General features: G+C 32.0%; 2 protein-coding genes across 5 annotated transcripts; both read left to right on the forward strand.

Annotated features, from left to right (window-relative positions):
* Nucleotides 1–1,394: 1,394 nt before the first annotated feature.
* On the forward strand, nucleotides 1,395–43,859 carry kcng1 (potassium voltage-gated channel, subfamily G, member 1). Of its 2 annotated transcripts, none has more exons than XM_051095697.1 (3): nucleotides 1,395–1,597; nucleotides 31,414–32,282; nucleotides 38,404–43,859. In XM_051095697.1, exons 2-3 carry the CDS (start codon nucleotides 31,491–31,493, stop codon nucleotides 39,181–39,183), a joined length of 1,572 nt encoding a protein of 523 aa, XP_050951654.1. In that variant the 5' UTR covers nucleotides 1,395–1,597; nucleotides 31,414–31,490; the 3' UTR covers nucleotides 39,184–43,859. The 2 variants fall into 2 exon arrangements, with proteins under 2 accessions (XP_050951654.1, XP_050951655.1); XM_051095698.1 differs by having other exon boundaries at nucleotides 31,419–32,282.
* Nucleotides 43,860–47,637: 3,778 nt separating this feature from the next.
* On the forward strand, nucleotides 47,638–114,600 carry src (v-src avian sarcoma (Schmidt-Ruppin A-2) viral oncogene homolog). Of its 3 annotated transcripts, none has more exons than XM_051096596.1 (13): nucleotides 47,638–48,027; nucleotides 85,066–85,315; nucleotides 87,416–87,515; nucleotides 90,483–90,500; nucleotides 98,827–98,925; nucleotides 101,595–101,698; nucleotides 105,891–106,040; nucleotides 108,045–108,200; nucleotides 108,324–108,503; nucleotides 108,674–108,750; nucleotides 110,362–110,515; nucleotides 110,716–110,847; nucleotides 112,494–114,600. In XM_051096596.1, the coding sequence occupies exons 2-13, from the start codon at nucleotides 85,075–85,077 to the stop codon at nucleotides 112,700–112,702; spliced, it is 1,620 nt and encodes a 539-aa protein (XP_050952553.1). In that variant the 5' UTR covers nucleotides 47,638–48,027; nucleotides 85,066–85,074; the 3' UTR covers nucleotides 112,703–114,600. The 3 variants fall into 3 exon arrangements, with proteins under 3 accessions (XP_050952553.1, XP_050952555.1, XP_050952554.1); XM_051096597.1 differs by lacking the exon at nucleotides 47,638–48,027 and adding an exon at nucleotides 48,437–48,631; XM_051096598.1 differs by lacking the exon at nucleotides 90,483–90,500.
* The last annotated feature ends 6,011 nt before the right edge of the window (nucleotides 114,601–120,611 follow it).

Genomic DNA, 120,611 nt, shown 5'->3' on the forward strand with positions numbered 1-120,611 from the left:
ACTATTTATTTTGTATGAGCTTTTATTTTACTATTTGCAGTGTTATTAGTATTAATTCTATTCTATTATAGTATGTATTAGTATGTATTTTGTATGAGCTTTTATTTTTATATTTTCAGTGTTATTTTAATATTAATTATATACTACTATAGTATTTATTCATATTTTATGAGCTTTTATTTTTATATTTTCAGTGTTATTTTAGCATTAATTATATACTATTATAGTATTTATTCATGTTTTGCATATGCTTTTATTTTAATATTTGCAGTGTTATTAGTGTTAATTCTATACTATTATATTATGTATTCATATTTAGTATGAGCTTTTATTTTTATATTTTCAGTGTTATGTTAGTATTAATTTTATACTATTATAGTATGTATTCATATTTTGTATAAGCTTCTATTTTAATATTTTCAGTGTTATTTTAGTATTAATTACATACTATTATAGCATTTATTCATAATTTGTATGAGCTTTTATATTTACAATATATTATCAGTTGTCATTTTACTTTAATGTTTTTTTTATTTACATTTAAGTTTTAGTAATTTTTAATGTGCTTTTTACATTTTTATTAGTGTTTATTAATTTTATTTTTAACTTATTTATTTTTATTTTATTTTTAGCAACTTAAACTTACTGTATTTCATTTAGTTGGCAACATTTTAAATTCTAGATTTTAAGTTTAATTTTACAATCTAATATTTATTTATTTTTTCGGGGTTTTTTTTCAGTTTTTTTTTTTTTCAAATAACAAAAATGTTTTTTAATCATTTTGGTTAACAATTACAATACTGCCTGTGAGAACAGTGAATATTTTAACATTTACTTCCATTGTGACTTTAACTCACATTTACGTACATATGTATGTATTTTGTTTATTTATCAAATTTTAATTTATTTATTTAAAGAAAATTGTAACAAGTGGAGCTTAACTTGAGCTTAACTTGTACCAAACCTGGAATATTTCTTTAAGAAAGTAAATACGGCCAATTTTGATTCCAACTGTTTAAAAAAAAAAAAAGAAAAAAGAAAAAAAAGGGAAAATCTCCACAAAACTGTAATGTAATGGTTTAAGAAACTAACTTCCAGTTTCTCCTTTTTTCCCACTGTAGTATCATCCTAGACCACTAAATACTCATGCACATCTCCAGAAACGCACTCAGCTCTGCAGCAGATGTTGAGCAGATACCTAAATGCAAAAGACACAATGAAAGCCTCTGAAAATCACTCCGCGCTGAAGGGGATGCATGTGTGCCCGTCAGTTCAAAGACACTTGGCTATTCCTGCTCGACAAGAAGGAATCCTTCCTTCGCTGGTTGGTTGGTTGCTATGGATATCTCTCAAAAGCTCTTAGAATAATGGCACATCCCACCTCTGATGTCAGAGCTGTTGATGTGTGTGTAAAGAGGGAGGGAGCCGTAGCCTGTTGCTCATATCATCAAATGTGCCGCCAGCACTCCAGAAGCTCCACAGCCTGTTGAGGGATCAGATGGAGTTGGAGCGCTGAGCATGCACTGAATTGTTCCTTCTCCTTTTAGAATAAAAGCAAAAGAATCTTCGAAACGCCATGAACTGCAGATGAACTATGGTAAGTGTTTCCAACTAGTGCATGCTGTTTTCTTTTTGTGCTTTATGCAGTTTGGATTTGTTTTTGTGGTGGGAGTTTAAATGCAGAATGCAGATGAGAAGAATGGAGGTGTTTAAGCAAACCGAGGCTTGAAAGTGATGTTTTGTTTGTGCGAATATGCAGTGGACGTGTCCTGAAGTACTGCGCTATAGTACGGGCTGAACGTGAATGAGTTTGAGAGAAGATAAATTCACAACGGTTGGAATTTCGGTGCTTAAAATTCACCCACTTGGTGCATATTTCTTTTTTTCCTGCTGCATGTTTCTGTTCATAATCTGATATTATTAATCAGACTGTTAATTGCACATATCAATGTTTGCTCAGAAAAGCCCTGAAATGAAGATTTCAAGGGGAAAAAGGTCATTATTTATTTGTGTCACTCCAAAATTGTATGACTTTTTTCATTGTTCTGTGGAACAGAAAGAAGAGATTTTAACAATCTCAGTGTTTTTAGTTCAGTAAATTTCTTTAAAACATCTTCTGTTGTGATTTGCAGACAAAGAAAGTCATATAGGTTTGGAACAACATGTACTGTAAATGATGGCAGTGTTCATTTTTAATGTGGTGAGTGAGTATTGAATAGAGTAGACAAAAGTTGCTTTGGAAATGAGTATATTGTTTGTTTTATGTGATTTTTGTGGACTGGCTACAGAAATTCATTCAGTTGAGTTTGAGATGAATCCTGTGTGCTCTGATGTCTGCTTAAATATGAAAACTGTTGATTTTGGCTGTTGCATCACGTCTTGTTGTTTTTATGAAGCTGTGTGAAGATAAAAACAATTCAGCTTTTTAAAATGTGGCTTTAAGGGACAGTTCACCCAAAAATGAATATTAACATCTTTTACTCACTCTCATGTCCTTCCAAACCTGTTTGACTGACTTTTTCTTTTTTCTGAACACAAAAGAAGAAATTTTGAAAAAAAATGTTCAGGTGTTTTTTTTTTGTTTTGTTTTGTTTTGTTTTGTTTTGTTTTTGTCCATAAAGTGAAAGTCAATGGGTTTCAATGCCGTTCTTTAAAATATCTCCTTTTGTGTGGTTTGCAGCATGTTTTCTACAGTAACCTTGAAATTCACTACCTAGAGCACTAAATTGCCCAGAAACTGCCCTTTTGAGAAAATGAAGGTACTTGAAGGTAAAAATATGAAGGTACTTGTTTTGGATTGTTTTTTATATAATTATGTAATTAATTGTATTAAATTAATTTTATGTTAAATTGACACCCCTGAATATTCTGTATATTCAGCTTGGAAAATATATTCACCTTACTGCATATTTAATTTCATAATGCTTTAATATATTTTGAAGCTTTTAGATAAACAGTACCATTGTGCTTCTTTTTATATATAGGGCTGTCACGATTCCTCGATACAATTTGAGTACTCATCATTGCATTGCATGGCATTTTAACCCGTGTCGAGTAACCGGCAAAAACCGGCAGTGGCGCAGTACACGGACGAGAATCCTCAAAACATATTTTCCATGTTTTCCAAGGCTGCATGATAGGTGCCCCGGGGTAAAAGGCGTCTTTGATATTATTTTTCTCTAAACCACTAGATGGCACAAAAATGTGGTGTAGCACTTTCCAAAACATTCGCTTTTCAAGATGCACATGCAAGTTTGTCTAATCCTTAAAAAGACTGCAAGGCATCAGCGCATCAAGTTGATTCTGTGCTTACTTGATCTAATATCTGATGTTTTTTAAAATGTTATAGATTTAAGTAGCTAATGAAAATCGCTAAAATTAATGCATATATTTTGAGACAAATGTCTTTTCAGTTTTGTTTAAGATAAATAACCCTTAAATGCATACCTCCCGCAACCTGGGACGTCATTTACTACCCTCTCCCTCCTTCATTTTTTAAAGTTTGACATGGGGCTGGGCGATCATTTCATAACGATAATTATCGCAACATAATTTTCCTCAATAAAACCATATGAAGAGTTCGATAAATGTTCGATATAATTTTTATGCCAAAAGCGGAACGAAACAGCGCGACTCATTTGAATCGCACCACATGGACCGTTTATCCGCTCGCACCAAAGTTCAAACTGCTGCGCTGTGCGAGCTCACTGGACAAGATGCATTTATTATCTTGATGCAGCACCGGATGCGCCTGGAAAAATCGAGCGCGTCGCACCGCAACACAAATGACTCAAACTAGTCAAACAAGTTGTGTGCAACGAGACCATTTTAGGCACAGTGAACAGCACATTTTTTCTTAAGGTGTGCCTTTAGCCACGTTGTACCCTATATTAAACCCATATAAAATCCTAACAAAGCACAATGCTATTGTGAATTCACAGTTTTGCAACACAATATGAACACAATAAGTACATTGTACTTTTTTTATGTAAGTACAAGAAGTTAAAGGAGAAGTCCACTTCCAGAATAACAATTCACAAATAATTTACTCACCCCCTTGTCATCCAAGATGTTCATGTCTTTCTGTCTTCAGTCGTAAAGAAATTATGTTTTTTGAGGAAAACATTTCAGGATTTTTCTTCATATAATGGACTTGATTGGTGCCCTGATTTTGAACTTCCAACATGTAGTTTAAATGCAGCTTCAAAGGGCTCTACACGATCCCAGCTGAGGAAGAAGGGTCTTATCTAGCAAAACAATAGGTCATTTTTTTTTTTTTTTTTTTTTTTGGAAAATAAAGGGGTTTTTTATACTTTTTAAGCACAAAAGCTCGTGTAGCACAGGCTCTGGGATGAGCGTTCACGATGCTACGTACTATTGAATCACGTCGAAAGGTCGTTTGGAATTATAGACTCAGTGTTTACAAAGCGAACGTGCAAAGACTAAGGAAGTGCAAGTAAGTTTGTAAACGCTGTTTACACACAAAAAGGTACAACGATGTCTTCCTCAAGTTGTAGGACAAAATAAGATGGAGTTTTTCACCAACTTGCACGTGATTCGTAGTAGTGATGTGAAGTTCGGATCATTTTACCGACTCTGACCTTTGAGTCTCGTTCAGCAAAATGAACGAATCTATTTTCGAGTCATTTCGTTCATTTTAGCAAAATATAATTAAAATGTTACGTGTTTCTTCCCTAACACATCTACCGTTTACACAAACGTTGATCACACTACAAACAAGACAAAACTATAATGCTATAAGAACAGAAAAGATTCATTCATTGTTTACCTGGGTCTTTAGTCTATGATTAGCTCACCTCACCTCAGTTTTCAGGTTTGAGTCGTTCGTTCATCATGTGGCAGCCCCATAAGATGAACGAATGATTTAAAAAACCCGGAAGACTCCAAACAGGTGAACTAATTCCAGTACAGAACCTAATAGGATGTTGCGCATGCGCGACTGAACGAATCGCTCTCCAAGACGACTCGTTCTTCCCGAGTCACGTTAAAGATTCGTTCAAAATGAAAGAACAACCCATTACTAATTTGTAGCATCGTGGACGGGCATCCCAGAGCCTGTGATACACAAGCATTTGTGCTTAAAAAGTATACACATTTTTATTTATTGAAAAAAATGACCGATCGTTTCGCTAGATAAGACCCTTCTTCCTCCGCTGGGATCATTTAGAGTCTTTTGAATCAGCATTTAAACTGCATTTTGGAAGTTCAAATTCAGGTCCATTATATGGAGAAAAATCCTGAAATGTTTTCCTCAAAGACAATAATTCCTTTACGACTGAAGACAAAAAGACATGAACATCTTGGATGACAAGGGGGTGAGTAAATTATTTGTAAATTGTTATTTTGGAAGTGGACTTCTCCTTTAAGGCCAGCTAATGTGCTTAAGTGTGGGACCGGAACAATTTGTTCATTTCACATACATTTTACGCTTTTAAAGTGAAACATAACTAATGCTGCAGTATTGGCAACCGTTTGTATCTAATTACTGTGACTCATGTTGATTCTTAGACTCATTTTGTCCTGAAAGCTGACAAATCTTCATGAGCACTATTCAATTTTAATTTCAATGCCAACTGCCATTTTATTGTGGATTATAGATGCACGCTTGTCCAGTGTTTGATGAGCATACAGTGTGACAGTCAATTCCCCTGATGAAAGCCAAATAGGATGCCATTACCATGTGACAGCAGTCAGGATGAGTCAATTTGGTTTAATTTAACAGCACCGTTTATCCAGCGTTCACAAATGCATCACAGATGTTGCGTCCTTGCGTGTCTGAACAGCTGCAAATGCTAATATTTGAATTACACCACTTGATTAAAAACAAAATGATAAGTATTTTATTTTTGGCTAAATTTTTCTGTCACACATAAAAACCTGTTTTGATCCTACATTTCTTGTTTTTAACTGCAATTCAGTATATTCTCTTCTAGGATTTACAGTACATTCAGTTAACATCTGGATCAATTTGAGCTTTTATCGATTATTTAAATATTTCATATAAAATGGCATGTGGTAAAAACATGCATAAGGGGCCGCAAGTCTCTTATGCTCTCTAAGGCTGCATTTATTTGATTAAAATACAGTAAAAACAGTAATATTGTGAAATATTATTACAATTTAAAATAACTGTTTTCTATTTTAATATATTTTAAAATGTAATTTATTCCTGTGATGCAAAGCTGAATTTTCAGCATCATTACTCCAGTCTTCAGTGTCACATGATCCTTCAGAAATCATTCTAAAATTCTATTCTATTATTCTATTTGGGCTTGTAATAATTTTGATAATTTACTTTTTCATATGAAATGCCATTAAAACATGCACAAGAGGCCAGAGGTCTGAGATCACATCAGGGTTATTATAATTAACCTTAACTATAACCATAAAAAATGTTACTTGAAATAAAAAGTATTTAACTGAAGTAAAATAAAATGTATAAAAGAACTTAAACTTGTTTTATTTTAGCTAGTTTCCAAGACAGCATTTCTCATTTTCATTTTATGTACTACAGTAACTGAAAGTAAAACTGAAATAAAATGAATAAAAAACATGTATATTAAAATAACAAAAACATACAAGTTAATTACTAAAATATTTTTATATTATTTTATTTCAGCTAGTTACCAATACAACATTTCGCATTTTCATTGGATGTAATAAAATATATATTAAAAATAAAAATAATACAAATAACAAAAACGTGCAATTAAATTACTTGCTTATATGTATAAATTTATTTTATTTCAATGCATTGCTCATTTTCATTTGATGTACTAAAATATTTAAAACGTAAAACTGAAATAAGATTTATAAAAAAAAGCACATATATTAAAAATAATAATAACAAATAATTATGTCAGCTAGTTTCCAATACATTTCTCATTTTCATCTGATATACTAAAATAACTGAATGTAAAACTGAAATAAAATTCATAAAAAAACACATATATTAAAAATAACAAAAAAACATGCAACTAAATTACTGAAATCTTTACACAAAAAATAATAATAATTATTTCAGCTAGTTTCCAATCATTTCTCACTTTCATTTGATGTACTACAATAACTGAACGTAAAACTGAAATGAAATTAATAAAAACCATATATGTTAATAATAATACTAATAATACTAATAAAAAAATAAAAAAAAACCTGCAGCTAAATTACTAAAATATTTATTTTAAAATAAATATTTTATTTCAGCTGGTTTCCAATACAACATTTCTAATTTTTATTTGATGTACTAAAATAACTGAAATTAAAACTGAAATAAAATGAATAAAAACCATATATATTAATAATAATAATAAGAAGAAGAAAAGCATACAATTAAATTACTAAAATTTATTTTTAAAAATATATTTTATTTCAGCTAGTTTTCAGTGCAGTTTTCTCTTTTTGTTTGATGTACTAAAATAACTGACAGTAAAACTTAAATAAAATTAATAAAAAACATATATTACAAAGGGAACATTACAAATTGCATTTCCAAACATTTTATTTCTTGAAGTCCAATATAATGTTAGTCTAGGTTTGTTGCAGCAGAAACAACTTTTAATGTGGTTGGTTTATTAGTTTATTTTCATCTGAAAATTATAAAATTAACGACTCTTATTTGGCCAGAACTCAATAAATTGATCTAATAATTGAACAGTTAAACTGAACCCCAAATCAGCATATTAGAATGATTTCTGAATGATCATGTGACACTAAAGACTGGAGTATTGATGAAAATTCAGCTTTGCTTCACAATAATAAATCACATTTCAAAATATACTGAAATAGAAAATTGTTTTTTTAAATTGTAATACTATTTCACAATATTACAGTCTTTTTTCCTGAATTTCTGACCAAATGCACTGACCCCACAGAAGGAAAATATCATATTTTTGATCATTTTTATTAAAAATTAAATATCAAACTCCAAATATATTTATATGAACATTGCTTAAGCCTAAAACTCTAAACACTAAAATGAATGTCTTTCTACACTCTACAGAGTAGAAATATTATATGCCATTTGCAAAATAATTTTCCAGACAACACAGAAAGAAGATCAACAGTAGTTACTGCAGCATAAACAGCAAAACATGGTGCTATAGCAACACTAAGGTCATGGGTTTGATTCCCAGCAAATGCATGAATGCTAAAAAAAGCATCTGCTAAATGCATAAATGTAAATGTGGTTCCTTGGTCACGGGCAGGAAAAGCTGCTGTTCGTTGTAGTTGACAAACCTATAAATCAATGCGAACTCCTACAGGTTTATGCAAAACGTGTGTTCGTAGAGATCGAATCTCTTCTCAATAAGCTCACAGTCCATTTCTCAGCGCACGAATAACCGGATAGAGGAAGTTTCCACAGATGCGCCGTGAATCACTGTCTTGGTTAAATGGATAGACTCGTTTTTATTTCAGTCATTTTCTTATTTGAAATTCATAATATGCAAATGTGAGTCATTCCTAACCTCGAGCTACCCGTCCGATACCACTACGCCATGGTGGTGATGATTCACGGAGAGGACACGTTCCCACCTTGGGGAAATGATGACCGTTCATACCCACTCACGGCCGTAGATGCCACTCAACTAACTACCAAGAAACTCTTTCACATTCAGATAAGTGGACTTCATTATGACTAAGTGTCACCAACTCTTCCCAAAACCACCCACAGTCAGATTTCGAACCCTGAATGTGTTGAGACGTGCTAACGGAACTACAGTCCAGGCCAAAACTCTGAGACCGCCAGTGAAAATACTGCTATTTCACATTTTTACTGATTTCATATATCAGAAAACATCTCTAGCATGAACAAAAACTAAAGATCATGTTCTCCAGCATGTTTTGTGCTTCAGTGGAATCAAGAACGTCTGACCTTTTGCAAAAATTAATTTGACCTTTAACCTGGACTCTTTTTACATCATAACCTTTTCATGTTTTAAAAATAACCCACGTTTTCAGTTTGGTCCTGTGTTATTTTAGTATCATGGAGGTACTGTTATAGTTTTTATTAATTCATTTTCATTTTGTTTTTCATTTTTATTTTATTTTTAGTTTTACATTCTGTTATTTTAGTACATCGAATGAAAATGAGAAATACAGTCTTGGAAACTAGCTGAAGTAAAATAAGGTTTTTTTTATTTTTTAGTGATTTGGTTGTGTGTTTGTTATTGTTGTTATTTTTTTTTAAATATAATTGTTTTTTATTAATTAAATGATAAATTTTGTCTTGGAAACTAGTTTTTTAATATATTTATTATGTAAGTTATTTTGTAAGTTATTTTTTTTTTATTATTTTATTATTATTATTATTATTATTATTATTATTATTATTATTATTGTATTTATTAATGTTATTTCAGTTTTACTTTCAGTTATAGTAGTATATCAAATGAAAATGAAAAAGTCTTAGAAACTAGCTAAAATAAAAACATTTTTTTGTATATTTTGGTAATGTTGTTATACTCTTTTGTTATTATTATTATTATTATTATTATTATAAATGGTTTTATTAATTTATTTCATTTGCACTTTCAGTTATTTTAGTACATCAAATGAAAATACAAAATGCAGATATAAAATACATTTTTCTATATATATTTTTGTAATTTTGTTGTGCGTTTTATTATTATTACCTTTATTATTATATTTATGATTATTGTTTTTAGTGGTTTTTTAATATATATGGGTTTTATTAATATTGTTTTATTTTTACTTTCAGTTATTTTAGTACATTAAATGAAAATGATAAAGGTTGTCTTGGAAACTAGCTGAAATAAAATAAGTTTTGTGTGTATATATATATATATATATATATATATATATATAAGTAATTTTTTTGTATGTTTTTTATTATTTTATTTTATTTATTATTATTATTATTATTATTAATCATTTTAATATATGGGTTTTATTCATTTTATTTAATTATTTCAGTTATTTTAGAACATCAAATGACAATTAGAAGTGTTTTCTTGGAAACTAGATGAAATAAAATGTTTTTTTAATATATTTTTTTTGTAATTTTGTTGTATGTTTATTTTATTTATTATGATATTATTATTATTATTGTTGTATTTTATTGTTATTTTTAATATATGTTTTTTATTCATTTTATTTTAGGTTTACTTTAAATTAATGTAGTACATCAAATAAAAATGAAAAATGTTGTCTTGGAAATCAGCAGAAATTAAATGTAAAAGTTTTTATATTTTAGTAATTTAGTATGTGATTATTATTATTATTCTTAATAATAATATGTGGTTTTTATTAATTTAATTTCAGTTTTACTTTGTTATTGTTTCAGTAATGTTACATATTTTGAGTGAGAGCACATTAAAACCAGGGAAAATGCTGGATGTGACTTAATTTTATTCATTTTTTAAACTAATTGTTCGTTTAAAGTGGTCTGGGAAGGGTTACAAATATGAGATTGACGTCCACCCGACATTTGTTATGAATGATTGATTAAACGCTCACAATAAGGCCAGGAAAGTGTATTTAATAGAGAAAATAGGGTCAATTGTGACTTGAAAACCAGCTCAAGGGCCAGTTTTATTTCCTCACACTGCAATTTCAAGTTCAAAGGACACGTCCCTGAAAGCTCTAGTGATTTACAATGACAAAAGGCTTCATCAGCTACATGTGTATTGCAAAAGGGCTGCTTTTAATGAGCAGGGTTAATGTCTTTTCATACCTTTATGTGCAGTGTAATTGTGTGCTCCGGTCAGGATATAGCTATTATAAATGGTCATTTCCTGTTTGCCGAGCTTATGATTAGGGGTCTTCTCATATACCATTATATGCGCAGGTAGCGACCATGTTTAATTAAAGAATGATGTTGAGTCTGCAGATTTGCTAACTGCATTATTATTATTGAAATGAGAAGCGTTTATAAGCTCAAGCTTTAGCTGCCCTGCTTTTAGTGTCTTTAGTGCAGAGTGCTTTTGTTGATGAATGAATAGTTAATAGTCGGACAATCTGAGATGTGGATGAGTTTGTTTCCTCATCAGAACAGATTTGGAGAAATTTAGCATTAGCATAATTTGCTCACCAATGGATCCACTGCAGTGAATGGGTGCCGTCAGAATGCGAGTCCAAACAGTCACAATAATCCACAAGTAATGTGCACTCCAGTTCATCAGTTAAAGAGAAAAGCTGTGTTTGTAACAAACAAAGCCAACATTAAGGTGTTTTACCATTAAACCATCACTTTTGACTAATATGTGATTTTCAGGGGCGATGCTGATACCGATTATTACAGATCAAGTAGACCGATAACCGATATTTTGAACCAATATATATGTCTGGTGTAAAAATGAAAATTAATGTCAAAATTAAGGATAAAAAGGGCTTTAGCATAAACTTTCTTTAAATGCTTTTAAATTATTGTATCGGCAAATTGGTTTTGAAAATCATCGGTACCAATAACCATAAAAATATCGGCACCCGATAATATCAGCAATATCGGCAACTGATAATTGGTCGACCCCTACTTCTGGCCAAAAAAGTTTTTTTTTTTTTTTTTTTTTTTTTTTTATTTAAAAAAGGTCATAAACTAATAAATAAATAAATAAATAACCTTTGAACTATAACCACATTAAAATGTAAGAAACCTTGACTAACATTATAATAAAGATCTTAAAAATGTCTTTACTATCACTTTCTTATTAGATCAGTTTAATGTGTCCTTGCCAAATAAGAGTATTAATTTCTTAACAAAAAAGGAAAAAAAGATTTTTTTTTCTACTTTTCTCAAAAAAAGTCTAAATAAATAAATAACTTTTGAATCGTAACTGCAATAAAAGCCAGTTTTGTAGCAAGAAACGTTGACTAACATTATAATGGATTTCATTTATTTAAAATAGAAACATTTTGTAACATTAAAACTGTCTTTACTATCACTTTCTTATTAGATCAGTTTAATGTGTTTTTGCCAAAAAAAGAGTATTAATTTCTTAAGAAAAAAAGAAAAAAAAACTTTTCTCAAGAAAAGTCAAAATAAAATAAAATAAAATAATAAATAAATAAATAAAAACGTTTTGAGCCGTTTTTGCATCAAGAAACGTTGACTAACTTTAGGGGAATAAATAAAATGTTTTTAAAACCTCTTATAAAAGTCCTGAAATGGCATTCAGAGCTCATTTACTTTTATAATGTGACGTATTTTTGACTGAGAGCATATTCGATTAGAAAAAAATGTTGGATGTGCCTAAATTTGATTCATTTTATCCGTAATAACAGTGTAAAAAGTAAATTTCCTGTTGTCCTCTCACATCAAAATCCACCTACATATTTGCTTAGAGCTGTTTTGGCTTGTAAATGGTGCTTGATCTGTGCATATTTCTCTCCTGATTCAGATTTCACTGAAGAAATGGATTTGTTTCGTACAAACATGCATGTTTTCACTTTACAAGACGTCAACTGATGGACTGGAGTGGTGTTGATTACTTGTGGATTATTGTGATGTTTTTATCAACTGTTTGGACTCTCATTCCGACAACACCCATTCACTGCAAAGGATCTATTGGTAAGCAAGTGATGTAATGCTATATTTCTCCAAATCTGATGCACAAACAAACTCATCTACATCTTGGATGACCCTAGGGTGAGTACATTTTCAGCAAGTTATCATTTTCGGCTGAACTATTCATTTTCATCTATTCACTATTCAAATTCATCACCTTCAAACCTCTCGTTTGAAGTTTGATAAGAGCCCACGCACTTCAATCTATCTCATCAGATGAAGAGCTTTCTGCTACGCAGACACTATCCAATAACGCTGGATGTGTCTGTCCTTGTTTTCCGTCCTCCTTCAAACACATTTTCAGTTGTACAGCAGCTTCTTGTAGCTCTTGAATATATGTTCTCCAGCTGTGGTCCCCCTGCGGTCCGGCTAATGGAAGCGCTCGCTCTGCAGCAGTGACACTGTTCAAATTGACACCCGCGTTTCCGTTACGGGCCGCTGCGGTTTCCTTCCCTGGAAGTACTTGGGCATAATGGAGATTACTTACTGAGGTCGGCCTGGTGGTGTCACACACGGGAGATAGATGATACCTGCTTGAAAATGTGTGGTAATACACACAACTGCTGGACTAATCCTTATGTAATCGTTACGTAATTTATGTTGAAGTTACGCGTGGTCCTGTGATCCCGCTGAACATGAAACAGAATATTGAAGAAATGAGTAAAAGAAGCAGAAAAAGCTGTGTTCTTGCTCGTAAGGCCCCAAAACATTTAAATTTTGCCCCTTTTTTGGGAAATTAAAAATAGTAATTTGCTAGAGATGTAAGAATTTTAAGTACAGGTATATCATTTTGAATTAATTCTGATTAATGTCTTCAAATATGTGTGATTTTATTAAAAAAAAAAAAAAAAAATTAATGACCTGATAAAAATGGCCTGACATTTATACTTTCATTTATAATTTTTTATAGTATTTTTTAGAATTTTAATTTGTATAATTTTATAATAATATCATAAATACTGTTATAAAATGATGAAACTTATCATAATATGTAATAATATTTAAGAAATAATATATTTTATGAAAGAAAACATGAAATGTGTTTAATTGACCAATGTTTTTTTGCAGCATTTTCATATTATTGTCTTCATATATGTGCAGTACAAACTTTTATTACCTCATTAAAGTAGTTTTAACTAATCTAATCTAAACTAATATATATAATATACTAAAGTATAAAAAAGAAGTTTTTATAATCATATAATATTAAAATGCTACTATAAAATTACAAAAAGAATACTAATATTTAACAAATAGTTAAGAATATTTATTTGTATTTATTTTTTTTATTTTCATGGCATTTAATCCACATTTCCACACAAAGTATTCTCACCATATTACATCTGGAATTTTTTTTTGCCATTTTCCATTATTCTCTCTGTGAAGATTCATATTACATTTTTATTAATATTGTATAATGTGTATGAATATTTTAAAACATGCTATATTTTAAATGAGCATAAATTATAAGTACAACACATACTTCCACCATATCTGAATGCTTGACAAAAAGTAAAATATACTGTATACTTTAAAATACTTGATAAAACACTATTTTTTGCATTACAGTAATTTTATTTATTTATTTAGGATTACATTATTGAAACTTGGCATTGTGTGCTTTATTGTAATTTATTATTTTCAAAATAATAATAGTAATGATGATGATGATGATAATAATAATTTATTTAATTTTTATTTATTTTTGTTTATTTATTTAGGATTAAGATCAGATAAGATAAGATTAGGATCAAAATAATAATAGTAATAATGGTAATGATGAGATATATATATATATATATATATATATATATATATATATATATATATATGGCAGTATATAATAAATAAATAAATAATGTCACTTAAAAAAAATATATATATATTTATTATTATTATTATTATTATTAAAATATATATTATTATTATTATTATTATTATTATTTTATTTTTATTTTTTTTAAGTGACATTATTTATTTATTTAGCATTACATTATTGAAACTTGGCATTGTGTGCTTTATTGTCATCTATTGTCAAAATAAAATTAATAATAATAATATATTTATTTATTTAGGATTACATTATTGAAACATGGCATTGTGTGCTTTACTGCCATTTATTATTTTTTAAATAATAGTAATAATGATAATGATGAAAATGTATTTAATTTTTTATTTATTTATTTATTTTTATTTATTTACTTATTTATTTTTAAGTGACTTTCTTTATTTATAATTTATTTAGGATTACATTATTGAAACTTGGCATTGTGCCTTTTAGTATGGTCAAAATAATAATAATAATAATAATAATAAATTATAATGATAATTTATCTAATTTAAATGTATTTAGGACTACATTATTGAAATTTGACATTGTGTCATTTATTATTGTCAAAATAACAATAATAACAACAACAATAATAATAAATGATAATGATTATTTAATTTAAATGTAATTTATTTATTTAGGATTACATTATTAAAACTTGGCATTGTGTGCGTTATTGTCATTTGTTATAATAATGATAGTAATGATAGTAATAATGATAACGATAATAATGTATTTATTTTTTTATTTATTTTTTGAAGTGACATTATTTATTTATTTAGAATTACATTATTAAAACTTGGCATTGTGTGCTTTGTCATTTATTATTAATAATAATAATAATAATGATAATCATAATAATAATAATAATATATATATATTTTTTTAATTTATTATTATTATTTTTTTTTTTTTATTATTTTTTTTTTTAAGTGACATATGACCTAAACATGTTCCTGCTTGAGTCACCTAACAGTGTGATGGAAATCAGTCACGAGGAGGTTTGCATCGTGAGCATATTGTCAATGTATGCCTGCATCCATACATAAACAGATGCATTAGTGCAGAAATGGAGATCAGGATGACCCCACTGCTGGAGCATAAATGCGAACACAAATTCAGATATTTTGGCACGCCAGACTGCCGTGCATCAGCCTTTCTCTGCCGGTGGTGTGCTAAAAAACCTGCCAGGAATAGAAACAGTGCTGTGGCAAAGGTTAAGTACAGTGAGAAGATGGAGAGGTTTGCTGAACCACTGTGAAGCCCAGAGACTGTTTTATGTACGGTGGACACATGAGAGGAAGAGAAAGCAATTATAGCCCGAAGATGTTTCTTGTTTCAATATATTCAGCGATTTATTAAATCCACCCACTTACATCTAAAAAAAAAAAAAAAAAAAATCTCTCTCTTTCTCTCCGATTCGCGTTCGAGTTGATGTAAGCAGATGTCTTACGATACGAGCGTAGCTGCAGGCGCTGTTGGACCTGAACATCCCGATGTTGAACATGTGTTGTGTACATAGAGGCGGTGTAAGAGGTGTACTTACTGCGTCCCCGCCGATCTGTTGCGGGGAATATTCTCTGCCGCGAGCTACAAGTGTCAGAGATACAGATGAGGAGAGAGCAGCATTATTCAGTCATGTTCTGCTCGTGGAGATGTAGTGAATGTGGTTTTGTTCCTTCATACTGCGTGTTTTTGGTAAAGGAAGATCATTCATGCTGAGAGCTGTGGTTTTTCCAGATGGCCTACGTTTGAGAAACTCAATAATCTGTGGTGTGAGTCATTTTAACTATAATAATGAGCGATAATCTTTAAGTCTGGCACTTTGTGTTGTTTAAAGGTTGTGAAGGCAAAACTGACCCTGTTTACTTTGTCAACACACTTTTGGTCTTGTGCACAGTGCATATTATTTGAAAGAATAGTAAGCTTTTATCCAAACATTTGATCATTGATCATAACCAGTAGCTGAACTGCAAAAAAAGAGCAGCGTATGCCTGGCTTTCAAGTTGAAATATAAAAATCCTTCCAACAAAATAAGTTTACTTGAGATATTAAGGCTTGTTTTCTGTATGTATCTTTGCAAGTCTGTCAGATTTCTTTTAAGTGTAAACAAGTGCAAACATCTGCTAGTGCAGTAAGATAAAATTCAATACAGTTTATGAAAACAAGTCTTAATATCTAATGTGTTGCTTTTTTAATGGAACTTTAAGCATTTTTGATATTTTAACTAGTAAACAAGACAAAAATACTAATTAAAAGATGATTTTGGGAGTTAAAATAGCTATTTAGTATTGTAAACAAAGTTTTAAACAAAAATCTTGCATATAATTAAGAAAGTTAATGGTGGTAAATATGACTATAAAAATGTTTATGGAAATAAAAGGAAATAAGAATAGATTTGGGGGGAAATTGCATTTATGCATTTGGCAGACCCTTTTTTCATTCTAAGTAACTCTTTCATTAACGGTGACGTTTTAGATTTAGTATTTTTTAATATAAAAATATGTGTCATTATGGAAGTAAAAGTGGTTGCAAATCCTTCTTAAAAATTAATATTTTTGGTATTAAAAAATATTACTCTGAAAAATAAAGGAGTATATAAGTAATTTTCATTTATATATATATAAATATATATGTGTGTGTGTGTGTGTGCGTATATATGTATGTATGTACGTAAAATTGTAAAATTTCAAAATATTATCTTTTTATGTTTTTTCATGATATTGGAGCACATTTTCACAAATCCATTTCTCTTTTTACTATAATACATGTGGACATTTTTGTGTATGTATGTGTGTATGTGTGTATATATATATATATATATATATATATATATATATATATATATATATATATATATATACATACATACACACACACACACACACACACACATTAGAAATTGTTATAAAATTTAATGTTAAAATGTGTGTGTGTGTGTGTGTGTATATATATATATATATATATATTTTAATATACTTTATAATATAATTTATTTCTGTGCCACAATGCTGAATTTTGAGCATCATTACTCCAGTCTTCAGTGTCACATAATCCTTCAGAAATCATTCTAAAATGCGGATTTATTATCAATGTTGGAAACAGTTGTGCTGCTTACTATTTTTTTGGACCCTGTGATATTTTTGTCTTTGACGGTGTCATTAATAAAAAGTTACAAAAGAATAGCATTTATTTAAAATGGAAATCTTTTCTAACAATATAAGTCTTTACTATCACTTCAACACATAATTTAACACTGAATAAAAATATTGATTTCTTTAAAAAAAAAAAAAAAAGAAAGAGAAAATGTACTGACCCCAAACTTTTGAATAGTAGCGTATATTGTAACACTTTATTTTTATTTTGAATAAACACTGTTGTTTTTAACTTCTTGTTTATCGAAGAATCCTGAAAATAAGTATCACAAGTCCTAAAAATATTAACCAGCACAACTGTTTCCAAAAATGTTAATAAATCAGCATATTAGGATGATTTCTGAAGGATCATGTGACACTGAAGACTGGAGTAATGATGATGAAAATTCAGCTTTGATCACAGGAATAAATTATATTTTACAATACATTCAAATAGAAAACAGTTATTTTAAATTGTAATAATATTTCACAAAATTACTGTTTTTTTTTCTGCATTTTCAATCAAATAGATACAGCCTTGATGAGCATAGGAAACTTCTTTAAAAAACATCCCAGTATAAACTGATGACTGGAAGGTTGTAAATGTGAATCCCGCCGTACAGAAGTGTCTGTTACAGAAGTTCTTTTACACATTCATCTCAAACTCTGTAGTGCATCAGTGACGGGAAAAACAAACAGATCAATTTGATGGTGACAGACAAACTGCCGCTCGCATCTCTTTGACAAATCCACTCTTGGGCATGATGGGAAAGTCAGACGGCCACAGATGCATCAATCTGAGGGAGCAGAAGTCCTAGAGACGCAGATCTGCAGGATGCAGACCGGACCCCATAGACGATGGGTGGGCGGCACCAGAAGAGCATGAGATGCGTGGGACGGGGTGGGGCGCGTTTGCCAAGAGCTCTCACCAGGCAGCAGTGGAGGATGGTGTATCATCACCCAAAACATGAATCTCCCTGCTTAATCATAACAGGCGAGCATTTGGGGATTTAAAGTGCACAAAAATAGTTAACATAATGATGCTGAATATAATGGAAGTGATGCACAACACTGACATCAGAATACTTTACCAGCTGTTCAGCAGGATCTGGGTGATGTAGATAAAAATTCTATTTTTATCCAGCCAACTGATGAATTTAATACAAATCTCTTTATGAATTCATATTTAGTGCCTTACAAAGCAGATTACAAATCTGAAAATAAGGTTTTCTGGTGTTTTTAGCACAAGAAAGCATGATATATAATCATTTTTATTTAAAAACATAATATAAAAATAAATTTACCTACATAGATTAAATGTATGGGGTTGGTAGGTTTTTTAAATGTCTTTGAAAGAAGCCTCTTTTGCTCACCAAAGCTGCATTTATTTGATTAAAAATACAGTAAAAACAGCTAAATTATGAAATATTATTACAATTTCAAATAACATTTTTTTTTTTGCATTTCAGCATATTTTAAAATAAATTAAAATTAATGAATTAAATTAAAATGATTTTTGGCAGTTCAGTTAACTATTTAGTACTGTAAACAATATTTTGAGGAAAACTCTTGCCTATAATTACGAAAATGAATGGTGGTAAATATCACTATAAAAATGTTCATGGAAATAATGGAAAATAAGAATAAATTTGGGGGGGAAAATACATTTATGCATTTGGCAGACCCTTTTTATCCAAAATGACACTTTTTCATAAATGGTGACATTTTAGTTTCACCAAGGGTGAAATTATTTTATTAAAAATGCAGTAAAAACAGCTACATTATGAAATATTTAAATTTCAAATAACTGTTTTGCATTTCAGTATATTTTAAAATGAATTAAAATGAATGAATTAAATAAAAAATGATTTTTGGCAGTTCAGTTAGCTATTTAGTACTGTAAACTATATTTTGAGGAAAACTCTTGCATATAATTACGAAAATTAATGGTGGTAAATATTACTATAAAAATGTTTATGGAAATGATAGAAAATAAGAATAAATTTGGGGGAAAATTACATTTATGCATTTGCCAGACCCTTTTTTCACCCAAAGTGACACTTTTTTCATCAGTGGTGAAATTTTAGTTTCACCTGGGCTGCATTTATTTGATTAAAAATACAGTAAAAAACAACTAAATTATGAAATATTATTACAATTCCAAATAACTGTTTTTTGTTTGAATATGGTTTAAAATGTAATTTATTCCTGTGATTTCAAAGCTGAATTTTCAGCATCATTACTCTGGTCTTCAGCATCACATGATCATCAGAAATCATTCTAATATGCTGATTTAAATTAAGTCCGGTGCTCAATTTTGTATCACCGTCAAAATGATCAAGTATGTACAGTATCATCATGAATATTTAATATACTAGCCAGCCGTATTGTTTTAACTACAATGTGTTTTGATGTTTTATAGCACAGAGAGGATGTTTTTTATTGTGTGTGAGAAAAGCTTTGGCTTCTGTTATGTTTAACATGCAAATAGATAATTCAATAAGCCTCCTACAAATCAGCCAGGAGATATTCCCCTTATTATCCATCACTTTGACAAGATACAACACTGAGGTTGAAGTTATTGTTCTGCCATTAAGCTTTCGCACATATGCACACAAACTCAAATACTCAATGATAATGCATTCATTTGGAAAATAATGTACGTTTTGATAGCCTAAATGGTTCACAGCTCATGTAAGTAAGTCTTTCTGGCTGATATGAAACTTGTCAGATTTTGCCTTATGATATCAGATCCAGATGGGTTTTTTGTAATATCAGAAGCAGCACGGAGGCCGTTGCCATTAAATTTTGCACAACTGAGTGTATTAAACACACAAGCAATTTTCCCATTGAGTAATTTTCTCTGGCTGTCACAGTATGATTATTCGTGCCTTTCAACAGTTACCAAATCCAGCAATGTAAATAAGCGACTCCTGTAATCTTCCTGTGCTCCGCATACTAAACATCACATTACCACACCGCTCTCTTAGTCTGCTCGAGTAGCTCAGTCATCAAACAGAAAATTGAGGAACAACTAGTTTTGTTTAAATGCCACTTTTCCTTGTGATGACTTCATGAACTAGCCTTGAAAATCATGTTTGGAAAACAGCAGCTTGGACATTCTCTTATATGGGACATTCTGCAGAATTGGTGCAAACTGCTGTCCCACAGTGAAAAAGCATTTAAGTATTCAAATCTTAGATGTTTGATCCTTTTATTATCTGGGTCGTTCCGTGTCAAATCAACCAAATTTCAAAAAAGCTTACATTTTTGTTTTGCTAATATTTTTTTCTGAGTAAAGATAGACATGTATAGTGATGAAAGCCAAAATATTAAATGTCATGGATGAATATTTACTGAGTAATCCACCATTTTGTAGAGGCAATATTTACCTTAGATTCAGAGTCAAGTTACAGGGGGTTAAAAATGTCTTCAGAAAGATGACAGCATCATTATATTATTTATACACAGACATTTGTAGTTCTGGTAGTCAGAGATGGGAGGTAACTGAGTACAAATAGGGGTGAGCGCGGCACAACCTAACGCGGGGTTAGTTGTAACACGCATGGTATTAATATTTCCACACACGCTAGCGTAACCAAATTTACGGCGTTTACTAGTTGTCATAGCAACACTATACAGAGAAAAAAGTGCGCCAAAATTCAAAAGCCTTTTGAAGATGTCGCTGAATATTTATTTTACCATAGTAAAAGTACATTTCTGGCTGACGTTTTTCATCTCAGTTTTTAGTATTCATTTAAAATGAGACAAATCTACTATTATTTTAATCTCCAGTCTGTTATGTATCAGTTTAGATAGTTTATTAATGTTCGGCAAACCATCAGAAAACACTAACCACTGTTATATTCCAGTAGCGCTGATGGGGAACGTTGTAACGCTGCGTTACAATCTGCCCCGCTATTATTAAACTATGCTTTTCTATGACATTAGCAACTTAATTTACTTTTATGGATTTTAAAAAGAAACCACAAGAAACAGGTGAATAAAGATAAAGAAATTATTGATAAATTATTATTTCAAGAAATGTAAAGTGTTTTGGCTCGTTTATGTGTCTTGTGTTCTATGAGAGCTGTGTTTGGAGGAGGGGAGTGTTTTTCTGAATGTCTGAATGTGTTTCATCTATTTGCACACATTGTTTTCAACTATACTGTATAGCTGTGTTTTGCCGCCCCACGCATGGTTGCAATGTGTTCATTGTGAACCTCAAAGATTAGCCTTTTTTTAATTCTTAAAAAACACCATTATTTTATTTTTTTAAAAATGATCATTTTATGTTCTTGACAAAATATTTTAGTTTATCGTGTATATTTGTTTTATTCAATCAGATAACATTTTAAGCTGTCATATGGTCGTGTTACAACGTGCCCCTCACATGTTACAATATACCCCAGCTACAGGGCATGTTGTCACTTTTCACTTCCTTTGTTTTGAGGTAAATAACAAAAAAACGTACGCACTGTAATTATGAAACGAAGCGACATATTTGAACTAGACAAGTGTGAAAATAACGCGGATAAAAAAATTATACTCTGAACCCCACGTGGATTTACACAAACTGAGAGATTCAAAAAGTGTTAGGTTGTGCCCCACCATACTTCAAATACTTCACTATTTATTTTTCTGACTTAGTTTTTACTTTTACTCTTTACATTTTTACATAAATATCTGCTTTCTACTTCTTACATTTTCAAAACAGGCTCGTTACTTTAGTTTAATCTGCATTTGGTGCATCACCGTTCGATTACGAATCTCTAAATCATGAATGGGTTAGCGTGTACAAGCAACACGATTCGGCTCGCACACACGCTCCGCATCTCCGCCAAACAGTTTTTATCAGAGCAATCAATGCGAGCGACTCGAGAATGGAGTGGATCTGAGCGGCAAAACTATTGACCAGATTTTCAAGTGCAGGTCAGTTTAATCTGTAAATAGACTACTGTAGTTTTGTCTTTGTTTACTTAGTTAAGTGCTAGCAACTCTTAGCAGTAGCAGCCAGAGGATTAATAATACTGTAAACTAAATTACAATTACTCAAAATACTGTATGTAAAAGGGCATCATTTTTATCTACTGTAAAGTTACAGTAGTCATTTAGCAAAAAAATGTTATAAGAGATCATTTCATAATACGTTTAGAGGGAGCTAGAGCAGGTAATAACACAACCCTTATGAAAATTAAAACCAAAAATCATGGTTACTACAGTTAAACCATGGTAACCACAAATTAACCATGGTTTTGCTACACTAACCATAGTCTAACCAATTTATAGTAAATTATGGTTGTGAATTAAAACAGGTTGTAATCAAATAACATTGTTAATTTTAATAAGAGAAAAATATGACTCATGATAATGCAATAACATGTTCAGAATAAGAATTTTTATGTAAAGATATCGTCATAATGTAATTATTATTGTACTATTTTTGACATTTAGGCATAGAAAATATAGTTTTAATAATTTTACGATAAAAACACATGGTCATGTGATTACTTTAAATTGAAATAACAAAGTTATGTTATTGCAAACAGAATACAATGAGGTGGTTGTTTTGCAAGAAGGTGGAGACAGTTCTGTTCATAACAGTAGATGGCTGATGGGAAAAGGGACAGGTACAAGAAAATTAGTGGACAAAAAGTAAACACTTGAGACTGAAAAGGAAAATGAAGGTGCAGTTCAAGAGAGAACCTTTAATTATTTTGTTTAATTATTAGGTTTTAAACCTTTTTTTTTTAAATGTGATGGCCATACAAAAAATAGGTGGTTCAGAATTTGTTGTGGGTGTATGAGATGGCCTGGATGAATGTGAGATTTCACCGGCTTGAAATTTTGTCCCAGTCCTGCCCTGTTCTACATGGTGGTTGTTCAGCCTTGATACATTTATTAGCTAACAAAATTTTAAATGCAAATTATTTGTATTAATGTGTCAATATGACTTGAGGTCCAGATACCAGTGTGACACTAAAACAGGCAGTACTAATGAGTACTTTTTACTTAAGTACATGTCAGAGCTTATACTTCTTTACTTTAACTTGAGTAGTCAGTACTTCTACTTTTACCAGAGTATTTTTAAACATGAGTATCTGTACTTCTACTGATGTGAATGAAATGAAAAATTAAGTTTTGATATATTAACAGTAGAAAATTTACAAAATATCTTCATGGAACATGATTTTTACTTAATATCCTAATGATTTTCAGCGTAAAAGAAAAACCCATACAATTGTGTTTTTGGCTATTGATACAAATATGCCCGTGCTACTTAAGACTGGTTTTGTGGTCCAGGGTCACAAATAACGCCATGAGATGAATGGGTTTTAAATGCGTATTAAAGGGATAGTTCACCTAAAAATGAAATTCTGTCATTATTTACTCACCCTCGTGTTGATTTAAACAACTGAAGTCAGTGATAACCAAAATAGTTTGGTTTAATGAAACGATACTCCAAATAAGAAACTAAACCTGCTTTTCATTTAAACAGCTGATTCATTAAAAAAAACAATGTTAATGGCTCTTTTTATGAATGAATCATTGGTTCACCTGATTCGTTCAAAACAGATTCGTTCAAAACACAGATTCATTCAGAAACAACTCACTGCTTTGTGTTGCTCTGAGATGTTCTGATGTGGCTTTATAGATAATATTGTCACTGAAAATTGTGACCCTGGATCACAAAACCAGCCATAAGTGGCACAGATGCATTTGTAGCAATAGGCAACGATACATTGTATGGGTCAAAATTATTGATTTTTCTTTTATTCCAAAACTCATTAGGATATTAAGTAAAGATCATGTTTCATGAAGATATTTTGTAAATGTCCTACAGTAAATATATCAAAATTAATTTTTGATTAGTACATTTTAATTTTTTTGCACCCTCAGATTCTCAGATTTTCAAATAATTGTATCTCGGGCAAATATTGTTCAATCCTAACAAACCATACATCAATGGAAAGATTATTTATTCTCATCTCAATTTCAAAATTTACCCTTATGACTTGTTTTGTGGTCCAGGGTCACAGTTGAGCTAGACTACATCAAGCAGTTGTTGTCCCGCATCAAGTTTGTCACCAATCAACTGTATGAAATGTCAAATGACCTCCGTGATTTAAATGCGTTGTTTTTCTATAGCTAATTATTTAAATTAACATGTTAAAACGACAGACCTAGTATATATGTTTTACGTTTGAAAGAAAAATACAGGTTTGGAAAGATGTGAGGTTGAGTAAATGACAAAATGTTCATTTTTGGACGAGCTGTTCTTTGAAAGCAGAGGGTTCAGATCCCCAGCGCTCACTTTTCTATGTGATGGAGGTTAGCGCTGTTAGGTTGGGAAAGTGTGCTCAGCGTGTTACTGCCAGAATCACAGTCCTGTGACTCAGAGGCAATCTGGAGAAAAAGCCCTGGAGCAAAGCTGTGATCTCGCTGCGTCAGAGAGAAATATATACGCTTCAAACTCACTGTTACCAACGCTGCGGTTCAAAGGTTTGCTCTTCTCCTCCATTTTTCTTGCACGCTCCTTTCCATTCTGTCCATCTGTACTGTAGTTCCTTAAAAGGAATAGTTCACCACAAAGAAAACTGTGTCATTGTTTTCTCCTCCTCTTGTTCTTCCAAACCCACTGACTTTCTTTCTTCTTTGGATGAGAAATCCTGAAGAATGTATGGGACAAAAACAATGTGAACAATGAAATACTGCACTTAAGTGACAAAAGCACCACAAACACACAATACAACAAGTCCATCTAACAACTTGCTGTATTCCAAGTCTTTTAGATTTAAATGAGAAGACTAAAAATAAGAATTATGAACCAGAAATCACACATGCACATTTCCAAATGTAGCACATCAAGAAGAGATTTGATGTCAGTAACTGCAAATACGGTCTCATAACCAACAAAACTACTATATGTATGACTTATAAACATTTGCAATACAACACAAAAGTCATATGGAATATTGACTGGTCTTGCTTTTATGGAAATTTAATGGATTTAGCTGGCCATGGGTGTTGTGCATCATTTGGAAATGTTTTGAGAATGTTTGTGTTTTTATATATTTCTTAATTTTATTTTTAGTAATTATGTTATTAATTATATTAATGCTACTTTTTATTTATTTATTTTTTTTACATTTTTAAATCCCAATTCAGTTCCAGAAATGAATTTGAATCCAAAGAAGTCTAATTAAAATGAACTGAAATTCATAGAAATACACACAAAACAATTTTTGTTTACAAAATTATTTATGTAATAATTCATGTAATTTAAATATAAAATAAAACTTAAATTAAAATAAAAAAGTGTAATTAAAAAAATAGAAAAGTTTATAATTTAAAAAAATATATATATATATATATATTCTTAATTATTTTTAATTATAAACAATTCTTTTTAATGTACAATTTTTTAATTACACTTTTTTAAATTTATTTTTTATTTTTATATTTAAATTACATAAATTATTACAGAAATATTGTTTTAAACAAAAATTGTTTTATGTGGAAAAAACTAAAGTTTTCCATAAAATTGAATTAAATTATATTAGTTGCAATAAACTAAAACAAAATAAAATATAAAACAGGGTTGTGGAAAACAGTAGTCTGTCTGTAAGGTCTATAAAACATAATAAAATATATAAATTATATTTTTAATTATAAACAATTCTTTTCTATTTTCTATTTTTTTTAATTGCACTTTTTTATTTTAATTTTGTTTTAAATAACCCTATTTTATTTTATTTTATTTTATTTTATTATAACTAATATATTGCAGACAGTATGCTTTAATTTTAATTATATTTTATGGAAAATCCTTTTTATTTTTTTTAGAATTTCTTTTGTTTTATGCATGTTTAGAATGGTATCAGGGTGAGGAAATGATGGAAATTTTTAAATTCTGGTTCACTGTTCATGTATGCTTTTGTTGTCTTTGCTCAATCTTTGAAAACTGGCAGCTGGTGTTTGCCTGTCAACTTAAAAAGCCACCAGTTGCTATTTTCCAAAGACGTCCATTCCCGACCTCTTCTATGCGGAATTTCTTGACCCCTCCCTTTCACCTTCTTCTCATTCTCTTATTCTCATGTCACTCCTTTTTTGACACTCAACCCTTCTTAAAATAAAGGCCGGCATGTGCTAAAGATAAAGGCAGCGGACGTTCCTCGGCAGCCCATCGGTTGGCGCACGCTTAATTTGACAGGTCGGAAACAAAAGGCCAAGCGTAATGATTATCTGGTGGCGACTGACAGTGCAGGTGCTTAATAAGCATGCAGTGACGCACACGCTTCCTGATTTTAGCAACCCGAAGGCTCCCATCTTGGCCCCTGATTGGTGCCTGAACACACAGGGCTGCAGACACTAATTTGTGACTTGTGAACCCATTACAGCTTAATCATGGTAATTGATTTAATTAGTTTGGACACTGGCCATGGAGGGTTTAAAGCATCTGGGAGCAGCGTCGTGCGCCTTCCGAATTGATTTGAGAATGATTTAAATTCCAAATGAATTCCAGAATTTGAAATGAAGTAGCAGATGGGATATAAGACAGAAGCAGAATTCAAATGAATTCACATTCAACAAAAAGTATGTATCTGTATTTATTTATATATTAAGTTTAACTTTTTTGCTTTTATTAATTTTATTTTTAGTAATTCTGTTATTTATATATTTATATATTTTATATTTTTTTTATTTTGTTATTAATGCAATGATATTAATGTATTGTAATTTTTATATATATATATATATATATATATATATATATATATATATATATATAAACAATTAAATATGTATATTATATATGTAATAATAACAACAATTATATATATATATATATATAATTGTTTATCAATTAACTAAAATAACTAAAACAAACTGGAATAAAAATATAAAATATATATAGACATTTGAAAAGAATTAACTGTAATTTTTAATTATAAAAGCAAAGTTTGTAAACTATGAATGTTGTTTGGAACAAAGAAAAAATAAAGTTTTTAGAGAGTTTATATATACATTTTTTTATATTTTTATGATGTTATTAACAATATTTGTAATTTTATATATTATATATTTAATCAGCTTAAATTGTCATTTGTTCCTGACTAAAATGAAACCATAAAAAACAATAGCAAAAATCAATACTTGAAATAAAATGAGAAATAATTAAAAATAAAAACTGATATATATATATATATATATATATATATAATGTTTTAAAACATGATTAACTAAAATAACTAAAACAAACAAATAAAAACTACAAAAAAAAAACAAAATTTAAAATAAAAATTAAAAATAAGTTTTTAGAGAGTTTATATATATATATATATATATAAATAATGTTATGTTATGAATAATAATTGAAAATGTATATATTATTTATTAATATACTGTTGATTAAATATATAATCAACAATATATTATTAAATAATATTTAATATATATGTTATATTTCGCTTCTGTTTTTTGTTAGACTTAACAAACTGAAATGAAACCATAAAAAACAATAACAAAAAAGTGTATATATATATATATATATATATATATAAATTTAGGCTAGTTGCAAAAACAGCATTTCTCATTTTATAACTAAAATAACAAACTAAAACTGAAATAAAATGAATAAAAAAACAACATAGACAATAAAAATGACACTGTAATTTTTAATTAGAAAGCAAAATTTGTAAACTATGAATTATTTTTCATTTTCATTTTCAAAGGGTGGGACAATACTTTCTACAATGCATTACCTGTGTAGATTTTCTTTGAAATAAATTTAGTTCTTCTTATTCAAGTTCAGCTTACTGTGGGAAGTGGCCAATTCAATTCAATTTCCCAAAGTAACAAGGAGCTACTAAATTCTGCCTAACCTTGTCTGGGAGGTGAATGTCTTCACTGGTGAGATATTGAACCAGATCATTTCGTTTTATTACTTAGACTGTTGTTCGCATTGCGGCATTGCGAGACAGGTGTCTAAGGTTCAAAACACTACACTTGTTGTGTAGGTAAATGTTTGAGACGAGTTTGAAAAAGAGGTGTTGGAAGCACTTGAGTTATTCATCTTCACACTCTTACTTGGACGGGAAGGCTTCCTGTCGCGGGCTATCACAGGCTAGGGAGTTGCATGCCAAGATATTCTGTTCACTTGTTTCGCAAGGGTTCATTCATTGGCAGGTCCCACGCAAAAAGTCCCAACATAAAGCATCTTATCTAAAGCTCCCAGATGCTCCTAAAAACAGCAGATGAAAGTGAAAAACAAGAACTGCAAGTTTGAAGGTAGTGGATGAAATAGCACCAGGCCTAAATCGCAGAGTCTTGCCCAAAAAGTAGACGGCTTGATTATTGATCAGCTGAACCCGGGTGGTTTGTGTCCATTAGAAAGTACTTTATAGTGCATTACAGAGGAAGAGGGACATGAGTGATGTCATCGGTATTGTAATGGCATTCACTTTGTCTCGCTACCTCTTCCAGATGGGTTTTTCTTTTTAGTGCCTGTGTTCATTCATCTGTTTGATATGGGGCTTGTTTGTTCTAAAATGGATTTGCTTGGTATAATGCCACAAACATTTTAGTGCAGTCATTTTTTAAAGGAATATTCCGGGATCAGAGCAGGTTACTGTAAACTTAATCAGCAGAACTCGTGTTGACAATCAAAAAAGTTAATTGAAGCTTTTTTTTTCATTAAGAAAAGACTGAGGCACTTACAGTGGAAGTGAATAGAGCCAAGTACATTTCATTAGTACAGCCACAAAATATACATAATAAATATAATACTGTATTTCCAGTTTTAGGAATACATTGCCATAAACACTAAAATGGTTGTAAAAATGACAAATTTAAAGATGAAAGAATACTCCAACTGTAGCAGAAAAATGATTATAAGTGTTTTTATAAAATTATGATTTTTATCATATTTCTGCTTTTAAATCTCTTAAAATTATCTATACTTCCATTGTAAGTGCCTCACAGTAACCTCCATTTTTATAGATAGATGGATGATAGATAGATAGATACATGATACATGGATGGATGGATGGATAGATTAATAAATAGATAGATGGATAGATAGGTAGGTAGATGGATACATGGATGGATGGATGGATGGATACATGAAAAAATGATGGATGGATGGATATATAGTTAGATGGATGCATGGGTGGATGAATGAGTGGATGGATGGATGATAGATAGGTAGATGGATGGATGGATACATGGATGGATAGATAGATGGATGGATGGATGGATGGATAGATGAATAAACAGATGGATGGATAGACAGATAGGTAGGTAGATGGATACATGGAAGAATGGATGGATGGATGGATGGATGATATATAGTTAGATGGATGCATGGATGGATAGATAGGTAGATGGATGATGGATGGATGGGTGGGTGGGTGGATGGATGGATAGATGAATAAATAGATGGATGGATAGATAGATAGATGGATGGATAGATAGATAGATGATAGATGGATGCATGGATGGATGAATAGATAGGTGGATGGATGGATGAATGAATAGATGGATGGATGATAGATAGGTTGATGGATGCATGGATGGATGAATGGATGGATAGATAGATGGATGGATGGATGAATGAATAGATGGATGGATGATAGATAGGTTGATGGATGCATGGATGGATGAATGGATGGATAGATAGGTGGATGGATGGATGGATGGATGGATGGATGGATGGATGATAGATAGGTAGATAGATGGATGAATGGATAAACAGATAGATGGATACACGGATGGATGGATACATGGATGGATGGAGGAATGAATGGATGGATGGATGAACAGATAGATGGATACACGGATGGATGGATGATAGATAGGTAGATGGATGGATGAATGGAAGGATAGGTAGATGGATGGATGGATGGATGGATGGATGGATAGGCCAATGGATGGATGAATATATAAATGGAAGGATACATGGAAGATGGATGGATAGATAGATGGAATGATGGATGGATAGATGGTGGATGGATGGATAAATAGGTAGGTAGATGGATGAGTGGATGGATGGATGGATATGTCAATGGATGAATAGATGTATGGATAGATAAATTTGCATTTGATTGTATTTAATTTATATTTTAAATAGACTTTTTATATATACATTTATTAAATTCATATTTATTTTAAATTCAGATTTATTTATTTTTTGTAATAAGTAATTATATTCTTTCATAATTATTAATTATGTTAAATAATTATATTGTTAATTTATATATTATGTATTAGATTTTTTTTAGACCAGGATGAAAAAACACTTCCCATAACTCATTAACTGTTGAATTTCTTTGAATTAATAGGTTTTTTTTTTTGTTCATTTGTTTGTTTTTACAATGGATGATTCAAAGTTATTTTGTGGTAATCAGCATTATGCCAAAAAATGCCTCTGATTAACCTTAGTTTTTTTTATCCAACATGGCATATTCCTTTAAAAATTAATGACCAGGAATTTGAATCACTCAGTTGTTTGTCAGAGTTTATAAAATTGCCATAAAACTAACATTATTCATAAAGGCCCATTCACACCAAAAGCAATAACTAGAAGTAAAATTATAAAGTTATTCTAATTCTATGAGAATAGTGAAGTCCACTCTACAACTACTGCATATCAGTGACGACACAGAAAAACAATATTGTCTGAATCACTTTTAGAACAATGTTTTCCAGCTGATGAATTGACAACCAATCAGAATCCTTCCAGTTTTAATAAGCTTGACTATTTAAAGCAAACAACAGAACTATGCATGTGCTTCAATGAACAGATTCAGTGTGTATGCAAATACAGTTAGCATTTTCTGTTTTAGTGTAAACAGGCCTCAATACTTTGATCACTAAAGTGACGTCTCTCTCTCTCATAGAGCAGGTCACTCTTTGAGAGGAAGCGCTGGACTACAGGCATGTGACAGCCGCTGAGGTGGAGGTGGCCAGGTGAAAGATGACTTTACTGGCAGGTGATGGTTCGGATTATGACTACAGCGCTTTGAGTTGCACCTCGGACACCTCTCTAAACGCACCGCCCATCCATGAGCAAGAGGCCCTCAAGGGCGTTTACTACAAACGGGCACAACGACTGCCTCTGACTGACCCCAACCTCACCGATGCACTCCAACCGGACGACAACGGCAACCTGCCTTTCTGCGGCCAGCGGCTGCACGTCATCATCAATGTGGGCGGCCTGCGGTACCAGCTTCCGTGGACCACGCTGGAGGACTTCCCCCTCTCGCGTCTGGGCCAGCTGCGTCTGTGCAGCAGCTTTGACGAGATCATGCGGGTGTGCGACGACTACGACGTGGTCCACAACGAGTTCTTCTTCGACCGCAGTCCCTGCGCCTTCCGGACCATCCTCACCTTCCTGCGTGCCGGGAAGCTGCGCTCTCTGCGCGAGATGTGCGCCCTGTCCTTCCAAGAAGAGCTGCTGTACTGGGGCGTCCCGGAGGAAAGCTTGGAGTGGTGCTGCCGGCGACGCCTCATGCAGCGTGTGGAGGAGTGCGACGAGCTAGAGAGGGTAGCGGAGGAGGACGAGGATGACGAGGATGACAGCGAAAGCGGTTTGGCCAGGGAGTCTCGTCTCGGCCGCTGGATGGGAAAACTAAGAGACATGGTGGAGAAGCCTCACTCCGGCCTGCCGGGGAAGATCTTCGCCTGCCTGTCGGTGCTTTTCGTCACCATAACAGCCATCAACCTGTCCATAAGCACCATGCCTGCCATGAGAGAAGAGGAGGAAACTGTAAGTATCAGTTTGTCCTGCGATCTACTACTGTTCAAAAGTTTGGGGCTTAAAAAGAAAAAAAACTAAAGGATTTGTTCACTTCCAGAATAAACATTTCCTGATGATTTACTCACCCCCATGTCATCCAAGATGTTCATGTCTTCAGTTGAAAAGAAGGTTTTTGAGGAAAACATCCAGGATTTTTTCCATTTAGTGGACTTCAATGGTGCCCAACGGGTTGAAGGTCCGAACTGCAGTTTCAGTGCAGCTTCAAAGGGCTCTATACGATCCCAGCTGAGGAATAAGAGTCTAATCTAGCGAAACACTCAATCATTTTCAAAAACAAATTTTCATTTCTATACTTTTTAACCTCAAATGCTCATCTTGCACTAGCTCAACTTCATGCATTATATAATCATGCACGTTAATCATCCACGTTTGAAACTAAAAAACTATATAAATTTGTATTTTTCTTAGAAAATGACCGATCGTTTCGCTAGATACGATTCTTAATCCTCGGTTGGGATTGTGTAGAGCACTTTGAGGCTGCACTGAAACTGCAATTTGGACTTTCACTATATATTCCACTATGTAGAGAAAAATCCTGGAATGTTTTTTTTCAAAAAAGTTCAACTTTCTTCAACAAATCTTGGATGACATGGGGGTGAGTACATTATCATGATTTTTTTATTCTGGAAGTGAACTAATCCTTTAAACTTATTGTTTGGATACATTAAATTGATCAGAACTGACAGTAGAGACATTTATAATGTAGGAAAAGATTTCCGTTTCAATTAAATGGTGATTTCACGAACTTTCTATTCATCAAATCATCCTAAAATATGTATGTATGTATGATAGATGGATATATAGATAGATAGATATGTATGGCTAAAATATAAATGGCTTCTACAAAAATGTTTTTATTCAACATTTATAATCATGTTTCTTGAGCAGCAAATCAGCAAAAGACTGAAGACAGGAGTAATGATGCTGAAAATACAATTTTGCATTACAGGAATAACTTACATTTTAAAGTATATTCAAATAAAAATCAACTATCTTATATGTGACCCTGGACCACAAAACCAGTCTTAAAGGAGAAGTCTACTTCTGGAACGAAGATTTACAGATAATTTACTCACCCTCTTTGTTACCCAAGATGTTCATGTCTTTCTTTCTTCAGTTGTAAAGCATTTCAGCATTTTTCTTCATATAATGGACTGATATGGTGCCCCGATTATGAACTTCCAAAATGCAGTTTAAATGTGGCTTCAGATGATCCCAAATGCGATTGTAAATGATCCCAGCTGAGAAAGAAGGGTCTTATCTAGTGAAACGATCAGTTATTTTCATGAAAAAAATACAATTTAAATACTTTTTAATCTCAAACACTCGTCTTGCTCTTCCTGAACTCTGTGTGTTCTGGCTCAAGACAGTTAGGGTATGTTAAAAAACTCCAATCATATTTTCTCCCTCAACTTCAAAAAACATTTCAAAATCATCCTACATCACTGCAGAAGTACCGACACAGTCTCTGCAAAGTTACACGTGCAAAGAAGATCAAACACCCTTAACAAAAAAGGTAAAACAGTGATATAGGTTGAATAGGGAGAACATGAGATTGATGAGAGTTTTTCAACATACCCTAACTGTCATGAACCGGAAAGAAAGAGGTCGGGAAGAGCAAGACAAGACAAGCATTTGAGATTTTAAATTGTATTTTTTTAATGAAAATAACTGATCGTTTCGCTAGATGAGACCCTTCTTCCTCGGCTGGGATCATTTACAACCGTATTTTGGGATCAAAATCAGGGCACCATATCAGTCCATTATATGGAGAAAAATCCTGAAATGTTTTCCTCAAAAAACATAATTTCTTTACAACTGAAGAAAGAAAGACATGAACATCTTGACTGACAAGGGGGTGAGTACATTATCTGTAAATCTTTGTTCTGGAAGTGGACTTCTCCTTTAAGCAGCACAGATATATTTGTAGCAATAGCCAAAAATACATTGTATGGGTCAAAATGATTGATTTTTCTTTTATGCCAAAAATCATTAGGATATTAAGTAAAGATCATGTTCCATGAAGATATTTTGCAAATTTCCTACCGTAATTATATCTAAACTTATTTTTTGATTAGTAATATCCATTGCTAAGAACTTCATTTGGACAACTTTAATGGCTATTTTCTCAATATTTAGTTTTTTTTGCACCCTCAGATTCCAGATTTTTAAATAGTTGTATGTCCAAACATTGTCCTAACAAACCATACATCAATGGAAAGCTTATTTATTCAGCTTTCAGATGATGTATACATTTCAGTTTCAAAAAATGGCCCTTATAACTGGTTTTGTGGTCCAGGTTTACATATTGTAATAACTTTCACATTATTAGGGTTTTTACTGTAGTTTTAGTGAAATAAATGCAGCCTTGGTGAGCAAAATAAGACTTTCAATAATATTTAATATTTAATAATATATTTAATAATATTTTATCTAAATAAATAAAACACTAAACGTTAAACATTTTAACTGCTGCAAGTGAATTTTGGCATCACAACATTATTATGTATGGTATGAAAACAAAGGTTATTCATTTTAAAATTTGCTACAGATGCATCCCTAAATGTTTGTAGTTTATCACATAAAATAATATATATTATATAGCAAATCTCAACTGGCTAATTTATTTTGCTGCAGAATCCAACAATAATTTCACCCTGCTTTTTATATAAACTCAGATATATATAAGTGTGTCCAACTTTGTCCACATACATACCATACACTTGCATAACATATACTATATAGCAAATCCCAACTGCTTCTTTGCTTTAGTCATTGCAAAATGTAAACTATATTATCATCCAGCTCTAATCTGCTATTAAAGGACTAGTTCACTTCCAGAATAAAAAAAAAAATTCTGATAATCCTGATAATTTACTCATACTCAATTTACTGGACCTTCAACCCGTTGGCCACCATTGAAGTCCACTATGTGGAGAAAAATCCTGGGATGTTTTCCTCAAATCCTTAATTTCTTTTTCAGCTGAAAAAAGAAAGACATGAACATCTTGGATGACATGGGGGTGAGTAAATTATCAGGATTTTTTTCTTCTGGAAGTGAACTAATCCTTTAAGATATAAACATTAACATCTTGTATCTCTGTAAAGCTGAATATTACGAAAAGCGCTATACAAATAAAGATTACTTCAGGTTTGCTCCTGAAGATCTTGCTTCCTGCAGACCGTAGTTGAAACTCACACACATGTAAACCAGCTAATCAACGTTTTAAATTCACTAGAAAATTACAGGCAGGTGTCTCACAGCTCATCTCTGCAGGAAAAAAGATCTCAAGGAGCCAGATCAAGCACATTTGCTTCACTTCATCAAGCTCCAAGACCCCTGTTCTCAGTCGTTCTGCTCAACCAGAGCGAATCTGCTCCCGCAGACGGCTTTGCTACAGGAGAGGTCATCTTTTTCCGGAAATAATTTGTGGCAATTAGACTGACTCGCACGTTAAACCAGCTCCTTCACTAATTGAATTAAGACACCCATTGTCTGGGCTCACATCAGTCACTGGAATAATTAAAATGGCCGGCCCGCTACAGAAAAAAAACAGAGCATAGAAAATTCAATTAGGCGTTAAACCAACATAGCACCGGCCCGACAGAGGCTTTTTTCATTTTCATGAATTATGTCCTTTGTGTTTGCCACACAGGCTATTTATGGGAGTCTACTGTGTGAGGAAAAAAGACAGCGTAGGAATTTTTTCTCACATTTTATTGAAACTGTTTACTGAGAAATCTAATGTTGCTAAATCTATTAGTATTAGTTTTTATTTTTATCTTCAGAATAGTAATGATCTGAAGAGGGTTTATCAGTTCTGTTTGGCACAGTGAAAACAAAACACAAAATAAAAATGAAACCAAAACCCAAAAAATAAAAAAAACAAAAAAGGAAAAGAAACTAACAAAATGAAAAAAGAAACTAAACAGTAAAATAAAATAAAAGAGAACAAAATACAAGAGTCAAAATAGCAAAATAAATCCAAAAAATAAACTAAAAGAAAAAGAAAACAAAATAAAAATGATATATATATATATATATATATATATATATATGTATGTATGTATGTATGTATGTAGAAGAAACAGAAGAAACTAAAATAAAAATAGATGCAAAAATGTAGCACTGAAGCATTAAGTGTGCAAACAGTGTTTATACATTGGGGTTTCAGTAGAGTCAGTGGCACCATTTTCACAGTTGAGCTAAATTAATTTTCTGTATCACAATCAACACTTTTTTTCTTACTTTGCTGTTGTTATTCTTCAAGGTGCTATCCTAGGATTTAATGAGAATGAAAAAGACACAGGAAGAAGCGAGGTGAGATGAGGTGAAAGAATAATAAAATGCAGCAAAGCTCTGAAAACAAATCAGGGAAGGATGTGTTTTCATGAATCCCCGGCTTCCTCTAGTGGACCACTAGCAGTATTGCAACTGAGAACAGGACATTGGCTTCTGATCGTCATCGCCTAAAAAATGCATCATTTACTCATCCTTATGCCATTCTAATGCATTATTATTTTTTTCTACTAATTCAGAATACAAAATAAGATATTATAAGATATATATGTCTATACAGTGAATGTCATAGAGATATAACATTTTCGAGCTCCAAGAAAGAGAATGTTAAAAAGATAGGAACAGGATTATTCACTAAAACTTGCAAAAATACTTCACAGCATGAAACACTTTTTTCCATCAAGTTCCAAATAAATCAAATAAATATAATCAAGTGATGATCCAGCCATTTTTTTCCCCAAAAATAGGCATTTTATATCATATATGTATATAACATCACTATAACATAAATACGCTTTTTATTGTCACTGAATACAGTACAATAAAATGAAAAAAATGACAAGATTTTAATATTTTGTCTCTCATGCTCAACAAAGCTTTATTTGTTTGCTCAAAATACAGTATTTTGTGTCTTTTTTGTTCTCTTTTGTTTTGTAATTTTATTTTGTTTTAGTTTCTTTTGTTGTCCGAGTTCTTTTCCCTTTGCCATTTTATTTTATTTTTTTTTTCATTTTTAGTTTGTTTTCTTTTAGTTTATTTTGTTGTTTTTTTTTAATGTATTTTGTTATTTTGAGTCTTGTGTTTTGTTCTCTTTTATTTTAGTTTAGTTTCTTTTGTTATTTTGTTTTCTTCATTGTGTTAGTTTCTTTTTCATTTTATTTTTTTGTTTCCTTTTTTGTCTTTATTTTTTGTTTCATTTTTATTTTGTTTTGTTTTGTTTTTCTTTTAATTTATTTTGTTGTTTTATGCATTTATTTTGTTATTTTGTTTTACTTTCTTTTGTTGTTTTGTTTTCTTCATTTTGTTAGTTTCTTTTTCCATTTTTGTCTTTTTATATATCGTTGTTTTTTGGTTTCATTTTTGTGTTTTTCTTTTTCTTTTTCTTTTAGTTCATTTTGATGCTTTTTTATTTTGTTATGTCATGTCCTTTGTTTTGTTTTCTCTTATGTTGTTTCCTTTGTTTTATTTTCTTTTCTTTTGTTATTTTGGTATGTTTTCTTTTATGTTTTGTCATTTCAAATCTGTTTTTCTATTTGCTTTTTATGCTGAACAATTCAATTTGCATGAGAACTTGTTTGTATTTCACGTGTGTCACATGGAATTGATGTGGACAACCTTCACACCTTTATTTGCTTAAAAATACAGTAAAAACAGTAATATTCTGAAATATATTTACAATTAAAAATCACTGTGTTCTATTTGAATATATCGTAAAATGTAATTTATTCCTGCGATGCAAAGCTGAATTTTCAGCATCATTATTCCAGTCTTCATTGTCACATGATCCTTTAGAAATCATTCTAATAATGATTTACTGCTCAAGAAACATTTATTATTATTATCAATGTTAAGTTGTGTTGCTTAATATTTTTGTGGAAACCATGAAACGAGGACTTTTTTGATGAATAGAAACTTCAAAAAGAACAGCATTTATTGAAAGACAAAACTCTTAAAAACTGTCACTTTTGATCAGTTGAATGCATCCTTGCTGACTAGAATTAGGTAGTAGGTACTTTATGTATCATTTAACTTTCCATTTGTTTATTTCAGGGCAAATGCTCTCAGATGTGCTACAACATCTTCATAGTGGAGACAGTGTGTGTGGCCTGGTTCTCGCTGGAGTTCACGCTGCGCTTCATCCAAGATCGCAGCAAGCTGGCCTTCCTCCGGCGGCCGCTCAACCTGATCGACGTCATCGCTATTCTGCCCTACTACATCACGCTGGTGGTGGACAGCACCTCCACGGGCGAGAAGCGCTTGGGCTCGGGCAGCAGCTACCTGGACAAAGTGGGCCTGGTGCTGCGTGTGCTGCGGGCGTTACGCATCCTCTACGTGATGCGGCTGGCACGCCACTCTCTCGGACTCCAGACGCTCGGGCTGACTGCACGCAGGTGCACGCGGGAGTTCGGCCTGCTTCTCCTTTTCCTCTGCGTGGCCATAGCGCTCTTCTCCCCGCTCCTCTACCTGATCGAGAACGAGGCCGGGGTCACGCGAGAGTTCAGTAGCATTCCTGCAACGTACTGGTGGGCCGTGATCACCATGACCACGGTGGGTTACGGCGACATGGTGCCGCGCAGCATCCCCGGACAGGTGGTGGCGCTTAGCAGCATCCTCAGCGGGATCCTGCTCATGGCGTTCCCCGTCACCTCCATCTTCCACACGTTCTCGCGCTCCTACGTGGAGCTCAAGCAGGAGCAGCAGCGACTGCTGCAGCGCAGAACTCACTTTCTGCTGCGCAGCCGCATCGCGGATCTGGGCAGCAACTTGTCGCTGGAAAGCGACATGCTTTTTCCTAGCGTCTCGTCTGATCACAGAAACCGAGAGGAATAGGAAGACAAAAAAAAGTGGAGGACGCTAATGAACGCAGAATATGAAGCAGCTGTTTTGATATCTTGAATGTGGTTTTACATTGTCCATAATCAGTGCGTTTAAGGGTTACTCCACCCCAAAATTAAAATTTTGTCAATAATCACTTACCCCCATGTCATTCCAAACACGTAAAAGCTTTGTTCGTCTTTGGAACACAATTGAAGATATTTTGAAAGAAAACCGGGAGGTTTCAACAATTCGTCTTGTTTCCTCCGCGTCACCGTAGTGCCATTTTGGAGAGTATCCGTTGGGCGCAAACAGCGTAAGCTGTTCTGTGTCAGCTGCGTCACGCGGTTACACTGTTTTCGTTCGAATCAAGGCGTAAAAATAAACACAGAAAACGTGTTTGCGTGCAGCGGATACTCTCCAAAATGGTGCTACGGTGATGCGGTGGAGACGAATTGTCGTTGTTTTTGTTTTCTTTGCGTACAAGAAGTATTTTTGCAGCTTTGTAAAATTATGGTTGAACCACTGATGGCAGATTGACTATTTTGATGATGTCTTTCATATTTTTCTGGGCCTTGACAGTAGGGGTGTAACGATACATGTATTCGATACATGTACCGAACCATCACGGTACGGGCATCACGGTTCGGTGCATGAGGCCTTACATCGAATACAGGCAATACATCTTCAATCCAGAAGGGGGCGCCCGCAGTAATGAAATGGTGTTTGATAACTGCCGGTAGAAGAACAGCGAATGCCAGGAGTTGCAGACTTGAAAACAAAGCCCACTAGACACTAGACTCTCACTGACAAAGGAGTATAATGTTACTTTAAAGGCTTGCGCACTCAACTGTCTGCAGAATGGAGCTTTGTGCTTGTGTATCCTACCTCTCTCATTCAGCACAAATCTAAATATTCCATAATATTTCCATATTTACAATGTATCCAAATGCTAAACTATTATTTATTATGTAAATGATAGACTTTGTACTTCAGTCACGTTCTAATGGTGACACAGTGATAAAAGTAAGGTGACACATTTTGATAAAGTAAGTTACCACAAGCGCTGTCAAGTTAGCAATGCTAGAAGCCTGGAACTGATATGCTTTGTGTTTGTGTGCACCGGCTGATACCAGCAAAATCAACTTAAACAAACAACATATAGGCTGTCGTGTTCTGCCGTTTGAGTTTACTTTCTGTCACAAACCTGAACTGAAACTCAAAGCAAATATAGGCTACGTTACGTGTCGCACTGTTTTTTTTCCCTTTTTTTCCCTATCAGTTAACTAAACTAGATATATTTCAAGTATTTATTCCTTGTATGTATATATGTACTGCAGATTTTATAGCCTATATATGACATTAATTTGATATCATATTTAGTATGTTCACATGTAGGTGGAAAAAATAGTAATTTGTACTACTGTCTGTTTAAAATAAATGAAAAGAAATCTAGCATAGTAGATTTTTTTTCCTGTTGTACCGAAATCGTATCGAACCGTGACCCCTGATCTGAGGTACGTACCGAACCGTGACATCTGTGTACCGTTACACCCCTGCTTGATAGTGTTATTTACTTGGCAGTCAGTGGGACAGTCACAAACCTCCCGGGTTTTCATCCAAAATATCTTAAATTGTGTTCCGAAGACGAACGAAGCTTTTACAGGTTTGGAATAACATTGGGGTAAGTAATTAATGACAAAATGTTCATTTTGGTAACCCTTTAAAGGGATAGTTGAACATTTTAATTTTCAACAGTTAAAATTCTGTGATCATTTACTCACCCTCATGTCCTTCCAAGCCCCTAAGACTTTGGTTACAGAGATAATTTACCCAAAAATGACAATTCTGTCATTTATTCACCCTCATATTGTTCCAAACCTGTGTGAGTTTCTTTCTTCTGTTGAACAAATGTAGGTAGTAGTTGCTGGTCTCCATTGTCTTCCATAAAACGGAAAAAATAGTATGGAAGTCGATGACTACCGTCAACTGTTACCTACATTCTTCAAAATGTCTTCTTTTGTGTTCAGCAGAAGAAAGAAATTGGTTACAGGTTTACAGGTTTGGAACAACTTGAGAGTGTGCAAATAACAGAATTGTCATTTTTGGGTAAAATGACCTTCAAATTTGTAAAACAAATCCATACGATGACCGAATTTTCTACCCCTACTATCCCTTTAAAAGTCTTTTATGTTGTGAACCTTCAAGCAGAACTGACTTCCGAGTTTAAGTTGAACATAGTCTTTGGGTTTATTTGAAAAAGACTGGCTATGAAATCTTAATAAAATAAATAATGAAAATTCTGTCATCATTTAAGGCACGTTCACAGTAAGGACAGTAGCTATAATGCTAACTGTGAAATTTTAACAGACATTCTAATTCGATGAGAATACTGAAGTATACTTTTAAATACTTTCAGAACTTTCAGAACCTTCCTTGTCATTTCAAACCTTCTATGGAACACAAAGAGAGAATTTTGAATAATTAATTTTTTTTTCCCCCAAAAAAATTCTGATGAATGGGGGAATGGCACTATTCAAGCATCGGAAAGAACATAAGCTTCATAAAACTGTCATGTAAGTTTAATAAAAATGATTTATGCGCTATATAATGACTTTGAAATTGTAAAAAACATTATTCACTGAAATCTTTCCCTCTGGTGGACTGTAACCGCTGTGCTCCATCTGAACTTTAGAACCAATATGTGAAGAATCATTTAGATCTGTTTTATGAACTAAATTAATTGACTCATTTTAAAAGATTTGAAAGAATTAAGTCGTGAATTAGACTTCGCTACTTCTCATGAATGCATCAGTGTTATTTAACTAAACCTAAAACAGTTGTTTTCAGTGATTGAAATAAAATATTAGAAATGTTGCAATGGCAACCAACTAAATAATTAAAGCTATAATAATAATAATAATATATATATATATATATATATATATAACTAAAATATTTATAAATATAAATATATTAAGCTATGTAAGTATTTTTATTCAAAAACTAATAAAAAGTGACAAAAACAACACAATCACTAAAACTTAAACTAAAACTGAAAATATAAAATTAAAAACGAATTTAAAAAAGCATATATTTTTATACTATGCTAGTACTTATAATATAAATAATAATGTATAATAATACCAAAATAACACAGGAATGCATCAAGGACAATTAGGGTGTAATGCAAGATTTTTAATAAAAACTTAAAATAAGCACAAAGCACTACCAGTCAAAAGTTTTTGAACAGTAAGATTTTTAATGTTTTTTTTTTAAGTCTCTTCTGCTCACCAAGCCTGCACTTATTTGATCCAAAGTACAGCAAAAGCAGTAATATTGTAAAATATTTTTACTATTTAAAATAACTGCTTTCTATTTGAATATATTTTAAAATGTATTTTTTTTTATTTATTATGAATTTTCAGCATCATTACTCCAGTCTGCAGTGTCACGTGATCCTTCAGAAATCATCCTAATATGCTCATTTGCTGCTCATAAAACATTTATTATTAATTATTATTATTATTATTATTATTATTATTATTATTATTATCATCATCATCATCAGTATTTAAAACAGTAATACAAAGATCAGCATTTATCTGAAATGAAAAACTTTTGTAATATTATACACTATACCATTCAAATTATTCCAATTATAGAAATTCATACTTTTATTTAGCAAGGATGCTTTATATTAATCAGAAATGATGATAAAGACATTTATAATGTTACAAAAGATGTTCAGATAAGTGCTGTTCTTCTGAACGTTCTGTTCATCAAAGAAAAACCTTTTTAACATAATAATACATGTTTTTTGAGCAGCAAATTAGAATATTAAAATGATTTCTGAAGGATCAAGTGACTGAAGTAATGATGCTAAAAATTCTGCTTTGAAATCACAGGAATAAATTACATATATTCAAATAGAAAACTAATTAAACATTTTACTGCTTTTGCTGTACTTTGGATGAAATAAATGCAGGCTTGGTGAGCAAAAGAGACTTCTTTGAAAAACATTAAAAATCTTACTGTTTATAAACTTTTGACTGGTAGTGTATCATGTGAAGTCCTGGTATATACTTCTATGGTGCTTTGTTGTCATTTGCCAGCATAGGCCATGGAATGAAGCAAGTATGTTTTGGAGTGACATGAGAGTTAATAAATAAAGACAGAACCTTCATTTTTGGTGGACTATGCCTTTAAGAAGCAAAACTGAGCAATTCATTAGGCTCCAAGATTTTTTTTATTATTATTTTTTTTTTTTCCAGGCCCCTTTTCAAAACCTGTGGTCACACTACACTTTAAGTATGCAAAAAATATTTCCATATGACATTTACATCTTCTACTGGTCAAACATCTTTCACTGTAGCTCACCAAATTTTTATACACAGCAAAAGACGAAACTTCTACACATATGCTTGTGTTCTCGGTCTCTCATATTTGCATGCATATGAATAGAAGTGAACGGAAAACAAAGTGATGATAGTTGATGATATGTGCAGAAATGTATGATTCAAATCCATATAACCTGCAGATTGCATATACAATCTGTAATGTTTATTGCTAAGAAATCATCTGCAATCATCTCCCTGCGTAGTTTCTCACGACACATATTGTTTTTTTAAATAATTATATTATTAATAAATCACATGATATGAATAAACCTAATTTCATTTTTCTTCTGATCTAATTTTTTATTGTCTTATTTCTTACAAATGTTTGTGGTTTGTCCGAATGTCCAGTAAATAACATATTGACATCACAAAACAACAGCCTTTCTAAAAGCAAACCAGTCTTTACCAGTAGGGGGCGGCAGTGCCAAATCTTTGGCTTTAAACTTGGATTTACTGTAAAACAGACATATATTGTGCAAATGCAGAAAGACAGCATGAATTAGCCTCAAGCTTTCATCTCTGGTATGTGTGTGGCTGTCAAAACCTGATGAGACTTGTCGCAAGTTACAGAAATATAGCAAGCTGAAGGGAAGCACTCACAAATAAATATGAACCCATGAACCCAGTTAAACAATCACAAATCTAGTATCAAATATTCAGTGAGGAATGTGCCTATGTCTGCTTTCCCCTTCATTATGAAGGCACCTCTATAATCACTTTGACCTCTGAGTGTATGTACATTCAACAGATTTATATGTGTTAAGAAAATGTTATGAAACAAAATTTCAAAATATTTTTGTTCTGATTCGTCGCATTTGATTCAAATCTTCAGAATCTGTTCCAAAACGTTTCACTTTGATTCGTTCTTGTTGCACGTTACAATGTTACGTCAGTAGGTGGCGCTAATTTTGCATTTATTATGAGTTATTTATTCTTTGAAATATTCACTCAGCATATTTGTTTATATCACTGATGCTGTGTTCACACCAAACGTGAAGCGAATGTCGCTCTAGATTACTCACGGTTTTTATTTTTTAATAAAATTAGGACGCATTTCGCATCAATTACGTCGCCAGTAACAATTAATATATCCAAAGTCACGATCAAAAGCGATCAGGAATGATTTGATCTGGATATGCAGCAGTAGCTTATCGCGTCCCTGACACACCGCGCACGGGCGAATAAATATGGTGAATATTCACTCACCATATTTGTTTATAACACTGATGCTGTGTTCACACCAAACGTGAAGCGAATATCGCTCTAGATTACTCATGGTTTTTATTTTTTAATAAAATTAGGACGCATTTCGCATCAATTACGTCGCCTGACGCTAATTTGCCTCAATTCGCTTTGACTTTGTAATCTACTCGCACAAATAATTAAATTCGCATTTGGTGTGAACACACAAATGAGTCGTTCAAGATTTGCATTCAGTCGTTCACCAATGAGGTCACCGACTCGTTCAGTGAAGGGGGCGTGTTCGTCCATCAGTCTAACCAATGAAATGCTCCGTATTATCCCGCCTTCGAATACTTCTGTTTGTGCTACAGTAAGTGTTGCGAAGATCCGTGGTTTTCCCGCAGAAGTGGGCTACTTTAACGGTGTTGCCGAAAGTTGTTTTTCATGTCTGCAGGTTAAAGCGACCCCATGTGATATTTAGCCCCTGGAATCAGAATTTTACCAGGGGAACCCCACCAAAAACGTGTATTTTACCCCTCAAATGCGATTTTTCAGTGAACCAGAGCCGGGGACCCGTCACGTGTTGCCGAAAGTTGTTTTTCATGTCCGCAGGATTGGACCCCAATAATGTGATATTTAGGGCCATTTTTTGAGAAGCAAAAAATATTTGGGCGGGTTTTAGGGCCAGTTTTAAAAACCTGGCAACCCTGGCAGTTGTCATGCGCTTCAAAAGCGAGATTCATCAGTGAACCAGAGCGATTCGTTCATTTATACGATTCATTTTAACGACAAATGTGCGTCACGTGTTGCCGAAAGTTGTTTTTCATGTCCGCAGGTTAAAGCGACCCCAATAATGTGATATTTAGCCCATGTAATCTGAATTTTACCATGGGAACCCCACCAAAAACGTGTATTTTACCCCTCAACCCGGGGGACCCCGCTTGAAGTGCGATTGGGCTAGTTTAGGGCCAGTTTTGAGTAGCATAGGGGCGGGTTTTGTCGTAAAAACCTGGCAACCCTGGCAGTTGTCATGCGCTTCAAAAGCGAGATTCATCAGTGAACCAGAGCGATTCGTTCATTTAAAAGATTCGTTTGAAGGACAGATGTATTCAAAAACGAAACCCCACTTGCATTTCTGTTTGTCAGTTGTCGTTTTTTCGCGCCTTGGAATTATTTATGTTTGTCTGTGTATTTATTTATTTATTTACATTTATGACAGACTAGTCTATGTAAGCCGTTTATTTATTTATTTATTTATTCCCTGGTGAAAAAAACAGCATATGCTGGTTAGGTAGGTTTTGATGCTGGTTTTTGCTGGTCATGTTGCTGGTCAAGGACCAGCATGAACCAGCAAAGGACCAGCATAAACCAGCAAAGGACCAGCTTAAACCAGCATCAAAACATACCTACCAGCATATGCTGTTTTTTTCACCAGGGTTGCGAAGATCCGTGGTTTTCCTGCGGAAGTGGGCTACTTTAATGGTGTTGCCAAAAATTGTTTTTCATGTCCGCGGGTTAAAGCGACCCCAATAATGTGATATTTAGCCACTGGAATCTGAATTTTACCAGGGGAACCCCACCAAAAACGTGTATTTTACCCCTCAACCCGGGGGACCCCGCTTGAAGTGCGATTGGGCTAGTTTAGGGCCAGTTTTGAGTAGCATAGGGGCGGGTTTTGTTGTAAAAACCTGGCAACCCTGGCAGTTGTCATGCGCTTCAAAAGCGAGATTCATCAGTGAACCAGAGCGATTCGTTCATTTAAACGATTCGTTTGAAGGACAAATGTATTCAAAAACGAAACCCCACTTGCATTTCTGTTTGTCAGTTGTCGTTTTTTCGTGCCTTGGAATTATTTATGTTTGTCTGTGTATTTATTTATTTACATTTATGACAGACTAGTCTTTGTAAGCCGTTTATTTATTTATTTATTTATTTATTTATTCATTCCCTGGTGAAAAAAACAGCATATGCTGGTAGGTATGTTTTGATGCTGGGATGCTGGTTAGGTAGGTTTTGATGCTGGTTTTTGCTGGTCATGTTGCTGGTCAAGGACCAGCATGAACCAGCAAAGGACCAGCATGAACCAGCAAAGGACCAGCTTAAACCAGCATCAAAACCTACCTAACCAGCATTCCAGCATCAAAACATACCTACCAGCATATGCTGTTTTTTCACCAGGGTTGCGAAGATCCGTGGTTTTCCCGCGGAAGTGGGCTACTTTAATGGTGTTGCCGAAAATTGTTTTTCATGTCCGCGGGTTAAAGCGACCCCAATAATGTGATATTTAGCCACTGGAATCTGAATTTTACCAGGGGAACCCCACCAAAAACGTGTATTTTACCCCTCAACCCGGGGGACCCCGCTTGAAGTGCGATTGGGCTAGTTTAGGGCCAGTTTTGAGTAGCATAGGGGCGGGTTTTGTCGTAAAAACCTGGCAACCCTGGCAGTTGTCATGCGCTTCAAAAGCGAGATTCATCAGTGAACCAGAGCGATTCGTTCATTTAAACGATTCGTTTGAAGGAACGAAACCCCACTTGCATTTCTGTTTGTCAGTCGTCGTTTTTTCGCACCTTGGAATAATTTATGTTTGTCAGTGTATTTATTTATTTACATTTATGACAGACTAGTCTATGTAAGCCGTTTATTTATTTATTTATTATTGCACTGAGCAATCTCAAAATGACGTTTCGGGTGTCCCAGATCCAGCAATAGGTGGCCCAGTTACCTAAAATTCTCGACAGAGTCATCATGAACCCCATTCCAGGCCCTCCCTCTCTTTCTCTCCCGCTGTTGCAGACTTGTCTCTGCTAGTCAAGTGTAACGTAGTAAAACAGTGTCACGTCAAAGCGCCCTGCCCTCCCTGCTGCCTTTCCAGTTTTCCCATCATCTCATATGGGTGTCATGGGTTTGACTCCCCCTTCGCCCGTGCGCGGTGTCTCAGGGACGCGATAAACTATCGCTGCGTATCCAGATCAAATCATTCCTGATCGCTTTTGATCGTGACGTTGGATATATTAATTGTTACTGGCGTAACGTCGTTATTAGAACGATGACTCGTGCAGCTGCGCGCGTTCCCAGGCAACCCCCGTCATGAACGCGCACTGAACGCGCTCACTCGCTCCGTTTTCATTTCTTCTATTAGAGCCGGTCAACATTATTGACTATGGAAAGCTGAGCGTCGTTCATTCATACACCGAAAACAGCAACTCAAAGGTCATTCAGAGTAGCCGGAAAACGAAAGGATTTTATTGGCACCACATTCGTGGTTCTCGACAAGGTGAGTACGACCGGTTTCTTTTTTATATAACGTTACGTTAGTATATTTTTCCTGGGCGTTGAGATTAAAAATAGAGCTCAAGATGATTTCAGTCACATTTCCGGTTCACGAAATAAATAAAACATCAGGAATATTGGTTAAAACGAAGGTGCGTGTTCAATATTTGTTCACGGTGTTTATAAATCCGGGTATTTTGTTCTCCGATCCGCCGGTTTAAATGGACTGTGTAAGATTGTGTCTCAACAACAAATGTTTGTGATGTTTTCCGTTTAAATCAGATACGTATTATTATTGATTTATCTGTGTGAACACTGCAGACAAACAACCGCAATGTGGTGAGCTGTTTCAGATGACTAAAACTACCCGAAGTCCTGTCAAGGACTAGTCTGGATTTGTCTTTTTTGTACGTCACACCTGAACTAGCCTAGATCTCCTTGTAGGAAAGGAAAATTGCAAATCAGACGTCGTTTTCTCGCTCCGCTACGTCGTCTTCTAGACGGTGTTGAGAATAAATGAAGAGCTTCTCAGATGTTTCTCCTGAGGAAAAACACGACAGTGATTTCACGTGTCTCCTCAACAGTTGCAGATCTCAAATTGTGATCAGGTTTGCCAAGATAACATGACAGAGATTCCAGTATGAGCTCAAATATTTCCCACACCAAATCATCTGCTATCCATATTCATTGTAAATCTGTACCATTATTATCTCATTTGTATCTGCTTTTGGTAGATGAATCTGAGGAAAAGTTTGTTCTTGGGTAGCATTTACGTCTTTATTCATTACTTGCTTCTTTGTCTACATTTGGTCTGATTAGTCTATCTATCTATCTATCTATCTATCTATGTATGTAACGCCTCCCTCACAAGGCAGTCAGCCAGTGAACCTATTCAGTGAACTAAAGAGAAGTTCTCGCCTGCTTTGTTGGCGGTAGTTGGGATTATGGTTCACCCACTCAAGATGACTCAAATCTCTAAATATTGAGTTTGGCATAAGGCATGAGTGTTTAATTCCTATTTATGGACATCTTTAAATTTAAGAAAGCCGTATTGGCTTGAATCAGCTTGACACATTGTAATGGCAACTATTTTGTTTTGGGAATACGGTGGCAATTTGTATATTTTTGTTTTTGGTTCACGCCCCACTGGAGGTTAGGTTTAGGCGTGGATCTTTAAATGCCTATTTTTTTCCCAAAAAAAATGTATGTTTCCTTATGAATCACATTTATATAAAAATGTGTAAAATAGTTTGCTTGTGAGATTGGTTTGGTCATTTGTAGGCTTGGCGTGCATGCCGTAAATTGTGATGTTTATGAGAAACACCTTGCATCTCTTTACACTAGCAGATATTCCATGTGCAAAACTGTAAATCATAGGTTTAGAGCCTTAGAAATCATATCAGGGGAGTTCAAGCATAGAACTGAGCTATAATTTGTTAGTTTACCACTTTTCATCTTGGTAGAAAGACCTCGCCCACACTTGCTGTCCTCAGAGTGTTTCGTTTTCCCAGCCTCCTCATTCTTCATGGCAAAATGCACTTAGGTAAGTGAAAGTGAGAGTGAGGTTTGTACTAAACAAATCGAGCCTGGTTTGAATCTTTGGAAAGCTGCACTCTTAAAAATAAAGGTTTGTTCCATGCAGAACCTTTAACATCCATGGAAACTTCCATTCCACTAAAGGTCCTTTATAGTGGGAAAAATGGATTTTTAGAGTATTAAAATGTTCTTAAGACTAAGAAAAAATGATTCTTTTAAAAACTGGTCACTAAAAGGTTCTCCGGAGAACCCCAAATGTCTTTTCTATGGCATTGCTGTGAAAACCTTCTTTTGGAACCGTAAGTTTAAAAATTAGAATGTTTATTGGCATCAATTTAAATCTATGGAATCTTTTCATTCCATAAAAGGTTCTTTGAATTATTCAAATGTTCTTTACACCAAAAAATAAATAAACCTTTATTTTTTGAAGCACATCTTTAACTATCGATCTCATTTGAATGTTTAGAGCATCTTCTTTGGTTTGAGAAATAGACCGCAACAGTAGCTAAATAGTGAGCTGGTAAGGCATATTTTGTGTTTATCTTTGGGTTTCACCTTCTCTGTTGACTTATATTTAATTGTAATAAGTTCCAGTTCTGTCGTTGTACATCCTGGTTATCTTGGGCACTTTGCCAGTTGAGTCTTTGCCATAGAGTCTCAGTGTTAATCTTAAGGTTTAGTAGAGTGGATTTACGGTGCAATTGTGATTTTTCATTGAAATAGGTGTGTGTATGTTTTTCCCCACCCATTTTATCATCCACCAGGTAAAAATTGGAAAAAATATAGTCACTTTGAAAAATCATAAATCATAGCTCAACCCTAAGTATACTTGCCTTAGTATGCACAACCAATAACACAAAACTTCATAATTGAGTAATGAATGAGCATTGAATAAAGTCAATGTATTCTCTTAAATCTGTTGTTATTCCAATGAGCTGTTTATCCTATAGTGATTTGTAGCAATTAACTAATGCGTCTGTCATCAGTAGCCTTCATCTGTTGTTTCTCTGCATTGCCTGTGGCTGTTGATGGTCCTTATGGGTGCTTTCATGAGGAGGGACCGATGCTCTTAATTAGACGTGCTCGTAACACCATTGAGGACTCTTGAAGAAGGGGCCCGGAGCCCGTGAAGTGGCCTTAATGCCTTTCGGAATTCTGTGAATGCTTTCAGTGAAAGCCGTAGACATTTAAGTCGGCTTCAAGTGAGATCATTGGAAAAGCAGCCTTTTAAGGCAAAATTCCTGTTAATTGGTAACGTGCCGACGCAGTGGGGCCTTTGTCCTCCCTTCACTGGGACCCTCTGTCTGTGAAGAGTGATACACTGGGCTTTGGGCTCCGTTATGAATGACGCGCTTGTTTCCGTTGACTGGCTTTGAGAATTGGCATGCAATAAAAAAAAAAGTGGCTTCATCTTTTGAAATGCTATTATGTGAACGAGTGGCACGATTAGTAGAGGAGAAAGAAACCAGACGACAACAGAGCACTCCCTCACACTGAAATTTTTAAAGCAGTTTGACCAGATTTTGTATCCTACTCTAATCTTCCCCCCCAAAAAACACTCTCCAATAAAATAACACTTTTTTTTTAAACATTATTTTTGTGATACATTCAAGCCAGGGTGACAAAAAATGGCATATTTGTAAAAATGCGCTTTGCAATTTCAATGTGCTCTATTGTCATGGCAAATATTGCGTTGAAAAACAAGCTCACAATGCATAAATATAAAATTTATTACATGTATTAATAAATACACTACCAGTCTAAAGTTTTTGAACAGTAAGATTTTTAATGTTTTTTTTTTTTTTTTTTAAAGATTTCTTTATTTGATCCAAAGTACAGCAAAAACAGTAAAATTTTAAAATATTTTTACTATTTAAAATAACTGTTTTCTATTTGAATATATTTTTGTTATTAAAGCTAAAATTATATAAATTATATATTACTATATATATTATATTATATAATTAATATTAAATATTAAATTAATTTAAAAAAAATATATATAATTTTTTTTTTTTTTTTTTTTTGAGCAGCAAATCAGAATATTAGAATGATTTCTAAAGGATCAAGTGACTGGAGTAATGATACTAAAATTCAGCTTTGAAATCACAGAAATAAATTTCATTTTAAAAATATTGAAATAGAAAGCAGTTATTTTAAATAGTAAAAATATTTCAAATTTTTACTATTTTTGCTGTATTTTGGATCAAATAAATGCAGGCTTGGTGAGCAAAAGAGACTTTTTTTAAAAAACTAAAAATCTTACTGTTCAAAAACTTGACTGGCGGTGTTTAAAATATGAACACAATTTAAAATATATTTGTGTTTCATTATTTTATTTTATTTTCAGATGCATCTGTTGATTCATGGATATGGTGCCGAGATACCACTAAAACTGTTGATATTAGCGTAAAATCTATCTAAGCTCTTGATATTAGCGTAAAATAGACCCTGATGACATTCAGTACTTCCCACGTGATTTAACAAGCGCTGTGTTTTTTGTATGATTGGCAATGAAATTTGCATTTTTAATGGTCACGCTATCAGCTTCTCTGGGTTTGGACAATGCAGCCGAGATTTGCTGTGGACACCCACAGATCTTATTAAATTTTTAATGCAGCAGACGGCTAACTTCTGTTGTTGCGTGTAGCTGCCTCTCCATGTTCTGTTGCTCTGTCCCAGTTATGCATTTAATTAGTTCCTACCAGTGCTCAAGGACAGTTGCGCAAATCCATTTGTAAATGCACTTTTTTTTGGTTGCTTTTTGATTTTTCTCCTCTGAGATGCTTGCAAACTTCTTATTATAGTGCATATCATTCAGAATATGAAGTCACAGCGACCATGCAGATGCAGCTTCTTTTAGAGGAGTTTGCCTTTAACTGTTGGTATGCCATTGTACTTGTTGATTGTTGACCATATTTAAATGTGCAGATGTTTTGTTCACTGAATTATTTTTTGGAATGGCATATTTACAATGTTTTGTTGGCTAAACCATTAAACCCTATCCTTCACGTCGTCGCTTTGAAGGGTCAGTTTATATATCTTGATTAATAATCATCACTCAGTGTGTCCGAAACCCATTTTTGGTCACTGGTGAGAGTTTGAAGAGAATGACCCCTCCGAACTCTCACGGCAGTGGACCCATCTGTCCTCATCTGATGTCATTTGAATGGAGGACGTGGTGGTGGCGGTCCGTTCGGGGGAACACAGCGCTACTGTGTCCGCACAGAGTTCAGGGCCACTTCCTGTCAACCCGACGAGCGAGGCCACAGATGCTTCACGTCTCGTTTCAATCCTCCCTCTGTTCTCTCCTTCCGTTATGTGACAGGAGAACACGGATGGATGGGAATTTTATTATTAAGTAGGCCTGTATGATTATGAAGTGCCACTCAGACCGGCCATTGATGTGGGCCCTTGAACAGGCTTTGTGCGCACGTCCAAATAATATCTGAATGCTTTTTTTTCGGTTAGCAGATTCTATCTGTCCAAGTTTTGGACATTATATTTTTTATCTTAAAAATAGCTTGTCTGTTGAGTCATAGTCTTGATATTTAGCAGCCTGTTAAGTGAAACTGTTATTATGGACCTTTGTGAGGTTGGAAATATTTAAATACTTAACATATGAGTCAAATATTAAGAAACTATCCAATAGTTTGAAAGGTCAAAGGTCACTCTTAGACCCACATGCAATCTGTGCATCCTTAACTCTGCACAAAATTCTACACATTAACCATATTTAAGCATATAAACCCAATGGTTTACCATATTTAAATTTTGCATTTAACCACTGATTTCACATGAACTATTTTAACTTCCTTTCTGAATGTGGTAGTTGCTATCTACGCAGGGACAGAAAGTTCTTGGATTTAATCAAAAATATCTTAATTTGTGTTCCGAAGATGAACGAAGGTCTTATGGGTTTGGAACTATGTGAGGTTGAGTGATTAATGACAGAACTTTAATTTTTGGGTGAACTATGCCTTTAATTCTCTATTGAATGGACTGTATTTCTGTCTTTCGTGGCTTTGTTTTTATTCGCTGTAAATTAAACTTGGCATCCACGTTCTCTAAGGTCAATTGAGAAACAGTTTCAATCACTGCTTGTTTTATTAAAACTTCTCATTTATTTACACTACCAGTCAAAAGTTTTTGAACAGTAAGATTAAATGTTTTTTCTGTTCATCAAGCTTGCATTTAATTAATCCAAAGTACAGCAAAAACAGTAAAATTTTAAAATATTTTTATTATTTAAAATAGCTGTTTTCTATATTAATTAATTTGAAATTGTAATTTGTTCCTGTGTTTAAAACTAATTTTTCAGCATGATTACTCCACACTGTAAAAACATATTGTCGTGTCAACTTAAACTAATTTGTTACCCCGTTGCCCTAAAATTGTAAGTTTAATTGAAATGTTAAGTTGTACCAAGTGACAACTTAGATATTTGTGTTGACTAAATTTAAAATTTAAAGGCAGTGGGGTAACAAATTATTTTAAATTGAAACATTATTATTATTATTATTATTATTATTATTATTATTATTATTATTATTATATCAATATTTAAAAACAGTTGGGTACATTTTTTTTTTTATAGGATTCTTTGGTGGATAGAAAGATCCAAAGACCAGCATTTATCTGAATTAAAAAGCTTTTTTTAACATTATACACTTTACCATTCAAGAGCTTGGAGTCAGTATAATTTATTTTTTGGCAAGTAATTATAGAAATTATTACTTTTATTTACCAAGAATGCTTTAAATTGATCAAAAGTGATGATATAGACATTTATAATGTTACAAAAGATTTCTGTTTCAGATAAATGCTGTTCTTCTGAACTTTCTATTCATTAAAGAAACCTGAAAAATCTGAGCTGTTTTTAACATAATAAATGTTTTTTGAGCAACAAATCAGAATATCAGAATGATTTCTGAAAGATCATGTGACTGGAGTAAGATACTAAAAATTCAGCTTTGAAATCACAGAAATAAATTAGATTTTAAAATAAATTCAAATATAAAACAGTTATTTTAAGTAGTAAAAATGCTTCAAAATTTGTACAGTTTTTGCTGTACTTTGGATCAAATAAATGCAGGTTTGGTGAGCAAAAGAGGCGTCTTTTAAAAACATTAAAAATCTCACTGTTCAAAAACTTTTGACTGGTAGTGTATATTGTATTTGTAATCCATTGTAATCAGTAAATATGTATTTTGCACAATATTCACTCCAAGTTCACGAGAAAAGCAATTATTTGTCAAAATGTTCATTATTCATTGTCAAACCTTCCAAAATGTAATTTATTTGCTTTGTATTTAAAGTAAGTGTTCTGTAATATCTTCAGGCACACTAGCATATGTGATAATTGACTGTTTTTGACATCTTTGTGATATTTATCAAGCCAGGAAGACTTATATTCATCAATTCATCCTGTGGTGTAGCTAGCCAAGCTCTCAAGCTGTCACCTTACTGGGCGTCGTGGTTGTGGTTTTGCATACGTACATCCACATCTTTCTGCATGGAAAAACAGAGCATGAGAACAACTGAGAATGCGTGCGGGCTGTTTTATGTAGAGATGAAGTTGTTGTAGGTTTTCATTTCATCTGGGAGTTGAAAAGACGCTAGCACTAGGTTCACTCAGTTCACAGGCTGCTTAATATTAATTTGTGCATGAATATTAAAGAGGGCTTCTCATTATATCCCAATCCTGAAGGCTTAAAAGCTAGAAAAACCTAAAAATCCCAAACCTCTCAGAATCACATGCTCGTGCAGCAGACGATTGGAATTTCCCTTTAAATACGAAGAGCGTCTTTTTAAAGGAACAACTTCTGTCTGTGTGCCATTTGAATATTTAAACAGTAGTGTGAGCCGTAATGGAAATCACTTGACTGTTTGGTCGCTTTCCTCAACTCTGTTATGGAAATGCGGAGGGTCGGAGGCTGTTAGGTTTGATGGCTGCATGAATCACAGGTCATCCACGGGGCTTTCGGTTGCTGGCCTGATTTGTCCTTGGCTGTTGTTTTGATGTACATGAAAGAAGCATCACAGTGCTTGTGGCTTTTCCGTCTCCTTCGTTGAATGAGAAGATTTTTTAGTCATGTCTGTTTCCTTTTTTAATTTCGGGAGGAAGTTCAAAGGTGACTGAATGTGGAACCCAGCTTTTTTTTCCAAGTCATCAGTAATCAGCTGATTCTGAGTGTTTGCTGTGCGATGGGTTGTGCCCGGACTTGCTTGCAGAATGTGATTGTAGCTACAGCATATCTGAAAACATGAAGAGGCAGATATAGACCATAGCTGCATGGTACCGAAAATCAAGTCGCATTTATTTATATAGTGCAATACAGTTTGTTTTGAAACAGCTTTACTTAAATAAACAGGAATATAACAGCATTAATGCTATTAAATATATGAATAATATAAATAAAACAATTTCTACAGAAAATAACAGCGCCATTAATCAGTTCAGTGTTGATTCAGTTCAGTTCAGTATTCAATTTTTATTCAGATTTTGTTCTCACCCAAGAGTGTCGGTGCAGTTAAATCAATATAATCTAATTAATTGAAATCAAGAAAATTATGCAATTTAGCAGCATTTTAACGCTTAACAAAAATTAAATTTTTAAGGCCCTATGAAATACGTTTTATTTTTTCCCAAATTCCATTTTATTTTTTTCCAAATTCCATTTTTGGTCCATTTGGTCCAAATTTTTCTAGACTCTGTTTTAATAGTTAAATGAAACAATATGAATCAAAACCATATCTAATTAATTGAAATCATGAAATTTATGCAATTTTAGCTGCAATTTAACATTCAACAAAAATTACATTTTGTAAGGCCTTTTACATTTACATTACATTTTCAGTTTTATTTTTACCAAATTCTGTTTTCCATTAATTTTCTGGATTCCATTTTAATGGTTTCATTAAATTTAAATAATCAAAAGCATCTCTAATTAACAGATTTTATATTAAAAAATGTTATTGTTTATTTATTTATTTATTTATTTTCCAGAAATACTGTTGTGTATTTACATTTTCTGGTAAATAAATTTTGGTAAATAATTTTTCCTTCAATTTTTTTTTTTAATAGTAATTTTATTAGTAGTAGTAGTTCTATCATTACATTATTATTATTCATTCACACAGAGACGCAGAACATGCAGGATTCATATTTAAATAGCATTTTTGCGGCTTAACATTTACAGACACCAGTCCATATTGCATTTTCCTTAAAATGTACTGACCTACTTTTGATGTATTCATGCTTAATTTGGTCAATTCCGTGACATTCCACATTACACGGTAGCTAAATTCCATTTTTATAACTAAACATTCCATCCGTGTTTTACGCATCATGGAAAACATAGGGACCTATAAACACTTTAATCATAACCAGCTTTTCTGATTTTTAGTACAGTTGCATAAACCACTACTTGACCATTATCGATTTTCAGAATTTGATTATCATGCTGGCAAAATTGGTAAAATTGTATGAACATTTAGTTGACAGAATATTTATTTATTCACAAAAAACGTAAAAATCATCTGGTAGAAAAAATGCTAAATGTTCATAATCCATTGTCCAAGATGTTATGTTATCTTGGAATTGACACAAGAACTAACACCTCCATCAATGAGTCAAGTAAATATGGTTATCAGCCTAAAATAGCCAAATGTCATCCCATTTATTAAAGTTAAATGATGAGCTATGTCTTTAAAAGCCACTGTTTTCAGCTTCATTTATAAAGTTTGTGTTTAGTAGCAGAATTCCTGAGGTCTCATTTAGCATAACCACAGCTCAGACATTAGCACTTGCGACACCAAGGTCACGGGTTCAGTTCCCAGGGAATGCATGAAGTGATACAATGTGTACCATCATGCTTTTAATAAAAGAATTTGCCAAATGCCAAATTCTACAACATTTGTAGTATGAGTCGTGTGTTCACACTAAGACGTATTGCACTTCAAGCACCCGGATGATGTATTTAACTATAAAGTGTTTGAAACCTTATTTAGAGAAAAAAGCCAAACACACTAATGCGTTTGAAATGCCATTTCAACACCAGTTTTTTATTTGAGATGATACCACCCTTGAAAGTTCATGCAGTAGATGGTTGAGTGCATTGTACAATGTGGGTGCAGAGTGTTTAGTGCATTCGGTGTGCCAGACTACCCACAGTCCTGATGTGAGATCCAGCATTTAGAGAAGTTGTTGTGAGAAAATGGCAAGCATCACTGTGGTGAGTTTTGAGGGCTACAGCAGGTTCTGTTTTCAAATAGGTTTGCAAAGTCAAATATTGTCATGTTATAACTCATCTTGGTTTGATTCAAGTTTTAGAAGTTTTCAAATGGCAAGGTTGGACATTTACTGTCGTTGTTATTATATGCCGATATTGTATGAATGCATTCTTGGTAACTGATTGAGAAGACATTCCTGACTCCTGGGGAGGTGAAGAGTGATAACATGTATGGTAAAATAATGGAATGTGTGCCCTATGGGCTCATCTCTGTGACTTCAGCCTGCCCTGGTTGTGTGAGAGACGGAGAGATGTTAGGACTTGTCGCTTCATGCGGCCTGCATTCCAGAACTACTGCAGGGATGAGTGATCTGCCAGTATGGTGAACATTCTCTACCGTTTTTGAATTAACTCTCTCTTGATTTGATCAGAAATACAGTAAAACAGTGAAATATTTTTACAATTTAGTAAAACTGTGTCCTACTTCAGTATGTTTTAAAATGTTATTTATTTCTGTGATGCAAAGCTGAATTTTCAGCATCATTACTTCAGTCTTAGTGTCACGTGATCCTTCAGAAATCATTCTAATATGCTGGATTGCTGCTCAAGAAATTTCTAATCATTATCAGTGTTGATGAAAACAGTTGTGCTACTTAATATTTGTATACTCTTTGAACAATAAGTTCAAAAGAACAGCATTTATTTGAAATATATATTTTTAAAATATTCTAAATGTCTTTATTGTCACTTTCAATCAACTTAATTCATCCTTGCTGAATAAAAGTATTAATTTCTTTCAAAAAATCTTCTGACACACACTATATAAAAACAGTGCCATGTGTAATGGCTAGTAATAAGTAGGACAGTACAGTAAGCATTGCATGATTGTGCAGAATTTGAACATGTTTTTTTTTTTCCACAAAATTCCAAATATCCTTTTGTTCATTCAGTTATTTTTGTTTTGGATGACTCCAGTTAACAATACGAGTGTAGTACTTTCAACTCAATATATTAAACATTACTATATTTAAAGAAATAGGCTTTTTAAAGTTTCTTTACCTCTTTCCGGTCTGTTTCAGTCAGGTTCAGTTAGGGCTGTCAAATGGTTAATCATGATTAATCGCATTATGATGTATACAAATATGTGTGTGTGTGTGTGTGTGTGTGTGTGTGTGTATTTTATATATATACATAATGATTACACACAGTACATGCACATAATATGCAAACTCAAACTTTTATTTTGTTTGCGATTAATCGCGATTAATCTTTTGACAGCCTAGGTTCTATAGTGTTGCCCAAATTTGTCAATGACAGTCTGAATTTTTATTTATATATTTATTTATTTATTTATTTGATGCATGGACTGTAAAAAATGGTGTAGAAACTATTTTCACACAGAAATTGCTTGTAAAAGTCACCAGTAATTTCAAAGTAACACCAAGTAACGGTGAAGTAAACATGACATGTTTAAGTAAAACAACTAAAATAGTATTATCTTGTAAAAATGATTTGTTAATCATTTATTTATTGAAGTGCTGTGAATTGATTTAAACTGATTATTGATTAATCGCGATTATTTGATTAATCCCTTTAATTAATTAATTCGTTTTTTTAAAATATACTTTCATATTGCAATAATTTCACATTCAGTCTTCAATTAATGTAGAAACAACATAAATACAGTATATTTTTAATATTTGTTAATTTTTTTATATAACTGAAGGTGAGTATCACTGATACCAATATTACTTATGTCTCTAGGAAATTATTTTTTCCTAATATTTAATCATTGACTATAGCCATTCAACAATACAGTATAATTGAGAGCTATCAATTTGTACGTTTATTAGACTATTAAAAAAATAACGATTTTTAATTTAAGTGAACAAAACAATCTTTACATAAACCCATTATTTACCTGTGCACTTTAAAAAGTAGGAAATATGCAGAAATTAAATAAGGTTATCAAACGCTAAATACTAAATTACATATAGATGAATCCTTAAAACTACAAGTTATTGATTTCCATTTTTTTTTTTTTTTTGTTCTTTGATTAATAGACATTACAGCAGCTGGGTTATTCGCTTATTTGGCTGCTATTACTTTAAGAGCTGTCACTGTTGAACGTGACGCAGATCTGACGTATCACGTTTCATTCGCACTTTAATATGAAATAATACAGTTAATACAATATTTTTAACGCCATTAAACTTGAAAAATTAATTGCATACGTTAACGCTTTTTGACAGCACTAATTTATAGATATATTTATTGATAGACCTAATTCTTTGTTGGACAGAAAAAAATATTATGACAGCATTTTAATTTCGGTTGTTTTCCCTTTAAATCCATTCTGCAAATTCCACAAATTTCCCCCAACAATCTTTGCAGAAAACATTCAAATTTCTTATGCGCTTAGTAAGTAGCCGTATGCAAAATGACCCATTTTTTTCAACCCTTTTGCTCTAACAACATCTTGCACAGAAAAACAGCAGCTCTGAATCATGGGAATCCAAGCAAATCTCGAGCTATTGACCTGTGCCGGGCTTAAGCCAATGCTGACATTCATTGAAACGCTCCCTTCAATGACGAAATTGCCAGAACAGAAGGATGCAAAGAGGGTCATCTACGAGTTTCACATCAAAGACTCCCTCTTCCTTAGAAGGGCTTAGACTTGGAGGTAACGCTTATCTCTCGTAATGTGCCGGCGGATAAATGTGATGCTCCATTTTTAATCTGCGAGCCGATTATCTTTGGCTGTGTCTTCATTCCACGCCTTCATGGGAAGAGGCTTCACCACAAAAAAAAGAGAAAACGTGAGAAAGGGCGAGTGAGTTACAGAAATCTGTAATTTAGTTCTGTCCACATGCTACACGTCTGGCTGTGAAAGAAACGGATGCGCCTTTCTCGCTTCTTTCTTTTTTTTCATTAAGGAAATCATCAGGGAAAGATAAACCCCAAAGGATCGGTGTATCTCTTCCACTCTCTCACAGTATCGCTCGCACACACATCCCCCCAGCCGCCCTTGTTTCTCTCTAATACTCCTGACCGCAGATCTCTGCTCTTTGCACACACACCATGACCATATTTAGATGCGGGAAAGAAGCGTGCTCGTATGATTGTTTACAGATGACAGCAGGAGACCGTAGGAGCGTGACTCACTGGCAGTGCTGTAGGATCAAGAACACTGAATGCAAATGCAATAAACCAGCCTATTAATTACCAGCACTGGTATATATTTCCGCCATATGGCGCAACCGTTCATATTTGTTGGTTTTCAGGCTCGCGGGTAATTTTAATTCATCACGGCCTTATAAGGTGAATCGCACAGAAGAAACGTTCTGGTTTTACCCTGAAAATAAATTAATATTTTGCATAAAGAAATGAAAAAGGTACTTTTTTTTTTCATTAGTTCATTACGTTTAAGCACATTTTATAAATTTAAAGTACTGAAATGTGTGCTAAATTTTAATTCATTACAGCCTTATAAGATGAGTTTCACAGATAAAATGTTCAGGTTTTACCCTGAAAATAGGAAATATTTTGAACAACAAAAATAAGGCCTATTTTTAGAACCAGTAGCAATGTTTTGCACTATTTTCGTAACAATTAAGCATGTTTTCTCCATAAATTCTAAGTACTAAAATGCGATTGTGCTAAATATCAGAAAATCGTTATGATATTTAAAAAATGTTTTCTCAACTTCAGAAAATTCAAGTTAAGTCAAAAAAATTGAATGAACATAATTAAAAATAAATGTTAAAAAAAAAAAAAATGTGTGTGTGTGTGTGTGTGTATATATATATATATATATACACAAAAAATAACTATACTATATGGAAATATAAAAAGAAAATTAAAAATGACAAATACACAAAGTTACTAAACATTTTTATCTAACAAAAAAAAGAAAAAGCTATAATAATACATTATTGATATGTGTTTTTTCAGGGCCGATGCCGATTGTTACAGATCAAGTAGACAGATAACCGATATTTTGAACCGATATATATATGTCTAGTGTAACGGTAAAATGAAAATTAATGTCAAATTTAAGAAAACAAGGGCTATGACAAAAACTTTATTTAAATGTTTTTAAATTATTTTTATCGGCAAGTCGGTTTTGAAAATGACCAATACTGATTACAGATCAAGTAAAACAATAACCAATATTTTGGACCGATGTGTATGTCTGGTGTAAAAATGAAAACTAATGTCAAAATTAAGAATAACAAGGGCTCTGACAAAAACTTTTTTTAAATGCTGGAAAAAAAAATTTATTTAAAAGCAAGACGGTTTTGAAAATGACCAATACCGATTATTACAGATAGGCCGATAACCGATATTTTGAATCGATATATATGTCTGATGTAAAAATAAAAATTAATATCAAAATTAAGAATAACAAGGGCTCTAACAAAAGTTTTCTTTAAATGCTTTTAAATTATTTTTATCAGCAAGTCGGTTTTGAAAGTGACCAATATCGATTATTACAGATCAAGTAGACGATAACCGATATTTTGAACCGATATATGTGTCTGGTGTAAAAATGAAAATAAATGTCAAAGTTAAGAATAACAAGGGCTCTGACAAAAACTTTCTTTAAAGTCTTTTAAGTATTTTATCGACAAATCGGTTTTGAAATAACCGATACTGATTATTACACATCAAGTAGACTGACAACTTGAAATTTTGAACCGATCTATATAGTCTGGTGTAAAGAAAATTGATGTCAAAATTAAGAACAACAAGAGCCCTGACAAAACTTTCTTTAAATGCCTTTAATTAATTTTTTTTCCCAGTTCGGTTTTGAAAATGACCGATACCGATTATTACAGATCAAGTTAAAGCTACACAAATTTTGACTTCATGGACCAGGAAAAAAGCTTAATTTTCTTAATTTTCTGTGGATGAACTATAACCAAGACATTTGTTGCCCATTTTCTCGAGATTCTCCCAAGAAGAATCTATCACAAAGTTTACGATGCCCTGCAGTTCTCCTCGAGATATCTTGGCTCAGACTTTAGAGAATGTGATATGTTTACACTGTACACACATACTAACACCTCTTTGTGAGCTCTCCGTAGCCAAGAAAATGGTTTTGTTATGAAGCAGCTTTTATTTTTACACAGACTTCTTACTTTCAGCATGAATTCCACAGCGCTTTCGTGTCATCTAGTAACAAGACAGCTGGACGCTCAATGATAAGTTTGCTAGACATGAATCACAAGGGCCGTTTCCAAACTTGTTGGGTTTTACAGTTGTAGCTGTTGGCCTGCATGCTTGCCGCTTGTCTTAAACTCAGACTTTTAAGGTGCATGACCTGTTGTGGTGTAACAAACACGAACACAGAGGAATTCATGCTGGTAAAGCCATGTTTATTCATGCATGTGCCTTTGTGATGTGTAATCCTGCCACACCTTTCATGCAAAACAGCAATAATACTGCTCAGATTTGCTAGATATGCAGGATATGATTGATCAAAGGCAGGTACATGGTGTTCCAGAACACTGTCAACTCATATGGACACAGTGTAGCTTAGGTTGAATTTGGTGTGTTTAACTTAAAGGGATAGTTCACCTCAAAATTAAAAATCTGTCATTAATTACTCACCCTGATGTCGTTTCAAGCCCGTGAGACCTTCATTCATCTTCGGAACACAAATTAAGATATTTTTGATGAAATCCGAGAGCTTCTGCCCATTTATAGCCTCGCAAATATGTTTTTTTTTAATAGCATAAATGTAGCAGAATCTCATATCTTTTATACTGGCAAGTACGAAAAATGCTAGTAGGGCTGGTAATGCAGTGATTAGTATCTGGCGATCCTGTCACTGGTCATGGAGAGATTACAGCCCGTGGGCTTTCTGTGAATTAACATGAAAATGTTTCTCCTGGATTATTGGATTTACCTCCATGCAGTGTTTTCCTTTTTAGCCCTTAATTTGATTAGGGAAACCTGCTTTGTTTTGTAGCTTTTAGCATTGGAAATACATGCTTTTCAAGCAGATCAGTGAATAACATCACTTCAAATGAAAGGTTTGCGAAAGCAAGGGTTGCCAAGTTCAGCAGAGGAAAATAAGCGACACTCCCAGTTTCTTTATTCCACATATGCCATTTTGAGATTTAAATAAACTGGTGATGGCAGGTGACAAATGATCACAGTGTAAAGCAAAAACAAAATGTTACTGTTGCAGTTTTAGTGCATGTGCATAAGATATTCACTGCTTGATGGCATTAAGTAACTTCATTGCATTAAGACTGTCTGCATGTGAAACTAGATGGAATTAATACGTATCCCTTTGGGTGTAAGTAACTGCATCCCATATGGATTTAGTGCAGTTATTTCACGGCTTTAGGTTTAAGGAGGGACAGAACACGCGTGCATGTAACGTAGTAAGGAAATGAGCGACAGAAACTCAGATTCATTTACTTGCAAATATATTAATGCATGCTGTCGGTGCGGCGGGCCAGAGCGCGCTGGCTTTAGCATGTAAAATATAAGCCGCACACTTGATCTGACGCACGTGGCTGATTACAGACACGCTCAAGAGAGAAGCTTCCGCTCCGCACAGCGAGCGGTCCAGATATCTTCCGTTCAGCCTTAAATGATTTGATGTGTGTTGGCAGCCGATTAAGGGGTGAACAGGTTTTCAGAAATTTTATTTCGTCACTATTGCTTTTGAAGCATGTAGTTTTTTTGAATGTTTAAGTACTCTGGTGTCCCAGCTTAATGTGCACAATGTTAACTAAGATAAGTGTGCATAAAAAAATTATATTCTTTTTATGTGTTTACTTTTGCAATTTGGTTAAGTAGGCTTAGTTGGCTTGCATAGACAAACTCCGCTTGCATATTATTTGGAAAATTAATAAAACTAGTTATTTTTGACTTTTACTGCATTTTTTTTAGGGATGCACGATATAAAAATTAGAGCCCGACCGATAAAGGATTTTGAAGGCCGATACCGATACAAATATTTATTGGTTTTAAAATCCAATATTCCGATATATCGGCCGATATTTTTTTTTTTTTTTTTTTTTTTTAAATTTAGGAAACGCGCAACAAAACATTAACAGATTTCCCTAACATTAGTTATTTGTAGTTATTTATGAGTTTTAACTAACATAATATGATAATGCATTTTAAAAAGAAACTTGTTTCTTTTATTGTCACAATTACAATGTCAGCTTGCTTATCCCTTTACCTGCACTTTTTAAATTCTTTCCACCAAGCTACATCAAACCATTTTCAATCATCAGTTGCTGCCTGCCTTCTAAAACCTACTATTTAGCGATCTAAATCCATTATGTGACTCGTTAATGCTGCGGCTGAACGACAGTCTGCAACGCACACTTGGCGTCATTGGATTTCACACACATGTAAAAGAAAAGCTAACTTTTATGCACAAGCTACGTTTGATACTTTTTCTCTATGTCTAAATGTTCACTCCTCGCAAGTCTAACTTACATTTTACAATGCAGGGACTGTAACTGGAGATATGCTAGTTATAAATACAGTAATCATTACTTTATTTAGGCAGAATAAGTTTGTTGTGGTTTCCAAGCTCATTAATGTTAACGTTAGCGGTCTTCCACTGATAGTGGCATTAGCTAGCTTTGTGGTTAGCTAGTCTATGATGAGCCATAATTTAGCAATGGATAACGTCATACTGCAAATTGTAAAACATACATTTTCAATATAACAGGCCAAGGAGAGATGATACGTCTCATTGCTATAACTGTCACGCTATTAAAGAAATACTTCAGTCTCATTGTCAAAAGTTAAAAGGACAGTCAGTCAACTACACTGTAACAACGTAATGTAATTACTAGCTAATTCCGCTTCACTCTCGGCTTATTTAACAGCAGCAAAACTGGACATGAAAGTCACGAATTTTGTCATGCTTATTTGAGTTAAGAGAACTGATGGGGATGTTCTTTTAATTGTTATTCAAGCAATGTATGTCTCGTGACCAACTCACCATGAACACACTTCACCGATGATCTCACTCGCGGATAACTGGTTCTCTCTGCCCGACTCTGGCTGGATCAGCAGGTTGCAGGATGTGTGGCGCGTTATACACGAGTGTTGCCAACAGGGACGGTGTAGAGTGCCCTCTGGTGGACAAACTATACAACGCCAACACTCATGACATGGTTGAAGGGTGTTTCGTCCGTTTTTATTTTATTTTTGAAATATTCATTTATCGGCCATTATAAATGCCGATACCGATAGTTTGGAAAATGCCTAATATCGGCCGATAAATCGGTCGGGCTCTAATAAAAATTAAGGAATTATGGCCAGTGCTATTTTAGTATTATTTTAGTATTTTTAGTTTATTTATTTTAATATTTTCTTATTACATTTTACATTTTTATATTTTTAGTTTTCATTTTAATTTTGATTTGTTTTAGTCATGTCTTTTTTTATTATTTGTCGTTTTTATTAGTTTTTATTTTTGTCTGTATATATTTCTGTTGTAATTTTATTTTTAATTTAATTTAATTTATTATTATTATTATTATTTTTCGTTTTTTAGTAATTATAGTACTATAATTTATTTATTATCTGCCAAAGCAACAACATTTTTGTATAAGGTTTTTATTTTTATATTTATATTTTATTTCTGCTTTATTTCAATTAACAGAATCTTGTCTTATTTTATTTTATTTTATTTATTTATTTATTTATTTTTTTTTATTATTATTATTATTATTATTTTAATTGTTACCAATAACACTGATTTAGGTATTATGATATACAGTATTTAAAAATAACATTTCATAACATTTTTTATATAACTTTCATCTAATATTTATGTTTAAATATTTATATGAAAAATATTTTATTTTATTTTATTTGTCACCGATAACACTGATTTAGGTATTACAATTTTCAGTATGTTAAATGGATATTCATTTTGAAGTCTGATAAAAATGACATTTAACATATAAATTATTCAGTTATTAGAGTTTTTAGGCATATAGTTCAGCTGAAAATAAAATTTCCACAAAAATATTTTTCATATAACATTTTTGATATTTTATTTATTTTATATACACTTTTTTGTAATATTTTTAATTAGATTTTTTAATATATTGTTTATGCATTAATTGCATATTTTTAATTTCTATGTTTTAAAATATTTTTATAATATATTTTTTTAAAATTTCAGGTAAAACTTCATATAACATTTGATACAATTTTCATCTAATTTTTGTTTTATTTTATTTCTGCTTCAATTCAATTAACACAATCCTTATTTTATTTTATTTGTAACCAATAACGCTAATTTAGGCATTATAACGTACAGTATTAAATCATTAGTTATGAAATTATTAGTGTTTTTAGGCGTAGTTCAGCTAAAAATAGCATTTTTGTCATTTACACACCCTTTTACATTCTTTCTTCTGCAAAACACAAAAGAAAATATTTTAAAAATGTCAACATTGGACCCTATTGAATTTCGTAGTCATTTTTCAGCATACCTTCCTTTACGTTCCACAGAACAGGTTTGAAATGACATAAGGGTGAGTAAATGATTACATAATTTCAGTCCTGATATGTCATGCATTCTTACATTTAATTGAACAAAAGTGGCCAGATTCGATTCCTCACCTCCCATTTGAGCACCATGGCTCAGCATATGTGGACTGATTTTGGCACAGATGTTATACAGACCCACTAGCTGTAGACAGGCCGATTCATTTGTGTTGTGATTCCTCGAGGGAGCGTTAATACCAACCCAATATCGCCCTGTGCTGAAAAGCAGCTCGTCCAGACAGACGCTCTGAATTCTTATCTGACCGTCTGGCTGTTTGCCGCGATCCCTCCACCTCTCCCAAAAACCCTCGCCTTCCCGTTCATTTGCTCAGACACTCCTGGAATTCGAATAATCACTTCCATGGCAACCCTTGACCCGCTCCCTTCAGATGGAGTAAATATTGACTCGAACGCCTCCCGCCTCTGTGATTCTCGCTGACCGGCCGCGTCTGGGAGTCAGATCCTGACAGTATGTGGGGTGTGTTTACATTCAGAGCTCTTCAAATCAAACCCGCTTTGACTTCCTGTCCATGCATGTTGTTTAGCATGTCAAGATTCTCATTTTTAAGGCGGTTGTGATCAGGTTTGAACGGGCAGTGCGCACATGCTGTTTTGTGAAGTCTGTGTAATGATTTACCGAAGTGTTAGTGACAGGGAAGCATGCATGAAGAAGAGGAGGAGGAGGAAGTATGTAAACATGGAGCCTGAGCTCTATCCTCTCACCGTCTTTCTCTGTGTTAGTGGGTAAACATGTCTTTAGTGATGAATAGCAAATAGTTCAACTTATGAACACAACAACTGACTACACAAAACTTTTAAATTAAGTCACTTATGCTCATTAAAAATGCATTAAAACATTTATATTATGAAATATTATTACAATTTAAAATAAATATGTTTTCTATTTTAAATATCTTAATGTAATTTATTAATATAATTAATATTTTTAATATATACTTAATATACTGACTTGGTGATCAGTTATTATCAATTATTGGTGCTCAATTATTAAAAATGATTCTTATTATTATCAATGATGAAAACTGTTTTGGCTCCTTTTATATTTTTAGGAAACTATTTTTATATTTTTAAATTTTAGATGAACAGTGTTTGTTTAAAATAGAAATCTTTTGTAACATTATAATTGTCTTTACTTTTTTATCATTTTAATGCATCCTTGATGAATAAAAGTATTAATTACATAAATTACTTAGTCCAAACTTTTAAATGCTATCACAGTATTTTTATTTCCACAAAAATATTGAGCACAAAAACTATTTTCAACATTAATGATAATAAGAAATAAACATTAGGATGATATCTGAAGGATCGTGTGATCATATATATGTGTATATGGGTAGATATATATTTTTGTGTGTATAAAAAATAATAGTAAATATTTGTATATTTCATATAACATTTTTGATATTTTGTGTATTTTATCAAATTTGGTTTTTATATTACATTTATGCATTTAACCATGTTCATGCATTGTTTTCTTTTTTTTAATGTTTTTTATAACATTTGTATTTCATATAACATTTCATGTAAATACATTTCATGTGATTATTTATTTATTTATTTTATTTAATTCTTTATATTTTTTTTATACATATAACCATGTTCATGCATTAATACATAAGTAAAACAGCATATTTGGTTTTGTTTTTAAATATTTTATATATTTTTTATATATATTTCATATAACATTTAGTATAACATTTTTAATATATTGTTTATTTTATCACATTTTTTAGATTTTTATATTACATTTTTTTTTTTTTACATTTAACCATATTCATGCAGTAACACGTAAGTAAAATTGCATATTTTGTTTTCTGTTTTTAAATATTTTTATTTAAAAAAATATATTTCATAAACATTTTATGTAACCTTTTTTGATATTTTATTTGTTTTGTATAATTCTTTTTTTATATTACTTTTTTATACATTTAACCTTGTTCATGCAGTAACACATAAGTAACACATTTCATATAACATTTTTTAGATTTTTTTTTTTCAATTTTGTTATATTTGTATACATTTATCCACATTCATGCATAAATACGTAAGTAAAATAGCATATTTTCGATTTATGTTTTTCAATATTTCTTATAATATTTTTATATTTCATATAACATTTCAACTTTTTTATACATTTAACCATTTTCATACTTTTATGTGTAAGTAAAATTGCATATTTTATTTTCTATGTTTTTAAGTCATTTTTCTAATATTTTTTTAATTTCACATAACTTTTTATATAACATTTTTTATATTTATTTGATATATTTTTTAGGTATTTATATTACATTTGTATACATTTTTCATTATTTTTTATTATATTTTTTGATTTCATATAACATTTCATCTGCCTTTTTGATATTTTGTAAAATGTTTTATATTTTTAGATTTTTTTATTATACATTTGACCATTTTCATACATTAATATGTAAGTAAAATTGCATATTTTATTTTCTCTGTTTTTAAATATTTGTATAATTTTTTTGTATTTTACGTAACAGTTCATATAACATTTTTGATATTTATTTTATATTTTTTTAGGTGTTTATATTACATTTTTATACTTTTTTCATTATTTTTTTTATAATATTTTTATATTTCATGTAACATTCTATATGACGGTTTTGGAGGTGTGTTGAATACTGACACAGAAGAGTAGAAATTGTTTAATAAAGTCACATGGACTATTTTAACAATGTCTTTACTACCTTTTTGGGCCTTGAACATTGTAGTTGCATGGCCATCTATGCAGGGTCAGAAAGCTCTCGGATTAATCAAGAATATCTTAATTTGTGTTTTAAAGATGAAAGAAAGCCTTATGGGTTTGGAACGACATGAAGGTGAATAATTAATGACAGAATTTTCATTTTTGGCCGAGCTATCTCTTTAACATGTAATGTTTCTGTACTGTGGTGAGTAGCTTGTATTGACGTAGCTAGCTTACTGAACTTCTTCAGAAGTGTCTTCAGACTCTGTCATTACTCAAATAACCTAAGGGAGAAAACTGACCATTGATGAAGGCAGCAATAGCACCTCAGCCGAAGTGCATCACAAGTCAGGCTTGTCTTGTAATTCAAACAGTCCTGTCTTGGAGTTTGTGAAGTTGGACTTGAGCCGCAGATGGAATGTTATCATGGCGTAGTGATTACAGAATGAATGCTGATAATCTCACTTCAGAACAAGCATCAGGATTTGACCTCGATTGGTATGCTGTGGCATGGAAAAGCATCCAACTTTACTTATACTAAAAACAGTGAGCATAGCAATATACAATATCCATCTTATTTGTGACCCTGGACCACAAAACCAGTCATAAGTAGCACGGGTATATTTGTAGCAATAGCCAAAAATACATTGCATGGGTCAAAAAATTGCTTATGACTGGTTTTGTGGTCCAGGGTCTCATTTTAGTAAGTTGTTTTCTGGTAATGGTTAGACTTTCGGTTCATAATCCACCGTAGAGAAATAATGAGAAGAATATCGAAGTGCAGTATATGGTAAAACAGTTTGCACTACCAACCATTGTGTTCATAATTAAGATAATACATTCAAATAATATGGTAAGACACACCAATTTGCAATATCAAGCAGCAAAACAATGCGTTTTGTGCCAATAGCGGTGCCGATATAAAGTTTGCTGACGTGATAGTAGTAGTTCAAAGCTTTTTATATTTGTATTGCATGTACTAATGCTGTAATATTCTAATATTGTAAAATTTAAGTGCTAAACCAGTTATACACCACCATTAAAAGTTAGGTATCAATAAGATTTTTTTAAAAGAAATAAACACGAGTGCATTAAATTGATCAAAAATGACAGTAAAGACTTTTATTATGTCATAAAACATTTCTGTTTCAAACTAATTATGTTCTTTTGAACTTTGTTTAACAAAGTTTAAGTTTTTAAAAAGTTTTCACAAAAATATTAAGCAGCACAACAGCTTTCACCATATTTATTATTTATTAAAGCTTTTAAATGCAATAATATGTAATAATATTTCTTGTCTTTACTGATTTTTAATTTTTAAAAATCTTACCAAGCTCAGACTTTTGAATGGTAGTTTGTGTCGTTTAAATATATGACTATATCTTATCATTTTACTTTTAAAAGCAGTAATATGTAATAATGTCTCTGGTTTTACTTTATTTTCGTTCAAATAAATGCAGTCTTGGTGATCAAATTTTTATTTTTATTTTTTTTAAACATTTAAAAAAATCTTACCAACCTCAAACTTTTGAATGGTAGTTTGTGTTGTTTAAATATATAACTATGGCTTATCATTTTACTTTTAAATGCAATAATATGTAATAATATTTCTGGTTTTACTGTATTTTTGTTCAAATAAATGGCGTCTTGGTGAATAAATATATACTGTGTTTTTGTTTAAATAAATGCATAAACAGATAGGACCTTTTTTATTTTATTTTATTTTTTTATTTTTTTTAAAACATTTTAAAAATGCTTTCAAAACTCAAACTTTTGAATGGTAGTTTGTGTCGTATAAATATATAATTATATTTGATCTTTTTACTTTTAAATACAATAAAATGTAATGATATTGCTGGTTTTACTGTATTTTTGTTTAAATAAATGCAGTCTTGGTGAACAAATAGGACTTTTTAGGTTTTTTTTCAAAAACATTTTAAAAATCTTACCAACCTCAAACTTTTAAATGGTAGTTTGTGTCGTTTAAATATATAACTATATGTTACCATTTTATTTTTTATTTAATCAGAGCCTTATTATCTGGCACTAAAGCTTACAATAAGATTTTTTTGAATGAATAGCTGAATATAAAATAGAAAAAGATATAAAAAGGCTGATTGTATGACATCTCGGAAAACGCTGCATAACGTGACAACCTCAGCTGCTAAACTGGAGGGTGAGTTTTATTTTTTTTTTCTGCTGCGGTCTAGTGTGCTTTCAGGTGCTTTTCCAGTTCAAGTGAATTAAACACTTTCATCCACATGTTTTCTCTGGCTTAGAAGCTGCCGTACAACTCGTACCAAAGCGGCTTATCCACAGTTAATGAAACGTTTGATGTTGACCATGCAAATGCAGGAATAACATGATAGATATCTTTGGCCGTCTGGCACCTGTTGGCTGACAGTGATGGGAAAAGAGTGAAAAATAGCGCTTGCGTTGAATGGTGACCTTTCAGTTATTTTCCAAAGTCTCAATATTGTTTCTTCTTTTTAAATGTACATTTATCAGTCCACCTCTACTGACTAAACTCTAACCTGCATCCACTTTGTTGCAAGCTAATGCGCTACAGATGCCTCTACGACTACCTTTTAGTACTGCAATTGATTTCTATCATTGTTTATAATGGAAGCATACCCTGAGACTTGAATTGTGCCACATACAGTTTACATTAGTGTGTAGTGGTTAATGGTGTATGTTAGATAGTTTGCCGTTTTGAACCACACAAGGAGCGATCCGTGAGTTGTGTCTGTTGCATTTAGAAACTTAACCTCAAGTGTGTGTGTCAGCGCACCTCACAACACAAGTGTCACTTTAAAAAGCACTGCAAATAGTGTCACGAATGGGTGATTTTACAAGGTTACTAAGTAGCAAGATCTTAAGTGTGGACAGAAAATGCATTAAATGGAATGTAAAAATGTGGTAACAGTGCTATTATTGTTAACTAAAACTATTTTTTTTATTATTACTTTATTTATCACTTCATTACTAAGCGTTTTTATTACTTGAAATAAAAAATAAAATAGTTGGGTTATTTTATTATAAAGTAAAAAGTGAAAATGAAAACAAAAAGTGTGTGTGTATATATGTATATATGAATGTATAAATATTTATTTATTTATTTATTTATTTATGTATATATTTATTTATATAATTATTTATTTATTTAAATATGTAGTATTAATATAAACGAATAGTAATAAAATTTAACTACTAAAATATACATATAATGTTAATAAAATTGAAATGCAGTGATTTTATCAAAATAATAAATAAATAAATAAATTGGAGATATATTATGTAATATTAATATAAATTTGTTAATAAAATATGATATATATTAAATATATATAAATTAATTATTTAAATATGTAGTACTAATATAAATGTATAGTAATAAAATATATTCAAAAAAATTTTTTGAACGAGTTTAACTGTATATTTAACTAAAATATACAGATAATGTTAATAAATTGAAATGCAGTGATGTTATTAAAATAATAATTAAATTGGAGATATATTATGTAATACTAATATACATTTTATTTTATATATATATATATATATATATATATACATACACTACCGTTCAAAAGTTTGGGGTCAGTAAGACTTGTAATAGTCTTTAAAGAAGTCTCTTATGCTCATCAAGGCTGCATTTATTTGATTAAAAATATAGAAAAAAAAACAGTAATATTGCAAAATGTTTTTACAGTATAAAATAATGTTTTTTATTTTAACATACTTTAAAATAGAATTTATTCCTGTGATGAAAAGCTGAATTTTTTATCAGCTGTTACTCCAGTCTTAAGTGTCACATGATCCTTCAGAAATCATTCTAATATGCGGATTTATTATTAGAATGATCAATGTTGGATAATATCAACAGTTGTGCTGCCAAATATTTTTTGGAACCTGTGATTTTTTTTTTTTTTTTTTTTTTCAGGATTCTTTCATGAATAACAAGTTTAAAAAGTACAGTGTTTATTCAAAATATAAATATTTTATAACAATGTAAATTATTTATTATTAACTTTTAATAAACTTTTAAACTTAATACATCCTTGGTGAATACATGTATTAATTTCTTTAAAAAAAAAAAAAAAAAAAAAAAAAACAACAAAAAATGTACTGACCCCAAACTTTTGAACGGTAGTGTGTATGTATATATATATATATATATATATATATATATATATATATATATATATATATTTTACTAACTAAAACTGGAGATATATTATGTATTTTATATTTATTATGCATTAAAATTAAACATTTTAATACTGTATATATCTGAGAGGAGATTAGATAAAACAATTTTTATGTGTGATATGTATTTTTATATTTATTAATTTATATATATATTTATAAATTATATATTATGCAAAAAAATAATATTAATGTAATTTACATTCAGAAATGTTTATATATATATATATATATATATATATATATATAATATATATAATTTTCTTTTCTCTCTCTTCAGTGAGTCGTGTTTAATAATAATGAAAGTGACTTTGGGTAAAGGCCCTATGAATATGACAGTTAACACTTGCGTACATAATATAGTGTACACTATAAAAGCAAAATAGCATTGTGATGCTGTGTAGCCCAGTAAACAAGTGCTTTATACAGTAATTTTGGCTGAAATGATTGCATGAACAGGTTTTCAATTGCGCTTTACCCTGTTACATCACAAATCACAGCCTCCGCAGACAGATTGAGTTCAAGTAAAGTAACTTTATCCAATAAAAGAAAGGAGAAAAGAATCCCAGGTCAACAGAAAAACTGAGTTGTAATTCCTGTTTTGCTCAAACTCCTGGGAACTATGTGGGATTCGTGATCCTCTGGCTTTCCTCCTGCATAATTAAGCGAATCAGAAGCCTTTCATCATAGATTGGACTCTCTCTCGCTTGCTGTCTGCAGGTGTTTTCCTCATCCTCAGGAGGTCCAACCGTGAATGTTCACACATTAGCTGACAGCCGACTAACCCGGGCTGAATGTGTGGGAATGTGTGTGACGTTTTGTGTTTCTGCAGGTGTTTTGGAGTCTGTGGATGCTTGCACGTAATTTATAGTAGAGATGGTTTTGTTTCTGGTTTGTCAGACAGGACCTTAAAAAGAGGAATTATCACAGGCTGCGTAGCAACAGACAAGTGAATAGTTGCAGTATCACACACTCCAGATTGCAAGGCTTGATGGGTCGAGAACAATGGACGCTTTTGTTTTATTCAACTGAAGCAGCCCCAGCTGAGCTTACTTTGTGTTTTTTTCCATATGACTGAGAAATAATGGGTAACCGTAATCAGTAAGGTAAGATTTTTGCTAGCATAGACTCGGTGGTTGCCAGGGTGTTGTTATGTAGCTGCTATGGTGTACAAGTGGTTGCTAGGGTGCTCAACCATCTAGAGCACCCTGGCAACCACTTGTACACCATAGCAGCTACATAACAACACCCTGGCAACCTATATATATTAATTTATGTAAATGCAATTATTTTATTTTATTTATTTGTTTGTTTTTTGAACGTGGTATTCATATAAATGTATACTAATAAAATATATTACAATATTTTTATTTTTAAATGAATTTATCTGTTTACATAAAATAAAGATTGTATATAACTCAGAAATATACATTATGTATTATTATATTATATATTAATATTAATATACATTTTTGTAAATAAATTTTTTAAATGCAATGATTTTATTGATTAATTAATTAATTAATTTATTTATTTATTTATTATTTGAATATGTGTTATTAATGTAAATGAGTTTATCTGTTTGACTAAAATAAAATTAATATATTAATTAGAAATATGCTATGGTTTTATTATATATTAATATTAATAATATTAATAAAATATAAAATATATATAATAATATAATTAAAGACACCACATATAACTATGTGATAATATAAGTAATACAGAAATTAGAGATATATGTAATATTAATATAAATTTATCTTAAAATATTAAATTGCTGTATATGTCAAAGAAGTGTGTGTGTGTGTTTATCTTATATTTATCTTTAGCTAAATAAAATGAATATATAAATTGAAAAAATGTTATGTACTTTATATTTATGTATTAAAATTAAAAAATTTAAATACTGTATATATCCTAAAATTAACTATATATTATTAATTATTATTTGAAATTAATATATACACAATATTTATATATGACATATATTTTTATGTTTATTATACATTTTAAAATGTCATACTAATATAAAAATTGCATAAGTTTTAAATGAAAATGAGTATATAAATATATATTCAGAGAGTCATTTTTGGGTCATGACCCATTATTGGAGAACAAAGCCAAAAATAGCCGACATATTTATCATATTTTTTTATTAAATAAGGCAAAAAGGAGGAAGTCATAGTTTCTGCTTTCAAACGGTGTAGCCTATAAAGTGTGAGTTTGTGCGTGCGTGCGTGTGTGTGCTTAGCGCAAGTCCAGGCGTGTAGGCTTCCTTTGTATGCCTGAATCTGTTAGCAGTCGTGTTGCTGTAGCATTATGTGTGTTTGTGTATATGCATTACTGTACAGTATGTGCATGTAGCAGCTAGCCCCCGCTTGAAACGGGCTAGGCTAAACACCCCAGCTGCTCTTTAGCACACAGACAAGCCCAGAGGGGGAATATCGACCCTCCACCCCCACATACTGCCCTGCTCCGCTATAGCTGTACTCCATTCAGAGCCGTCTGTCTCTCCCAGCGCTCAAGAATCAATCCTCTGCCTCCCTCAGAAATCAGAGGCTGTCTGTGCGGCGCTGAGGGGGATGGGGCGTCTCCGCTTCATCCGATCTGTCGGAATCTCCTCAGCTGTTAGATAACAGCCCCTCACCACATTTCCACATGTGACATGAGACTTTCCCATCTCACCGACGAGAGACAGCCATGCTGTGAATCATTCAGCTTTTGTTCCCATGTTAGTGACTATTTTTAGTTTTTTATTTATTTTTGCTGTTTTGGCATTTTCCTGGCATTTTCCAAGTCTATAGATATACTATGGAAGCCCGTTCCACCAATGAATCAAAAATTTATAAAAGGTAATTGTGACTTTTTATCTCACAATTCTGACTTTTTTTTTTACAGAATTGTGTTTCAAACTCACAGTTTCAAGTTATATAGTCAGAATTGCAAGATATGAACTGATTCACAGTTTTCTCAGAATTCTGACTTTTTCAGAATTGTGAGATATAAACTTGCAATTGTGAGTTATAAAGTCCAGTTTTGATGGGGGGGGACTGATGTTCTCAAAATTATATCATTCAGTTCACAACTTGCAATTGCGTGTTATAAAGTCAGAACTGTCTAAATTGTGACTGTCTTAAAATTCTGATAACGCGCAATTGCGAGTTTATATCACGCATTTTTGACTTTATTTATATATGCATTTCTGAGTTTATAACTCACAGTTCTGAGTAAAAAGTCACAATATTGAGATATAAAATTGTAATTCTGAGAAAAAAGTCAGTATTGTGACTTTATTTTTCAGAATTGCGTCTTTGTCTCAGAATTATGACTTTGTCTCGCAATTATGACTTTAACTCACAATTGCGAGTTTATATCATGCATTTTTGACTTTATTTCTCAGAATTGCAACTCTGTCTCAGAATTGTGGCTGTCTCGCAGACTCTTTATATGCATTTCTGAGTTTGTAACTTGCAATTCTGAGAAAGTCACAGTTTCGAAATAAAAACTCATAATTCTGAGAAAAAAGTCAGAATTGTGACTATTTCTTAGAATTATGACTTTGTCTCGCAATTCTGACTTTAACTCACAATTGCAAGTTTATATCATGCATTTCTGACTTTATTTCTCAGAACTGCAACTTTGTCTCAGAATTGTGACTTTGTCTCGCAGTACTGACTTTATAACTCCCAATTGCAAGTTTATATCTCAGAAATCTAAGACAAAAGTGATCATTGTAAATTTCACTCTTAAAAATGAAGGTTCTTTATTGGCATCAATGGTTCTGTGAAGAAACTTGAACATCCATGGAACCTTTCAAGTGCAGAATAGGTTCTTTATAGTCGAAAAAGGTTAATAAGGTTAATAATTTTTATAGAATTTATAATAAAACTATTTAAAAATGTTATACAATTATATAATTGTATACTCTATAGAGGCCATGTTAACTCAGGTCCTAATTTTTGTTTGGATTAAACTGGATGATTCCCTGGCCTAATCTCAGATTTACACATGCTCGAGATACGTCTGAGGCTTAAGCAATCTCCAGCAGAAAGCCTGTCACAATTTCTGCTCATCTTTCAAATATGCAGTGCTTTATCAGAAATTCAGATGCTGTATTTGGTAATTAATGATGTTGCTGAGTCAAACATCACTACCAGTATTGCTCATACTTGGCATTAAGGGTTATAAATAATAATGATGGCTTATTACTTTTCTAAGCACACAGACTTGTTTCTTTATTTAGCTTCTTCTTTTCTTGTGTGTGTATGTGTGTGTGTGTGTGTATATATATATATATATATATATATATATATATATATATATATATATATATATATATATATATATAATATTTTTTTTTTCTTTAGTTGTTTTTATTTTATTTTTGTCTTTTATCTTTCTTTTTGTTTTTTTTGTCGCTTCCTTTCTTTTTATTAGCATTTATTATTATTATTAATATTATTTGCATTTATTATTTTCTTTTTTTTTTTTTTTTTTTTTTTTTTTTTGTAGTTCTTTTTCTGCTTTGTATTTTATGTTTTCATTGCTGTTTTTTGTTTTTATTTTTATGTTTTTGCCTTGGGATCCACTCACAACACCTCAACAGTGGCACTGAGTTCTGTACTATATATTATATATTATATATATCTGTTTGGTTGTTTTGCGTTTTTATCTCTTTTTTTTTTTTTTAAATCAAATAGTCCTTTCAGTGAAGAATCGGTTCGTAATGACGTTATCTGTCAGCCAGACTTCATAAAGTGCTGACACAACACAGCATGAATTCAATGAATGAACTTCCTGTTTCCAGTTGTTGTTTACCATAGATCAATGATGCTTTACATAATGTCAGAACCCCATTTGACTCTTTCTTCCAATGATCGTCCATCACATTCTCATCCTCAATAATGGCATTATACGGACACGACAGCGGCCGTCAGCACAGATACAGCTTCAATCAGAGCCAAACATTCACACCTCATGTAGCAAATTAATGTAATGACTGTGCCTTTGCTTTTAATGAGCGTTTTTGTTGTGGCTGGACATTAGTGAAGCATGAGCTGCTCTTTGATTACCCAGAGTTCACCCTGATTCATCTCAGCGTGGTTTAGTGCTGTCGAACATGTCAGTAAATTCAGCCTGCTACTTACTGTACAGTTGGGCTCCATTAATTGAGCTAACGAGACATCTGTGTTATTGCAGGATGCAAGTTTTCCCTTGATACTGACTGGTAAATGCAGGGACAGTAGCACCCATGATACACTTATGTCATTTAGAGCCCATATGGTGGAGAGTGAGCAAACTAATGAGCTCTAGTTTCTTTCTCTTTCGGTTTTCTTTTAACTTTTAACTGTGACAAATTATGTTCCGCATTTTTTATTTTATCTTTTTTTTATTTTTTTTTTTCACAGATTGCATAATTTTTTTTGAGGCTTTTTTAATTGGCTTATAAAAGAGGATACTTGCAAAGCGAAACAATCACATACATGAGGGTTTTTTTACGATGGGAACAAATGAATGAAATCTCTATGAACACAATCACATTCTGTCTGAATTGGCAGACCATGATGATCAGATGTTATTACATTTTGGCTGGTTATTTATTTATTTTTCTTTTCTTTTATTATTTCTTTTGACTTTTCTTGTTTATTTTATTGCTTTTTTTGTGTTTTTTGTGTTTTTTTTTTTTTTTTTTTTTTTTTTTTTTTGGTTTTGTTTTTAAGGTTATTTTTCCCTTTTTTATTTTCATTTTATTTTGTTATTGTTTTTTTGTTTGTTTTTTTTCCCTTTAGTTTATTCTGTTGTTTTTATTTATTTTGTGTTTTTGGTCTGTTTTGTTTTGTAAGTTTATTTTGTTTTAGTTTTTCTGTTGTTGTTGTTTTTCCCTGTTTCTGTTTTTTTTCCCTTTTTATATATTGTCTTTTTATATTTTGTTGTTTTTGGTTTAATTTTTATTTTGTTTTAGTTTATTTTGTTGTTTTGTTTTCTTTGTTTTTTTTTTTATTAATTTATATTGTGTATTACTCCTTTTTCTTTTAGTTTTATTTCATTGTTTTATGGATTTATTTGGTTATTTCTTGTCCTTTGCCATCTCCCCCCTTTAGTTTATTTTTTTTCTTTTGTTATTTTGTGCTACGTTTTCTTTTTCTTTTAGCTTATTTTTTTTTTTTTTTTTTGTTGTTGTTGTTGTTATTTCTTGTTCTTTGTCTTTTATTTTTGTTTTCTTTCTTTTATTTTGTTAATTTCCCCCCTTTTAGTTTATTTTGTTGTATTGTGTTTTTAGTTTTACTTTATTTTGTTCTTTTCTTTTTTGTTTTGTTAGTTTCTTTTTTGTCTTTTTATATTTTGTTGTTTTTTTTGTTTAATTTATATTGTGTATTACTCAGTTTCATTTTTAGTACATTTTGTTGTTTATTTATTTATTTTCTTATTTTGTGCTTTTTCTTTTTCTTTTATAGAATTTTTTTATTGTTATTTCTTGTTTTTTGTCTTTTGTTTTCTTTTATTTTGTTCATTTTTTCCCCTTTTAGTTTATTTTGTTGTTTTTTTATATTTATATTTATTTTTATTTTATTTTACTTTTAATTTTTTCTTTGGTTTCATTTTATTTATTGCTTTTTCTTTTCTCTTTTAGTTTATTCTGTTGTTTTATGGATTTTTTTTTCATGTCCTTTGTTTTCTTTCTTGTTTCCTTTGTTTTAGTTTCTTGTTTCATTGTTTTATGTTTTCTTTTATGTTTTTATTTCAAGTTGTTCTATTTGCTATTGTTTTCATGCTAAACAATTCATTCAGATGTTTTTTTTTTGTTGTTGTTTCATTTTGTTTTTGTTTTTTCCAAAAAGCAAGGAAAAGAAAGCTCCCATTGCACTTGTAAAGAGTTTTGCATGAGAACTTGTTTGTAAATACCACATTTTCACTCAGCGTCACTTGGAATTGATGTGGACAGACATTCACTCCTATAAAAAATAACTAGAATATCCTATAATTTCAGGGTCAGTGCAGGTCTTTAATGGTATAGAGCGCATATCTGAGCACTCTCCTCATAACTCCAGTCTTGTGACTGTACGGTTCGCAGCGCTGCCGGTGAAACTGAAGTGCGTAGGTCTCCAGTGAAAGCTCGCAGGGCTCCAGGGCCCTCGGCCGCGCTCTGACCCCACATTCACACTGCTCGACTGAGATTAGTTCCACTCCGCTGGGCCTGTAACAGCTCCTCTAAGAGACGGGTCGCCCTGAGCTGCCAGTCCGCCGGGGTTCCTGGGAAAAGACACTTTATTTTTTGTAGAATTCATCATTCCGTGTGCAAGCGGGGGCTTGTTCTGCACGTTCACAGAGAGTTGAGGACTGTAAGGAAGCGTGTGTTGAGTGAGGCTTGTGTGGGTGGATGGGAAAGTGTCTCTGTCTGTCCCTTAAAGAATGCATGTGTGTGTGCTGGCAGACGGACAGTATGGCATGTGGAAGAATGTGTGTGTGTGTGTGTGTTGGGGGTCTGTATGGATCGTATTGCAGCGGCTGTCACTGGTATGTGAGAGGAAACAGCTGAGCGCTCCTGTACTGGGCTGAAGCGAGGTTAAAGTGCGCTAAACACAACCTCAGGCTACTGTGGGTCGCACAAACTCATTGGCCTTTTTCTTTTGATCAGATCTGTGTAAAATGACATTCACATGGCAAGGTGCTGTATGTTTTTTGACAGTACTGAAGCATAAAAATGCCATGTTTGCTATATTCATATAGTTGTTTCTCTGAAAAACGTTACAGCTCGTTATTCTGCTTTGAAATGTGCATTCCGTGTCGGAATGTTTGTTTTTTGGTCTGTGTGACTCCGCCCATTGCCAATTTACCCAATAGTATTTCATCACTCCAGGTTGCCAGCTGGTGGAAAGCTCAGCGTATTGCAGCCATGGAAGCCAGCTAACAAACTGGGTCAAAGATCACAGATTTTAGCTGACCTAAAAAGCCTCAGCATCCATCCAAAATGCTCTGTGAGCAGAGGAATAATAAAACAAGGATAAATCAACTCATAAACTTGCAGTACAAAGCTCATCACCTTCCATTGTCAATAGACCATTCGCAAACAGCTTGATTGACAGGCGATCTGACCAAACATAATGCTGAATCTGCCGTTCTGCCTGATAAACAAATCAGACAGGAGAGTATAGATTAACTTTGGTGGACTTAAACTTGAAAAACTGTGTATGTTGACGTCTTTCCGTGATTGAAATAAAATGCATTCATGTTCATTCATGTTTATTTTCGTGCTTTATGTAAATATGAAAAGATGATCGATTCACGTCCTGCTTGAACAGACAATACAGTGATCTGTCACGACACATTAAGGAGCCACAAAACAGTATTTATTGTTTGAATTTCTTACAAGCGGAGATCTTGTTTCATACCAGAAGTAACCTGCTCTGTTCTGTCTGTCGGCGTGTTTTCAGTTTTCTCTTTGCTTCGCGACGTATTTTTCACTTTGTGAGAACTTGATGTGTAGTTTGAGAGCAGCATTGTTTTTATCGGACATAGCAGCAGTAAGGAGCACGGGTTTTTGGAAAGGGTCAATTGCACTCGTTCCTGTTTGGGTCCTCAATCTGGCAACCCACATGAGCTCTCGAATATCTTTACTTTTACTGTGGCTTAAGGCTGTCACGATTCCTAAATTCAATTCAAGTACTCGATTTAAAAAAATAAATAAATAGATAAAAATCCTGGATTGCATTTTGCCCATGTCCAGTAACCGTCCAAATACCGGAAGTGGCATATTCCACGGAGGAGAATCCATAAAACACATTTATTAGACCCTTTTCCAAGGCTGCATGATATATTAAAGCTATTAAATCATAATAAAGCATAATGCTATTGTAATTTCACAAACGTTATGATTCAGTTAAATTAATATATGCGCTTTAATCATTACGTAATGTTACGTGCGTCTCAGAGCGACTGCGTTCGCAGTAAATGTTGTTCAAACTAAACTGTTATCATTTACATGTGTGGAGCATCTCAAACTCCATCTCTGAATATTGTTGTGAGTTTGGGTTTATTATAATGTTCATCTGGGAACGCAACATTCGCCATTTCATCATATTTGTAAGGTAAATATTTCATAAACCAACGCAAACACAGATCAGTTTGTTTCTCAGTATGCTAACGGCTCAACGCAATTTCAAAATAAAAGCTCAAAACCTCACTCTTAGTTTACACGTTTTTTAATGTCCACATTTAGAAATTACAGTGGCTGTAGCATTTTTGTGATAAAGAATTGTCAAATATTAAAGATCAAGTGGACATTTGATTTAAATGTTGTTTAGTTGATATTAAACAAGGATTAGATCTCTCTGTGAAATGTAAAAACAGTCGTTAGGCCGTTGGCCAGTTTTTTAATAATATTTTAACAGTTTAGTTAAATAAAGCCATATGATTATTTGCGTTTGATACTTTATTTGAACTAATTATTATTGCGTTATTGCTAATATATATGTATTTTGAGTAATTTCAAAGGCTTTTGTTTGCTTGGGTCTATTTTTATTACCTCCAAAAAAAAAATTATCTGTTTACTCAGTTATCAAAATAATCATTAGTGACAGCCCTACTGCGGTTCCCCTCTCAGTATTACATACTGCACCTTTAATTTTCTCAGTTGCTTGTAGGAATCTGATTTTTATTAATAGTGCAAGCTAACACCAAGGATAAAGTGAACATTTTTTGCATCCTATTTTAACAGGCATTCCTGGTGTTATTGACAGTGACTCATCAGTGCATGTTATTCCATGCAAAAATAGTATTCATAGCTTGTCATCAAAATGTAATTACTTATTCTTGATCTGAAACCTGAAACCAAAATGCATAATTTTCAACTACATTACGCGTTATGCCAATGTTTTGGATCGTATTAATCAATATCAAAACATTAATTTCTTAAATAAAATTGCATTTGGTCTGGCTTCATTCCATTCTGCCTTAATTTTCAATGGTCAATCAGCAATTTGTTGGGAATAAAAACCAAGGCCCGTCCATTTCTTTATCTCCTTTTGTTGTTTCTAAAAGCGCATTTTAAAACTACCAAACACTACTGATGAAAATGTAAAATCTAGTTTATTAAAATGACCTGATTTTAATATTGTGCTGCTTTCATATGCACTGACGAGACCATGGTTTAATACGAATGTCTCTCTAGATAAAGATATTTCAGTGCACCAGTATCACTGTTTATTTGCGTTGCTTAAGGAATAACTGAGCATTGCTTGAATACATAGTTGGTTAATAATTCATGAAGTTCATGCAAAAATCATGAAAACAGGCTGGTCTCTAGCGGCAGCGCTGGAAAAGGAAGGGGTCAAATATTCGTTTGAAGTGTTTTAATGCTACAAATTGCATTAAAAATGATTTTTCTGAAAAAATATGTATTTATATAGAAAAAAAGCACGTCAAAATTCCAGTGGTTTATGAATGTAATAGGTTGTTTCGAGTAGCATGGGACAAGTAGCATGGATAATAAACTTAAATTGTATTATTATTTTTTTAAAATTCATCTAGTATTAGTTTATTTTTGATTGATTATTTATTTATTTAAAATATAAATACATTTATTTATTTATATAAATATTAATAAATATATAAAGATTAAATAAATATTTGTGTATTTACATTTTTTATTTATTTATTTTTCTATATTATTTTTAATAATATACTTTTTTCATTTATTTATTTATTTTTTTTTTTATTCTTCTTTAGCAGTAAGTGAGGTGTTTTGGGTAAAAGCATCAGCTGACAGACTGTCTCTTTTCAGGCCTAGGCCATGGGCGGAACCAAGAGTAAACCCAAAGAGCTCGGCCAGCGCTCCCAGAGTCTGGACGATGGCACCGGAGGACACCATCGCAGTCCCAACCAGTCGGCCTTCACGCCCAACCGGAGTCCGCCGGTGGACGGTACCAGACGTGACACCCAGCCTAACATCATCAACGCGGAGCAGGCGCTGTTTGGAGGAGTAAACTCGACCAACAGCATCACGTCTCCTCACAGGGTCGGCACGCTTTCCGGTAATGCATCTCGTGTCTGATCGCCTTCCTTACGCTTCTGCTTTTGCTGACTTTCAGTATTGTAGTGTTAACGGATATGCAACAAGACGTCTGAGGGGTGAATTGACTAAACAGTTGCACCACTTTGTGGAGGAAAAACATGCATCTTGTTCACTGTAGTGCTTTTCAACACACCTATTTTCTGTGTAAATTAGACTCTTAATAGATTTATGTATATATAATTATAGTAGGTGCAATCAGTTTTTAATGATTTCTTTGTTTAAATCTCATGAATGAGATTCACAGGTAGACTTTTTTTAAACTTTAAGACTAAGACGCCACATCAGACCTTGAACAGACCATCTGATGCATACTGCACACTAAAATAGCAAGGGATTTTCCAAACTCCTAAGGTCTGGGTCAGGATGCAGAAGTTTTGTCTGTCTGTGTGGAAACAAATTTGCATTTGCATGATATCCAGCTGCTGCAATGAGCAATTCCTGTGGAAAACCACTTGCTGGATGTACCATAGTTTGGCCATGAAATAACTGGTGCTTTATAGGTTTTGATGAATTGAAATTTTGGCCACAAAGTCTGAGCTTTTTGGTCAGTATGAATCTAAATTATGCAGTACTGTTTATGCAACCATTCTTGGAACTGCTGCACCGTTGTTTAAATACATGTTCAAATATCAATACGTTTTTTTTAATAGTAATACGTTTTATAAGAAGTACATTTACTTGTAATTAAGTAAGTAGTACTGTACACTTAATACTAATAATATTACTATAGTATTAGTATTATTAGTATTAGTAATACTTTTTAAATTAGTTTTTATTTTAGTTATATTAGTACATTAAACTAAATGAAAATGAGAAATGTTCTCTTTGCAACTAACTGAAATATCTTTAATTTATTTCTGTATTTATTTTATCTCTGTTAATAAAATATTATTGATTTTTATATTAATTTTATTTTATTTTCATTATTTTTTTTTCAGTTAATAAAATAAGTTTTCTATATTATTTATTTTTATATACATTTAATTTCAGGTAATAAAATAAGTTTATGTTATGTATTTTTATATTAATTGAATTTTATTCTAAATTAATTAATTAAGTTTTTAATACTGTTTATTTTTGTTGATTTGTTTATATTAATTTTATTTTCAGTTAATAAAGTAAGTTTTCTGTAATATTTTTATATTGATTTCATTTTGGTTGATTAAAATAAGTTTTCTATATTTATTCTTATATTCATTTCATTTTATTTTCTCTTAATAAAATACATTTTTATTATTTATTTTATATTCATTTTATTTTCAGTAAATAAAATTAGTTTTCTATATTATTTATTTTTATATTAACTTATTTTCAGTTAATAAAATATATTTTCTATATTTATTTTATATACATTTAAGTTCAGGTAATAAAATAAGTTTTTTTTATATTACAATTTTTTTTTTTATTATTTAGTATTTTTTTATTCTACATTTATAAAATAAGTCTTTAATACTATTTTTATGTTGATTTTATTATATTTTATATATATATATTTATATATATTTTATATTACTTTTATTTTATATAAAATATATTTATAAAAATTATAAAATATTTTTATTATTACTTATTTTTATGTTAATTACATTTTATTTCAATTAATGAAATACATTTCTTATTATTTATTTGTATGTAGATTTTATTATATTTTTATATTAACTTCATTTTCGGTTAATAAAATAAGTTTTATATATTTATTTCTATATTCATTTTACTTTATTTAAGTTCATGAAATAAGTTTATAATACTATTTATTTTTATTTTTTTTTTTTTTCGTTATTAACTATAATAACACTGATTTGAATGAATTCAACAGCACACATATAGACCAGCATGCAACAAATTCAGAATTACCTGCTTTTTAGATGATACTTCATCATCTTTATGCTGGTAGTCAAAAGTCTGACGCTGCAAGTCTAGACTATTTTTAGACGCCCATTTTCAGTGCCAACCCAACGTTGCATTATATTACTTAGGTTAATGAAATTTCACTGCTTAAATTTCTGAATTGCATGAATCAAGATAACGCTCTATGTTTGTCTCTTGTATTTTTCCATAGGCGGCGTGACAACGTTTGTGGCTTTGTATGACTACGAGTCACGAACCGCCTCCGATTTGTCATTCAGGAAAGGAGAACGACTCCAGATTGTCAATAACACGTAAGGGGGAAACACACAAACACACTCGTGCAAAAATAACAGGGCTCCAGAGGGCAATAGACACACCCACTGATGCAGACATCCACACACACACAGACACACACACAGTCGTGTCTCTCATCTGTCTGACTGCTGAACCCCCCCCCCCTTCAAGCTCACGTAACCCCCCTCTTCCTCTTTGGTAACCATAGGAACTGGCTCCCTCTGAAGGCGCTGTATTTGTGGGATGACGGCTTTTTGTTCTCTGGATTCCTTTTTTGGTCTTCCTGTGCACAAAAAAAGCTCAGCTGCACGACTTTACCTCCACTTCCCCTCCCAGACCAAAGGGAGCATTTTCCTTCCTTTCTACACCTGCGGTTCACTTCCTTATTCCAGTGTACAGCGGTACCGTTAAGAGAATAAAACACTCTCAGTAACATCCTCTGGTTTCAGCACAAAGCGGACCTGGGGAATTGCTTTTTTTTTTTATGTCAGGCCCAACGCGGTGTAATATATGGGTGAATCTCTCAAAACAGAACATGGCCGGGTCATATTACAACCCAAAATCAAATGAGAAGTGATATTGTGCTGAGTGAAAATGAAGCCTGTTTTTAGTAACATTACAAATTTTTATATTGTGACATCATTTTCATGATAATTAAACAATTATCCATCCCAAATTGTCATTTAGCAGGAAAACAAGTACTGCCTTTGTACTGCCTTTTATTTATGATAATTAAGACTTTAATTTTGATCTTTGTAACTCAGATCATCAGTAATACAGTAATGTGAAAACAATGGGATTTACAAAAAAAAAATAAAAAACAAAAAGATAAAAATAAATCTGAAGTAAAACCTCTACACAGAAATTAGATTTGTAAAAAAAAATATTAAATTAATATATTATTTTTATATTGTCGTTAATATAAAATTTTGCTTAATATGATGGGGTCAGTAGATTTTAATGTTTTTGAAAGAAGTCCGTGTGCTCACAAAGGCTGCATTTTGAAATATTTTTGCAATTTAAACAACTGTCTTCAAATTGAAAAAACAATTATAATATATAAAATGCTATTTATTTCTGTGATGACAAAACTGAATTTTGCTTATTTTTTCAATTTTTGCTTTGCTAATATTTTTTTCAGAGTTCTTTGATGAATAGAAAGTTCAAAACAGAACAGCATTTATTTTAAATAGAAATCTTTTGTAATATTATAAATGTCTTTACTATCACTTTCGATCAGTTTAATATGTCCTTGCCCAATAAAAAATGGGATTTACAAGAACAAAATAAAAACATAAAAATAAATCATAAGTAAAACCTCTACACAGAAATGAGATTTAAAAAAAAATATAAAATTACTATATATTACTTTTATATTATAATTAAAATAACATTTTGTTTAATATTATGGGGTTAGTAGATTTTAATGTTTTTGAAAGAAGTCCATATGCTCACCAAGGCTGCATTTTGTGTGTGTGTGTGTGTGTGTATGTGTGTGTATATTAATATGTATATTAATATGTTTAATATGTCCTTGCCCAACAAAAGTGTTCATTTAACAATTTTTTTTACCAACTCCAGACTTTTAAATGCCAGTGCATATATAATTGTTTTCATGAAAGAATGACACTTATGAGCCATTTTTTAAATATAGTGTGCAGATTATCGGCTTGAATAAGTCTGATGAGTCACTGACTAAATGAATTTTAATACAAATTAGCATATGATTCATTTAAGGATCTGAAGTCATTACTTTCAGTCAGATCAGGCTCGAAATGAAGCATACTTAATGTGTACTTGAGGTTCATGAAGCAAAAATCAGCATCTTTGTAACCGGTAGGGCCCTGTGAAATCCATTGTATTTTTTTCCCAAATTGCATTTTATTTTTTTCCAAATTCCGTTTTTTTCTGTTTTTATTTTTCTAGATTAATTTTTTTACATTTTAATTTGTGTAGATGTAATAGTTAAATAATTTTTTAAAATCACATTCTGTGTTACATTCATTAAGTTGCAATAATAAAAAAGCATCTTTAATTAATTTATTTTAATTTTAAAAATATTTAAAAGTATTTTTTATTATTTTATTTTTTAGAAAGGATGTTAATAATAATTTTTTTTTTTTTTTATTAGTAGTAGTAGTAGCAGCATTACATTAATATTATATTCCTGTCACAATTTCTTCAAGTTAAACCAGACTTTTATTTTGACAGGTTACTTTGAAGACCTTTATCACAATAGTTTTTCTCAAGCGAAATGGTAAAATGCTCATGAAGTGACTCTCAGAGCAGTTTTAGACATTGTTTATGTTTGTTTTTACTCATATAATGAGGCAGCAGAGGCTGAAAACACTGCGAGTGTCATGTGCGCTTCAGTTATTATGTGTAGTAAACGAAACTGCACGTCTGCGCCATTCATTTACACAGAGACATGCAGAACATATTCATATTTAAATAGTCTTTTGCAGCTTAATATTCACTGACACTAGTTCATATCGTGTTTTGATTTAAGTGTAATGACCTACTTTTGATTAATTCCTCCAAACTTTGACAAATTCCGTGACATTCTGCGTTAAAAATTCTGGATGTTTTTGTGAGATTCACCCTTTAAACCATATCCACTCCCCATCACTGTCCATACCTCTTCCCAAGCCCCTGATAATAGAGTAATCAGCTTTTTAACAAAAGCACCAAGCTGCTCCGGCTTATCGCTGGGACCTTCTGAGTCGTGTGTCAGCACACATTTAGAGATAATCAAGCGCACATTACTGTAATTGTTTTCCATATTTTTGGTACTTGACTGCGATGAGCAGAGATGAGTTAGATAAATGCTGTGTTTTCAGTGCGTCATTGCTGCGGCTGACCTTCAGTCGGTTTTTAAGACTATGTGGGATGTTTGTAGCTTTTGCTTTTTCTGCTTTTTAATGTCCAAACACTTCACGTCTCCTCTGTGTTTTTCCTCTACACGCTCTCGCTCGTTTATGTAGGAGAAAGTTGAACCCCAGGTTGGTAAAGTTGCTCTTGCTTTCAGCTTTCAGTGTCCATTTTCTGTGTGTGTTTGTGTATGTGTGTCATTTCACTGTTTGCTTGTCCACCTGAGATTTGTCCTGACTTTAGAGACTGTGGAAGTGGTCCAGAAATAGTGCCACACCTCCTCATAACTGGCTCACTCACAACCATTTTACATTTGTCCTTCATGTTGACTTTGTGGTGTATTATCCATTGTTCCTTTACATGTGCTTAGGCTACATGCTAATTTTCATGCTACTGTATCTGTATGTACTATGTTAGATTACGAGAAGTGCATGTCAAATCATAAATGTACATTTTCTTTTCTATGCTGACATATTTCTAGTTTAAACAGGAAGTTGTCACTTTTTTATTACATTTGCTTATGGATGACCTAAAACTTGAACTAAAATCCACTAAAATCAGATTTTGATTTCATGGGGTCATAAGGCGATTAAACCCAAAGGCAATAATGTTAAGATAGCATTAGCTTTTAGCTAAATTAACATAGTAAAAATGTAAACTAAAGCCTACTTAGCTAACTTGCTAGTTCTCCTCCTCATTCCAGAGATCATTATTGGACAAAACAATCCATATATTTCCCGCAAAAAGAACGAGTAAATGCATATATGTGCTAAAAGACTATGTTAGTATTTAAATTAGCTCAAAGCTAACAGTTTTGGACTAAAAGTTTTGATTTCATGTGGCCATTAAAATCAATAATGTTATGACAGCATTAGCATTTAGCTACATCAAAACAGTAAAAATGTAAACTAAAGGCTACCGGGTGTGTTTAAAATCCAATACACCTCACAAAATGAAAGATTAAATGTGTATATGAGCTAAAAAAAAAAAAAAAAAAAAAAAAAAAATAGCACATATATTCTATGCTAGGTGTTTAAAGCTTACAGACTTATAGTAAAATCACAAAAAAATCCGTCAAGTTTTGATTCCATGTGGTCAGTTGACACAGTAATGTTAAAAGAAAGCATTAGCATTTAGCTAATAATAGTAAACATGTACACTAAAGGCTATTGGGTGTGTTTAGCTAACTTTCTAGTTCTCATTCTCCCTCCACAGATCCTTTTGTTAGACGAAAATCCATGTACGCCTCACAAAATGAAATATTAAATGTGTATATGAGCTAAATAAAAAGTTTACACACATATTCTATGCTAGGAGCTCACTACCCTGATAGCACATGTACGTCTTGGTAACATCTATTTGACGTCTGCATTTACATCTGCAAGACATCTGCAAGACGTAGTTTGTTCATCTGGAATACGTCTATTGGACGTTTCCTATCAGATGTCAAATAGACGTCTGTTAGATGTCTTTAAGATGTTTATGATGTCTGCCAGAAGTTTGTACACAGCAGATGCTTTCCAGATCAATAGATCTTTAACAGACATCTTGCAGGCGTACGTGTGCTATCTGGGTAGTATATAAATGTGCTCAAAGATAAGAAACTTGGACTATTTATTTAAACTGATAATGTTAAGGAAGCATTAGCATTTAGCTAAATTAATACAGTAAAAGTCTAAATTCCCACTCCAAAAATCATGTTATTGGACAAAAATCTGTATATTCCCTGCAAAATGAAAGACTAAATGTGTATATGTGCTAAAAGGATTTTTTTTTTTAAGCACATATAGTCTATTCTAGGAGTTCACTAGCATAAAAATGTGTTCAAAGCTAACGAGACCTAGACTAAAATCCATAAAAATTGTCAAGTTTTGAATTCATGAGGTCATTCAAAACAATTATGTCAAGAAAACATTAGCGTTTAACTAAATGAGCACAGTAAAAATGTGCTACGGGCTACTTTTTTAGTTTAGCTAACTTGCTACTCTTATTCTCATTCAGAGATGATTTTATCGGACAAAAACCATATACGCCTCACAAAATGAAATGCTAAATGTGTATATGAGCTAAAAAAAAAAAAAAAAAAAAAAAAAAAATAGCACATATATTCTATGCTAGGTGTTTAAAGCTTACAGACTTATAGTAAAATCACAAAAAAATCCGTCAAGTTTTGATTCCATGTGGTCAGTTGACACAGTAATGTTAAAAGAAAGCATTAGCATTTAGCTAATAATAGTAAACATGTACACTAAAGGCTATTGGGTGTGTTTAGCTAACTTTCTAGTTCTCATTCTCCCTCCACAGATCCTTTTGTTAGACGAAAATCCATGTACGCCTCACAAAATGAAATATTAAATGTGTATATGAGCTAAATAAAAAGTTTACACACATATTCTATGCTAGGAGCTCACTACCCTGATAGCACATGTACGTCTTGGTAACATCTATTTGACGTCTGCATTTACATCTGCAAGACATCTGCAAGACGTAGTTTGTTCATCTGGAATACGTCTATTGGACGTTTCCTATCAGATGTCAAATAGACGTCTGTTAGATGTCTTTAAGATGTTTATGATGTCTGCCAGAAGTTTGTACACAGCAGATGCTTTCCAGATCAATAGATCTTTAACAGACATCTTGCAGGCGTACGTGTGCTATCTGGGTAGTATATAAATGTGCTCAAAGATAAGAAACTTGGACTATTTATTTAAACTGATAATGTTAAGGAAGCATTAGCATTTAGCTAAATTAATACAGTAAAAGTCTAAATTCCCACTCCAAAAATCATGTTATTGGACAAAAATCTGTATATTCCCTGCAAAATGAAAGACTAAATGTGTATATGTGCTAAAAGGATTTTTTTTTAAGCACATATAGTCTATTCTAGGAGTTCACTAGCATAAAAATGTGTTCAAAGCTAACGAGACCTAGACTAAAATCCATAAAAATTGTCAAGTTTTGAATTCATGAGGTCATTCAAAACAATTATGTCAAGAAAACATTAGCGTTTAACTAAATGAGCACAGTAAAAATGTGCTACGGGCTACTTTTTTAGTTTAGCTAACTTGCTACTCTTATTCTCATTCAGAGATGATTTTATCGGACAAAAACCATATACGCCTCACAAAATGAAATGCTAAATGTGTATATGAGCTAAAAAAAAAAAAAAAAAAAAATAGCACATATATTCTATGCTAGGTGTTTAAAGCTTACAGACTTATAGTAAAATCACAAAAAAATCCGTCAAGTTTTGATTCCATGTGGTCAGTTGACACAGTAATGTTAAAAGAAAGCATTAGCATTTAGCTAATAATAGTAAACATGTACACTAAAGGCTATTGGGTGTGTTTAGCTAACTTTCTAGTTCTCATTCTCCCTCCACAGATCCTTTTGTTAGACGAAAATCCATGTACGCCTCACAAAATGAAATATTAAATGTGTATATGAGCTAAATAAAAAGTTTACACACATATTCTATGCTAGGAGCTCACTACCCTGATAGCACATGTACGTCTTGGTAACATCTATTTGACGTCTGCATTTACATCTGCAAGACATCTGCAAGACGTAGTTTGTTCATCTGGAATACGTCTATTGGACGTTTCCTATCAGATGTCAAATAGACGTCTGTTAGATGTCTTTAAGATGTTTATGATGTCTGCCAGAAGTTTGTACACAGCAGATGCTTTCCAGATCAATAGATCTTTAACAGACATCTTGCAGGCGTACGTGTGCTATCTGGGTAGTATATAAATGTGCTCAAAGATAAGAAACTTGGACTATTTATTTAAACTGATAATGTTAAGGAAGCATTAGCATTTAGCTAAATTAATACAGTAAAAGTCTAAATTCCCACTCCAAAAATCATGTTATTGGACAAAAATCTGTATATTCCCTGCAAAATGAAAGACTAAATGTGTATATGTGCTAAAAGGATTTTTTTTAAGCACATATAGTCTATTCTAGGAGTTCACTAGCATAAAAATGTGTTCAAAGCTAACGAGACCTAGACTAAAATCCATAAAAATTGTCAAGTTTTGAATTCATGAGGTCATTCAAAACAATTATGTCAAGAAAACATTAGCGTTTAACTAAATGAGCACAGTAAAAATGTGCTACGGGCTACTTTTTTAGTTTAGCTAACTTGCTACTCTTATTCTCATTCAGAGATGATTTTATCGGACAAAAACCATATACGCCTCACAAAATGAAATGCTAAATGTGTATATGAGCTAAAAAAAAAAAAAAGAATTTTAGCACATATATTATAGGAGCTTGCTAGTATATAAATGTGCTCAAAGTTAACAGATTTGGAATTAAATCACTAAAATTCAGTCAAATAAAAGCTGTTGGGTGTGTTTAGCTAACTTGCTAGTTCTCATTCTCATTCCAGAGATGATTTTATCAGACAAAAATCCATATACGCCTTACAAAACGAAATATTAAATTTTTTAGCACATATATTCTATGCTAGGAGCTCACTAGTATATAAGTGTGCTCAAAGCTAACAGACTTGGGCCAAAAAATACTAAAATTCAGTCAAGTTTTAATTCAGTGTGGTCATTTAAACTGATAATGTTAAGGAAACATTAGCATTTAGCTAAATTAATACAGTAAAAGTCTGAACTAAAGGCTATTGGGTGTGTTTAGCTAATTTGCTAGTTCTCATTCTCACTCAAGAGATCCTTTCATTAGACAAAAATCCATATACGCCTCACAAAAAGAGATATTAAATGTGTATATGAGCTAAATAAACATTTTTTTGCACATATATTCTATGCTAGGAACCTGTTAGTATATAAATGTGCTCAAAGCTAACAGATTTTGACTAAAATCATGAAATTCAAGTTTTAATTCGTTAATTAGTTCTCATTCTCACTCCAGAGATCATATTTTTAGGCGAAAATCTGTATACGCCCTGCAAAATGAAAAACTAAATGTGTATATTTTGCTAAAAGTTTTTTTTTAGCACATATATGCTGTGCTAGGAGTTCACTAGCATATAAATGTGCTCAAAGTTAAGAGACAATCAGGTTTTGAATATATGTGGTCATTTCAAACAATAATGTTAGGGAAGCATTCGCATTTAGCTAAATTAACATGGTAAAAATGTAAACTGAAGGCTAAAGGCTACATTTTTAGTTTAGCTAACTTGCTAGTTCTTATTCCAGAAATGATTTTATCAGACAAAAATCTGCATAGCCCAGCCAAATTAAAAAAATAAATGCATATACTTTAGCTGATATATGCGTATATTTTTTTAGCACATATGCTATGCTAAGCATACACCAGCATATAAGATAATATATAAGCTAATATCTACTATGTGTGTATTTTTAGCACATATATGCTATGCTAGGTGTACACCAGCATATTTAAACTAATATCCATTAAAATTCAGTTAAGTTTTGATCTCATGTAGTCATTTAAATGAGTAGACTTAAACTATATAAGTTAGGTATATAGCTTTTAGGTGTGCAGTGTTTTCTACATAATATTGCTCTGCCGTAGCCTCATTGTTTTCTCTTCTCATAAACCCCACTTATCAGAATCACTGTTTTTATGCCTTTTCGTAGATAAATAATTCATTAACATCTGAATTTTGAATGGTACCCTGTGTATGAATAATATATTTGCATTGTATGAATATGAATATGTGCCCATCTGTGTATATACTGTACGTCACTGTTTTCACTGGCACGGTTATGTTTTAATTACGTTTAACGACAGCTAGCAGTAGCTCAGAGACCTGGAGAGGTTTGTGTCGGGTCAGCATGTCTTGGAGATGGATGAAGTCTTATTACTTTAGCTTAGGGAGTGAGTCACAGTCTGACACCCCACAGCTCACACAAAAACACACCATCTATTATTAAAAACCCATCAAGACTCCAAGACAATAGAGACCCAGACAGATGACTCATTTTTTTGATAAATCTACCAGTTTTGTAGTAAATAATTCACTCGAAATGAAAAAATCCATCTTTCCAAACCCATATGAATTTCTTTCTTTTATAGAACTTAAAAATAAATATTTTGATGAATGCTTGTGTTGCTCTTTCATGCTTACTGAAGGCGCATTTTTTATTTTATTTTATTGTGTTTTATTTATTTTTATTTATTTATTTATTTATTTTTTAAGAATTAATACTTTTATTCACCACTAGGAAGCATTAAATTAAGTTACAAAGGTGTGGAAAATTTCACGTGTGTGTGTATATATATATATATGTATATGTATTTATATATTTTTATATATATATATATATATATATATATATATATGTATGTGTGTGTGTATGTATACGTATATGTATATGTACAGTGGGTACGGAAAGTATTCAGACCCCCTTAAATTTTTCACTCTTTGTTATATTGCAGCCATTTGCTAAAATCATTTAATTTCATTTTTTTCCTCATTAATGCACATACAGCACCGCATATTGACAGAAAAACACAGAATTGTTGACATTTTTGCAGATTTATTAAAAAAGAAAAACTGAAATATCACATGGTCCTAAGTATTCAGACCCTTTGCTCAGTATTTAGTAGAAGCACCCTTTTGATCTAATACAGCCATGAGTGTTTTTGGAAAGATGCAACAAGTTTTTCATACCTGGATTTGGGGATCCTCTGCCATTCCTCCTTGCAGATCCTCTCCAGTTCTGTCAGGTTGGATGGTAAACGTTGGTGGACAGCCATTTTTAGGTCTCTCCAGAGATGCTCAATTGGGTTTAAGTCAGGGCTCTGGCTGGGCCATTCAAGAACAGTCACGGAGTTGTTGTGAAGCCACTCCTTCGTTATTTTAGCTGTGTGCTTAGGGTCATTGTCTTGTTGGAAGGTAAACCTTCAGCCTAGTCTGAGGTCCTGAGCACTCTGGAGAAGGTTTTCGTCCAGGATATCCCTGTACTTGGCCGCATTCATCTTTCCCTTGATTGCAACCAGTCGTCCTGTCCCTGCAGCTGAAAAACACCCCCACAACATGATGCTGCCACCACCATGCTTCACTGTTGGGACTGTATTGGACAGGTGATGAGCAGTGCCTGGTTTTCTCCACACATACCGCTTAGAATTAAGGCCAAAAAGTTCTATCTTGGCCTCATCAGACCAGAGAATCTTATTTCTCACCATCTTGGAGTCCTTCAGGTGTTTTTTAGCAAACTCCATGCGGGCTTTCATGTGTCTTGCACTGAGGAGAGGCTTCCGTCGGGCCACTCTGCCATAAAGCCCCGACTGGTGGAGGGCTGCAGTGATGGTTGACTTTCTACAACTTTCTCCCATCTCCCGACTTCATCTCTGGAGCTCAGCCACAGTGATCTTTGGGTTCTTCTTTACCTCTCTCACCAAGGCTCTTCTCCCCCGATAGCTCAGTTTGGCCGGACGGCCAGCTCTAGGAAGGGTTCTGGTCATCCCAAACGTCTTCCATTTAAGGATTATGGAGGCCACTGTGCTCTTAGGAACCTTAAGTGCAGCAGAAATTTTTTTGGAACCTTGGCCAGATCTGTGCCTTGCCACAATTCTGTCTCTGAGCTCTTCAGGCAGTTCCTTTGACCTCATGATTCTCATTTGCTCTGACATGCACTGTGAGCTTTAAGGTCTTATATAGACAGGTGTGTGGCTTTCCTAATCAAGTCCAATCAGTATAATCAAACACAGCTGGACTCAAATGAAGGTGTAGAACCATCTCAAGGATGATCAGAAGAAATGGACAGCACCTGAGTTAAATATATGAGTGTCACAGCAAAGGGTCTGAACACTTAGGACCATGTGATATTTCAGTTTTTGTTTTTTAATAAATCTGCAAAAATGTCAACAATTCTGTGTTTTTCTGTCAATATGGGGTGCTGTGTGTACATTAATGAGGAAAAAAAAAGAACTTAAATGATTTTAGCAAATGGCTGCAATATAACAAAGAGTGAAAAATTTAAGGGGGTCTGAATACTTTCCGTACCCACTGTATGTATATATGTGTATATATTTATTTTATTTATTTATTTATTTAAAGGAATTAATACTTTTATTCACCATTAACTTGATCAGAAGGGTTACAAAAACTTAAATTTTCTGTAATTTTTACAAACTTCCTAGAATTTTTTTGGTAACTTAAGGAAAATTTTGCAATATATATACAGAAACAAGATTAAGTAATATGGGTTTGGAACAGCATGAGGCAGAGTAAATGATGACCGAGTGTTTATTTTGGGTAAAGTGAACCATCCCTTTAAATGCATGTTTCATTTATGCATAATTTAGCAGCCCAGGTAGTTAATGTCTTTAGAAGAGCTTTGTCTGCATTCTCATGGCTCATTTCATGGATTATAAAGCAGGAATAATAGCAGAGATGTAATGTCAGGGTGTATAATTTGGGCGGATAAGAAAAACATCTTGTACATGTCACCAAATATGTTGAATGTGAGTCAACTTGCAGGTGTATTAAGCGTGTGTTTTCTGCTCTTTCAGGGAGGGCGACTGGTGGCTGGCTCGCTCGCTGACGACAGGAGAGAGCGGATACATTCCCAGCAATTACGTGGCACCGTCTGATTCCATCCAGGCTGAAGAGTAAATCCTCTACCTCTCCTTTTCTTTGCTGTTCTCCTCCCTTTGTCTGCTGTGGTTTGCATTTTATTTCCCTCGTTGTGATGTCAGAACTCTGCTCTCTAAACCAATCAGATACCTTGATTCAGCTGAGCATAATTCTGTTTCATTATTGGCTTCATTGACCATTATTTTACTAAACAAAACAGTAGTTGAAAGAAAACTGTACCACTTATTTCAATTTGTTATGAGTCAGCAGTTTAGTCAGTGAAGCGAGTCAATCACATGTTCATTTTCTAACCGCCCTGACTGATCCATGAGTCGTTAAACTGATTCATCAAAAAGAACCGGCTCATGAGAGTCACAAAGATCTGACTCAACAGAACGATTTGTTCATGAATCATCACTCAGGAAACATCTCCAAATATTTTAGTACAGACACATTTTTTTCTTAAAACACTTTTTAAAAATGTATTTAAATTGTATTTATTATTGAAAAATGTTATTTATTTATTTATTTCAGCGAGTTTCCAAGGAAACATTTCTCATTTTCATTTCAACTTGATGTATTAAAATAACTAGGGAAAAAAAACTATTAAAAAAATAAAATAAACAAAAAAATGGCAAACACATAAACTTCAACAAAAATAAAAATGTAAAGAATATAAAACTATTAAAATGTTAAAAAATAAAAACAAAATTCAGGCTATTTGAAACTACAATAGTACCTCTTTGATACTAAAATAACACTGACCCTATTGTATTTATTATTTTAAAAAATATTTTTGAAATAATAAAATTGTTTTGATAATCATTTATTGATTAATTTATTAATTAATTCATTCATTCATTTCAGCGAGGAAACATTTCTCATTTTCATTTAAACTTTAACTTGATATACTAAAATAACTATATAAAAACTATAAAAAAAAATTAAAACTTAAACAAAAATCATATTTAATAAAAAGGAAAATATACAAAAATAAAAACTAATCAAATGTTAAAAATAAAAAAAAATTGAGGCTATTATTCAAAACTCTGACACTAAAATAACATTGACCCTATTGTATTTATATATATATATATATATATATATATACATATATAGCTAGTTTACATGGAAACCTTTCTGGCTTTCATTTTAACTTTAACTTGATGTACTAAAATAACTAGAAATAAAGAAATATTTAAAAATAAATAAACACAAAAAAATAAAAATGACAACCACATAATACAATTACTAAAACTTCTACAAAAATAAAAATGCAAATGGAAAATATACAAAAATAAAAACTATTAAAATGTTAAAAAATAAAAACTAAATTGATACTATTATTCAAAACTACAATAGTATCTGTACAATAGTGCAATAGTATCTTGACACTAAAATAATGCTGACCCTACTGTATTTATTATTAAAATATATCTCTTTTTATATAACATCATTTATTTATTTGTTTGTTTCAGCTAGTTTCTAATAAAACATTTCACATATTCACATAGTACTTAAATAAAAATAATAAATATATACAAAATAAAAATGACAAACACATAACACAATTACTAAAAATAAAAATGGAAAATATACGAAAATAAAAACTCTAAAAATGTTAAAAAATAAAACTAAATTTGAAAGGCTATTATTCAAAACTACAATAGTATCTCGATGACACTAAAATAACACTGACCCTCAACTCTTGTGACGTTACTAACCGAATGATTCATTGTCTCTGTCCTTCCGGTCTGACCGTTGAGTCCTTCATATATTTCCCTTCATGGTTGTGCTCTTTTGCCCTCCTCCATTATAAATGATAAAGTCCCTCTCATCAGTTAGAAAGAAAAACCCTCGTGGCCCAAAAACCTTTTCCCTCTTGACCAAGTTAAATACGTCAGTGTTTGCCTCAGGCGGCCCGTCTACTATTGTCTGTCCTGTTCGTATTCTGGTTCTTTTCCCTGAGACGCACACACGCGCTGTTGCTCAGTCGACTGCCGCGTTAAACAAATACACACAAGCACTCCTTTGAAAACCTGTAATGACTCATTTTTCCACCCTTGCCTTGCCAGTCATCTCAGATTGACTCTGGAGAAAAGGTAAGACTCAGAGACAGCGCAGCGGCTGACGACAAACTGCGCTGATTTATAGACACTAAATGTCAGTCGTGAATCCCAAACGCCATCGTTTTATCACTGCTGGAACTATGAGTAGGAATATTACAACCTGATGAGGTATTCAATATCTCATGCAACGCAATACAGATGAGAACTGTTATAAAGTCTAGTCATTTTAGGCCCAAAACATATAAGTTAACTCGATTTCATTATAGATATGAAGATGCACAACTGTTTTCAACATTAATAATAATCAGAAATTATTCTTGAGCAACAAATCAGCATATTAGCATGATTTCTGAAGGATCATGTGACTATTCACATAGAAAACGGTTATTTTAATTTGTAAAACTATTTGTCAATATTACTGTTTTTACTGTATGCTCAGACTTCCTTTAAAAACATTTAAAAAAAAAAAAATCTTACAGAGCCCAGACTTTTGAACATTTGTGTACTTGTAAGCACAATGTGATTGCGGTTCTGTCTGTGTATTTCTGGCCAACTGCATGTCTCTGATACAATGTTGCATGTGATTACTTACTCTAAATATCCTCTCTTTCTCTCTTTTTTTCCTCTCTCTCCAGATGGTACTTTGGAAAGATCACACGCAGGGACTCTGAGCGGCTCCTATTGAGTCTGGAAAACAGGAGAGGAACTTTCCTGGTCAGAGAGAGTGAGACAACCAAAGGTGATTGAATGTGAACAGTACAAACATTTTATTTTATTTTATTTTATTTTATTATTTTTTTATTTTTTTTATTTTATTTGATCCCTGTGCACATTAGTGAACATTTCTGTAAATGCACCAGATTTAGCCAAAGGTTATTTTTCATCTGTAGTTTTTGGATAGTGTTACAAGTCTTCTTCAAATTAAAATTAAAATAAAATAAAAATAAAAATAAAAAAAGGAACATAGCAAAAACACAAAAAAATTACTTCATTTTTTTTTATTTATTTATTTATTTATTTATTTTATTAATTTAATATTAAAGTAAAAAAAATAAAGTTATATCCACATAAAACTAAAAGGAGCAAATATATTAAATATATAAATCCATCCAAAGGTACAATAAAATATTTTGTTTTATTTATTATTCATTTAATATATAAAAAAAAAAAAGAATTACTAACATTATATCCACATAAAACTAAATGGAGCAAAGCAAGAACACAAAAATATACATCATACACTCTATATTAAATATATAAGTCCATCCAAAGGGACCATTTTTTTTAAATTAATTATTAATTTATCATTAAGATAAAAAGAATTACAATTAAAACTAAAAGAACACAGAAATGTGTCAAACTCTATATTTTAAATATATAAATCCATCTAACAACATAAAAGCACAATTAAAATTATTATAGTATATTATTTAACTATATTACTAAATTATATTATTAAAAATATATAGAAATTTTTAAAATTGCATATAAGCACATACAAGCACAATATTTTTTTAACTATTTATTATTAATTTATTAATAGAAATTAATAATTTATTTAATTTAAATTTAAATTTTATTTATGGCTGCGAACAATAAAAGTATCTAATTTAGTGCATTAATAGGATCAAGAATTAAGCTAGTTATTATTATAAGCAACAACAAAAATATACGGCCTATAGAGTATATGAAATATATGAATCCATCTAATATACCATAAAATCACTATAAAATGCTTTATTTATTATTTATTATTTATTAATAAATATAAATGTATAAATCCATCCAAAGGCACAATCATTTAATTTATTATTAATTTATTATTAAGATAAAAAGAATTATATCCACATAAAACTAAAAGGAGCAAAGTAAAAACACAAAAATATGTCATACACAATATATTAAATATATAAATCCACGTAACACCATAAAAGTACAATGAAATTATTATATTATTAAACTATATCACTATATTATATTATTACAAGAAGCCAAGCAAAAACAAAAAGAAGCCAAGCAAAAACAAAAATATATAGCCTACAGAGTATATTAAATATATGAATCCATCTAATACCATAAAATCACAATAAAAAGTTTTATTTGTTATTAAAAATAAAAAGAATTTTATTATTATTACTACTATAGAAAATAAGTTGTTTGTAATTAATGTTTTTTATTAATTTAAAATAATAATACATACATTTTAGCATTTTAATTTAGTTAAATTTACTTAATTTTAAGTCTGTTTACAGTTTCCAAGCAACAGCAGCTTTGTGGATTAATATAGAATATATGCTCTTTTTTTTAATCATGGATGCATGGTGTCACAGTGTTGATTCAAAGGCCAAACTATATGGATGACTGGAAAATTGTGTCAGAATGAAATCTAGGGAATGAAACTCCTGTAGCTCAAACAGTAGCACCTGGCACTCACAACACCAGGGTCAAGAGTTCAACATCCCAGGGAATGCAAAAACTGATAAAACCTGGTTGGTTTTTTAAAAAAAATAAAAGCGCCTCTCAAACACAAAAATCCCAGTGCTGTTGGAACGCCGCTCATCCAGTCAAATTCAGCTACCAGACCTACTGTAACAGTTGCATAATAAAGAAACAATTAATAAAGACAATGATGACACAGTCCCAACACCAGTGTGGGGGAAATTGCTCATGCATGTGTCTACATTGAGGAAGTTGCATTTCAGGATTTCAGATCAGAACAAAGTGCACGTTCAATTGAGTTCCCCTTTTCAGTTTGTTATCTTGTCATACGCCCTGTCATTTTCCTCATCATTTCTCTGTAAGATCCACACTCCATATATGGCCTTTTACCTTCAGGTTCTATATAAATATTGTTCATTTGAGCTGATATGTAAAGAGCGCAAATGGTAGCGAATGACAGAATACGAAGGTCATAGTAGTGCTTGCAGGGATGAAGAGCAAGAAGTAGGTCAACCGTATAACCGTGAGCCATATCTCAAAGCTCATAGCTTCAGCGAGAGGCTGAAGGATGAGTCAAACCCCAAAGAGACGAGGCTGAGAGAGAAACCAGGGTGGGAACGAGGGAGCGAGTGACAGATAGAGTGAATGAATGAGCCGTGTATGTGTGTAATGATGACGTCGCCCTCTACAGACCATTTTATACAATGTTTATTAACCCTATAAAGCCTACATCACACATTTCTAAGGCCTCAATTATCAATGTGATCAAAACAGTGCTTAAAGACTTGTTATACACAATCTGATCGATGGTTTAGACTTTTTTACTGCGTACAAGGGTCAGTCAAAAAAGGTATTTTAGTGTTTTGGGGCAAAAAGCTGAATGAACTGTTGTTGCCAGATTTTATTGCTGATTTTAAATAGGCCTAATAATAATACAATACTGTATTTTTAAAATATTTAAAATCACCAAAAACATCAGACAAAAGTAGCATTAATTTAGCTTCTTAGTTCAAATAACATACTGTACTTCTGTACTTAACATTTCACATTAGCAATAAAATCTGGCAACAACAGTTGCGTTCATTTAGCTGCTTAGCTCAAATAGTTTTAAAATACTGTATTTAACATTTCAAATCAGCAAAACAATATGGCAACAAATGTAGCGTTCATTTAGCGTCTTAAAAATAAAGTTAAAAAGCCTTTTAAGAAAAGTATTTTAGTGTTTTTGGGGGCAAAAAGCTAAATGAATGCGATTGTTTGTTGCCAGATTTTTTGCTGATTTTAAATAGGTCAAATTATGCTACAATACTGTATTTTTAAAATCTTTAAAATCACCAAAAATATCTGACAAAAGTAACATTAATTTAGTTTCTTAGTTCAAATAACATTTTAAATACTGTACTTTTAACATTTTAAATCAGCAATAAAATATGGCAACAAAAGTTGCATTCATTTAGCTGCTTAGCTCAAATAGTTTTAAAATACTGTATTTAATATTTAAAATTAGCAATACAATTTGGCAACAAATGTAGTATTCATTTAGCGTCCTAAAAATAAACTTAAAAAGCCTGTTAAAAAATATTTTAGTGTTTCAGGGGGCAAAAAGCTAAATGAATGCTACTTTTGTTGCCAGATTTTTTGCTGATTTTAAATAGGTCAAATCATGCTACAATACTGTATTTTTAAAATCTTTCAAATTACCAAAAATAGCATTCATTTAGCTTCTTAGTTCAAATAACATTTAAAATACTGTACTTTCAACATTTTAAATCAGCAATAAAATCTGGCAACAAAAGTTATATTCTTTTAGCTGCTTAGCTCAAATAGTTTTAAAATACTGTATTTAATATTTCAAATTAGCAATACAATTTGGCAACAAATGTAGCATTCACTTAGCATCTTAAATATAAAGTAAAAGTCTGTTAAAAATACCGTATTTTAGTTTTTCGGGGGCAAAAAGCTAAATGAATGCTACTTTGTTGCCAGATTTTATTGCTGATTTTTTTTTTTTAAATGGGTCAAATTATGCTACAATACTGTATTTTTAAAATCTTTCAAATCACCAAACATATCTGACAAAAGTTAAGTTTCAAAATAGTTCAAATAACAAATCTGTATTCATTTAGCATCCTAAAAATATAGTAAAACCATGTTAAAAGTACAGTATTTTAGCGTTATCTGGGCCAAAAAGTTAAATGAATGGCAGATTTTATTGCGGATTTGAAATAGGTCAAATTATGCTACAATACTCCATTGACTGCCATTGTATGAAAAAAAAATACTATGGAAGTCGATGGGTGCCGTCAAAAAAAAAAAAAAAAGGAACCAAACAAATGCACCAAATGCATGTTTTTCTGCTCAATTTGGTCAACTTCAGGAAAAAATAAAATGGGTAACAATGTGGATAAATGTTTGTCAGCGCCGTCTATGTCATCCAGACCGCTTCTCAGTGCATGCTTCATTTCTCATCTCTGTTGTTTGTGTCTTTTTAGGTGCCTACTGTCTTTCTGTCCTGGATTACGATAACGTCAAGGGCCTAAATGTCAAACATTACAAGATCAGGAAGCTGGACAGCGGGGGATTTTACATCACGTCGCGCACACAGTTCAGTACTTTACAGCAGCTGGTCAACCATTACCGCCGTAAGTGGCTTTCTCATAGGCACCTGCTCCTTTCTGAATGTCTGTGAAGGGAAGTGATACAGACTGTTATTTCTGGAAGTGGGAACTCGAACTGTTGCACAATAAGACGACAGTTAAAACTATAAATAAAAAACTGAATAAAGCAGTTATAATGAATTATCCTTTGTTAATACAATTGTTAATAATCATAATACGGCCTAAAACCCTGTTAATGGGAGAATGTGAGATGAAAGTAATATTGTAAAGTAAATAAAGTTATTTTTGTTACATTTTTTTAATTTGTAGTACTAAAAACCTAAAAAAAGTATTATTATTATTATTATTATTATTATTATTTCATATAATCATAATGATATAATATTATAATACTTTAGGTTCATACATTTGTATTATTATTGTTTATGAAAAATAAAAATGCATTATTATTATTTTTGTTGTTTAAAATAATAATATTTATATGTATTATTTAATTAAATAATTGTTCATTTATTGTGTTATTTATAAGTTGAATAATTATTTATCTATTTTATTTGTTCTATTATTTATTTTTAGTATTAAAAATCTAAAATATAATAATATTATTATTGTTATTATTATTCAATATTATCATAATTATATGATTATATTATAATTATTATCAATAAAAATAATAATAATAGTAATACATTAGGTATATAGAGTATGTTTTTATTATTGTTAGTTTATGAAAGATAAAAAAGGGGTTGTTTAAAATAATAATAATAATATTTGTAAGTATTATTGAATTAAATAATTTATAAGTTGACTAAGTATTATTTATCTATTTTATTTATTCTATTATTTATATTTAGTATTAAATCTAAAACAAATTGTCATTATTATTATTTCATATCGTAATTATGATTATATTAGAATCATGATCAATGATAATAATAATATATTTTTATTATTATTGTCAAAAAATATATTTAAAAATAAAAAATATAAAAATATACACTTAAAAAATTTAAATGTATTTATTGTTGTTGTTATTTTAATAATACTATTTGTAAGTATTCAAATTATTTACAAGTTGAGTAAGTATTATTCATCTATTTTATTTATTATATTATTTAAAGTATTAAAAATCTTTAAAAAAAAATAAAAATGCATTTATTGTTGATGTTATTTGTTTAATAATCATAATAAAGTATTAGATTGTATTATTTAACTAAATAATTGTTAATTTATTGTGTTATTAGAAGGTGAATAAATATAATTTATCGATTTTATTTATGATATTATTTATTATTATCAGTATATTATTATTGTTGTTGTTGTTGTTATTATTATTATTATACTATTAATACTTTTTATTATAATTATTAATACTTTTTTAAATTGTCATTTAAAATTTTTATTCTATTTATGGTTGCAATCAACAAAAGCATCTTAGTGCATTAATGTAGAATCAAGATTAAGCTATTTATTATTCATTTATTACCAAAAATAAAAAGAATTATTAAAATATTATCCACATACAATACTAAAAGGAGCACAGCAAAAACAAAAATATATGGCCTACAGGGTATATTAAAGACATGAGAAAAAAAAAAAATAATCATTTTCCAAACAACATGTGAATTAATATAGAATTTATACACTTTTTCACCATTCGTCTGGTTTAATACATGTATTCATTTTTTATTGTTGTTGTTATTATTAAAGAAAAGCAATTTATATGTATTATTATTTATTTAACAATTCATAATAATTAATATTTAAAATGTATATATATAATTTTATTAAATATTTAATAATAATAATAATAATAATATTAATAAAATAAAACTTTATTTTGTTAAATTGTCATGTTTAATTTTAATTCTATTTAGGGTTGCAAACAACAAAAGCATCTAATTTAGTGCATTAATACAGAATCAAAACAAGCCAGAAATGGACATTTTCTAAAAATAGATTTGAAAGCACATTTCCATTAACAATATGTTGAATAAACATTTACATTTCTGTCCATGTCTGTCACAGAGCACGCAGACGGCCTGTGTCACTGTCTGACTGATGTGTGTCCCGTGCTGAAGCCTCAGACTCAAGGCCTGGCGCGGGACGCCTGGGAAATCCCACGAGACTCTCTGAGACTGGACGTCAAACTGGGCCAGGGCTGCTTCGGAGAGGTCTGGATGGGTAAGACTTCTTCTTTCAACTTCCTTCCATCGAGACCCGAAGCATTGTGAGTCAAATAAGACTTTCACCAGTTCAAAATACCACAACACGCAATAATTTCAGTTTCTTTTTTCCCCCCATCAGGCACTTGGAACGGCACGACACGTGTGGCCATCAAGACACTGAAACCTGGCACTATGTCTCCTGAGGCCTTCCTGCAGGAAGCGCAGGTGATGAAGAAACTCCGGCACGAGAAGCTGGTGCAGCTTTACGCTGTCGTCTCGGAGGAGCCCATTTACATCGTCACTGAGTACATGGGACAAGGTCAGTACGGGGAACTATATTCCACTCAACTATATTTGGCTAAAAAGAAACAAGAACTGGCTGTATGATGTGTAAATAGAGCATAAAATCTGGATATTAGCAGCTTTCCTGATGAGGTGTGCCAGTGGAAGTGTGAATGGAGATGTGACGGTGTCATTTTGCTTTCACAGGAAGTCTGTTGGATTTCCTGAAGGGTGACATGGGGAAAATGCTGCGGTTGCCTCAGCTTGTGGATATGGCCTCTCAGGTACTTTCACACTGCTATTACCATATGTCGTCTTAGTAATGGAATCGTAAGTGATAATTTTGGGGGCGGTAAGATTTTTTTTAAAATGGTTTTGAAAGACATCTCATGCTCAGCAAAGCTGCATTTATTTCATTAAAATACAGTAAAAACAGTAATATTATGAAATATAATTACAATTTAAAGTAACTGTTTTCCGTTTGTATATATTATAAAGTGTCATTTATTTATGTGTAATATTATTGTGAAGTAATATTTTTGTGGAAAACATGATGCATTTTCTTCATGATTATATTTGATATGAATTTATATTATATTTATATTATATATATATATATATATAAATACACACACACCCACATTTATTATACATAACAGTTTTTTATAGTTTCTTATAATAAATTCATATATAAAATATATATATAAATTAATATCAATATATATATATATATATATATATTGATATTAATTTATATATATTTTATATATGAATTTATTATAAGAAACTATAAAAAACTGTTATGTATAATAAATGTGTGTGTGTGTGTATTTTTATATATATATATAATATTTTTTTTCTTATATATGTAAGTATTTATAAGATAACTTAGAAGATAACTGTTTTGAAATATTAAAATTCATAATTACACTGATATATGTATCATTATTATATATAATCTATTTCTATTTTCATAATAATATATATAATAATTATTTAATAATAATAATAATAATAATAATAAAACAAATTTTATATATATTAGTTCATAAATAATTTTTAATTTATTGTTATTTGTAATTTAACTTATATATATTTATATCTGTAATAATTAATAAGAAGAAATGTTTACCATTCATTTTATACACACACACATACATACACACACACACACACACACACACACATACATATATATATATAGTAAATGTATTTCTATTTTTAACAATAAATAATAATATTAATTGGAAGTTAACTTACATTTTGAAATATTTAATTATTCACAATAATAAATTATTAAAATTCATTTAATAATAATAATAATAATAACAATAATAATAGTAATACATATAATAATAGTGTGTGTGTGTGTGTGTGTATATATATATATATATATATAAGAAAAGTTACTTATATTTAACATTTGTAATAAAGTGTTATATTTAACATTTATAATGAATAATAATACTTTTTAAAAAATATTTTTTGGTACATTACATTTTTAATTCTATGAGTAAAATGCCACTACAGCAATAACAACAGCAATAATCTTAGGCTGCTTTAGACCACAGCACTAGCAATGTCAAGGTTGAATGCAATGTAAGTCACTTTGGAAAAAATGTCTGCCAAATTCATAAATGTAAATAAATAAAAGTCATGGAGTAAAAAATATTTCGAAATTGGACACTATATAACCCTGCACATAAGGAGAAACTATATTTATAGAGTTGAATATTGTAGAGCGCATCACTAAAAACAGCATTGTGGCAGCAGTTTTTGCGTGGCCAAGCGCCACTGTCACTGTCTTTATAATGTATATGGATCTATTTCTATTCTGTGGATACTCTGGGGGAGGCACTGAGCCAGCGGCGCTCAAATATATGTGTTGTCCTCAGATCGCCTCTGGAATGGCGTACGTGGAAAGAATGAACTATGTGCACAGGGACCTCAGGGCTGCCAACATCCTGGTGGGTGATAACCTGGTGTGTAAAGTCGCTGACTTCGGCCTTGCTCGACTCATAGAGGACAACGAATACACGGCCAGACAGGGTGAGCAGGAACACTCTGACTCTCTCTCTGCCTGCATGTGGGCCTTTTCCATTTTCTTTACATCTTGAGTTTTTTTCCTGAGGCCGTAATGTCTCTGTCTCATTTTCGAGACTTAATGCTGTTGCCTTTTATGCGGTGTGACCTTAATTGAATGAGTTTAATCATGATGACAAGCCTCTCTTAAATCATTATTACAACAGGAGCCAAGTTTCCCATCAAGTGGACTGCGCCAGAGGCGGCGCTTTATGGCCGCTTCACCATCAAATCTGACGTGTGGTCGTTTGGGGTCTTATTGACTGAGCTGACGACCAAAGGCAGGGTGCCTTATCCAGGTACTACTGCTCTACATTCAAATGTTATATGTATATAAATTATTATGAAAGAGATTTTTAATCTCAGTGTGCTTTTCCTGGTAAAGTAAAGGTAAATAAAAATAAATTAATTAATTAAAATATAATAGTATTTATATATGTACATATTTGTGTGTATATATCATTTTTAGCAATTATAATGAATTCATGTATTCCATCTTTTTGTAAAGAATGATAAATTATTATGTTATAAAAAAGATGGAATAATTAATTAAATATTACTAATATAGAAATATATATATATATATATATATATATATATATATATATGTATATATGTGTGTATGTGTGTGTGTGTGTGTGTGTGTGTATATATATATATATATATATATATATATATTATTGTTACAAAAATAAAAAGTATTTATTTGAGGATTTTTTTTCACAGGCCATAATATAATAAATTGTTAAAAAATATAATGAATGAATGAATTTGTTTATTTATTTTTCCAATGCAGGGTTTTCTAAAAACATTGAATACTTTTAAATTTAAAATAAATGACATTTAATTTTTTTTTTTCACAGGCCATAATGTAATAAATTGTTAAAAATTATTATTATTATTTTATTATTATTTTTTGTTTGTTAATTATTCTCACTGAGTCCAGTGCAAGGTTTATAATCTTTCAAAAAAAAAAAAAAAAATCGGAATATTTATCTTTCAAATTATTCTGTAACATATTATTATTATCACCCAAATGTATTTATTTATTTTTTAAATAAATGTTTTTTAAAGCTTTTTTTCACAGACCATAATTTGTTGAAAAATATCAATGATTATTATTATTATTATTATTATTATTATTATATATATAATATATATATATATATATATAAGTTATTATTGTTCTCTAAAAAAAGATGGAATAAATTATTTAATGATTATTTTTTTAGGGGGTTTTTTTTCACTCACGGGTCATAATGTTTTTTTTCACGGGCTATGATGTAATCATTTGTTACAAATATCAGTTATTATTATTAATATTATTGTCAGATTATTCATATTGAACAATGGTTTATCATCTTTAAAAAAACCCTGATGGACCTTTCTCACATTTCCGGGTTTCTCATAGCGAAAGTCGTCATAGTTGGGGAAATCCGAGAGCAGTGAATGGGGGAGTACCACAGATGTGACCCTGTTTAAATTTAAATTATTTTAAAATTATTTTATTTTTATTTATATAAATATTTTAATTATTTTTTTTCAAAGGCCATAATGTAACAATTTATTGTATTGTATTATATTATATTATATTATATTTTTTTTTTATCTCTAAAAAAAATATTTTTAAAAGAAATTACATTCAACACAGTTTTTCTTTTTTTTTTTTTTTAATTATTAAATTAAAAAAAAAAAAAAAAAAAAAAAAAAAAAATTAAAATGTTTTCCGAGGGCATGGGTTTTTAATGAGACATAAGTCATATTTTAATGTTAAATGACATTTTAAAAAGCCCCCTCCGCAATGGTCACATTTCCGATTGTTCCTCCCTTTGCTGACAACCCACATCCTGTGCCTGGTTAAAATGTGCCATGCCACATTCTCCACCACAATATGACACCTGACTCACATCCACCCTATTTCACATCTCTCATCCCCTCTGCTCAGGTATGGTGAACCGGGAGGTCCTGGACCAGGTGGAGCGCGGCTACCGGATGCCCTGTCCCGCCGAGTGCCCGGAATCCCTTCACGAGCTGATGCTGACCTGCTGGCGCAAAGAACCTGAAGAACGGCCCACCTTCGAATACCTCCAGGGCTTCCTGGAAGACTACTTCACCTCTACCGAACCACAGTACCAGCCGGGAGAAAACCTCTAGAGATGCAGATCCAGTCACGGAAAAACGAACACGGGATATTGATCCACACTGAGCATCCAGCTGAATTTACTGGGTTTTCAAAAGGTCTCAGTGTTACAGCATCACCCTCTGTAATTATAATCGCATGTTTTTCCACTGAGCTGCAAACCGATACGTCTTTTCTCCATCACTCGCAAAGAAAATTCAATAACAAATGGCTTCTGTCGGCCGTTCAGCTTGCTGTTTCTGCTGATAATTGTTGCGAGGCTTTTTTTCTGGAGCTCTGTGGATTGATCCCTAGCTGTTTTTCTTGACCTCGATGTACCGCCGCTTCTCTCCTAAACCCTTTTAGCGGATGCTCCAGATCTGTCATTCATCCTCCTCCCACAATCCCTCACTTCGATCCTCTCCCATCCCCCCTTCACACCCCCAAAGCATCAGCTCCGTCAGCTCTGGTGTTCGTCATGAACCCTGCGACCCGTTCGCAAGCTCAGATGGACGAGATTCGATCGTGTCAGCACCTCTGCGCGTGTTGGGAGACATCTGCGTTTGCGGCTCTCTCGCGACGAACGGACGTCGCCGTTAATGTCTTCCAATAGAAATCCAGGGTCTGTGGTATTTTATGCCTTTTAATGGTAGAAATGAGCTTTTTGTCCCGCTATGTCTGTTTGTATCAACCTGGATCAACTGGAATAAGAACGTGATTGGTTAAACACCGGTCACATGATTGGAAATGAAACATTCTTCCTTTTGATACGGACTCGAGTTAGAGAATCGTTCAGAATGTGGTTTTATTTGATACAGTTATTCTACTCTTCTAGTATTCAAAACTACTGATATATAGCGTTGTTTTTGTTTAAAACAGATATGACTGTATAGTCCTACTTTGTGTGCCAATACAAAGGAAAAAAACGAATTTTGTACTGTTTTATTATGTATAAAATGTATTTTTATTAATGTTGTTTTTGTATCAAGGAGGACGAGCAGGCTTTGTAATTAGAATTTAAAATAACAGTTCACCGAAAAATTAAAATTGGTCATTTTCTAACCCTCATGACGTGTAAAACGCAAACTGAGACGTTCAGATGAATGTTCATGCTGCTCTTTTCCATATATAACACTTTTAAATTTATTGCATGAGGAAAAACATCTGTTAAATGTCTCCTTTTTGTATCCCATGGGACAAATAACAGCATAAACGCTAGGAACGACATGAGGGTGAGTGAATTATGACTCAATTTAAATTTTTACACTGCAAACTTTGATTTTCTTTCTTAGTATTTTTGTCTTGTTTTCCAATTACAAATATCTTAACATTTATAAATCAAGATACATTTACTTTGAGAAGCAAAATTATATTAGTTAAACCTGTTCTCTGAAATTAAGCAACTTTACGTTTAAAACAAATATGTCTGGCAACCCATAAAATTAGGTATTTTTCTTACCCTACTGTCCTTTTTGTATCCCATGGGAAAAATAACAACATAAATGTTTGAAACGACATGAGGGTGAGTGAATTATGATGCAATTTAAATTTTTACACTGCAAAAACAAAATGTTTTCTTCCTTAGTATTTTGATCTTGTTTTCCCATTACAATCAAGAAACATTTACTTTAAGAAGCAAATGATATAAGATAGTCCTGTTTTCTGAAACTGACTCTACGTTTAAAACAAGAAAAATATCTGGCAACCCAAAAAATGAAAAAAGTTTTTTTTCTTAATCAATTGTCATATTTTTTTTCTTGTTTTAAACGTGAACTTTTAAGTTTTGATTAATTTTTTTTAGTATTTTTTTCTTGTTTTACCAATATAAATACCTTAGCATTCATACAGTAAATCAAGAATTTAAAATATTTTTTTCTCGTTTTAAACATAAACTCGCCTAATTTTTACACTTTTTTTTTTTTTTTTTTTTTTTTTTTAAAGAAATGATATAAGATCGTGACTGAAATTAAGTGACTGTTTGAAACAAGAACAATGTCTGGCAACCAAAAAAATTATCTGGCAACCCCAAAAAATGTACATTTTTCTTAACCAATTGTCATATTTTGTCTTTTTTTTAAACATAAACTTTTAAGTTTCAATACTTTTTTTTGTTTGTTTGTTTGTTTTTTTTAGTATTTTTGTCTTGTTTTACCATTACAAATACCTTAACATTCATACAGTACAATACATTTTTTTTAAATTAAGTGACGTTTAAACAAGAAAAATGTCTGGTAACCCATATAATTAAGCAGTCCTGTTTTCTAAAATTAGGTGACTACATTTAAATCAAGAAAAATCTCTGGCAACCCTAAAAAAATGTATTTTGTAAATATTTTAAAAGTATTTTTCTTACCCAATTGTCATATTTCTCATTTTAAAACATAAATTCATCTAGTTTTTATAATTTTTTTTTTTTTTTTGTATTTTTGTCTTGTTTTTCCATTGCAAATACCTTAATATTCATAAATCAAGATGCATTTACTTCAAGAAGCGAAATGATGTTAGTCATAATTTCCAAAATTAAGTGACCCTACATTTAAAACAAGAAAAATGTCTGGCAACCCATAAAATTAAGTATTTTTCTTACCCAATTGTCATATTTTTTTTCTCATTTTAAACACAAACTCACCTAATTTTGATAAATTTTTTAGAAAACAAGACTTTTTATCTTAATGCAATGTTTCTTGATTTAAAACGTTGAGATATCTGTACTGGAAAACGACAGAAAACACTGAGGAAGAAAATACATTTTTGTAGTGTAGGTGAACTGTTGCTTTTATCACTCACAAATATTGTTTGAGATATTTGAACTGACTCCTCAAAGCTTGTTAAATGCTTGAATTTCAAACGTTTTATCTTTCGGAGACAAATTCTGACACGCGCGGTGAAAGTTGCCACTATGTTATATGCAAAATAGCCATTGATATATATAATTGTGGGTAACGACCTCAATCGTATCGCTACTGCTTTCCCATCAGATCCACAGAAAGCCATGAACCTTGTCTGTGAGGAGAAACCTGAATGCGTAGCGATGGTTTGAGATACCCGAATAAATAGTATAATCACTGCTGAGACAATGTAGAATGAAATAGATTCGAGTTGTAGGGATGTTTGTACTGATACGATGATGCTTGCATTGATCTTAAGGGTTTGGAAATGTGAATAGTGGGTAACGTCGAGTCCCGACGGGTTGTTTAGAATGGCATGCAGCTGTAATCGCAGTACTTTAGCTGGTAGATGTGTGACGCCTGTCCATATACTGTAAATACTTTCGTATGTAAATATTCTTTTCATATTTATTCATATTGCCTCAGTTTATGTTCAGCAGATCTTTGCTTGTTTCTCCCCGTAAGATCCGCAAATCTGGTTTTCCTACAGCAACTGAATGCATAGAGAAGCTGCCAATCACAAATAATCGAATTCATAGATTCTTTATTTTCGCCTCTTTATTTTTATTTACAGTAAGACGCTCACCTTAAAGAATCAATCCTTTAGGTGACTTGCACACTATAGTGTTGTATTATTATTATTTTTTTTAACTCTTTTAACTTGCAATAAATCTGCTGTTGATTTTGACAGGTAGCTACTGCATTGTTAAACTGCACTGTATGCATCGCTCTGATCGTACTGTGACTTACGGAGGATATTTGACGATGGATGGACGATGGTGAGTTCTGTAGAACTGGAAAATAAAAATATGACAAGTAAAACGAATTTAAGTAACCACAATATTAGTGCATCCCCGTCAATGTATTCAAACTATGCAGTTGTTTTCTATCAGTTGCGTGTCTGTATTTTAACTGCAGTTGCTTACAATCAGATTCCAGGTACTTGCTCCCAGTGTACAGATCTGCAATGACTGGTTTCAAAATATGAAATAACACTGAAATGAGATTTGTACTTTAAAAAATTAATGACATGGTGTTATCTTTTTTTTTTTTTAAGTGCAATAAACTATGTTTCTAAAGCTTGGATTTAAGCACGAGAGTGTTTTTATTTCTCTACTTGTTTTAAAGGAATAATTCATCCAAGATGTAGATGAGTTTTCTTACCGATGGATACTCTGCGGTGAATGGGAGTCCAAACAGCTGATAAAAACATCTCAAGTAATCCAGACCACTTTAGTCTAGCAATTAACATTTTGTAAAGCCAAAAGCTTCATATTTGTAAGAATCAAATCCATCATTAGGATGTTTTTAACTTTAAACTAATGCTTTTAGCCATAATAACACTTCCTGACAGCTGTTTGGACACTCATTCTGACGGCACCCATTCACTACATCCGATCCACTGGTGAGCAAGTGATGTAATGCTACATTTCTCCAAATCTTGGTTTGAGAAACAAACTCATCTACATCTTGGATGGCCTGAGGGTGAGTACAGTTTCAGAAAATGTTCATTTTTGGGTGTGCTATTCCTTTAGGTTTGAGTGCCCTGATTTTTTTCCGTGACAAAAATAGCAGTGATTATTAACCTGGCTCTTCCTTGTTAATGTTTCACAGCTGATTCTGTAAGGAAATCCAGTCAAATCTGGCCTCAAGTATTTACTGTGATGTTCCTAAGCAGAGAGTTAAAGGAAAATTGGTACAATACATTGGTACAACATGTATATAAGTAGCACACATCTGGGCAAATGCGTACATGCTACTGTGATATATAATGATTAATCTCCTAGAATTATGCATGCTCATATTAATTATTATAATGATAATGAACTTAATGATAATGAACTTGAATTTATATAGCGCGTTTCTACCGTAAGTGCTCTGCAAACAAGTGAAAAGTGAAATAGCTAATAGCATGATTTAATGATATTAAGAATTTCTTCATTATTTTAAGAATAGCTTTTGCTTTATTTCTCTTATCATACAAGCTTGCTTAAAATGTGCTATATAAAATAAAGTTGTTATATATATATATATATATATATATATTTCACTAGTTAGCAGTCCTGTCCTGTGTCCCAATGTTCATACTATTCATCCTAAATAGTATGTGAGATTACAATAAGTGTGTCTCAAAGCATAGTATGCTGAAAGGAGTATGCCAAAAGTCCCCAGATGGTCTACTATTTCAGGTTGATTTTGAAGTGTGGATCCGTGCACACTTTAATGGCTAATATTGCCCACAATTCATTGCGCTTTGGCAAATGGTTAAGGCAAGAAGGAATACAGCTCTAGCTACTGGGCATGCGCACATCAATCTAACATTATTTTCATCACACTGTACAACAATAAAACTGTTTTTGTGTTATAGTAAGGGCTAAGTTTAGGGTTGGGGTAGGTGTAGACGTTAAAAAACACAATCCAATAGGTAGAACAATTAATTTCATTGTTAGTTTCTGGTTGGAGCTGTATCCCTTATAGCCACAACAGCAAAAGATTCGGTCCAGAACTACAAACACGAAAAAAACGCATTGAAAAGAAATGGTTTGAGTTACTAATAATCAGCATTTAACCTGGTAAAAAAATGTTAATTGTATCTGTGTTTCATCTGCAACAGCAATGTGAAGTTTTATAAACATCCGTTTGGTCGTTAAATTTAAAGGCATCATTATGCAGAAAATATGAGGAGAGTTTTCTTCTCTCTAATACGGTAAGAAGTTAGTCGGAGAATGTTAACTATGACAAGATGATTGACAAGCCAATTTACTGTGACATGGTAAAGACGCAGTTGTGTGACGTGATAGTATGTCTCAAAGCTTGCCTACACTGTAAAAAACTATTTGTCGAGTCAACGTAAAATAATTTGTAACCTGACTGCCTTAAAATTTTAAGTTAAGTCAACTCAAAAAAAAGTTCATTCAACTTGAAATGTTAAATTATACTAAGTGACAACTTAGATATTTGAGTTGAATCAACTTAAAATTGTAAGGCAGCTGGGTTACTTACCCATCTGTTAAGTTCAGCAAACACAAATATCTAAGTTGTTACTTAGTACAACTTAACATTTCAAGTTGACTAAACTTATTTTAGTTGACTGAACTTAAAATTTTAAGGCAGCAGGGTAACAAATTATTTTAAGCTGACTCAACAAATTGTGTTTTTTATTTTTTACAGTGTACTCTTCTGTACAGTGTGTACTTTTTCTTCACCAAAAGAGTACATACTTTAAGGGCGTAGTATAAGTAGGCACATTGGGACGCAGCACTGATCTGAAATTGTGGTTCACGAATCGTTATTAAGATCGGAACTTCGGAGCGCGGATCGCAAATCATTTGAGTTTGGAACTTTGGGTTTGCGAATCTTGTGATTTAGATAGAGTTCAAAGAATTTGAGAATCTTTCTTTCTTATCTCTTATTAAACAGTACATACATCAAACCCAGGGGCGGATCTAGAAAATAATTTTAAGGGTGGCAAAGGGGTGGCATGGGGTCTATGAGGGGTGGCAACACCAAAGCAAGCCACCATGCATAGTTTTAGGGGATTTAGTCTGACATACACAGTTGTGTTCACAAATATTGCATTACCATTCATCCTGTTTTAAAAAAAAAAACATTTCAATATCCAACCAAGCCACTACACAACATAAAAAGCTTCAACATGTTATACATATTTCTGAGCTTGTATCACTAAAGAAGACATGAAGTTCTATTAAAATTACATAGGCTACTTAGATGGTATAAATCACGTTTAGTGCAAGTTTGAAGTTTCAAGAGCAACAAAAACATCTGAATTTCCTACTATTACAAGAAATACAATAATATCAAAGCACTGAAAATGGACCAGTTTTGAAAACAATGTTTGATTTTCTATTATTAACAGAGGTGGAAATGTCTGTAATCACCCAGAGCACACTATCAACCATATAATCTAGCAACACCCCAGCAACTGCATTGCAAGAGCCTAGCAACCACCCAGAATATCCTAGCAACCCATTAGCAAACATCTAGAACGTCTGACCAAACTATTTATGTTTTTAAACAATACTTTAAGACAAGCCAGCATACATTTGTCTTTCAAACTTTTTCAATCTAGTTATCACAGGCATAGTAACTAGTACTATAGTAAAACCATGTTTAATTAAAAAAAAGGGTAATACATTTGCACCTAATACAGACAAGGATGAATACAGTTTCGACTGCTTAACAGAGTTTTGGATAGTTTCCATAGACCTAAGAGAGGTTCGGGCCAGGTATTTGTTTATGTATGTGAAATTTGGCTAGAAGGAAACACAAATTAAGTTATATTTTGCTATATTCTCTTCTGAGTAGTCAAACAATTCAAAGAAAACATCTTTAAAACTGCTGTTGTAATGTTGGTTTTACATAATCAAAATTATCTGATTATTTTCTGATGAATATGCTAACATAAAAAAAGCTCTCTTTATGAATTACGAGTATGTTATCTACCAAATCTATAAATAAAGACTTCAGATGACATGAAACTGTGGTTTATTGTCCTCTAGCGACACCTGCTGTTATGCTAAAGTAACTGCAACATTGACATTCAGTTTAACCATACACTGTACGTTATTTGAGTAATCTTGCTTATTTGTTGGACTTGAGATAGATATTGCGTCTACAACCCACATTGTTTTATTCATCGTAAAAATATTTTATATACTTTTGAAGGCCTGTCTTTGAACATTTCACTTTGAGCTTTTTAGAATGGGGAATTTTTAGAGCATATCTTTTTAGAAAAAGTTTATAAAAGACAAACTTGTTAGTACAGACTGTGAATAAAGCTTCTGAGCGAATTCTGTTGAAAATTGAAAGTTGGTGTGCAGGTGCAAGAAAGATTTGTTGCCACAATAACCTTGCAAAACACCTGCAGCTTCTCTAAAACTCTGCAACAGTGTCTGAAAATAATTTCGAAAGTTATTTCGAAAGTCTTTGGGGGTCATAAACTAAGCAAAAGATAGGCCTGCCCTGCCCTGCCCTGCCCTGTGGTAATAGTATTTGCTTCTATGCATTACCCGGAAAAGTCAACTTTAGAATATTA

This window comes from Labeo rohita, chromosome 23 (assembly GCF_022985175.1).
Source record: "Labeo rohita strain BAU-BD-2019 chromosome 23, IGBB_LRoh.1.0, whole genome shotgun sequence".
In the NCBI taxonomy this organism is placed as follows: Eukaryota; Metazoa; Chordata; class Actinopteri; order Cypriniformes; family Cyprinidae; genus Labeo; species Labeo rohita.

Coding starts and splice junctions, on each gene's coding strand:
- kcng1 (XM_051095697.1), top strand. CDS start 31,491: ATGACTTTACTGGCAGGTGATGGTTCGGATTATGACTACAGCGCTTTG. Junction 32,283..38,403: donor TGAGAGAAGAGGAGGAAACT/GTAAGTATCAGT, acceptor TGTTTATTTCAG/GGCAAATGCTCTCAGATGTG.
- src (XM_051096596.1), top strand. CDS start 85,075: ATGGGCGGAACCAAGAGTAAACCCAAAGAGCTCGGCCAGCGCTCCCAG. Junction 98,926..101,594: donor GATTCCATCCAGGCTGAAGA/GTAAATCCTCTA, acceptor CTCTCTCTCCAG/ATGGTACTTTGGAAAGATCA. Junction 110,848..112,493: donor AGGCAGGGTGCCTTATCCAG/GTACTACTGCTC, acceptor CCCTCTGCTCAG/GTATGGTGAACCGGGAGGTC.